This window comes from Meriones unguiculatus, chromosome 10, assembly GCF_030254825.1.
Source record: "Meriones unguiculatus strain TT.TT164.6M chromosome 10, Bangor_MerUng_6.1, whole genome shotgun sequence".
Classification (NCBI taxonomy): Eukaryota; Metazoa; Chordata; class Mammalia; order Rodentia; family Muridae; genus Meriones; species Meriones unguiculatus.
The window spans coordinates 18,691,068-18,835,246 of record NC_083358.1 but is presented as its reverse complement, the minus strand read 5'-3'; the positions used below and the strand labels follow the sequence as shown (position 1 = coordinate 18,835,246).

The following is a 144,179-nucleotide window of genomic DNA, read 5'->3' as shown; positions in this document are numbered from 1 at the left end:
GCAGTTTCATTGCATTCATTTTAAATTATTTTTAAAATTCACCTTATAGTATTCTTCTGGTAATATAACTGTAATATTTTTATGTAAAATATAAACTTTACTCATGAATCAATTCTTCCAAAACTTAAAAGAAGTTTAAAAATCATTCATGTCATCTTGATTGCATATCACATTGAGTTTATACAGTTAATTATTTTACACTGTCTCACAGGCCACCCCTCATATCAATTATTTTAACATTTAAGTAGCACACACAAAATTCAAGGCACCTAAGTGCCTACCAGTCATGAATAGGTAATTCTGAAAACTATTGAAGGGTTCATTAAATCTAATAACCTACCCCCAAATAACTTCTTTTGAATAATTTTTGTTTTATTTTTAAGCAATATTCTTCTTGATTCTTTGACAATCAAATGCAATATATTTTGACCACAGTCACTTCTTATCCCCAGCTCCTTTCAGATGGCCAACTCCACTTTTTCTACCTTCTCAACTTCATATTTTCTCTTCAAAAAAAAAAAAAACCAATAAAATTAAATTAAAAATAAAAACATGCAATCTAGTTTATGCTGGCTGACATTATTCCTGAGCATGGCGTCTGCCCTGAAGTGTATATGCCCAATAATTATCTTTTTTCTTTTTAAAATTTTTTATATTAATTATAGTTTATTCACTTTTTATCCCAGCTGTAGCCCCCTCCCTCATTCCCTCAGGCTAGGAGATGGCTCAGCCATTATAGGCTCACAACCATAAATAGAATTGAAATATTTTTAAGTTTTCACCTTCGGACTGTTCATATCAAGCTTAGACAAGGCCAGTTGATTTTTGTACCTTAATCTTATATGCTACAACTTCACAAACTGATACTTCTGTCATAATAAAATGTTAGTGGGTTCCTTACGATATCTGGTTTGTATCATGTCATCTGCAATTTGGAATGGGTTTATTGTTCATTTGTTCTGTCTTTCAATCTAGATGCCTTTTATTTTGTTTTGTTGCCTAATTGCCCTAGCAGTAGGGGAATGTAGTATGTCTTTTAGTGCTAAGAGTTATGTTTGTTGAATGTTTTCCTTGGAGTCATTTTTATTCATGGTTTATTAATTTATGTTGGATTTTGACAAACTTTTATTTTCACACAAATGTCTACAGAGTTTACAGTTTGTTCTGTTGATATATTTCATGAATTGATTTTCTAATGTTAATCCATTCCTTTACTTTTAGGGTGTATCTCGCGCAATGATCACAGATAATCTTTTCCATGCTTCATTAGCTGCACTGTGAGCTAGTTTCAAGAGAATGTAGCTGGTGCAGGCATTGTCAGGCTCGCATGTCCACATGTGTACAGCGTCAGAAACCCTGGTACTCAGAAGGCAGAGATTAAGAGTTCCAGACCCCTCTGGGTTACATAGCAAGACTCTGCACCCCACCTCCACCTTCTCAAGGAGAGAGAGGTGGGGGAGAGGTTAGTTTGTAGTTGATTTGTTTTTCATCTTGTGATTTTTTTTTTTTAGAATAAATTGAGACATGTTATAAGGCCTAATTTTCTTTTCTTGATCCAGTGTCAAAAAGTGATTTGTCTTTCTAGGAATGTTTTCATTTTATCCAGGTTTTTTAATTTGTTGACATGGAATTGCTTTTAGTCTGTTCTAATTCTTTTTATTTCTGTATGGTCAGTGGTAGTATTTTCTCTTTAATTCCTACTTTTAATAATTCAAGTCATTTTCCTTTTTTTCTCCCCCTAGCTAGTCTGGCAAATGTTTTTCCCATTTTATTAATTAATATTCTAAAGAAACAACTTTTAATTTTGCTCATTTTTTTCTGACTTTATTTATATTATTCATTATTTTATTTTAATTACTATTACTATTTGCTTGCCTTAAATTTAATGTCCTCTTTGTTTCCCTAGTGAACTAATGTGTAAGTTTGCTTTAGTGGGCTGAGGTTGTTTTTATTTAACATAGGTACTACAGCTATAAATGTCCATGTGAGCCATGCCACAGCTTTTGCTTCGTTTTATTTTCATTGACCCAAGAGGGTTTTCTAATTTCCTTTGTAATTTTATCATTGTTTAATTGGTTTTTAAGAATGCACTATTTTAAAATACTTGTAGTCTTCCTAAGCTTCCTTCTGTTATTGGTTTCTAATTGCAGCACACACAATTGGACTTAGTCATTTCTAATTAATTGAGACCACGGCTTCATACAGAACCTGTTATGTATGTTATTTATGCAGACTGGAATGTTGTCTAGTCATATGTTGGAGACCACTAGTTGATGGTGCTGCTACTATTTATTTGTTGATCCTCTTCCTAGTTCTATCATTCCTGAAAGTAGAAAAGTGAAATAAAAAAAAAAAAGTCTATTTCTCTATTTCTGTCTTAGTTGCCTTTCGGTTGTTGTGACAAAACACCATTACCAAGGCAACTTAAAGAAGAGAGAGCTTGAGGCGCTGGCTTACAGTTTCAGAGGGTGAATCCGTGACCATCCTGACTGGGACCATGGCCGAAGGCAGGCAGGCAGACATGGTACTGCAGTGGCTGAGAGCTTATATGTGATCTACAAATAGGGGTTGAGGGGAGAGAGGGAGGAAAGGATAGCAGGAATAGCATATGCTTTTGAAGCCTCAGAGACCACCCCAGGGATACACCTACTTCAAGGCCACATTTCCTAAAACTTCCCAGACAGGTCTACCAACTGGGGCTGCATACGAATATATGGAACTATGGACCTTTCTCATTCAGACCGCCATACTCATATTTTGTCATTTTGCCTTCCAGTAAGTACTTGGCTTTTTGTCACGAGTGTGCGTGCATCTTGATGACTGTTAAAATCACCCTGATGGATTTAGTGTTTTACTTTTGAATGTTTCTTTTCATCTCTCTCTCATAGAGCCTTTTATATAGTTGCTGTGTGGATGATATACCTTTCTTTTTTTTTTTTCTTCCATTTTTCCCTAGGTGAGCTTGTGTAGAAAGCACATAATTGGATGATCCTTTCTTTTGCCAGTGCTGAAGCTCAAACACAGGGCCCTTTATGTATGTCAGACAAGCACTGCACCACCGACACATATCCCCGGCACTAGACTGTTGTATACAGTCTGGCCATCTGTATTCCCATGGTTCATGACAGCCCACTTGTGGTAAGATTGTTGGTGGTGCTTCCTTGCCTAAGTAATCTCTGAATACACTGGTGTTTATAAAAACTTCAAGATGTACTTTCCGAACTTCTTCTTTTTTTTTTTTTTTTTTTTTCATGACCGAACTCTAGGATTGTTGATTTATTTGCATGTAGGTGCAAGGAACCTCAAATAAGGTGCAGCAGCAGAACATGCCAGATGAAGCTCATGGTACTTTTTTTTTTTTTTTTTTTCAATGCAGTTTATTCAGGAACATTGAACAATCCTCGGACCCCGGGGAAAGCCAGCCCACAGCTTAAATAGCCTCTGGGTAGCCAACCCAGGCGTGCCACGGGGGCAATACAGATAGGTCCACATACATGGAAGCAAGCCAGATCCGCGGCCTTAGCCAAATGTGGAGTTGTTCGTGACAGAGAGCACTCACCATCGGGAAGGTGGAAGGCGGAAACCAGCTCCATCTTTAAGGCATAGCATTCCGCAGCTCTCTACAGTTCCCCCTTTTTGTTTTAGACGCATCAGGCAAGAGTAGAGGTCTGATCTCTGATATTAGAAATAAATTGGGACTTTGTACAGATGTTCATTTAGGTGTCATCCACTCAAAGAGCATCAGACCCGTCCAATACCTTTTTCTCAGAGGCGGGACCTGGGGCATCAACCCGCATGCAATCAGACATGCTCTTCTCTGGGTCCAAAGCGGCTGACCCTGAGTGCAGTGCTTAGCCTCGCATCCTGAGCGTATCATTTTAGCTTTTTATGGTATCCAACCATGCTTGGGGATGTAGCTCACGCCTTAGTTGTACATAAAGGAATTAATGCTCAACTAAAAGGAAGCTTGATGGTGTTCAATCAGAGGATTGACCTCTTGCAGGAGCAAATTGATACCCTATGGCAAATCACTCAACCTGGCTGTCAATGAAAGTATGCTGGACTTTGTGTCACTAGCATACAACAGGAGAATTTTTCCTGCGCTGCAAATCTGTCTAAACAATTGTCGAGCTATATTTTAGGTAATTGGACTGGAGAATTCGATACTACGATGGAGCAGCTGAGAGTGGCCATTGTCACAGTAAATTCTACCGGAGTGGACGCAGGACTAGCCACAGGATTATCAACATGGATTGCTGCAGCCATGAATCATCTGAAGGAATGGGCGGGCATGGGAGTGTTAGCAGGCCTTCTGGTGTTGGTCTCTTTGGTTTGCCTGTGGTATATATGCAAGATTAGAGTCTCACAACAGTGTGATGCAGCCATGATCATTCAGGCCTTTACAGCCATTGAAGCAGGACATTCTCCGAACTTCTTCTTAATGCTGCCCCCTTTTTAGCATTTTAAATGATAACATGTTACAGATCAAAAGCAATATGCCTCATGTCAGAGAGGTTGACTAGCCAAAAAACAAACAAACAACAACAAAGAAAAAGAAAAAAAAAAGCTACCCAATTAGCTTTGAAAAGTAGAGAATTCGGGGACACAGTGGTTGGACCACATTCTTCAAGTCAATAGAATGCAGCATATAAATGGAATGTACTTACTTATAAGTAGATATTAGCCATACAGTACAGGATAACCATCCTATAATCTACTGACCCAAAGAAGCTAAGTGAGAAGGAGGGCCCTCACTGAGTAGGGAAAATAGAATAGCTTCTTTATTTTTTTAAGGCTGGATCTTTCACTGGGTCCTGGAGCTAAGCTGGCTGCCAAGGAGATTCCAAGGAACTGCACAGCTGCCTTGCTAGCACTGAGATTCCAAATTCGTGATGCGCTGCTCACCTGTTGTTCTTGGTTTCAGTTTTTCATTGTTGTTGTTGTTTTCATGGATGCTTAATGTTGAGGATCAAAATCAGCTCCTCCTGCTTATGCAGCAAGTACTTTACTGAGCCCTTTCTCCAGCTTCAGATACTTTTTTTTGAGATTATATTTTAATTATATTTCTCCCTTTCTTTTCATCCTTCACATCTCTCCCATATACTCTGTCCTACTCTCCTCAAATTCATGGCCTCTTTTTTTTTTCATTATTTGTTATTGCATGCATATCTGCGTGTTCCCAAATATAACCTCTTAATTTTGTATCATGCTACCTCTATGTATGTTTTCAGGGCTAACGGTTTTGTTCTTTCATGAGAGAGGCCACCTCTCCCATTCCCGGCTTTCCTTAGTTGCCTATAGTTCTTTGTGTAGGGTTGAGGCTTCGTGTTTGTTTGTTTGTTTGTTTGTTTCCATCTAGTTTGTCATTTTCATTTGTGTCACCTTTATTCAACTCATGTTTGGGCAGACATGTTGGTGGGGCTTTTTATTTGTTTTTTTTTTTTTTTTTTTTTTTTTGAGATAAGGTTTCTCTTTGTAGCCTTGGCTGTCCTGAATTTGCTTTGTAGACTTGGCTGGCCTCCAATTCACAGAGATCCACAGAGATGCACCCAGCTGTTGGTGAGGCTTTATAGGTATAGCTTCCGACATTACTAGGGAATGTAATCTTACAGCAAACTACCTGACTCTCTTTGGCTATTACAATCTTCAACCTTCTTTATTGAAATGTTCCTTGAACCTTAGGTGTGAGAGAGTTTTGTAGATGTGTCCATTGGAACTGGGCTCCCCGACTCTACATTTTGATGGATGTGGTTTTCTGCTGTGGTCTCAATCTGTTGCAAAGAGAAGTTTCCCTGACGAATGCTGAAGACTACACTTATCTGTGGTTGTAATGATAAACGGTTATACATTATTGTCAGGGATTATGCTGATTTGGTAAATGAGTGGCTGTAATTTCTATCCAATAACCATGACTTCACTAAAATTGAGTAGGCAGTCCGGTTTCTGGTACTGGTAGCAAGCTTTTCTCTTGTTAAACCAGACTTAAGTCTGATTAAAGAGCTGTTGGTTACTGCCAAGGTATGTGTGCCACTACTGTATCCTTAGCATTATCTTTCCATGCTGGTCACTGATGTGGCTCATAGGTGTCATAGCTAGGTAGGATTATTAGTTGCCTCACTTAGTTGGAAGATTGCGTGGCGCCTTCTGGTACCTTTAAAGCTAGTCTTCAGAGAGGGGCATTCAGGTCATCTCAAATATTTTAAACCTTATGGAGGAGCTGTAGTAGTCCTTCCTTCCAAGTTATTATTTTTTAGGGAGGGTGAGTCCCAATCTGGTGAAAAATGAATCCCTTCTCATGACCTTCAACACTGCTAATACCTAACTGTTAGCTAACACCTAACAGTTCCACTCTTATCATCAGCACGTATTACTTCTTGGTTTCTTTCATCACAGAAACAAATCTTGAAAGAATCTATTGTTACTTTCTTTTTCATAGAAAGAAACTTGGACCCCATGGTGCAAAATAATTAACCTGTTCACTCAACAAATATTTGAGTGCATAACATGGCACTTGATTTAGAGTAGCCATGGTGATACATTGGTAGGGTGGTACTCCTGCCTTTGTGGAGCTGTAATAACTATAGAATTTGTCCTGTGGAGTATTGCACCAAATTTTTTTGTTTGGGTTATTGTTGCTGTTTCTCTAGGGAGTCATTACACAGCAAACAGCAAAATGCTTCTTGTTACACACAAAGTAATTTTATTCCCCTGTTCCCATTCACAGATAAGCCTCACCAAAATTATAATATCTAGATGAACAGTAGCTCAGACAGCACCCAACTTGAATTCCAAGCACCCATGTAAAAAGTCTGGGCACAGTAGTACATGCTTGTAATCCCAGAGCTAGTAGGCAGAGGCAGCCTTTCAGGCCACTGAGAGACTGTCTCAGAAAACAAAGTAGATAGCTTCCAAGGAACAGCTCAAGGTTGTCCTCTGACCTCCACTCATGTGTAAATCACAGCCTGCATGCACACGTACAAAAATGATGAGATCTAGCCAAACTGCTGTCTGATGTTGTACATAAGTCACCATTTCTAATCATATGTATACCCTGCTATATTTACTGATACTTGTTATCACCTTCCAAGTATCTTTTGTAGTCTAATAATATGAACTGGTTGGGCTTTGTGGGGAGTTTATGTTCTGTGGAAATAGGATTTTTTATCATTGAAAACTCTTTGGGTTACATCTTCAGTGTGAGGTATCGCTTGTAACTCCTGTTGAGGAGCAAAAGGCATTAAATGGCTACCTCACCACTTCTTGAAGAATCTGCTACTGTTCCTGAGTTGGTCTGTGTCCTTCGCATCCACTTGTAGAGAGGGAGAGGTACCTTAAGTAATATATCAGCCACAGAGAAACAAAAGAATAACCAGAGCACTTACAAGCAGAGGAAGCTTATGAGAGAGTGGGAAGTGAGCTTCATGTACCAGGGACCCCTGCTGCTCCCTATTTTCAGCGTGGCAAAGCAAACCAGGCCCCTCTGGACTGTAATACCAAAGAATAAATTATAGTCCTGAATAGTAATGCGGCGCTGCTAATGACTTCATCAGTGACCAGAGCCTGTGAGTGTGTGTGTGTGTGTGTGTGTATTTGGCTTAAGTATAAATTGTAGGTTTTAAAAGAATAGTTTATCCATCATGAATTTAACAGTGTGAGAAATGCATGAATATATACTTATATATGTATGCATAAATATATTTATGCAAGCATACTGGCTGAATAAATGAGCAAGTCACAGTATTAGTTTTTCAGCTAGTCCCATTTACCTACTGCTATTAGCTTAGTTGTGTTTTTCTATCATTCTTTAGAACCATCTTCAAATTAATACATCAAACCAGAAGTTTTCACATTTTCACTTTTTTTTCTAAATTTGTTTTTTTATTTTTCTTCCAGCTTGTTTTTGGTCCATTCTCTATGTGGTAGTTTTTAATACCATGTAGAAGCAGTCAGACTTGTGTGTGTGTGTGTATGTGTGTGTGTGTCTATCACAAATTTAGTTTTGTTTGTTCATAGTGCTAAGGATGGAACCCTGGGCCTTGCACATGCTAACCAAGGGCTCTATCACTAAGCTGTCCCTAGTTCCAGTCTTAGACTACAATCCTGATGTGTTTTAGCTACATGTTCTATAGAAGTTATGATTTACCATAAACTCACAATTATCTTTTGGTGAAGTAATACGACTGTTAAGGCTAAAGAACATAATAATAACTGTTATCCTAGGCATATATGTACTTGACCTACAGACTAACAGAAAAGCTTTGATACAAAGCTAAGTGTAGTCTAGAAGAAAGGCTTTGCATGTTCTCATGCTTCCCTCCTCCTAAACATCCTGATGTGTTCTCATGCCTCCCACACTGCCTTCCTCCTACCCACACTGCCTTCCTACCCAACTTTTATGGAATGTCCTCAGAATTGTGTTAGTATTTCACAGGCTACCCCAAATCTCATGGTATTTTCAGACCTTGTTCTATTTCATCCTGCTGGCTTTAGACTTTTCTGAGGTTGTTTTGTAGGATCTCTGAGATATCCAAGAATCACTAACCACCTGGGTGCAGTGGTGCCACCTTATAATTCCCAAACTAGGAGGCTGATGGGGGATGCAGGAGGGCCAAGAGTTTAGGGCCTGTCTGTCTAGGCCACATAGTGATAGATAGATAGATAGATAGATAGATAGATAGATAGATAGATAGATAGATAGATAGATGGAATCATTATTCAATCCATTCTTCAGTATATGATGCTGTGCATTTCAGTGAAGACAAATAAGTTATCTCTTTGTTCTAATGTAAAAAGTCACTTCATTTTCTTCCTATCCATACATACCAAGTTATAAACAATCAGACATCTTGTAGAAATAGTACACTGTGTGGGGTACGAAGATGTGTGCAAGAGATGGACACCCTCAAAGGATGTCTCTTCTACCTAAGAGGGTATTTTTTTTGTCACTGACAGTAAGTAGCAACTTTGAATTGGTTGCACATGAAATGGAGAATTGGTAATTACCTATAAATCTAGATTGTTGCCTGGATCACTTGGGACATCAGGCTATTCTTTATCTCCTACCATGGGGTCATGGCCCTTCTGCAAGTGACAGAATTTGCATCCCTGTTAAGCCTGACTTACAAGAAACACCCTTGATTTTCTACAAAGGAAGAAATGACGGTTTCTCACTGAGATTTCCCATTGTCTTTTATGCTGAACATCTCTCACTGAGTTTAGCTTGCCAATTTCTGTCTAATAGTTTTGTCTTTGGAAATCCCTAAAGCAAATAATTCTGTTGCCATCTTCCTTAAGTGCATATATGCCTTTCAAATATTTGGTTGGAAGCAGACGATTGCCTCTGTCTTGCTCATCTGGGTAAAACTCATTTACTGTTTTTCCTTTTAAACTGTTAGCTCAAGTGACCTTACGCACAAGTCCCAGCTGTGCATTAGCATTGCTTGGGGATGTGTTTGTATCTTTTGTCTAAAAATACCCAGCCGGTAGGATTCATGATCCATGAAAGCTAATTGAAACAATTTCTCTTCAAGTTTTGGCAAGCGAAGCATGCATTATAAGCATTAATATCTATAAATTGAATTGTTAATGAATCTAGACACTAATAATGAATGCAATTTTGCAAGCTTAACTAGAAACACTAAAATTATCAGGATCTGGAGCAGAATTTTCAATCATTTTTGCTTATTAAATAGCAAAGCTATGCTTTTAATAAGCTAATCATTTTTATTTGCCCCCATAGGAGTAGCTCAGTTGATTAGAAACAGGTTTCTAAGTGCAAAGTGATGTTGTTTTTCTCTTACTGCCTTAACCACCAAAGCACTGAAATCTTAAGGTGGATATTTATCTCACAGTTTCTTTTAAGCATGTTTGTACATGCATATGTTTCCTGAAACTTTTACTCGTTCCATTTCTCCTCCATAAAGTGTCTGTCTCATTCATATGTATACTTTTTACATTTTTAAAACAGTCATTATCACTACTGGTTTAAATAAGTGGTCTCATTTCACATGCAGACATTTTAGAAGATTGTACATTATCAGAGTGAAAAACAAAATGAGTTTCATGATTACCTTTCTGATTTCTATTATTTTTAGACTCAGTAACTCCTTTTGGTGTCTATTTCAATCTGAATACCATCTCCATGCAAAAAAACTTCATGTAGCTCCAGTTAAAAAGCCAGGAACATCTAGAAAGTGGGGCTGAGCAACAGTGTGGTGTTTTCTGTCTAGTGAGGAGGTGACTGAGATGGCAAGCCGTGAGTTTAGGGTCACAGTCAGTGCTTTCAGCAGCTCTTCCCTCACAGTCGACGAGCATCCTGAGATAGTGCGCCTCCACTTACTGCCTAGGGATGCCATGAGCACCAAGGAGAGGTTGGAAAAATAACTAGGGCTATGTGGCTTCTCTGTATATATTCCCAGAGAAGTGACCCAGATTAGATCCAAAGCGCCTTATCTGACTGTTTCTCTTCCTTACTTCTTAAGGATAGTGACACTTATTTGGCTTTGAGTGATAGATAACTGAGGTGCTGAAGTGTGGGTGTAGAATCTGGTAGCTAGTGTAGTTTTTGAATGCTGGAACTGTAATGGGAAGGTAGACGGGTGATGTGGGGTGGATTCCGTGGTATTATTTATCTTTCAGCAATGATGCATATTTCTTTTGACTACCAGGTTTGACAATCTAGAACCTTTTTAGGAAGATGAAATTTGTTACCTATGTATAACATATAGTGCAAAATTTCCCAGTAATATTATATATATATATATATGTATGTGTGTGTGTATATACATACATATATATACATACATATATATATATGCATTGCTTTATCACTTATAAAATGGTTTGCAGGATTTCCCAGAGTAATAATCACAGACGTGTATTGTTTCTCTGATGACTGTTTGCTAATCTCAAGCCCGTGCTTTGACTCTCAAATAAATAGCTTTGTCAAGGTGGCAATCTAGTGATCTTTCAAGCATTGTTTACTGCTTTCGTCTAAATGACTGAACAGTCTAGGGAAAGCTGCCTGACCATAAAGCCTAACAAAAACAGACAGAAAGACAAAAATCTTCTCCCAGAGTGTTTTGGAAAACTCAATTCTTAGCTAATAAACTTTTTACTACTTTCTGGGATTTTTTTTTAAAAAATCAAGATTCTAAAGTTTTTCTTTTTTCAAGTTAGCCTTAAAACAATAACAAAATGAATAGCCATGAAATTTGGATGACTGTATGTTTTCTGATCCATAAATCACCATCCTTAAGAAAATTCACTGAGAATTCACTTAGTTAGAAGACACATTGCCATTATTGTTATATTTCTTTATTTTACCATAACTTCGTTATGTAAATATATTTCCTGTAGTTTTGAAAATAGAAGTACAAAAGTATGTTACTCCAAAAGACGTCTCATTCCAGGCTTGTGATATCCCCTGTTCCTCTGGTCTCCACTTCCCAAGTGCTGCAATGCAGGCTCACCCACCACACCCAGCTTGAAAGAGTATTTTTTAGCACAAATGTTTTCTAATTGTTATGGCTGTCTTAGGAAGATAACACCTTGAAGAAGAAATTAAGAGAGATAAATCAGACACAAATGTGAGAACAATTCTTACTGTAGGCCTAATTCTTGACTACAATCTTAAAATACGTAATCTAGTCATTTTCAGTAGTCTGTGATTAGAGCGCAGGGAGTCTTATGGAGGAAGAAATGGGTAGGATTAGAGGGACATGGAGGGGACAGGAGCCCCACAAGTAGACCAACAAAACTAAAGACAACAAAACTAAAAGGACCCAGAGGGTCCTGCAGAGACTGATGCACCAATGGAGGGCCACACATGGAGAGGACCTAGACCCCTGCTCAGATGTGGCCCATTGGCAGCTCAGTCTCCATGTGGATCCATGCAGGGGGAAGTGACTGCCTCTATCATGAACTCAGTTGACTGCTCTCTGATCACTTGTCCCTGCTGATGCAGCCTTGCCAGGCCATAGAGAAAGAGGATCCAAGCAGTCCTGATGAGACCTAACAAGCTATGGGCAGATGGCAATAGTGGAGAACTCCCCCTTTCAGTGGACTAGGGGAAGGGGATGAGGAGAAGAGAGAGGGAGGGTGGGACTGGATAAATTGTGAAGAAAAAGTTTTTTAAAAATCTATTCCATAACTTTTTTTAATTTAATCATTTTAATTTGATTCCAGCCCCTTTCCCCCAGTCCCACCCTCACACCTTCTTCCCCCATTTCCCTCTCTACTTCTTTGCAGAGAAGGGGCTCTCCTAAGGGGTACCAACCCATCCTGACACCTCAAGTCACAGCAGGGCTAAGTGCATCCTCTCTCACTGAGGCCACATAAGGCAGCCAGGTTAGGGGAAAGGGATCAAAATGCAGGCAGAAGAGTGAGAAACAGCTCCTACTCCCATTATTGGGGAACCCGCATGGTGACTGTGTTGAACACCTGTTACACATATGTGTAAGTCTAGGTCTGGCCCGTGTAAACTCCTTGAGTGTTAGTTCAGTCTCTGTGAGCACCCATGGGCCCAGGTTAGTTTGCTCTGTAGGTCTTCTTGTGATGTTCTTGATCCCTCCAAATCCCCCAATCCTTTTTCCCACTCTTCCACAAAACTAACTCCTCAAGCTCAGCCTATTTGACTGTGAGACTCTGCTTCTGTCTCCATCAGCTGCTAGATGAAGCCTTTCATAGACAGTTATGCTAGGCTCCTGTCTGCAAGCATAGCAGAGTGTCATTAAACCATGCCACTGGTTGGCTCTGTCCTGTGGAGTGGGTTTTAGGTTGGGCCAGTCATGGCTTTGCCATTCCTTCAATCTCTGCTCCATCTTTATCCTTCCATTTCTTGTAGGCAATATAAAATTTTAATGCTGAGAGACAGAGAGAGAAATGAGAGAGACTATGAATCTGTATGAATCTGGCTTAAAAGTCTTATCTTAGGCATACTCAAAACCAGGAACTCTTTAGCTCTTCAGCCATATCCTTTTTGTAGCATATTCCTGTGAGTTACACAATATAAGAAACCAGCGGAGCTTTTAGACTTCTGCATGAACGTAAGCATCATTGGAACGGGAGTGATGAGATCACTATCTGTCCTTCAGCCTCTCCTATTCCCTCAGTGAATGGCCAGATGTAGTAGTTCTTTCTTTATCCTTCCAGGGGTTTTCTAAGTAGATGTAAAAACTAAGCCAAAAGTGTATTCTCTGCCCCTCTGTTTAAACACAGATGGTATATTTAGCTGGTCTCAGAATTACCTCAACGGAGCCAAACAAATGGGTTTCTTTTAATGTGGAGGCAGGACAGTGACCAGTTATGTTTGTGTTGTGGGCTGAGTTGAGTCTAGTAGAAGCCCAATAGCAGTGAAACTATTGATTATATTTAACAACTGAGAAAGACTTAAGTGTTCTGCAGAATAGATCCATGTGACTTCTGTGTAGTACTGGACTTTGTAGAGAAGCAGATCAATAGGTATACAAAGTAGAGTTCATGATGTCACTTCCCCCATAACAGTTCATCTTCTACTCAGTTAAGGAAATTGTTTGATAAGTCGTGCAGACAGAACGTAAATGGCCATCCTCCATTCCCATCTCTTCAACCTCTAGATGTCCCTCCATGACCCCTTATAACAAGTCTGTTCAACTGAGAAATCTTACTGGCTCTACTTTCAAAAGGCATTATGGTACCTCCCAGCCATTACCTCTGGCCCAGCCTGACGTTGGTGTCTGCACACCTATACTCGTGTAACAGCCCCTTCACTCATCTGCCTTTGCCCCTTCTGGCCCACTATAGTCCATGTGACACACAGTAACCTTAACTAACCATTTTCCCACCTGAAACTCCAGAAGCCTCCAATTGAGATTATATTAAAATCCAAAGACCATACTGAGGCCAGAGGCGAGGCAATCAGCGGTCTCTCTCTTTGTGCTTTGAGGCGTGCTGTTTCCAGATCTTTCTGCTTCCTGAACAGACAGTTGTTTGCATCACTGCCCTTGCATGTTCAGTGTTGCAGGATATTAGATCCCATTGTGAACTCCAAAATTGTGAACTGTAAAACCCTGTTTCTTGTTTGGTGTGGTTGATCCCTATCATACACCTTTAATCCAAGAACTTTTTATTGTAAACAGGTGATTATGGTGTGGTTCACCCAACCCTAGCACACACCTTTAATACAAGAGCTTTCTGTACACAGGATTTAATAAAGTTAACCCTAGAGCAAGAGCAAGAAACCAGCTGACAGGGATTAAAGAGTAGGAGGGACCTTGAGTTGGTATTTAAGACAGCATAGAGAAGAAGAAGAAGAAGAAGAAGAAGAAGAAGAGGAAGAGGAAGAGGAAGAGGAAGAGGAAGAGGAAGAGGAAGAGGAAGAGGAAGAAGAAGTCACCTAGTCAACTCCCTGGCTTTTGGGGCTTTGAGCTAGCAAGCCTGTGGCCTTGGTGTTTGTTTGTTTGCTTGTTGCCTTTTCCTCCTGAGATGTCAGTTGGGCTAGTGAGCCTGCCTTTTGGGTTTTTTCCCATTGGGACTTGAGCTGAGAAGGAAGGTCAGCTGGGTGCATACCATGCCTCTCTGAGCTAGCAGTTTTTCACCCCAGCATCTGGCTCCTGAGTCTTTATTGGTAAAATAAAATGATTGGGGTTTTCATTTTTTAAAAAACAACATTTTGGCACCCCAACAAGTAGTATCCACAGACTGCGAAGTAGCACCCACAGATTGAGTGATCACTCCAGCTAAGATCAAAATGAGAAGCCATCAGATTCATTAAGTCATCTGGGAAGTTCTCTAGAAGACAGTTAAAGATGGGAACTAGTATAATAGAACACTTTAGAACTCTGTTTAGTGCTATTCCAGATGGCCTAAAAATAGAAGCATTAAGTGAAAGGCTAAATAACATAACTGAAATTAGCTCAATACCATTTATGATTAATATCATTTTGTTATTTTTAATTTTAGTTCTTATTTTTAATTTATTATAGCCAGTATGGTTTTCTGTACTTGCTCTAAGAAAAAAAAAAATTAGAGAAAAAGGAAAAAGAAAAATATGAAAAGTGTATTGATAAGCTACAAGCCTTAGGAGAAAAATTAGAGATACTTATAAATGAGAATAAAAATACTCAGACACAGACAGAGAGATTTAGACAAGCCTTAGAAAGATTTATTAATGAGATAAAGAAAAATACCCAGACACAGATAGAGGAATTTAGACAAACCTTAGAAAGATCTAAGGAAAATATTCAGATGCAGACAGAAGAATTTAGGCAAGTCTTAGAAAGACCTATAAATGAGAATAAGGAAAATTCTTAGACACAGAAGAATTTAGACAAGAGCCTACCCCACCATAGCATAATGAAACTGGATGGGCGCAGCTTAAGGCTGTTAGAAAACCAGTCTTGGTATATCCAGTTACTATATAAGACCTATCAAGAGATAATATGCACCAGCAAGGTTATAAGGGATTTAAATGGAATCCTGTAGACATATTAGATTTGAGGGGATTTAAGGAAGCAGTCATCTTCTGAAGTATGCATTCAACCTATGTTAAGCAGATGTTAAATTCCTGGACAACCCAGAACAGGACTATCCCCCAAGACTGGAAAGATACTACAACAGCAGTATTGGAACCTGGTATTTACTTTCAAGGCAATCATGGTAAAAAGAGGAAGTAAAGGTCATAGAGCAATGAAATCAAGCTAGAGGTATTGGTATTTCCCAGGATCAAATGCTAGGTGAAGGTCAATATGTTGATTTACAAAGGCAATTTGAATTTGATGATCATACCTTGGCACCATGTCATCTAGCAGTTTAAATGGTTGGGGGGATAAAGCTGAAGAATCAGAAAAAAAGGTCTGAGTCATTTATTAAAATTATACAAGACCCCAAAGAAATCTTTACTGATTTTTTGCAAAGATTGACTTCAGGTATAAATAGAATTGTATCAGATTCAGTAAGCAGAAAAGTACTAACTGAAACTTTGGCTTTGGAAATGCTAATTCAGAATGCAAAAGAATGATAACACCTTTAAGAGCAAGATCAGCACCAACAGAGGAATGGATTAGAGTTACGGTTGATATTTATGATGCTACTCTAAGCGAAGAAGTAATTTCTAAAAAACTTAGGAATCCAATGGCAGATGTTTTAATTGTGGTAAGCATGAACATTTGAAAAAGGATTGTAGGCAAGGCTTTCCTAGAAACAGTGGTTTTTCTAGAGATAATCCATAAAGGAGGCCCCAGCCTTCAAGAATGAGTATGCAGAAGGTGTGGCAAAGGCAGGCACTGGACTAAAGAGTGCAGATCAACAAGAGATAAGCAAAGTAAGTCCTATGCCTTTGGGAAACACCCGATGAGGCCTCAGTATCACTCAATTCAATCATTTCCTGTCAGCATAGGAGAAACTCAACCACAGAGCAATTAAAAGATTTAAAGCCTATTGTTAAAAACAACACTGCTCTGGATGTAATCAAGACAGAACAGCTTCAACAGATAAAACAAATAATTCAAAAAAGACCATAAAACAAATATTTTGACAAAGTGATGTGAATGATCAGAGACTTAAGCAAAAATAAAAATAAATGGCATTGGAATTGAATATTTAGTAGACACAGGAGGAGATGTAACAATAATTTCACCAAAGTCTTGTCATCCCGATTGGCCTCTTCAGGAAGTAAATTTGCAGCTTCTAGGAAATGGAACTTTATCTCAAGTAAAACAAAGTATGAGATATGGGACAAATGTATAGAACCAGAAGGACAAATAAGAAAATTAAAGCCATCTGTGGCTAATATAGCCATGAATTTATGGGGACATACTGGTTACAGCAATGGAAAACACAGATTAACATTCCTCCAATCTCAGAAACAAACTAACAAATAAAGAATACTTTTGAGAAAAATATTAAAAGGTATTATTGAGAACAGTCATAGACTGTCCAGGTTGTCCATAAGCAGGACACAGCAGGTATTGGTCTTTCAAAGGTACCAACTGCCCTATCTTTAACATGGCTAACTGACAAGCCTGTTTGGGTGGATTAATGGCCTGTGGAAAAAGAAAAGTTACAGATATTAGAACAGCTGGTACAAGAGCAACTGAATGTTCAACACATTGAAGAATCTACCAGTCCACAGAATTCTCCTGTGTTTGTTATAAAAAAATAAATCAGGAAACTGTAGTATATTATCATAGTTAAGAGCCGTAAATAAGATGACTCAGTCAATGGGCTCTTTACAGCCTGGATCCCATTGCCTTATTTATTAACTAATTCAAGGCCTTAGATAATAATTGGTTTAAAAGATTGTTTTTCACAGTCCCTGTGCATGAGCAAGATAAGGAAAGGTTTGTTTTCTCAATGTCAATTTATAATTATATTAATCCTATAAAGAGATATCATTGGAAGGTCTTACCACAAGGACTATTAAACAGTCCTACCTTGTGCCAATATTTTGTACAACAGCCATTAGAAATAATTCATAAACAGCTTCCTCAATCTAAAATATACCCTTATATGGATTATATCTTACTGGCTGGTTCCGTTACAGATACTTTAGAAAAAAAATTTTGATGAAGTAAAAAAAGCATTTTGCCTTGCTGGGGATTACAAATTGCTCCTGAAAAAATGCAAAGAAGAGATTCTATAAGTTATCTGGGATATAAAATAGGTTTACAGAAAATTTGACCACAGAAAGTACAAATCAGGAGAGATCAATTACAAACTCTTACTGCCTTTCAAAAATTGCTAGGAGATACTAACTGGCTACAGCCCACAATTAGATTAATTACGCAAGAGCTGAGTAATTTATTTCAAACCTTACAAGATGATAAGGACTTAAATAGCCCAAGAAAATTATCAGCTGAGGCTGAGAGACAATTGACTCTGGTAGAAAATAAACTATAGGATGCACATGTGGATTCTTTGGATCCAAAGCTAAATTGTATTTTGGTTATTTTGCTTTCTACTCATTTTATCATGGGAATTCTTATCCAGAGAGAAGGTAGTATCTTAGAATGGATATTTTTAGCACATAAACAGAGTTAAAAAATAAAACCTATCATTGGACTCTGGGAGGTGCATAGGAGAAAAAGAGGGAGGAAGGTGGGATTGAGAGGGGTGGGGGAGGGGGCTACAACTGGTATACAAAGTGAATAAACTGTAATTAATAAAAATTAAAAAAAAATAAAGACCTAGGTAGAAAGATTTCTGAATTGATTCTGAAAGGAAAAGAGAGACAGAGCGGAGAAGTAGAAAAGTGCTTTTAACTTAAGCTCTGGATTAAGCTTGGGCTTCAGCTCCTCACCTTCCTGGTTTTTAGGCTTTGGTTAGCAAGCCTGTGACCTTGGTATGTGTGTGTGTGTGTGTGTGTGTGTGTGTGTTAGCCTTTTCCTTCTGGACTGTCTGTTGAGATAGTAGTCTTTTGGGCTTTTTCCATTGGGACCTGAGCTGAGAAGGAAGGTCAGCTGGGTGCTTTCTATGCCTCTCTGAGCTAGCAGGTTTTCACCCTAGCATCTGGCTCCTGAGTCTTTATTGAAATAAAGACTCATAAAATAAAAAAATGAAATAAAATGGTTGGGACTTTTATTTTTTAAAAACAACAGTTCAGTTCTCTGTATGTAGAATTTTAATGTCCCAGATGTACTTAAGACTGTAATTCAGGACTCAGTTTAAGTAGTGTTTCCTCCTGGCAACTCTGTTTTTTTTATGTGTTTTGGTTTTTGGTTTTTTTTCTCCATATCACTGATACAACTCTTTCTACTCAAAACACACATAACCAGCTAGAAACATTTTTTTTATTTATGATAGTTTTCTGGTATTCACTGCTACAAGTTTAATTTCTGATAAGAGTAGGACTCTGGTTGTCTTATTTATATTTGGATTCAACAAATGTTACTTGAGCATTTGCCATGGTGTTCACATTGCAGGGGAAAGTGGCTGCAGCTGTGGAACTTTTACTTTGTGAGTGCATGTGTGTGTGGAGGCAGCAGGCAATACAGATGCAAAATAGTACACAACGATGCAAAAAAATACACAAAAGGTTGCATATTGTCTACACATTAGCAGTTTTAAACTTCTTTTGCTATTTTCACAAAAATGTTATATAACAAGCTGCTTAAAATCCAGTGGCTTCATCTGGGTGCAGTGGTGTATGCCTGTGATCCCAGTACTCAGGGAGACAGAGGCAGGTTGATCTCTATGAGTTCAAGGCCAGCCTGGTCTACAAAGCGAATCCAGGACAGCCAAGCTTACACAGAGAAACCCTGTCTCAAAAAAACAAAAACAAAAAACAAAAAACACAGTGACTTCTTAATATTGTGTAGTTGCACTCAGGGTAGACTTAGCTCCAGGTTGTGCGGTTCACAGTATATCTCCCTCTCTCTCCTTCTCTCCTGCCCTTCCCTGTTTCTTTTCGTTCTCTTTCCTCTGGACTACTTGATTTTTTTTCCAAGTTAGTCTCCAGATAATAGTTCTAGTGATCCTCCTGCCTTAGCTGCCCAACTTGCTAGAACTACAGGCATGTGCTGTCACCCTGGACTGCTGTTGCTTCTGTTGTCACTTTAATTTTTTTTTAATTTTTCCTTTTTTAATTATCAGTTGAATCCTGAATCATGCTATGCTAAAAAGATAGAGTAAAAGAGACTGGACTTAGCAGTACAGACATTTTAAGGCTCTGATTGACTCATTTGTGTTAACTTTCTAGTAATCAAAATAAGTTATGCAAATCAAATAAAGTCTAGGGGTTAGGAGATGAGTTCTGGCACTATGAAAAGTTGACTCGGCTGATATAGTCAATGTAATTTTCAATGAGGTCAGCAAGTCAGTTGAGTTAAGTTAGAGGAAGGAGGCCACTGAGTGTAGATATCTGAGGTGGGAGGAGTTCAGGGAGAGAGAGCACCAAAGACGGAGGTTCTAGAGGAAATATGCCTGCAGTGAACAAAAAGAGATCAGAAAAATTACAAAAGATGTAGGAAGAGGGACTTGCAGGACATTGTAAAGACACCTACATGTCTAAGCATGAGCCACAGTCCCCATATAAGGGTCTTCAGTGTAAGCAGATGAGACCAGAACTAAGCATATGGCAACCCTTGTTGTCAGCTGGCTGAATTGTTATGACCTGCAGACTTTCCCAAAGCATTCAGAGACAAATACTTAATGTGTTAGTGGGGTAGAATAACCAGTGCTTTATAACTGATGGCTAAGAACAATAAAATGAAAATGAATCACATGGTTAGATACCAATATGAATGGTATTGCTTGAAAGGGAAATCCATTTAGTGGAAGCTTTTCAACCCACAGAAAGGCCCAGTGTGTTTGAAATGAAACTAGTTAAGCAGAAAGTTCAAGATTGAGCTCGTGTGCCATCCTTTAGAGATCTGAGCAGGTACTTGCAGAGCTAATAACATGAAAGGAAGGAGATAGTTTTAGACAGAAGCAATTCATTGCAAATTGTAAAGTATCGTAAGACCTATGTCTTAATGTTAAGCATTTAAATAATAGAGAAATAAAAAAATGTCACTAAGTTGAATAACTTCCAGTCACGAACCAAACAAATCAGACAGAACTTAGTCATGCTCTGTTTGTACAGGAGACTGAAAGAAATTGTTATTCAGCTCATGTACCCCCAAGCTCCATATCTCATCCTGACCAGAGGACCTAATGGTCATGTCCAAAATGACTTTATTCTATCTATCTTCTGTTATATACCATTTTTATTTTTGGAAAGGAAGATCTTACTTAGGATAAAGAAATAATTCTGCAAGACTTTGTCATTGCATTCTATTTGAATATTCAAAGTAGACAGCCATGAAAACTTTTTGAACAATATGAAAATTGAATTTCTTACTGTCTTCTAATATAATATTTTAATTCTCTGAGAATGTCTTGCAATGTGTTTTGATCATGTTCACCCCAACTCCTCCCTTCTTTAAAGATTTTTAAGAAATGTTCAACTCATCTGAAAATCACAGCTGTCTTTTCCTGGGCCCTGCATTATTCTTCTCTTGTTAATGTATTAAAATTGACAGTTGATTAGAAAGGCAAAAATATGACTCATATTTCTTAGATGTCATTATTGTTCTTTGATCGAGTTATTGACTTTAATTGACTTTAATTGTAGTTTGAAAGACACCTGTGATTCGTATTCAAGCCCACACAGTCTGGTTTCAGAGTCTGAGTTCTTACCCACATACCAAACTGGTTTATCATAACGGTTTCAAGCACAAATCCTTACCACATTTTTTATATTTACTAATTGCATCATATTATAGTTTGTATTATAATTAATCAGTAAATATTTATGCTCACTACCCTAGCATGTTACTATCTTGATGATTTTGGCTTTGTTCACTCTTCTTATTGGACTTGAATTTTTTTTTTTTCTGTTAACGCCTATCCTTATTATTGCTTTCAACAAAGGCTGTGATGTTTTGTTTTCATGTCTGGAAATAGCTTTTCCCTTTTTATATAATAAGAATTGTGAATCCAAAAGTTTTTTTTTTTTTCTTCACGCTTTGGCCTTTTTTTTTTTTTTTTTTTTTTTTTTCTGTTACTGAAGAAAACTCTGCTGTCAGTTTTACTTTCTTTTTTTATTAGATGATGAATTTCCTAGATTTGTTAGGTTTGCTTTGTTCTGAGACAAAGTTCTCTATATATCCTGGCACTAAACTCCCTATTTCGGTCAGGCTGGCCTTTAACTTACAATAGCCCTCCTTCTTTATCCTCCTGAAAATTAAAATTGCAAGTCTGGATATCACACACAGCTGAAAGGTATTTTTTTAGTGATTGTTTATTTAACTGTGAAATATAAATTCTCAAAGTATTCCAGCAGAACCTTTATATTTGGTCATTTCTGATTTTTTTTAAGTTTGGGGAAATTTTGAGTCATCTGTTCAGGCATTGGTTGTATCATTAAAATCTTCAATTTTCGAATTTTTTTGTAGAATTTTTACTGTAAATCGCTGCTTCAAGGTTTTGTATCTACTAACTTGCATTTTGTCTTTATCTGTTTGCTGCATTCTCCTGCACTTTAGAACATTTCTTCAGCCTTGCTTGTAATTTACTGATTCTTCCATTAGCTTTGCCTAGTGAACCATTTTCCTATATAAATGGATTTTAGAACATGCTATCCCTGAAGCCGCCCCTGAATTTGACAGCATGGCATTTAAAAACAGCAGAAGCAGGGATTTCTCTCTGGTGTTTCGTTACTACCTCTACTTGGCACAATGTGGGGGTGGTTTATCTCTGTCTTTCTTTGGGAATGACTCTGGGTCTTGGGAAGGATCCATCTTTTTGGACTCTTTTAAGGGAGTCTCTTTTATCCACTGGATGTGTTATAGAAAGAGGATTGATTTGGGTTCTGATTTGGGGTTATTAGATAGGTACCTTTAGCTAAGAAGAAAAGGCAAATATTTATATTTAGTACTGTCAGGAATATTTACTTTCTCCTACTTAAAAAATTTGATGACAAAATATTTGAAAGGATTTTTTAAAAATATTATTTGAACTTTTTATTGAAATGCTTCAGTATTTTAGACAAAATTATTTAAAACAAAGAAGTAACTGATATATTCATAACATGCATTTGGAAACCTATGCTTACGAGCATACTCATTATCTACTTATTCTGCTTTAAAAGTGTTTCTGCATGGATCTTCTACAAAAACAAAACAAGGTGTATGGTCTCAGGGTTACTTCTAGAAAAGATTTCATCTGGTTCTCCATTTAACAGCCTACTCTAGCTCCACCATATACTATAATGATGACTTAGTGAGAGAAATGCTTAGACAGACTAAAGGTCTTGGAAACCCTCACCACACGCACACTTCACTGGGCCTTCTTGGTCCCCAACTTATAAGCAGTGAGAAGTACACACTCCCAAAAGCTAGTTAATTGAGGTTCAGAGCAAACAAACAAACAAAATTTCTCTTAGCAAGCAACACACTGGAAAAGAAAGCACATTTTTGGTTGGAATTTTCCTCGTATTTATTAAAATACCTTTGCAGTTAGGTGACCCATACAAGGTACATACAATGTACATGTATGTACATTAAAGAAATTGTACATTAAATTAAAGAAATGTACATTAATTAAAATTAAAGAAAATAAAAACTTATGGAGTTTCTGTGTAATAATTTAGGTCTTAATTATTTTATCAACTTACATGTACATTGTATGTGCGTTGAAAATGTTACATACCATTTACAGCATCCAAATCGGCTTCTTCATCCCAAGAACTGAGAGATGGCTGTAATCGACTCAGTTTAGCTATAGATACCTGAAAGTTTCTATGTGAACGTTACTGAGTATCAGCAGAAAAATCAAAATCTGAGTTGAGAAGCTACAAATTAATAAAGGACCTGTAATATTAAAACTGTCCAGCGATAGCATTTATACATAACAAATACTAAGACATCTCCCACGAGAGCAGGAACATGTGGTATATTGTCTTAGAGAATGTTAATAGGTTTCAGCACAGCTTTTGATGAGCCTGTGGCTGAGGTTGAAATAAGTAGCTCATCTAGAATTATTATTTTCCCAACAAGTTTTTAGGCAATTAAGTGCATCTGGATGTTTTATGTCTTGTAATAAAAAGAAATTTAACTGAAATTCTCTTTTCATATAAAAATATGTTTATTCTTATTTCTCTTCCTTTTCACTGTGTTTAATTCATAAAATATGTAATCCTCTGAGAGGGAACTTAGAAGACTGATCTGTGCGTTTAAAAAGTAGGACGGTTTTGTTAATTTTGACACAGAGAACTCTATGGAAAAAATATTTGAAATTAAAATTTACACAGAGAATTATGTATAAGTTAGAAAAATTAAAGAAAATAAAAACTTAAAAAAAAACAAAGAAGAAACAAGTAGATGTTAAAACATAAATTAAAATTACATTCAGTTAATATGTGCTGACAATAAGTTTATGAGGTATTTGAGATGACTTTTTCAATTTGCTCACTTTAAATCCTGACTGTAGCCTCCTCCCTCTTTTCATCCCAGTCCTACCCTCCCTCTATCTCTTCTGTATTCACCCTCCCATATTCCTCAGAAAAGGGGAGACTCCCACCCCCACTGTACCCCAGCAGATCAAGTGGCATCAGGACTGAGTGCATCCTCTTCCACTGAGGCTAGGCAAGGCAACCTTGCCAGAGGGAAGTGTTCAAAAAGTGAGCAACAGAGTCCATGTCAGAGACAACCCCTGCTCCCCCTTACTAGGGAACCCACCTGAGAACTAAGCGCCCATTGGCTTTAATAATTGTTGATATCTGAAAGACCATCTGGGGCAGGAAACATTCCCCAGAGTTCGTTCTTCCTCATGAGAGTATTAGCTGTTCTTTTCTCTTTGCTTTCCCATCAGTATTTCATGAGAACATTTTATATTAGTTTTCTACTGCTGTTATGAGACACTACATGACCAAGGAAACTTTCAGAAAAACAATTTATTTGGGTTTATGGTTCCAGAAAGTTAGAGTCCATGATGGCAGAGGGGAGGCGTGGTGGTGGGCACAAGAAGCCGAGGGCCCACCTTTTGAACCACAAGCACCAAGTAGAGAACTGGGAGTGGCAACTCCCAAAGCCCTTCCTAGGTCTCCTCAGACAGAGCCACCAGCCGTACTGAGTATTCAAATGCCCAAGACAACGGGGAGCGTCTTATTCAAACTATCACATTCCACGTCTTAGGCTCCAAAATCTTCTGGCCATAAGTGTTTAATCCAACTTCAGAAGTCCTTGGAATCTTTCACAGTCACAACATTTTATAAAAGTCCAAAGATTCTTCTGAGACTCCAGGCCATCTCTTAATTGTAATGCCCTTAAAAAAAAAAGGAAATTACATATTTTTGCTATATAATGGCATAGAATATGTATTACCAGGGGCTGCAGACATGGCTCAGTGGTTCAGAGCAATGGCTGCTCTTCTAGAGGACCTGAGTTCAATTCCCAGCACCCACATGACAGCTCAACTGTCTAACTCCAGCTCCAGGGGATCTGGCACACTCACACAGACAGACATGCAGCAACATACCAATGTACATAAAAATAAATAATACCTTTTAAAAAAGCTATAGGATATATATTACCATTCTAAAATGGAGATGTTGAGGGCATAGTGAGGAAATACCAAATCAATATCAAATGCAATAGAGCAAACACCAGATTCTCTGGCTCCATATCTGATGTCAAGGGGCTTAGATGACTCTGTCCTTTTAGCTTTGATGTCTGGAAAACACTTTTCTGTCTGGGGTTGGTTCTGCTCTCTGCATTTGGCTCTTCTTGGCAGACTCCCCATGCTGGCACCTGTGCTATCTCTTACTGTCCAACACAACTCATGCTTTATCTGCTCAATCCAGCTGCCCACTTGGGATGGACTATGTACTCCTCACACTACATTTACAGCAGGTTTTGTTTGTTGTTCCTTTTTAGGGGCAGAAAAATTGCTTATTCCTTTTCCTTTCATAAATTGGATCTCTGTGTGGGGTCCTGTCCTCAGGACACCCTTCCTTTTATTTAGTGCTAATTGGGCATCTGCATAATAGCCCTAATCTTCTTAACAATTACAGCCTTTCTTTCAATACAAGCCTTGGCTGAAACATCAAACTGACTATTGTACTTTTTTTATGCCAACTCTATATTTTGTATTTATTTTGTCTCATTGCTCTTTTTTATTTGAGACCTGTATAGGCATGATTACTAATAACCACATGACCAAATCAATACTAAGCTCTCTTGAAATCTCCACTGTCAAAGTTTTCTGTGAGTTTTCTGTTTTTCCATCTGAACTCGAGTATTGTTCTTTCAAGATCTGCAAAGAATGGTATTAGAATTTTAATGGGAGTTGTGTTGCATCTATAGATTGCTTTTGGTAAGATGGCCATTTTTACTATGTTAATCCTGATCCATGAGCATGGGGGATTTTTCTTTTGAAGGTCTTAAAATCAATTTTTTATTTTTTTATTCATTAATTAATTTGTTTACTTTACATCTCACTTGCAGCTTCCCCTCTCTCCTCTTCGCCCAGTCCCTCCTTCTCACCTCACCTCCCAGGCCCCTCTTTTCTCCTGGGAGAAGGAGAGGCCTTCCATGGATCCATGGATTTCAACCTGATTTGGCATATCAAGTTGCAGTAGGACTAAGTGCATCTTTTGCTATTGAGGCAAGGCAGCCCAGTTAGGGGAAAGGGATCCAAAGGCAGGCAGCAGAGTCAGAGACAGCCCCTGATCCTGTTGTTAGGGACCCACAGGAAGGCCAAGCTGCACATCTGTTACGTATGTGTAGGGGGCTTAGGTCCATCTCATTCATGCTGTTTGGTTGGTGGATCAGTCTCAGTGAGCCTCTGTGGGCCCAGGTTAGTTGGCTCTGTAGATTTTCTGGTGGTGTCCTTTACCTCTCTGGCTTCTTCAATCCTTCCTCCTCCTCTTGCACAAGGTTCCCCATGCCCCACCCCACTGATTCAAGTTTTCTCACCCTCTGTCCTCTCCACAACACTGTTCCCCTCTCTCAACACTCCATCCCATGTCTCTTTTGTTTCCTTTTCTGAGTGAGATTCAATCTTAGGCCCTCCTTGTTATTTAGCTTCTTTGGGTCTGTGGATTGTAGCATGGTTTTCCTGTACTTTATGGCTAATATCCACTTATAAGTGAATACATACAATGTGTCTTTCTGGCTATGGGTTACCACACTCAGGATGATCTTTTCTAGTTCCATCCACTTGCCTCAAATTTTATGATGTCACTATTTTAAATAGTTGAGTAATATTTCATTGTAGAAATATACCACATTTTCTTTATTTATACTTGAGTTGAGGGACATCAGGCTGTTTCTAGTTTCTGGCAATTACAAATAAAGCTGCTATGAACATAGTTGAGCAAGGGTCCTTGTTGTATGGTGGAGCACTTTTTTGGGTATATGCCCAGGAGTGGTATAGCTGGTTCTTGAGAAAGAATTACTTCTAATTTTTTGAAAAACCACCAAATTGATTTTCAAAGTGGTTGTACAAGTTTGTACTCCCACCAGCAATGGAGATGTGGAGGAGTGCTACCCTTGGTCCACATCCTCTTCAGCATGTGTTGTCATTTTTGGTTTTGGTCTTAGCTGTTCTGACAGGTATAAGATAGAATCTCAGAGTTGTTTTGATTTGCATTTCACTGATAACTAAGGATGACTAAACATTTCTTTAAGTGCTTCTCAGCCATGAGAGATTCTTTTGTTAAGAATTCTCTATTTAGCTTTGTATCCCAATTATTTAATTGGGTTATTTGGTTTGTTGATGTCCAATTTTTTGAGTTTCTTCTATATTTTGGATAACAGTTCTCTGTTGGATGTAGGGTTGGTGAAAATCTTTTCCCAAAATAGGCTGCTATTTTGTCCTAGTGACAGTCTCTTTTGCCTTACAAAAGCTTTTTAGTTTCACGAGGTCCCATTTATTAATTGTAGATCTTAGTGTCCGCACTGTTGGTGTTCTGTTCAGGAAGTTGTCTCCTGTGCCAATGTATTCAAGGCTCTTCCCCACTTTTTCTTCTATAGGAATTTTTGTATCCTGTTTTATGTTGAAGTCTTTGATCCCTGTATTTATACAGTGTGATAAATATGGATCTATTTGCGTTCTTCTACATACAGACATCTGCTTAGTCCAGAACCATTTTTAAAGGTGCTTCCATTTTTCCATTGTACAGTTTTGGCTTTTTTGCCAATAATCAAGTATCCATAAGTGTGTGGATTTATTTCTGGGTCCTCAGTTCCATTCCATTGATTAACCTCTCTGTTTTTATGCCAATCCATGAATTTTTACTATTGCTCTATAGTATAGCTTTAGATCAGGAATGGTAGTACTGCCAGAAGTTCTTTTATTGCACAGGATTGTTTTAGCTTTCCTGAGTTTTCTATTTTTCCATCTGAACTCGAGTATTGTTCTTTCAAGATCTGCAAAGAATGGTGTTGGAATTTTAATGGGAGTTGTGTTGCATCTGTAGATGGTTTTTGATAAGATGGCCATTTTTACTATGTTAATCCTACTGATTCATGAGCATAGGGGATTTTTCTTATCTTCTGATATCTTCCAAGACTTGAAGTTCTTGTCATACAGGTCTCTCATTTGCTTGGTTAGAGTTATATCAAAATATTTTATATTATTTTTGTCTATTGTGAAGGGTGTTGTTTCCCTAATTTCTTTCTCAGCACATTTTTGCTTGTATACAGGAGAGCTACTGTTTTTTGTTTGTTTGTTTGTTTGTTTGTTTGTTTGTTTGGAGTTAATTTTTAATCCAGACACTTTGCTGAAGGTGTTTATCAGCTGTAGGAGGTCTCTGGTAAAATGTTTGGGTTCACTTACATATACTATCATATCATCTGCAAATAGAGATACTTTGACTTCTTCCTTTCCATTTTGTATATCCCTTTGATGTTCTTTAGTTGTCTTATTGCTCTAGCTAAAGCTTTAAGAACTATACTGAAAAGATACGGAGAGAGTAGGCAGCCTTGTCCCTGATTTTAGTGGAACTGCTTTAAATTTTTCTCCAGTTAATTGGATGTGTGTGTGTTGTTATTAATTTTTGATAGATAGCTGAGCATGTTGTGTAGGATTATAAACACCACACTAAGTAATTTTGATGTGTAGAATTGGCCAGTATCTTCTGCAGTTAGAATAGAGTCAGTTCTGTCAGAAAGAACTAGGTTTAGATTTTTAAATTTATCTCCCTCATATTTTTCTAGCATTGTCTCATGTTGAAGGTTAGTGCTGTTTTACCTGAATGATTTGTTCATTTATTTGTTTGTTGTTTTATCAATACTAATATCTTATTCAAGGCCAAAGTCTTTCTTGTGTGCTTCCACCACAAAGAGAACAAAGAATTTTTCTCCACATGGTTCCATCAGCTGATTCACCTGATGCTAGCCTGGTATAGGGTGGTGAAAGAAGAGACCCGGTTCCGTTCCAGTGTTAGGCAGGTCCTTTTGTTCTAAGAGGTGGGGTGAGAATTTCTTCCTCTTGGCATTGGGAGATCTATAACACTAAAGATAAAGTTAGTTTGCTGCCTTGGGCTCATAGCTTCTGTTCTTTAAAAAGGAGACTGGGTCTTTATTTTTTTACTCATTACAATTTATTCACTTTGTATCCCAGCTATAGCACCCTCCTCTATCCCCTCCCAATCCCGCCCTCCCTTCCTCTTCTCCCTTCCATACCACTTCCCCAGTCCACCGATAGTGGAGGTCCTCCTCCCCTTCAATCTGACCCTAGCCTATCAGAACTCATCAGGACTGGCTGCATCATCTTCCTCTGTGGTCTGGTAAGGCTGCCCCCCTCAGGGGGAGGTGATCAAAGAGCCAGCCACTGAGTTCATGTCAGAGACAGTTCCTGTTCTCTTACTAGGGTACCCACTTGGAGGCTGAGCTACCATGGGCTTCATCTGTGCAGGGGTTCTAGGTTATCTCCATGAATGGTCCTTGATTGGGCTATTAGTCTCAGAAAAGACCTGTTGGCCCAGAATTTTTGGTTCTGTTGCTCTCCTTGTGGAACTCCTGTCCCCTCCAGATCTTTCTATCTCCCCCTTTTTTCATAAGTTTCCCTGCACTCTGCCCAAAGTTTCTCCATGAATCTCAGCATCTGCTTTGACACTCTGCAGGGTAGAATCTTTCAGAGGCCCTTTGTGGTAGGCTCCTGTCCTGTTCCTGTCTTCTCCCTCTTCCAATGTCTATCCCATTTGCCTTTCTGAATGAGGATTGAGCATCTTACCCAGGGTCCTCCTTGCTTAGCTTCTTTAGGTGTACAGATTTTAGTATGATTATCCTATTATATGTCTAATATCCACTTATAAGTGAGTATATGCCATGTCCTTGATTGGGCTATTAGTCTCAGAAAAGACCTGTTGGCCCAGAATTTTTGGTTCTGTTGCTCTCCTCTCTCAGGATGATCTTTTTTAGTTCCTACCATTTGCCTGCAAATTTCATGATTTCCTTGTTTTTAATTGCTGAGTAGTATTCTATTGTATAAATGTACCACAATTTCTGTATCCATTCCTCAACTGAGAGACATCTGGGTTGTTTCCAGGTTCTGGTTATTACGAATAAAGCTGTTATGAACATGGTTGAGCAAATGTCCTTGTTGTATACTTGAGCATATTTTGGGTATATGCCTAAGAGTATATAGGCATATAGGCATATAGTATATAGAGTATATACTAAGAGTAGTATAGCTGGATCTTGAGGTAGCATTATTCCTAATTGTATGAAAAAACACCACATTGATTTCCAAAGTGGTTGTACAAGTTTACATTCCCACCAGTAATAGAGGAGGGTTCCCCTTTCTCTACATCCTCTCCAGCATATATTGTCACTTGAAGTTTTGATCTTAGCCATTCTGATGGATGTAAGGTGAAATTTCAGGGTAAGGTGAAATTTCAGGGTCATTTTTATTTGCATTTCCCTGATGACTAAGGACGTTGAGCATTTATTTGTTTCTCTGCTGTTCAGTATTCCTCTATTGAGAATTCTCTGTTTTACTCTGTACCCCATTTTTTAATTGGATTACTTGAAAGAAGGGGGAGATAGAAAGACCTGGAGGGGACTGGAGCTCCACAAGCATAGCAACAGAACCAAAAATTCTCAGCCCAGGGGTCTCTTCTGAGATTGATACTCCAACCAAGGACCATTCATGGAGATAACCTAGAACCCCTGTACAGATGTAGCCCATGGCAACTCAGCCTCCAAGTGGTTACCCTAGTAAGAAGAACAGGGGTTCTCTCTGACATGAACTCGGTGGCTGGCTCTCTGATCACCTCCCCCTGAGGGGGGCAGCCTTACCAGGCCACAGAGGACTGCAGCCAGTCCTGGTGAGACCTAATAGGGTAGGGTCAGGGAGGAGGACCTCCCCTATCAGTGGACTGGGGGAGGGGCATGGGAGGAGAAGAAGGAGGGAGGGAGGGTGGGATGGAAGGGGATGAGGGAGGAGGCTATAGCTGGGATACAAAGTGCATAAACTGTAATAAATTAAAAAAAATTAAAAAGTGAAAAAATAAAGAAGGAGGCTGAGTATTTCTGCAGCATGACCACTTGCTTCTTCCAGGCCTGGGTCACAAAGGGAAGCTTTATCTAGTCTTTCTCTTAGCCCAGAAGCTACCTTTTAACACTCAATAAATATTCATGTCTACAAATTTCCTTGAATCCATGTTTTTCAAGACTGATGTTCTCAAAACTTTAATTTGGCCTACGTTGTTTGTTTACAACTTTAACCAGAATCTTCTTGCTCATTTCTTTATGTTCTTTTAGTGTTCAGAGCCAAGTAAGTCAGTGCTCAAATCACATGTCTTCTTAGGGACATATGCCTGTCTTAAATGTCAGATTAGTTCCTTGTCATGTATCTTGAACGTAATCAGTGCAAAGGGGGTACTAACTTATATATATCATTTAGTTTTGTCGTGTTAATTTGGTAAGAATGCTGTTTTGTCTTTTTTTCCCTTCTTTTCTTTCTTTCTTTCTTTCTTTTTTTTTTTGAATGGAGGATCTCATGTTCCAGTCTGACCTTAAACTCATTATATAGTTGAAGATGACCTTGAATTTTTTATACTCCTGTTTCCATGGGGATTAGAGGTGTGTATCACCACATCTGTTTATAATAAAAACCATCCCCAGGCTTAAACTGGGGATTAAACCCAGGGTTTTGTTCATGCTAAGCCAGCACTCTGCCAACTGAGTTAACGGTTACCACCTATATGGGAAAAGGAGTCAGTCTTTGGCCATTAGGTATTTGTTGATGATAAACAATCTCCAGGTTTCCTGTTTGTTAAGTAAGTATGTTAGACATTTCATCACTGTGACAAAAAAAACCTGATACAACTCAACAGGAGGAATTGTTTATTTTGGCTGCATGGTCTGATTTCATTAATTTTTTTATGAAGCAGGATGAACCTGGATGAAGCAGAATATTATGTACATGTGACAAAGGATACTCACCCCGTGGTGGACAGCAAACAGAATAGCCCCAGTGCTGGGTATAATCTTCAAAGGTCCATGTTCAGTGATCTACTTTTTTTTTTTTACCTAAGTTGTGCCACCTCCTAAGCTGGAGACCAACATTAACTTTGAAGGAACATTTCTTTTTCAAATGATAGCCCAGAAAGGTTAATGGCCACCTCACAATGCGAAATGCACATAGACTGTCTCCAAGAGTTCCCCAAGTGTTGTCAGTTTCAGTGTTGTTCAGAAGTCTAAGTCCAAAGTGTTTTCTGAGATTCAATGCAAACTGTTGGCTGGGAGCCCCTGAAAAATAAAAATGATAGTTACATATTTCTGAGATAAAATGGCCATGAAATAAATATTCTGACTGGAAAGGAAAAACAGAAGAGCAGCAAGAAAGAATCTGGTGAAAGTGAGAGTGGTCCAGAGGGGCAGTCACTGAGTGCTTACCCCCATGACTTGTATCTTTGTGAGCTCCTGAGTTGCAGCCCCAACCTTCTGGCTTTGTCATTGGCAGCCCACATGGGCTCTTTTGTGGGGGCTGGCTCCACTCATGGCCTGTGGCTCTCCTCAGAAGTAATTTCTCATTCTTGGTGTCTTAACTATCCTGGCACCTGCATTTCAGTTCAGCCACACGTTCGGCTTCCCACACTGCTCTCTTTGGAGGGGCTGCCTGCAGGGACCCCAAGTCTACATAGTGCATAGGCTTTTAGGATTTCCTTTGAAATCTTGGCAAAATCCTTTGTGAGCCTTATATTTTGCATGCCTGAAAGTCCAGCATCATACAGAGAACATAAATGTCTGCCATCATCTAGAACAATAGACATGCTTAGGTCAAGGCCACTGAGTGCCAGGCAACTGAGCAGAGTAAAAGAAAGCCTAGTTAGTGGGTGATCTGGGGGTTCTCTTTTCTCAAGAGAATGTCTTATAAATGTGCTTGCTCTTTTATGTCCTTGAGCCTGCTGTGGGTGATATTTGGACAATTTAGGAAATATCCTTATGGCGTTGTTAACTGTTGACTCAGTGCATTCTGCTTGCTGATTTTATGGGGCTAACCTCTTGAGATACTATGCCTCCCTTAGCTCCAGCTTTACAGACTTCTGAAATGGACTGAAGGTTTGTCAACTCATTTTATTTTGCATTTTTTTCTCTTATTCACACAGTAAATCTGACTAATAGCAGCTTTCAATAACTGTGCCCTGCCTGAATACTGGGATGCCTAAAGAATTCTCTCTACTAAATCAACTGAGACCTTCAAACTCCCATGGTCTTCAGGACAATAGAAATATGAACAATTTGTTGCTGTTTGTAGATCTTATAATGATGATATCTATTCTAATCTATTCGTTTTTCCTTTCTGAAAACTCACAAGGAAAGCCTACTGTGTAGTCTCTGGTCTTTTAACCAATAGGCTCCACTTATGGTATTTGAGGATTTCTCTTGCCCACTTCTCCAAACTTTTCTACATTCTTCCTATAGTACAGTTATAACAGCTCAATGATCTCATTCCCTGGTACCAGTTTTTCTGTTGTTGTTGTTGTTGTTGTGTGTGTATTGGGTTTTTTAGCTCCATGATTTAGGGGAACTGTTTATTTTACATCATAGTTTTAGTCCACAGTCTTTGGATGCATTAATCCTCAGCCCTTGATCTGAGGGATTAATGGCAGTGTCAGCCATTCTGCATACAAGAAGCCCTCATTAGGCAGGTAGGCCTTTTGGAAAGGGATCTGGTGTTTTGTGAGAACTGTACTGTGATGCACCTCAGAATTACTCCCAGTCTCTGACACTCATTCTTTGTGCATGGCTGCATCTCTCTATAATCTGGTATGGTGTGAATCATCACTTTCTGGATATTTACTTCTGTCAGAAAATTAATCCCTGATTATAGAATTCCTGACTTGATTCAAACTGTTTTAAAAGTTAAAATGTTTTAGAACTTCTTAAACAACTTTAGAATGTTTATGGCTGCAATAAATACCTTTGTGGACCTCCGTATGCCTTACTAGGAGACAGACTTAAGGCAGATTTGTAGTCTCAGCCTTCACTCACAAATCTTGGTATATACCATAAATATAGGCAAGTTGATTTAAACTTCCCATGAACCCAAATTATGTTATTATATATACACTTATGTTGTAATTCCTTATACTTTGTCACCTTATTGCATTATATACTGTCATTTTAAATTTATTTTGTTTCTTGGAGTGAAAGACAGATAAAATTATTGTCCCAAAGACAACTAAAATATATGTAGCAAGGTCAGGCTTAATTGAAAAGACAAATATTCTTATAACTTTTAGACCCTGTTAACCTTTAGGACTTGTCAACTTTTATCACTATGAACTTACATAATGGATACATGGATAAGAAATTTTTACTTTTAAAACATGTAACTGGTTGTATTTTGGAGTTAATCTGTTTTTGTGATTAATTGCCTTTTTGACTATGAGGTAATTCCTTTTCTGGGACTTAGAGGTAAAAAGACGCTACAATAAACAGTGGCAGGAGACACACAACATTGGCAGAAGCCTGTTGGTGGAAGCCCACTTAATGAAAGCTGGCTGGAAATCATTCATGAGTTGTAAATATGTATATAGATATGTATTTACACATAAATATGTCTGTCTGTCTGTTTTTCATGCATATGTTACATGAGTGTGTGTTAATTGTATGAATGTGTATATGAATATGTACAGGTCTATATGTCTGATTGTCTCTCTAGGTGTATGTATGGGCTGATGCTATGGAACTGGCAGCCTAAGCTTGCTGCAGTTTTCTGCAGATGGGATGCCAGCTAAAATCAACATCATCTCATATATAAGTTTGTGGGAACTTGTTGAAGTTAAATTTCTCAACTTCATCCACCCTTTTCCCTTGAGCATGTGTGTGTGAATTATTATTGCTTACTTTCTCTCTCTTTTCTCCCCCTACCACTTTACAAACAAGTTAACAGTGATTCAGGATCTAACTATCAGCCTAGGACAAGCAGGAAAAGTTTGCTTTAGCCTGTGGAGGCCTCACAGGAGACTTGTTCCTGTACAGGAGCTATTCTCAGATCAAAGAGCCCCTTTTTCACAACCCCTTGCAGTTTTGGCTAGAAGCTGTTTAAAAAAAAAGTGACTAGCTAAAATTTTCTCCGTTAGCAGCAGCCTGTCACCAATCCTAGAGAAGGAATCCTGGACTTCCCCCCCTGCCGCTTTTCCTTTCAGTCACCTGTTGTGACAGGTTGCTGGTTGGTTGCCTGAGCCATCATTTCGGCCACCCAAGAGATAGAGTGAACACAGGAACTCCTCATCTAGTCCTGTATTCTACCCTGGACCCTGGAACCCTGCCAAAGCAGAGAGAGACTTTGGCAATCAGACATCAGAAGTCCTTAACATGGCAGCATCAGGACAAGGCAGAGGCTACTTTCTTTCCTCAGAGTTGATAAGAAGCAATGAGAGAGACAGGGGTGGTGTGGGGGGTGGAGGCAGGAAGCATAAGATATACTATTCAAAAGCATCTCCCAAGGTCCCATTTTTATCCAAATTTATCTCCTAAAATTTCTACAACCTCCTCAAGAAAGTACCACCAGCTGGTGACCAAGTAATTAAAATGTAAGCTTGTAGAAGACATTTTGTGTTTAAACTACAATAGTACATTCCCTTCATTTTTAGTTTTCTGAGCTTTTTTTCATGAAAATGTTTTATTTTATGAAATTTTCTGTTGAAATTAGTATGATATGTAGATTTTTTTCTTTAGAGTATTAATTTGGTACATTACATTACATTGATTTTCAAATATCAAACCAGCCTTGCGTTCTTTTGATAACTACTACTTTGTTTAATAGTATATGCACATATATACATATAGTCATGTATATATGTATGATATGTAAAGTTGGATATGACATGCTTATTTTGTCAAATACTTTTAAGTGACTGTTTATGAGAGATGCCCACATTTAGTTTTATTATAATTGATTAGTTTTTATAACCTTGGGCTGTTGGGCCAATTATATTATTACCTAAGTAATATGGCTGCCATCAGGTAGCCTGGTGCTTTGTACCCTACTGAACAGAAAAACAGTAGTTTTTCACATCAGCTAGTTCAGAGCTATTTTTCAAGTGCGCATCTAATCTGATTAGTTTTGAGGTATGATATATAATATACTGTCTTTCCATTTGGAACAGGTACCCCAGCATATGTTGTGTGAACCTGAAATCTTCATCACTATGTCAAGACTTTCTGTTTATGGGCATTTTATCTTACCTCATAGAGCACATTTCTCTTATGAAAACATCCTTTTTGTTTAATTAGAAGTGGTGACTATAATCCATCAACAGAAAGTGCCAGTGGGCTGTTATGTAAAATGTCCAGTCAGGTCAGTTCCCTTTGATTGTCTTGTGACACAGACCATAATTGTCATAGTTTGATGAGCAAGGCTGTGACTGGCATCAGTGGTAATCAGTGGTACTGCACCTAATTACAGTCACAGCATGCTTCACAGTGGACTGTAGATCTTCTTGTTGAATTTTATTGAAAAATATTGTTAGTCAGTCAATGTCATGATAGCTATGATAATATGTACAACACTAAGTACTCATCATAGTGTTTCTACATCATAGTAAAGCAATGGTTAGAAAAGATAGTAATTTTAAAATTATCTCATTAAATAGAATTTCTTAACAAAAATGAAATGAAAACAAAACTGTCCTAAAGTAGATTCTTGGAAACCTCCCTTAGCTAGCAAGAAAAATAACTTATTGCTAGTAATTTTGTTGCAGTAGCTGAAAGTATGTTTACTAAGAAAACCAACATCTTAAAGATTAGGGACATTAAAACATTGAGAACAATATCTATAGCCAATTTTAAAATAAGGCTAACAAGAAAAGAAAATCAAATTATTTTTTGTGTCTTGAGTTGTTTCTCTAAAATTACCATAGGCAGGATGTTAAAAAACAAATAAACAAACAAACAAAAAAAAACAGAGCAAAACACTAGCACAACATGAAGTAGGATCCACTAAGATGTGTTGATGACTCAGGTGTGTGGTGCAGAGAGAGCCTGATCTGGACAAACCTTTGAAGGTCAATGGTGAAGACTTTCCTGGGATGACTTGCCAGTAGATGCTTGGTGGAAAATATTTGTGTCTATCATGTGCTTTAAGCCAGAACTGTCAACCATGAACTCAATTGTCCTTAGGGACTTTAGACATCATCACTCCTGTTTGTGAGTGTGTGTGTGTGTGTGTGTGTGTGTATGTGTGTGTGTTTATGAGAGAGAAATAGAGACAGAGAAACTGAACCTAGGTATCCCAAATTTCTTTTTACACACACCAGTTTGGTGGCTTTGCAGTTGTAAAATTGTGTTCATGAACTTTTGAGTCCAGTATTAAAATACAAACTTTTTCAAATGAGAAGAACTCACTCAACCACCATGATAGAGAGAATGGCTTTGGAATTGTGCTTAATGAGGATCATGCTCTTTAGTTAGTTCAATAACAAACAATGCTTACACGTGATGTACTGAGTCATTTCAGTATTACAGTACTTGACTAATACAACTTGTTTTGTAATGCTTGACAAAACAAGAAGTAGACTATCCATTGCCACACAAGCTCATGCTAATTCTAGGAAAGTTTTTAGACCTTGATTCAAATACAAAAGAATATTCCATATTTTAAAATCCATTAACTGTATAATTGAAGAGCTTCTACCTAACTTTCATTTGGAACTGATTAATGTACAATGTAATGAAGTGCTAAACTGCAATTATCATAAAAATAATTTGCTATACTTCTATAAATGCCTTCCAATTGTTGAATATCAATTAATACCATATGCTCATGACTAACATCAGTATTTGGTAGTTCCTATTTAAAAGAAAAATCTCACAAAGTAAACATTTCTCAGATGCCTAACATCAGTATTTGATAGTTCCTTTTTAAAAGAAAATATCATAGTAAATTTTAGTACAGATATGTTTTAACTGGTATATCTTAAAATTAAATTTAATAATTGACAGCACTAATATTGTACCTCCTGTTTAAACAAGATGTCATCTCTCCAGTTTTGTTATTAATAAGTTTCCATTTCTAAAAAACATATTAAACTATTTTAATATGCTTATAATTTCATCAGCAAAAAGTTGCAGAAGATTGCATCTGTTTTGTTTTGTGCTTTTGTGATATCCTTCCCTAAGGTTTCCTTGATTCAGACTAAGCAGAGAAACCTTTCACAATTCCCGCTGCATATTGGCTTCTTGTTCCACCTCAACACAGGCTTTGCATTGGTTCTCTTTGGTTGCTATGTACTGGATGAATACAGTATCTAGGGCTAGAAATGTAACTCGGTGGTGTAGTGCTTGTTAAGCATGCGCAAGGCCCTAGATTGGTTCTCCAGTCCTGGCTAACTCAGTTGTGGTGGTTCAGGCCTATAATCCCAGCACTGGGGAGGATCAGAAGTTCAAATTCCTCCTCAATTACAACAGGAGTTTTAGGCCAGCACTGGACACATGAGACTCTTTATAAAAATGTACAAAAAGTAGGTATACCTTAGCAAAACTAAAAAGCAAGCAATTTTTATTTTGTTTTTCTTTTCGTTCATTCTTATCTCCTACAGCAAATCCTCACTCCACTTCTTAACAGTTCTCCCCTGCCTCCTCTCTACCCCAGATCCACTGTTCCTCTGTTTCCTTCCAGGAAAGAAGAGGCCTCCCAGAGATATGAACTGAACATGCCATAACAAGATGCACTAAAATTAGGCACAAACTGTCATATCAAGGCTGGACAATGCATCCCAGTAGGAGGAAAAGGGTCTCAAGAGTAGGCAAAAGATTCAGAGACCATCACTGCCACTGTTAGGAGTCCCACAAAAATCCAAAGATAAGCAACCACAGTATATTTGCAGAGGTCCTAGCTGTGATTGTATGTACCTGATCATTTTTAGGTCAATAGACACGTTGTGTATCAGAAGGCATGTTTACTTTTAGTCATAAAGTCTGATGCAAAGCTCTCTGGGGACACTGCTTTGGTTACATTATCATAATTTACTATCTTCTGCCATAGCTACTGCATTTGTGTGGGAGTCTGACAAGTGAAGTCATGTTCCCACCATCTTGTATTCATTAGCGTTCCAAGAAGGCTGTTTTTATAGAGGGAAAGAGACTTATTTTAAGGAATTGTCTCATGCAGTTGTGGAGGCTTGACCAGTGAGAAGCCTGATGGTGACAAAGCAAAGTGTTGAAGTTTGAGGCCAAAAATAATCTACTGGAGAATCTGAAAGAGTAAATGAGAGTAAAGGAAGCCAAAGGCAGTCTGATAAATTCTTCCTTGCTTGGAGGAAATTGAGGAGACATCTCTTCAAGCCTGTTACCTATTATATGAAGCATGTCTACATGACAGGGAGAAATATACTTTAGTAAGAGTCCACAAATTTCAATACAAATCTCATGTAAAACCACTATCAGAAATATCGAATACTGACCGAAAGCATTATTGTTAAGAAAAGCTGACAAATAAAACTAACCCTATGTACTCTGTGTTATTTATTTTTTAAAAGATAAGACAAAGCTTTGAGAGTGTAAGGAATCATATGAAAGAAGGGGGAGTTAGTCTGACCTAGAGGGGACAGGAGCTCCACAAGGACCAAATATATCAGGGCACAAGGGTCTTCTATGAGATTGTTTCTCCAACAAAGGACCATGCATGGATATAACCTAAAATCCCTGCTCTGATGTAGCCCATGGTAGCTCAGTATTCAAGTGGGTTCCCTAATATGGGGGACAAGGATTACTTCTGACATGAACTCAGTGACTGGCTCATTGATCTCCCCACTCCCCCCGAGGGAGGAGCAGCCTTGCTAGGCCACAGATACGGACATTACAGCTAGTCCTGAAGATACCTGATAGGCTAGGGTCAGATGTGAGGGGAGGAGAACCTCCCTTATCAGTGGACTTGGAAGAGGGCGGGGAGGAGATGAGGGAGGGTGGGATTGGAAGGGAAAGAGGGAGGGGGCTACAGCTGGGATACAAGTGAATGACCTGTGATTAAAATAAAATAAAATAAAATAAAAAGACTAAGCTTTGTGTATTTCCCCTAGAGATACAATACTTTGTAAAATTTTTCCTAGCTTGTCAGGGGATAGGGTATTTTACAGAACTTTGCTATGTGTGATAACTTTGGTTTCATTGGTCAGGGAACCAATGTGAGAGGTCCTCTAACTGCTAACCTATCTATTTTGATTTCTTTATTTAGAAACAGGAGAGCTAAGCCATGCATGGGGCTCTGGCCATGGTGTATTCACTTTTGAAATATGCTTGGGTTTGTTTGCCTTCTATTATCTGAAATACTTAATGTGGTGACTAAGACATATTAAATGAAATGTTTTTTTATGAAAATGATTAAGAGATAGAAGTCTTTAAGTTTTACATTAAAATACATTTAATGCACATTTGTGTGTGTGTGTGTGTGTGTGTGTGTGTGTGTATTCAGAAGTCCTCAGAGGTCAAATTGGGTTTGATCACCTGGAACTGGAGATACAGATGGTTGTGAGCTGCCATGTGGGTGCTGGGAACCAAACCTGAACCCTCTACTAGAGCTACTGGTGCTCTTCACTGCTGAGTCATCTCTTATCCCCTCATACACTGTTTTGGTAATCGGTTATCCTGATCCCATCATTCCTCTCTCCATGCTTTCACTAATTCTCATAACAGCTATCTAGTTCCATAATATTTGTGTGTATTGTTTTTCTTCATTCTTCTCATGTCTGCAGCTATTGCACATGCCAATGAATTTTGTTTCAATGTGTGTTCCATTCTAGTTCCCAACTGAAATTCATAAAAATTATTCTGCATTAGTTTTCCTCTCAACCAGAGTCCACTGTTAGGATCCTCACTGACAAGCAACAAGCATCTATTCTAGAATCTCAGTCTACTGCTGTTACTCTCAAGTTGGGTCCTTTAGGATCAGTTCAAACTGGGGATTCTTACTGGGAGACCCCCATGGAGACTGAGCTACCCATGAGCTACATCTGAGCAGGGGGTTTTGGTCCTCTCCATGCATGGTCCTTGATTGGTGCATCAGTCTCTGCAGGTCCCTCTGGGCCCAGATATTTTTACTCTGTTGGTTTCCTTGTGGAGCTCCAGCCCTCCCCAGGTCTTTCTATCTCCCCCCTCTTCCATAAGATTCCCTGCACACTGCCTAAAGTTTGGCTATTGAGTTTCAGCATTTGCTTCAATACTCCACGGTGTAAAGTCTTTCAGAGGCTCTTTGTGGTAGGCTCCTGTCCTGTTCTCTGTCTTCTCCCACTTCCAATGTCTATCCTGTTTACCCTTCTGAATGAGGATTAAGCATCTTCTGTGGGGTCCTCCTTGTTGTTTAGCTTTATTAGAACTATAGATTTTAGTATGCTTATCCTAGATTATATGGCTGATATCCACTTATAAGTGAGTATATACCATGTGTGTCTTTCTGCTTCTGGGATACCTCACTCAGGATGATCTTTTCTAGTTCCCACCATTTGCCTGCAAATTTCATGATTTCCTTGTTTTTATTTGCTGAGTAGTATTCCATTGTGTAAATGTACCATAATTTCTCTAACTATTCTTCAGTTGAGGGACATCTCGGTTGTTTCCAGATTCTGACTATTATGAATAAAGCTGCTATATACATAGTTGAGCAAATGTGCTTGTTATAGGGGAGTAGGGGAAGTCTCTGGCATGAACTTGGTTGCCTGCTTTTTGATCACTCCCCCCTGTTTAGGTGGCCTTACTAGGCCACAGAGAAAGGGTATCTAGAAAGTCCTAATGAGACCTGATAGGCTAGGGTCAGATAGTAGGGGAGGAGGACCTCTCCTATCAGTGGTCTAGGGGCAGAAGCTAGAGGGACAAGAAGGAGGGAGGGTGGGACCAGGAGGAGATAAAGGAGGGGGCTATAGATAGGATACAAATTGTAATTAATAATAATAATTTTTAAAAGATACGAGAAAAAAACAAAATAAGGATTCTTATGCAATGATTTATTGAAGGAATGTGCCAAAAAAAAAAAAAAAAAAAAAAAAAAAAGACAGGGAAGCAGAAAAGACAGGAAAGAAGCTAAGCAAAGATGTAAGTTCAAAGTCTGGAGTCAGATTCATCTAGTGAGATGCTCTGAGAGTGAACCACACCCCAGAAATACTAATTTTGGGGTAGGATGATGTAGCTTTATAATTGTTTGCCATTAAAGTATTATTGGCATCCACAAGTTTCTTGACTTTTAAATCTCAGGTATTAGAAGTCCGGGAGACTCTCACTGAGAAACTAAATTGGCAAATGCCAATTTCAGTGAAGTTTATACTGCTTTTATGTACAACTCGACAAGATTGTATTTATCTAGCTCCCTAATTATTAGTCACTTTGATTGTTTCTGGGTTTTCTACTACAATCCATGTGGAGATGACTATCTTTCTCTAAATAGCTGACATATGTCCTTTTAAAGCAGTGATGAGATAATTGGTAAACTACAAATGAGTCCTAACTTTGTCAGCCTTTTATTGTATAATAACCATATTTAAGGCTGAAAACCAAGATAAGCTTTGACTTAAAAGTGGAAAAATGTTAACTTTCTACTTGGCTATTGAGATGAGAAATGGAATTCAAATTACAACAACAACAAAAAAATCTATGCAAGGATAGATTTGATAATCTTAGAAGGAGGATATTTAAGTTTTTGAGGAAATAAATGTAGATTTCATGTACATGCCCATGAATTATCTAGCCTTTTAACAAATAAAATGAAATGTGAGAACTGGCTGAAAAACTAGGCTAAGGGATCTTCTTCTTGACTTAATGCAATCAGATATATTTTCCATAATTAGACCATTAATAAGCATTTTAAATCTGTATTTACCTACAAATGCGAGAAAGGCAGACCAAGTTTCTGCTCCAAAAAATGCATGTTAAGGCTTAAGGGAAGGAAAGATGGTCTGTCAAGCTACCACTGGGGATTTAGGTGAGGAGCTTCTGAATAAATGAATTCATGCTTCCTTCCAAGATCATTAGAAACACATGGTAAGATTTTCAAGCAAGAAAAGAGAAACAGTAAGGGGAAAAAAAAGAATGAACTCTTATGAAATGGAAAGTAATAATCAAAAAAATCTAAGATACTCAATTTTTGAAAAGAACCCTTCTTAGCTATAGTATTACATGGATAAATTATAAAGCAAATTATTTAATAAAATTCAAACCAACATTGCCCCTGTAGGAAAGAAGAGATTTATCCTTATATAATACATTTTATCTGTTCTTTTTATATTTAGTGTATCTATGTTTTATGTATGTGTGTGGGCACATTCCACAGTATACATGCAGAGGTCCATCGATTCTCTCCTTTACTCTGTGAGTTCCAGGAAACAGGTCAACATACCTTATGGTAAGTGCCTTTGCCCATTAAGCCATCACTGGCTCAAAAATTAAAAAATAAATAAAAAAAAAAGAGACTGGGTCTCGCTTTGCAGCCTTTGCTGATCCGGAAGGCCTGATGTAGATGATGTAGACCAGGCCTGCCTTGAACTCATGGAAATCCACCTGCTTCTATCTCCTGAATTTGGGATTGAAGGTGTGTATCACTATGCCTGACCCCAAACTAAAGTTTAAAATTAGTCTTTAAAACAGCATAAGATTTTAAAATAACCAACTAATTAGAATGAAATAGCAGTTGTAAACGTGAGACAACAAAATACTTCTTGTTCAATTCGTATGAACCATCTTGGTTCAACTTACCAATTTCAAATAGCTGAAATGAAAACATTTCACTTGTTTAATATGACAGAGTAATATCATTGTAAATTGCAATACAGAATTAAAATAACTCACTGCACAATGAAATTTGTAATGAGGATTCTTTGAGAATTTTTATCATGTTGGGGTCTAAGATCACTGATAAAAAAATGTAGCTATTATTGAAGGACAAGAGACTGTAAGTCAAACCTCATCTTGTACAACAATAAAGATCATTTTGCACTAATATTAAAAAAGGAAATAGCAACTCTGAACTTTATCTTTCTCGGCCTACTATTTACAAATTAAAAAAAAAAAAAAAACAGTATGTGACAGAATCCATATATCCTTAAGAAAATAGGAGGACTACCATTAAGCAATGTTAGATTTTAAAAAACCAAATTGTAGAGAGACTGCATTAATGATTTATAAAAGAGGATACACATCATGTTAATTAAATTTACAGATGATGGTAAATTGGATGGTGTTGACAAAACCAGAGAGGGCACATAAAAAAACCTAAAGTGGTTAGAAATATGGGCAGGAAATGAAATGTGATTCAACCTGGAAAAATGTAGCTAATACATCTGGGGAAAATAATCAGAAACACAGTCATTCAGTTGGCAGCATATGCAGTGCTTGGAAAGTACTACTACCAAGAGACTCTGTTTAAGATGATAGTGGCAGCAAATTATTTATGGTCTCGTAACTCAGTCCTCAGTAAAATCAGTCAATGAGGTTCTAGTACCTCCATCCAAAGGATCCACACCACATTGCTAGAAGCTAAAAGTGATTTTACTTGCATTGCTGAGATCACAATGAGAATACCAGTCTGTGGCACACACATGATTCAATTAAGCAAATTGTATAATGTTCAAACTGGAAAATAAATGTATGACAAGCTTCAGACTTTAACTTACAGCAGAAGATTAAAGTAAAGCATATTGTTTGTTCATTTTCTATTATGTCTAGTTACAGCATTTCACAAATGTTTGAAAGATATAAACATCATGGAAGTCAGGTCACTTTAAAGGTAGGGTAAGAGGCTTTATCATTAAGTACTGGGATGAAATTAAGTAACGGAAATTTAAGACTGAATCCGGGAAATGTTTTCTGACAGTGAAATCTATTAGTCTCTGGAACGGAGTCCCCAGAGAGCTGGGGGAAGTTCCATTCTCTAAGTCATTGGACTGGATCAAGGCTTGGACAAAACATTATTAACAGCAACAACAAAAAAAGACAAAAGAAAACCAATTTGAACATTTTATATCAGCAGAGATTTGTGCACACAACGACACCTTCAGATCCCATCTAATTTTCTTATCTTCAACTTCTGTGACATGCTGTAGCCTATCATTAAGGAACTACCTATTATCTTTTTTTTTAATGAATGCTTTTTTAAAAGATCAAATTCATATTTTCCAGCTCATAGACTTCAATTTCCTGGATTATTATTTCTTTCTTCCAAGTCATAGGAAAGTTAGAAAAGAAAACAGCCTTCCCTTTCCCTGTTGATGAGATATGGCCTTAAATATTCCAGACCTTCAGATCAAATCACATGAGGCCGCTGAGCTCTGAAGTCCCACTTACATTGCTGCATTAGAAACAGATTGTGATGGCAGCTCTGTAACCACAACTATGGAATAAATGAAAATTCCTCCACTTCCTTCTAGGTTGGCCCACAGAGAGACCCCTCACCAGATGGCGTGCTGGGGGTGCTACTCACTTTTAGCAAAGCAATACAGTGGAGTTTGAAAAAGATAAAGTATGCAGTTCATCCAAACCTTAAAACATTATGTCAATAGAGCATTGAAATCACATAGATAATCCTGTCTATAAGTGTATTTGGTGCCCCAACTAAGCAAACAAAAATAAGGAAGATGAATACTTTTAAATAAAAATTAATTTGAATACAAAGTATGATTTGTCTAAAAACAAACAAAAACGTTAAAATATATATCGGGTTTTAGGCAGGAGCAACTCTTTGGTTAATATGTATGTCTATTATATATACATATGTAAATATATGCATATGAACACATATAATGTAAAAGAAAGTCCATGTTATATTTTGCATTATCAATCCCGTTTTTTATTTCTTTAGAAAAAAACAAATAGATGTCTTATTCTAATGCTGAATATCCCAGGTGCAGAGAAATATGTGCCGAGCAAATAGAGGCAGTATAGATAAATACCAATTTTAAAATAACTTATTTTATTTTTGAAATGATAATTACATCATTTTCTCCTTACCTTTTCTTCTTCCAAACCCTCCCAAATAGTCCTGCTTGCTCTCTTTCAAATTCATGGTCTATTTTTATATATTATCATTACTTAATATACTGGTAACAACAATTAAATATATATATATATATATATATATATATATATATATATATATATACAGTTTCTAATAGAAGGAGGTAGGTATTTTTATAGGATTTATTGAGATGTAATAAAATGAGCTAGAAAAATGATGTTAAGAGTTAGAATAGGCAGAGATTATTAATCAAGGTTCTCCAGAGATAGACTGTTAGCACACATTTGTGCACACACACACACAATGAAACTATGGAGTATGGTGTGAGTCTAAGTTCTGCAAAGCAGGCATCTTAAGCTAAGTCTGAGAGCTTCAAGATACTGTAGAAAACCATGAAAAGCAGGAGACTTTTCTCTCATTCTGAGGAACATAAACTTTTTGTTCTGCTCAGGCCTTCAGTGAATTGGCTACAACCTCTTACATGATCCATGTTATTCAGTTTACTGATTTAAATACTCATCTCAACCGATGCACTTTCTTAGAATCAGAGTAATGTTTAACCAAATATCTGGCCATTTTGTGATTCTGTACACACACACACAAAACCTAACCAGCTCACAGAAATCCAGAGGAATTTGAACTAGGAAGAATTTTTAAGAGAGAAAAATAACAGTAGAAATAGCCCATGAAAACAGTTTTAGTTACAATAAATAGAAAAACTGGGAAAAATGAAGTAGACCCCAAAAAAGTGGGTGGCTGTCAGGAACGAGGGGTTATCTCTGTGTTAATTTATTTCTGAAGTAGGTAAGAGTATGCTTCTGTTATGAGCATAGAAAGACAAGTTTAAAATCTGGGGGTTAGAGTTGTACAGTTGAAATGAGGAAGTTGGGATTATTTTACTTCATTTGGCTTTCAAAAAATAAGGTTTCTTTTTGTGCCACAAAAGAAATCACACGAGAAAAACAATTTTTATTCCACTTTACTCTTAAATACATTAAGGATATTTTATGACTTTTTGAGAAAGGGCCTTGCTAGGTAGCCTGTGCTGTGATCCTCCTGCCTTCACACCCAGAGTAGATGGTTTATGGGCATTTGCCAGCATGTCCAGGCAAAAATGCTTTGGATGTTGGGCACAGTGACACACTCCTATAGTCTTAGGCACTCAAGGGATCAAGGTATAAGAAGACTTTGTTTTAGGAGTTTATGGTCATCTGATTGAGAGCGAACCCCCATATCCTTAAATATTTATTTATTTTATACACCTGCGTTTGTCTATTTAGTTCATGTGCACCACAAGCATTTGGATGCCTACTCAGACAAGAAGAGGGGTTGAAGACTCTAGAACTGGAATTACAGACAGATGTATGATACCATGTAGGTGTCTGGAACCTACAGGTCCTCAGCAACAGCAGTGAGTGTTCTCAACTGTAGAGCCATCTCTCCAGCCCCCAGAATGCATACTATGAATGAAAAAAATGACAGGTTTATAACATATCACTTATAATAACAGTATATAAGTCTTATGTGTTTGTGAGTCATTCAAGAAGAATGTGTGGCTTACATAACTGCATGCGAGATAACAAGTACCTGCTCTCAATAAAAATGAGTATTAATCGATGCCAATATATTGCTGTTTTTATTACTATTGCTCTGTAGTATGGCTTGAGATCAGGGATCTTGATACCATCAGAAGTTTTTTTTTTTTTTTTTTTTTATACAGAATTGTTTTGGCTATCCTCGGTCTTTCATTTTTCCTTATGAAGTTAATGGTTGCTCTTTCTAGGTCTGTAAAGAATTGTGTTGGAATTTTGATGGGAATTCCATTGAATCCGTAGCTGGCTTTTGGCAGGATGGCCATTTTTACTATGTTAACCCTACAGATCCACGCACATGGGAGATCTTTCCATCTTCTTCAATTCCTTCAAAGACTTGACGTTCTTGTCATACAGGTCTTGCACTTGCTTGGTTAGAGTTTCACCAAGATATTTTATATTATTTATGGCTACTGTGAAGGGTGTTGTTTCCTTAATTTCTTTCTCAGCCCTTTTGTCACTTGCATCCAGGAGGGCTACTAACTTTTTTGAGTTAATTTTGTATCCAGACACTTTGCTGAAGGTTTATCAGCAGATGGAGTTCCCTGGTAGAATCTTGGGGATCACTTACATATACTATCATATCATCTGTGAAGAGCAAGACTTTGACTTCTTCCCTTCCGATTTCTATCCCCTTGATCTCCTTTACTTGTCTTATTGCTCTAGCTAGAACCTCAGATCCTGTGTTTAAGAGGTATGGTGAGAGTGGGCAACCTTGCCTTGTCCTTGAATTTAGCAGGAATGCTTTAAGTTTCTCTCCATTTAGCTTGATGTTGCCCATTGGCTTGCTGTATATTGCCTTTATTGTATTTAAGTATACGCCTTGTATCCCTTATCTCTCCAAGACTTTAAGCATGAACTGGTGTTGGATTTTGTCAAAGGCCTTTTCAGCATCTAATGAGATGATCATGTGGGTTTTTTTTTCTCAGTTTGTTTACATGTTGGATTATGTTGATGGAATTTCATAAGTTGAACCATTCCTGGGATGAAGCATACTTGATTATGGTGGATTATATTTTTGATATTCTGGATTCAGTTTGCAAGTATTTTATTGAGAATTTTTGCATTAATGTTTATAAGGGAGATTGGTATGAAATTCTCCCTCTTTGGTGGATCTTTGCGTGGTTTGGGTATCAGGTTTAGGTATTCTGTGGCCTCATAGAATGAGTTTGACAATGTTCCGTTTGTTTCTATTATGTGGAATAGTTTGAGAAGTATTGGTATTAGTTCTTTGAAAGTATGGTAGAAGGCATCCCTTTATAACAGCAAGGAAAACATATACAACCCAAAAGTTCAGAGCATCTGAATAAAGACATGTATAGGGTAGAGAATAGTGAAAAAAATTAAAATTAAATAGCTATATTATGAGTGTTTTTTCTTTGTATAAAATGTTTTATGTACTTCAACATTGAAATTCCTGTGCTTTGAAAAAGGGAAACATGTATTGGGAAGTTTGACTGATAGGATAATTACAGTGGACAGAGACAGGAAGAAACATAAAGAGCATGCTGCTGTAGGCCACAATAAGGTCATCATCATGCACAGACACAATTATGCTAATGATGGAAACCAAAAGGAAAGCTAAACCTTTTAATATTCCAACATTTGCAAAGTTCACACTTGAAAACTGCACCATTAAAGCACAAAAAAAATTATAAAACATCTTATAAGGTTTTAAGTAATTTTGGGTAATTCAAAACTGTCCTTGCCTGCAAGAGCCACATGTTGGACATACTCAGGAGAGGATTCAGGTGGCTGAATGGGAGACTCAGTGACTGCATGGAAGGTGGATAACCAGGAAAAGAAGGATCTAAAAAAGGACTGTGCAAAGAGCCTAGAAGAATGCAGCAGCGCTTTAGAGTGAACAGCTTAGAGTGAAATACCGTGGGATCAATTTTAGAGAAAGAAAAAGAATTAAAACTGGAAAGAATTTACTCTGTTTCAAAGAGAAATTATGACATTCTCCAAAAGGATGGCTTTAGTTTTAAAAGCCATTTGGACATCTAGCATATACCAGGCAGCGTATGGGGCACCTCGTATATTCATTCTTCTTACTATTCATAAATCTATGAAAAGTGTATGTTTTTTTAAAGTGCATGTTGATTATCCATGTTGCACAGATGAGAAAGCAAAGTTCACAGTGGCAGTGAGAGGAAAGCCACTATCCATGAGGTACCTGCCCATTGTTTCATTATTGGTACAGTCTTAACTCCAAAAGGATTCTTGAAACATGTTGACTTTAACCTTGTAACCAGTATTGCTTCACTCTGTGAACTAGACAGTGCCATGTCCTTCTTCCCCCACCACTGCCAGTATGTGTGCTTGCTATTTGAAAACCATTGTGTCTTATTACTCCTGTCTTCTGATGGCTAAATATAGAAAGTTCCTCTAGCATCTCTGCCTGCAATCTGAACTGGATTCACTTAAATTCCAAATTGTGGTGCCCAGAATAGACACTGGGGTCCAGATGTAGTTTGATCACTATAGAATTTAATGGTACATTTTTTTTTCTGTTAGTAGAAATTTAGAATCTGTGTTCATTCATTCATTTGTTTATCTAGTATGCATTTCCTATAGACCATACAATAGGTAGTTTGTAGTTACTTAGAAGTGGGAAAGTAACAGTAATTGATCTTAGGATTTAATTTTAAAAAATATATATGCATATTTCTAAGCATAAATGTATGTGAAATCATATTTTACACATATAAAACTTTGTGTCAGTCACAGATTTGGATACAGAATGCTGCTGAATATCTTTCTCTTAGGAAAACAGAAGGGTGCTGTGCAGCAGTAGTGCAAGCCAGGGGGGAAAAATGATTTCAAAGGGGGCAAATATTTAAGTATCTAAAACTCAACAAAGCACAAAAGGCTTAAGGAAGAAACAGTGATGTTTTTTCTCCATTATTTTATTTTAATGAAAATATAGTTAGTTGCTGGGTGGTAGTGGTGCTGTTAATTCTAACACTCAGGAAGTAGAAGCAGGAAGTTCTCTGAGTCGAGGCCAGCCTGGTCTACAGAGTGAGTTTCAGGACAGCCATACAGAAAAATTCTGTCTTGAATAACCAGCATATAGATAGCTAGATAGATAGATAGATAGATAGATAGATAGATAGATAGATACATATATACATACATACATAATACATACATAGATACATAGATACATAGATAGACAGTTCATATTTCAAAAAATTAAAATTGTTATATGAAAAGAAGGGAAGTAGAACATGTACTTATTATGAACAACAAAAGAGCAGATAAAGGATATAGGAGGCAGATGGGGCATTTCCTAGGTGAACTTGAGAATCAAGGAACGTATCTTTGTTGGTTATATGAAACAGTAACTAATAACCAAAATAATTCCTTCAAAGTAGCCTAAGGAGCAGAGACTGGCCCTAATAAAATATTAAAACTGAAGACTGTATTTAGAGAATATGGAAAGAGTACTTGACTATGCAGGTTGAGTGAATAGAAAATATAAAAGTATTTAAAAAAAAACAGATGAAAAAGTATTTATTAAATGGGTGGTTGGAAACCAGTGTCGTAAAAGTAGCTATTTAAAAATAAATTATGTATATGTATGATTTAGTCGTGTGTACTCCCCCAAAATATTGGATTCTTTTTTGTTTGTCTCTTTTTGGTGTTTTAAGAAGGGTGTCACTATGTTGCCTAGGCAGACCTGTAACTCAATGTGTAGCCCAGGCTTTCTTCAAATTCATAATTCTCCTGTCTCATAACCCTGAGTTCTGGAATTATAGATGTGCACTAACACAAGCCAAACTATTGTAGTCTTGTCTTATAATAAGCAACTGCAAATTCAAATTAAAAAAGAACTATTTTATCTTGGAAAATAAAAACAGCCAACTACTAGATGAAACCCTGAAAGGGTTATGTTTGCTTGCTTACTTTTAAATCAAGAAAGACTCTCACGATGGAGCATAGTAGGAGCTGGAAATAGTTGTGTAAATTCTCTATCTTGCTGCCTCAGCCTTTTGATTTCGGGAACATAAGCTTGCACTATCCATGCCCAGCTGAGATTATATTGTTGTTGTTGTTGTTAATATTATTATTCCATGGGTAGAATGTTCCTTCTAGGAAGAATATAAAACTAAATGTCATAATGGAAAAGACTAATTCATTTTACTAAATAAAACTATAACTACAGTGGTTAAAAATCTTAAGACTATTCTCCAAGAAGACCATAATATAGAACTGCAGAGGTATCTGGCCTGACAGTGGCAAGAAAATCCAACATATAAACACAAGAAATATAAGAAGCCAGAAAACATGATAATTTTTTAAATGCTTAAAAAATTGAATTGAATCCAAAGATACTGATATGGTTGGAATGTGAAAGAATTTAAAGGTATAACTTAAAAAAATGATCAGTGAACTCAAAGACAATCTGATAAACACATGAATTAGTTCAAGAACTTAAATGAGAAATTCAACAACTTAGACTGAAAAAAATCAGCAAAGAAAGATTCTGGACCTTTCCAAGTCCACTGAGGGAGGGAGGGTGGCATTGGGAGGGAGGGTGGCATTGGGAGGGAATCAGGGAGCGGGATACAGCTGGGATACAGAGTTAATAAAATGTAACTAATAATAAAAATAAAAATAAAACATTGATTAAAAAAATCAAATCATGTCAAAAATACATAGTCATTTTATTAACATCCTGAATGGAGAAAGAAACAACCAAACATGGTTCCCAAAAAATTGAAAGACTTTTTATCATAATATTTAAATTGTAGAAATTTTATTGTGATATATGATACATAAATATATTATATGCATCCAAAAAATATTCTGGAGAAAAGAGAACCATACAGTTAAAAAGCCTAATATGTCAAATTAAAATCCAAACATCATTCATACATTTAGCAATAGTGAAAAAGTAGTCTTGGCCATAACATTGAAGACCTGTGGAATGTGGACCATACCTAATTTTTCATTTAGGAGAGGGAACTGAAATACAGACTAAAGGCATAGAAAGACAATGCAATGAAAAACTAATCCAGTGAAACTAAATCATTCAACTTTCCATCTAAACAAGTGAATGTTCAATTACAGGAAGCACGTATAACCCCAGGACATGAAAACCAGATAAGTAAGAAAGAATACTTAAAGCTGCAAAAGAGAAAAGCTACAAAGGAAAACCTATAAAAATAAAAGCAGACATCTCCATAAAACTCCTAACAGGAAAGAACATACTGGTATATATCAAGCTCCCAAAAGAGATGATAAAACTACCACGTGGGCATTACCATTTAAAACAGAGGAAGTAAAGACCTTCAATGATAGGCATACAATAAAGCAATTCACAGCAAGCCACCATTGGAAAATATGCATAAAGAAATACTATACACACAAAATAAAGTAGAAGAAGAAGAGGAAGAAGAGAAGGAGGAGGAGGAAGAAGAAAAGGACAAAGAGGAGGAAGAGAGGAAGGAGGAGGAAAAAGAGGAGGAAAAAAAGAAGAAAAAGAAGAATATATAATCATTAAAGCTATGAAATAATTGATTTCAATATTGAAATAGAAAATTGTGAGCTAAGACTGTATCATGCATTAACTCTCTTAACCTCTAAGATTTAGAAGAAAGACATTTCATTTCCTTTCAATAAAAATTCTAAAATGTCTAACCATGCTATTAAAAAGGACAGAGCCTGAATGAATTAAAAACCAATATCCAACTGTTTGCTGTCTTCAAGAAACTCACTTCATGTCAGAGACATACAAACAGAATGAAAGGACAGAAAATGATGTTTCAAGTAAACAATCTTAAAACAAGCAGTGATAGCAGTACTAATATCTGAACAAGAAAATAACCAGAGGTAGTGAAGAAATTCACTGCATGTTAGAGAAAGAAACAATTTATCAAGACAATACAATTATTGTAAATGTTTGTATATCACATGTTGGCAAACCCAACTCCATAAGATAAACAATACTAGACATAAAGAGACAGGTGATTTGAGAAACAATGATAGTATGTGATTTTGATGCATCACTGTCATCAATAGATAGATATTGCAAAGGAAAAATCAATACATTTCATAGTTAAACTGCATCATAGGTTAGATGGATATAACAGACATCCACATAATAGTCCCTCCAACATTCATAGAACATACATTCCTCTCCACAAACTGATCTCCTAAATACATTACATTTTAGGTCATAAGGCAAGTCTTAACAAATAAAAATAATGATCTGTTATATATTATTAGATTATAATAGTGTAAAAGCAGAAATAAATATATAATCTGCAGAAGGTAGACTAACAAAAGGAGATTGAATAGAACACTTTGAAACAGTCAGTGATTCATTAAAGAAATCACAAAGAAACTCAAACATTACTAGAATGAAATGAAAATTAAAAGAAAACTAGGAACTTTGTGACACAACAAAGGGCAATTCTAAAGTTTGTAGCTTTTCGTGCCTACATTAAAAAAACAATCAAAAATATCTTATGTAACCTAATGATGCACTTCAAATTCATAGACAAATAAATTCAATCCAAACCCCAAATTTGTAGATGTAAAGAAATAATGAAGATCATGATAGAAATGAATTAAATGAAAACTGGGAAACAATGCAAACCATCAACACAAAGATAGAATTAAAGGTAAACAAGATTGATAAACCCTTACCTGAACTAACCAAAAAAGAGAGACAATCTAAGTTAATAAAATTAGAGGTGAAATGGAGATATTATGACAGTTATCACTAAAGTGCAGAAAGTCACTAGGAAGTTTTTGAAAATTATTTTTCAACAACAGCCTAAAATCTGTAATAAAAAATGAAATTAAAGCAGTAGCATCATCTTTTAACATAGAAAATAAGAGGACTGGGTGTATTTAATGCTGAATCCTACTACTAGTGTTTTATAGTTTGAAGATCCTCAAACTATAAAAAGAAAGGCTAGGAATGCTTGTAAATATATACTATAATGCCATTATTACTCTTATATATAAATACAGAACAAATTTTCTTGATGAAAATAAGCAAAAAAATCCTTAATAAAATACTAACTTACAAAAAAAAATACTAACTTACTTCAACAACACATTGTAAGGATGATACACCTGCTGACCTGTTAGGACATGACTTGAATTCCAACATTTAGGTTACTGAGGCAGGAAGATCACTACAAGTTCAAGGCCAGCCTGTTCTTCATAGTGAGTTCTAAGCTAGTCAGAGCACCATAATCAAGTTTCATTCCAAGCATGAAAGGATGGCTCAAATTAATACAAATGAACACACAGTAAAGTATATAAATAGAATCAAGGAAAATGATATGATTATATCAATAACTACAGAAAATGTTTTTGAAAGAATTCAGTACTTCTTCATGATAAACCCTAAAGAAGCTAGTAATAGAAGGCACAACATAGTTAAAGCTATAAACAGCAAACTAATGGCCAACATTGTACTAAATACTAAAGAAAATGAAGCCTTTATTCTAAAATTAGGAATGTAACAATGATTTTTTTTCACCAATCTTAATCAACATAATGTTCAAACTCTTAGCCAGAAAAATAAGGTCAGAGAGATAAAACTGGGTACAATTACGAAAGGAAGAAGTCAAGTATATTACAGATATTGTTATGCCTTTCTTTTTAACAGACCCTGCAGACCCCACAAGGAAATTCTTAGATCTGTTAAACTCAGGAGACATTAAAAAAAAAACAAAACAGCAAATTTTCTGTGTACCAATGATGTACGTGTTGAGAAAGAAATCAGAAAAATATTTCCATTGATAGTAGCCTGAATAAAAAAGATTCTAACAAGAAACCGAACCAAGGACTGAAAGACTTCTGCACCTAAATCTATGAACACTGGAGAAGACACTCGAAGATTAAAGACCTCTCGCGTCCATGGAAGAACAAATTAATACTACTTTTCTAAAATAAAAGCAATATGCAGACTCAATGTAATCCCTATCAAAATTCTATTGACATTTTTCACAGAAGGAGAAAAAAATAATCTTTCTGGAGTTTTGGTACTTCAGATTTCACACTTATGTCTTTGATCTATTAGTTTTTGTGCAAGATGATAGATATGGGTCTAATTCCATTCTTCTGCATGTTGACATCCAGTTTTCCCAGAATCATTTGTTGAAGATGCTTTCTTTTCTCCAGTTTATGTGCTTGGACTCTTTGTCAAATATTAAGTGGCAGTAGTGGCACACATGCCTTGCAGGTAACCAACAGTTCTCCCATTGGATTTAAGAGGGAAATTCAACAAGAGGGAAACCAAACCAGCTACCCAAGGCTAGGGAAGTCATGGATCTTGGAGAAGAACCTACAACCATCAAGTTACTAAACCAGCATAATCAGACAAGTGACATGTGTAATTAATTATTCCTGATGAAATCGCCAATTTTGGGGAAGGAAGAAGGCTATAACATTTCACCCATCAGATGGACCTATGGGAATATTTTGAGAGTATTGTCAGTTTGAATAGGAAGTAAATCTTTTACATTGCTATGTGCAATCTAAAATTGGCAAACACCCAAAGAAGCAATTTGTTTGTAGTAGTGTTCTCTTTGTATATGTGGATGGTCTCCCCATATATGCGTGCATGGTTTTGTATGTATGGTGAAGGCAGAATTCAACTTTGGGTATCATTTCTTAGAAACCATGCATTTTATCTCTTGAGCAGGTCTCTAACTTGACCTGTAGCTCCCCAATTACTCTAGGTAGGCTGGTCAATGAGCTCTTGGGATTCTCCTATTTCTATCCCCAGTGCTGGGATTACGAGTATGAGCTTCTCTATCTGGCTTTATTCTGTGTCTTCTGAGTGTTTAAGTCAGGTCCTCATGCTTGCATGTCAAGTATTGTAGCAATTGTGATATATCACTAGCCCCTGTGGTTGTGTTTTCTGACCCAGTGATTCTGTTTTTATGAATATATCCCAAGGATAAACCATCCATATGCAAAATGTTGTCTATTCAAGAATACTTCTGGCAACAGTGTCTGAAAATATAGAAAGAGTGTAAATGAGGACTATTTAAAGAAACTGTAATGTAATTCTATGCATAATTCATGAGTAGGAAGTTTTGTCATTATAACACAGAAGTCACGGAAATTCTAGTATCTGATTTTCTTCAACATGTTAATGTTTTCCATCAACTAACAGTGATTTCAAGTGGTTTTTATTCTGTGATCTCCCTCTGAAGATGATTACATCTTTCAACAGTGTCTGGGAGCCTCCCGCCATACTTAGCTAACGTTTGCTCTAGATGCTGGAAGGTGAACATAGGCTATCATAATTTAGACTCCAAATAACAGGTATCTGTGGTTTGATACCAATAAAAGGCAGAGGCATGCAGGGAAAGAACTGGGAAAGTGGCTTTGTGGGCAAAGTGTTTTCTGCACGAGCGTGAAGACCTGAGAGCTTCAATCCCTAGCAGGACAAGGTGGCACAGGATTCTAACCTCAGTGCTGAGGATGTTGGAGTTAGGTGGATGCAAGAGACTCCTGGCCAGCCCGTCTAGTCAAAATGCCCAAGTCAGAGCTTAATGAGAGAGACTCTGTTTCAAAAAATACAATGCATAGTGATCAGAGAAGACACTCAACACTGACCTCCTTCCTTCACACATGTGTAAGCAAGCAAACCTACATGCACGTACACAAGCATGCAGCACATACCCTAAACATACAAACGCATAAAGGCAACAACAAAAGGAAGAAAGGAATGGGTGACTGGTACGGGGTAAAATAGCAAATCAGAAATGCCTTAGTTCTAGGAAGCAGTAGGAAACAGATGCTTCAAAGTTATTCTCTACAAGGACATAGATGTTTTTGCTCCAATTACCATCAAGCGCTGGTTGAGAACTTGAGAGCTTTTTCTGATTTTGTTTTGTTTTGAGGTTTGCCCCTGTTGTCATCCTATGGTGTACAAAGGAAGAATTATCTAGAGAAAGCCTGCCAACTCTGCTAAGCCCTCAACTCAAGCAGACAGGAGAAGGCAAATGTGTGGGGAGGAAGTGAGGATAAAATTCACTTCTGTGAGCTTCAAGAGAAGATAGCATCTGCTATTACCTGTCCAGCTCAACTTCAAACCCAAGAGCTCTAGGGAAAGAGAAGCCATCTCCAAGGCTATCAGCTCTACTGCCTTTCTCAGCAGGTTGATTTTACAGAAACTGAAAAGAAATTTTAGGTCTGTAAATTACTGGCTAATTAAAACAGAGAGCTTCTTTGTTCACATAGAAACGCCTGAATTATGAATTTGTGAAAAGGGTTTTAACCTGGTCATCTATGTGTGAACTATTTGGTAAAATAAACTCAGCAAACAAAGTGTGCTGTGGGGTAAAACTGCTGAAATGTGTAAGTTATGATTGTTCTCCCAAGGATTCTGTTGCCTTTCATAATGCTGAGTTTGTGCTAAGTCAGAATCTGGTTTTTTAGACTCATGTGCATCTATTTCATTATTATTTATGTATTTTCTGTTTGTACACATGCATGTTTGTATGTGTGTGTATGTGTGTGTGTGTGTGTGTGTGTGTGTGTGTCTGCATGAGCGTGTGTAAGCCACACAGCAGATGTAGAAGTAAGCGGACAACTTGTGGGAGACAGTTCTTTCCTTCTATCCTGTGGGTCCTAGGGATTAAACCAAGGTCATTGGGCTTGGTGGCGGGCACTTTTACCTAGAGAATAATTTCTCTGACTCCTCTTCGCATCCAAAATGACATTTACTTCCTATAGAATATATACAGTTGTGATCTGATAACTTCTGGATAGTGGACCCTGAAAAGTTACTCATTACTGAGGCTGGCCTTGAAGTTCCAATCATCCTGCATCTGCCTCCTTCATGCTGGTACTACAGGTGTGTACCACAGTGCCCAGGAATATTACATGTATAGAAATCATCTGAGTCCAAGCATCTGTGAATACACATTCATATAGACACAGGCATGACAGTTCTTCCAACAGCAGTTCTCCTAGTAATCAAGAGGGATGCTTTACTTGGAGGAAGAGCAGGAAACAGGCCTAAATGGATATTGGGATGCTGCTAGACTTCCCTACTGACCTGGCAGAACCAGATATTACTTCTGGGTAGATTCTGGGTAATGGAGAATGTAATGAGAAGAATTGGAGTCAGTCCAGAGGGAAACCTAGTTTCTACCAATAGTAAGACTTGACCTGATTTTTTCCCCCTAGAGTGTGAGTTTAAGGGAATGTCTTTTTGTAATATGAGCAATTGGCTTCTTTGCTAGGCCTTTAAAAAGACTTGTTACACTTATTCATTTATTTACGTACTTTGTGGGAACTGTGGCACATGCCACAGTTTGCATATGGAGGTCAAATGGCAACTTGTGAGAGGTCTCCTCCCACCATGAACATCTCAGGATTGAACTCAGGCTGTCAGGCTTGGTGATGAGAGCCCTTACTACCAAATCATCTTACTGCTCCCACCCCCAACTACTGCTTTACTGGCCGCCTCCGTGAGCACGCCAGAAGCCATTTAGCTTTGTTTCTAGGCTGGAACAGGCTCTGAAACTCATACAATCTCTTCTATAGGCTGGAGTCAGTTCAGTAGAATATTTGACTTTTGTGTGTGTGTAAAGCCCTGGGTTCATTCCTCAGCAACACACACACACACACACACACACACACACACACACACACACACACACACCATGTGAACACATGCACACATGTCAAGTAGCTGATTATGCTTCAGTTTAAGGCTAATTTTACCCAATCCATTTAGTCTCAGTATTTCTGGGTTATTAACTTCTCTCACTATTTTCAAAATCTCAACACTGACAATATTATTTCTCCCATAGAAATATAACCCCATATAACCCAGACAATATAAATATATTGTTGAACTAATATATGTAAAGACACACATAAAGTAGCCTCTGAAGAGTCAAAATCTACACCACCATTTGGTCAATTATATACACAACTGGCTAAATATTACGTGAAACAGGTCAAAAGGCATATGAACTCGTGGATAGCTGTTACGTAGAATTTGCTCTGTGTGTGCTACAATAAGGCATGGAGTCTGTGGTCCCGCAAATGGTAGACAGATACCTGCCAATGAGCTGTAACCACCTCTACCCCTCCCCACCCATGTGTGTGTGTGTATGTGTGTGTGTGTATGTGTGTGTGTGTATGTGTGTGTGTGTGTTTTCCACGTTTGTGCATATATGTGAACCTGTGTGTGTACATGCAGAGGGCAGAAGAGGAAGTGAAGTGTCATCTTGTATCAGTCTCCTCTTTAACTTTTGGCAGAACTTCTCACCAAACCTAGAACTGAATAATTTAGCAAGACTCGCTGCCAGTAAGCTCCTGGACCCTCTGTCTTCACCTCTTCCCTCCATGACATGTTGTAGGCATGTGCAGCTGTGTCTGGCCTTTACACTGACCTGTCTTTCCAGTTCCCCAATACTTTAAATGCAAGAAAAAATGGAAAAAGAAGGAAAAGAAAATGACACTTTAAGAAAAATGAGTTGGTAAATGACTTTTAATAAGTATTGAAAAAATTATGAGAAACTTCAGAAGTTCTATGACCAAGAATTATTTTAGCTACAATAACAACACATCTATACTTTAAAAAATATTTTCTAAATCAAAGAGGACCTTGCATTTGATCTACTCAAGACAAAGAATTTTTTTTTTTTTTTTACTTCAAGTACTTGATAGCTCTCTCCCATTCCTTTTGCAGGCTCTCCCTACTAATTTTCATCTCATAGTGTAAACATTAACTGTGAGGCTCTTTTGTCTGGAGATATTAAAGCTATGTGTTTAGTTTTAAGTTTTAGACTAAAACTAAGAATAGATCTTCCCTTTATTTTCAACAACTGGAAAAATCATAATAGTCTTGCCAATTTTATAGGTGTTACAGGTACTATTTGCCAAGTGTTTCTTTTATAATGCTTAGGTAAAATACTTGAGAATTCTCTTACTTAATACGTCTAGTAAAGTATTTCATTTTTTAGAAAGTAAAATTAAAAAAAAAAATGACTCAACGTTTCTTGAACTGATCATTGAAAAAGTTGAGTGTGCTGTAGCCATAAAGTAAAATATTATTTGGCCATAAAAAGAAATGAAATAGTAGTATTGCTATAAGTTATATAAATTCTGAAAGCAGGATGCTAAATGAAAGAAGATAATCACAAAAGGCCACATAACATATGATTCCATTTATAAGAAAAGCTCAGAATAAGCAAAACAATAAGTATTTTTCTTTTTTAATTTTTATTAATTACAGTTTATTCACTTTGTATCCTCCTGTAGCTTCCTTTCTCCTTCCCTCCCAATTCCACCCTCCTTCCACACCCATGTCCCTCTCCAAGCCCACTGATATGGTAGGTCCTCCTCTCCTTCTTTCTGATCCTAGTCTATTAGGTCTCATCAGGAGTGGCTGCATTGTCTTCCTCTGTGGCCTGGTAAGGCTGCTTCTCCCTCAGGGGGAGGTGATCAAAGAACGGGCCAATCAGTTCATGGCAGAGACAGTCCCTGTTCCTATTACTATGGAACCCACTTGGACACTGAACTGCCATGGGCTACATCTGTGCAGGGGTTATAGGTTATCTTCATACATGGTACTTGGTTGGAGTGTGAGCCTCAGGAAAGACCCCTGTGCTCAGATTTTTTTGGTTCTGTTGCTCTCCTTGTGGAGCTCCAGTCCCCTCTAGGTCTTTCTATTTCCCCCTTCTTTCATAAGATTCCCTGCATTCTGCCCAAAGTTTGGCTATGAGTCTCAGCATCTGCTCTGATATCCTGCAGGGTAGAGCCTTTCAGAGGCCGTCTGTGGTAGGCTCCTGTCCTGTTCCCTGTTTTCTCCCTCTTCGGATGTCTATCCTGTTTGCCTCTCCAACAATTAGGAATATCGCTTCCTCAAGAGCCAGCTTTGCCACTCCTAGGCATATATCCAAAAGATGCTCAAGCATACAACAAGAACATTTGCTCAACCATGTTTGTAGCACCTTTATTTGTAAATAGCCAGAAGCTAGAAACAACCCAGATGTCCCTCAGTTGAGGAATGGATACAGAAATTATGGTACATCTACATAATGGAATATTACTCAGCAATAAAAAACAAAGAAATTGTGAAATTTGCAGGCAAATGGTGGGAACTGGAAAAAATCATTCTAAGTGAGGTATCCCAGAAGCAGAAAAACACACAGGGTATGTACTCACTCATAAGTGGATATTAGATATATAATATAGGATAAACCTACTAAAATCTGTATACTTAAAGAAACTAATCAAGAAGGAGGATTCTGGCTAAGTTGCTAAGTCTTTTTAAATTTTCCCTTCTATAGCTCATGTTTTGTTTTGTTTTTCTCATCACCCCTATCACCGATTGATATTTATTGTTCTAGTTGTAAAACTCCCACTTTTTAGACCCCAACAAACACTTATTTCGGATGATGTATGCTAGTAGTATTTAAATTTTTATTTAAATCATTTGAACAAGTGCTTTCATATCCTGGAACATTTCTACAGATAAATAACCATGATGAGCTTTTCTTGTCTCTGTTAATAGGTAGAACACCAACCTGACAAATGTTTGCCTCATATGTCCCCTTCCTCTTCTTTAGCTACTCTGCTGGTGAACCCAGCTGTCCCTAGAACCTTTCCTGAGTGTGTTCTGAGCAGCCACGCGGAATCAATCACAGTCTGCCCACAACACGAGACCTGTTTGTCTCCCCTATAAGAATGTTGTGAGACTGTAGTAATTACTAGTAGGCAATGTAAGGTCTTCAATTGTCTTTGTCTTGCCACATTTCTTTGAGGAGAGGGTCAATGAAGGGTATTCTCTATTGATTACAATCCCCAAATGATACTTTACATGTTCTGAAAAGGCGAACTTTCATATATTGGTAATAGTTATGGATTGTTGGCTGTCTATGCTTCCCTGCCATCTTAAAAAAAAAAAAATCTTGTTTTGGGTTTGCTTTTTCCCCATCTCTGTTCTCAAAATTGTAAGCCATGTTTAGCAGATCAGGAAAGAAGCTACCAATTTCTATGGCTTAGTGGCGAAACAGCTCTCCTCCTCTTTTGTAATGCTTTTTCTTAAAGCATTCAGCTTTGTAGTAAGAGGCAATGGTATCTTAAATATTAAACTTGTTTCATTTGCATCCGTGATGAGCAGAATAGCTGTGAATGGTCAAAGTGCAGACTTGCCATTTGCTTAGCTGCCATATGCTCTGCCCATATAAAGGAAAACTGAAAGGATTTTTTTTTTCTCTTTTAGCACCTGAAGTGCTAAAGTTCAGAAGTTTAGAAATAATTTTTATTCTGACTCAAAACTCATAGGTAATTTTAAAAATGCATTTAATTACAGTTGTCATTTCTATGATTCCTTCTAAGGGAAGAGTAGGGAGAGAACCCCTTGAATGCTCCCCTCACCCTTGGATAAATGTTACGTTCTTGAAACAGTGACCTCATCAGGTGACAATAGTGTGAAGGTCAGAGAGCATCTGATTTTCAAAGTGTTTGAGTTCATGCATAATAATTTCACCTTTTAAATTTTATAGCATTCTGAAGTGGAATCCTTTGGCTTTTAGAAGTAATATAATGCGAGCGCAAGTGGGAAATACTTGCCCTCAATGGGTTGATTTTAAAGCAGAAACATCTTGGCAGATGTAGGCCGATCTCTGTGAGTTCTCCTGTCTGGTCTACAGAACTGGTTCTAGGACAGCCAAGACTACGTAGTGAAACCCTGTCTTGAAAATCAAAAACAAACAAACAAAAAAAAGCAGAAATATCATTTTGAGAGGTTTTGCTGCTCCTCTGTTAAATTTTTAGTTTCTTGGAGTGTTCCATTTCTGTGTGTTAAAATATATTTGAACATCCTGAAGAAAGAATGGAGGCTAGTATAAGCAATAGCCATGTGCCAATGCATAGGTTGATAAATTACCAATCGACACCACTACTGAGCATTTTAAATAATAATAGTGATATGCATAACATTCATGCCATCATATTCTATTACCTTTCTTACTGTAACACTTTGGTTTTTGATTCCCAAGATATGTTTATATTGTTGTAGCATCATGTATCCAAATAACATTTTGAGTGATAAATCATACAATACCATGTACATGATCGTGTAATTTGTTATTTTTTTTTCTACTTGTTTTTATCAGTCCTTGGGATGAAACCAACGTATGCTAGGCAAGCATTCTGCTACTGAGCTGTTCCTTGGCCCTCAGCAGCCCTAGCTTTGCAGTTTCTTTCTGCTGATGTGTCCCCATGGCATTTCATTTATAAAACGATGCCCTAACTTGTTTACCCACATATTTCTTCATAAACAGATTGTTTCTATGTATCAACTATTAAAAATAATACCACAGTAAGCATTCTTGTTGCCATCTCTTTGTTCTCATGGGTGATTTTTTTTGTCTGATTAAAGTGAAACTGCTGGGCCTATGCATGTATCAGCTATGTTAAATGCTGCCAAATGTTGCCAAATAGATCTTTGAAGTGTTTGTAGATGATTACATACCAATTCATTGCCATTTTAAACATTATGGGATATAATCTATTTGATATAAATATACATTACTTGTAATGATAGCCAGTGGGTTTTAGCATAGTTATAGGGTTTTAAAACTATTACCTAAATATGACCTTACAATGATTTAATATTATCACACATCCCAAAGCAAAAACATTGGACCAGCTGGTGGCTCCTTTTCGTTTTATTTTATCTTCTTTTTTTTCTTTCTCAACCAGAGTTAACTCTGCTTTCTGTCTCCATGAATTTATCTGTTCTGAATTTTGTATATACATTATCATACAATATTTAGTCTTTCGTAAGTGACTGACTTCATGTACCATGCTGTTTTGAGTTTCATGTACATGGTTTACCTATTAATACTTCATTTCTTTCTCTATTCTTCTGATGAGTAAGATTACTGTTTTGTTTCTCCACTCATCATTTGATGGACATTTTCATTGTTGCTACTTTCTAACTACTATAAATAACACTATCTTTGTAGATATTTTCTTTTTCCTTGAATATTTTCCTAGGAATGGAATTGTTAGACCAAGGTATATGGTAACTGTGTTTAAGACTTTGAAGAACCATGAAAACTGGCTGAACTATTTACAGTCCCATTAGCATGTGACATTTCTAATTTTTCTATATCCTTGCTAATACTTGCATACAAATACCTCTGAAAAAGAAAAACTTGGTATTTGTCTTTCTGGGTTTGGCTTATTGTACTTAGCATAATGATTTTCAGGTCTTTGGTGGTTTGAATAGGTATGGTCCACAGGACTTATTTGAATGCTTGGCCCATAGGAAGTACACAATTAAGAAATGGCCTTTTTTGGAGTAGGTGTGGCCTTGTTAGAGGAAGTGTGTCACTGTGGGGAGGGGCTTTGAGGTCTCATATAGTCAAGCTATGCTCAGTGTGGCACAGAAACCTCTTTCTGCTGCTTATAGATCAAGATGTCGAAGTCTCAGCTTCTTCTTCAGTGCCATGTCTGCCTGCATGGTGCCAGGCTTCCTGCCATGACAATAATGGACGAAACCTCTAAAACTGTAATCTAACCCCAATTAAATGTTTCCTTTATGAGAGTTGCCGTGGTCATGGTATCTCTTCACAGCAATAGAAACCTTGTACCATGATTTCACTTTTCTTATTGGCTGGACAAGATTTCACTTACTATGCATTATAGCATATTACTTAAACCTATTCATCTGTTAATAGACATTTAGGCTGGTTTCATCTTCTGGCAAATGTGAATATTTTTCTATAGTGGATCTCTCTACAGTATATAGCATATGGTATAAAATATACAGTATACATAGTGTGTATTTAACATATGGTATATGGCATATGTCTGATACATCTACCTGTAGTACAAAGCAAATACCTATTTATAGTACATTCATATGTAGAATATCTATAGTGTATATAGTTTATATGGTAGAAAATAGGTAGAATATATTTGTGTATGTAATATATGCTCTATAGCATATCCATTTATAGTTTATCTGTACTATGAAGTGAATATCAGTCTATGGTTGATTCCTTTAGACAATCTTGGGCCTACCCAAGATTGGCATAATTAGTCCATATGATTTTTTTTTCTTTTTAGGTTTTCTGGGAACCTCCAACTGATTTCCATGATGACTGAATAAATTTCCATCTCCTCCAGCAGAGCATAAGCATTCTCTTTGCTACACATCCTCACCAGCATTTGTTATTTATTTTCTTTACAATAGATGTCATACTAGTGTGATTTGGAATCCCAATGTAGTTTCAATTTGCATTTCTCTCACAGCTGAGGATGTGGTACACCTTTTTGAAAATAATTATTTGCCATTTGAATTTCTTGCCTTAAAAATTATGTCTTTCTTTCTTTCTTTCTTTCTTTCTTTCTTTCTTTCTTTCTTTCCTTTCTGTCTTTTCTTTCTTCCTTTCTTCCTTTCTGCTTCCTTCCATCCTTTCTCTCTCTCTCTCTCTCTCTCTCTCTCTCTCTCTCTCTCTTTTTCTTTCCATGGTGAAACAGGGCCTCACTAGGTAGCTCTGTCTGACCTGGATCATGCTGTGCAGACCAGGCTGACCTTCAACTGACCAAGATCTGCCTCCCTCTCCCAAGTGTTAGAATTAATGACCTACACTACCAGGCCCAACTTATTTCTGTTCCTCCCCCCCCCCTTTGGGGAAAATTTTATTTATATCCTTTAGCATTTTTTATCTTATTTTATTTATTACAATTTATTTACTTTATATCCCAGTTGTAACCCCCTCCCTCATCTCTGCCCAGTTCCACCCTCCATCCCTTCCCCCCCTTTGCCCCTCCCCTACTCCAATGATAGGGGAGATACTCCTCTCCTTCCCTCTGACCCTAGCCTATCAGGTCTCATCAGGACTGGATGCATTGTCTTCCTCTGTGGCTTAGTAAGGCTGCAAACCCCGCACCCCCCACACACACACAGGGAAGTGAAAAAAGGCTAGCCACTGAGTTCATGTCAGAGAAAGCCCCTGTTCCCCTTACTAGGAAACCCACTTGGAGACTGAGCTGCCATAGGCTACATTTGAGCAGGGGTTCTAGGTTATCTCCATGCATGGTCCTTGGTTGGAGTATCAGTCTCTGCAAAGACCCGTGGGCCCACATTTTTTGGTTTTGTTAGTCTCCTTATGGAACTCTTGTCTCCTTTAGATCTTTCTATCTCCCTCTTCTTTCATAAGATTCCCTGCACTCTGCCCAAAGTTTGGCTATGAGTCTCAGCATCTGCTTCAGTACTCTGCTGGGTAGAGTCTTTCAGAGCCCTTCAGGTAGGCTGCTGTTCTGTTCCCTCTTTTAGTTCACTTTTTCTTATCGAGCTGCATATGTCCTCTGCCCACCTAGAATCCAAGTTCCAGACTAGGTACATAACCTGTAGACAGTTCCACTCTTTTGGTTACCATCCATTTTATATTGTTAATGTATTCTTCAAAGAACAAAAGTTTGTTTGGTTTGTTTTTGTCTTTTTTTTTTAAGCTGGACATGATAATGCTTGGTTATAATTCTAGCACTTGAGAGGCCACGCCAGGAGGATGCCAGGTAAAGTGTGGCTTGAGTTACATAGTGAGACTCTCAAATAAAATAACGATGGAGTCTAAGATAGCCATCTTTCCTATTTTAACCCATCCAGCATATCTAGGGAGTCATCACCTGAGACAAAGCTGAGAATATTCACCCCTATGTTTTCTTCTTTCAGGCTTTTAGCCCTTACATTTAAATCTCTGGTCCACTGTTATGTAACTGCATATATCGTTGGAGGTGAGAACTGCCTCATTCTTTTGCATGTGGATAGCTCTTTGTCACAGTACTTTTTCTTTTCTCTCTCTTTCTTTTTTTTTGAGATTTTCTTTCTCTATTCAATTACCTTTGTATGCTTACTGAAAATCAACTGAGAAATAGAAGGTTGTATTTTAAAATCTTATTCCTTCTTTACATTTACTGAGGTGTTTAAATTTTGAATTCTTCTTTCTGACAATGCTCTCTTAATTTTTAGTTATAAACCTACACTTATACTGTTATATTTATAGGTAGGCATTTTGTTTTATCAATGCTATCATAAATGGGATTATTCACTTAATTTTACTTTAAAATTCTATAGCTATATTGGCAGTATACAGAGAAGTAGCTGACTCTATATGGTGGTATCTTAGTCTGAAATCTTGATGCGCTCATTTAATAGATAATTACATTGAATCCTTAGGGTTTTGTATATATATATAAGACCCAAACAAAAGCTTATCCATGCTACTGAGTCTTTAACTTCAGCGATTATGAGTTTTAATTTCTCCCACATCTACCTGTTCTTAGTCTACTTCTGCCTCTTTGTGATTTTTTTATTGCCTTGTACCAGAAATTTCTTCAGAAATTAACTTCAGAAATCCTAACTATACTTCTCTTAATGCCTTTGCCAGACTGTTTCAATAAAACTAATTTTTGTGTGGAATGTAGCATTTTCTGACCATTGGTTTGTTGGTTGTTGTGGACACCTTTGTTAGTGTTACATTCCTGTGAACTGTGGTTTGCAGGTCTATTTTTAGTAAGTGTTAACGGGTGGTTTTCCTTCATTTTGCACTTTGCTCATTCCCCCCATGATAGTCTTTCAGTGACCAGTGTCTGGCATCCTTCAGTAAACCTGCAGGTTTGGAATGGCGTTCGGGTGTTCAGTCCAGAGTAAGATCAAGGCTTCATCAAATTAAACCCTGGCCACCTCCTTTAAGTAAGGAGTCTACACCGGGTCCCAACACCAAACTACAGTTTTACTTCACTTCTCCATTTCTGTGACATCCATTTAATCTTTCTTTCTACACCAGAACCTAACTTCTGGTTCCCTTTGGAGGTCAGCATGTAGTAGCCTCAGTCCTGCACACTGTTGCATAGTTCTGTTTCTGCTCCCAGAAGTATGTAAGCCTATAGTGTTAGTTACTTTTCTCAGTGCTGCAACAGACTGTCTGATCAAATCAGCTCAAAGAAGGATGAGTGTCAGAGCACGGTACATCACGGCACACAAGGCGTGATGGTAGGAACAAAAAGCAGCTGATCACATTGCATCCACAGCCAAGAGGAAGAGAGCATGTATGCTGGTGCTTAGTCCACTTCCCCCTTTTCTAAGTCCAGGAGGCGAGCCCATGGAACAGTACTACGAGCATTCAGGGGTGATTCTCCTTTAAAGCTCTCTGGAAACGCTCTTATAGACACACTCAAAAGTGTGTCTCCTAGGTGGTTCCAAATCTACAGACAACATTAACCATTAAAAATGGCTGTCTGAATTGAAAGTCTTTGCTTTCATCTTTTTAATTTTTTTATTAAATGTTTATTTTTATATTAACTACAGTTTATTTACTTTGTATCCCAGCTGTAGCCCCTTCCTCAATCCCTCCCAACTCACCCTCCCTCCCTCAACTCCTCCCTTCCCCTCTCTAAGTCCACTGTTAGGGGAGGTCCTCCTCCCCTTCCATCTGACCCTGGCTTATCAGGTCTCATCAGGACTGGCTGCAAAGTCCTCCTCTGTATCCTAGTTAGGCTGCTCCTCCCACGGAGGGTGGGGAGGTCAAAGAGCTAGCCACTGAGTTCATGTCAGAGACAGTCTCTGTTCCCCTTACTAGGGAACCATCTTGGACACTGAGCTGCCATAGGCTACATCTGAGCAGGAGGGAGTTCAAGACTTTCATTTTTAAAAATGCTTTTTTTTTATCTTAATTGTTAACAAGCTCTTAGAAATTACCCAATTTGACAAACTAGTATCATTTTAATGATATTTAAGTGCTAAATAATAAATTACAGAAGTGATGAGGTTTTACTAATCCAGAGCTCTAACTATTGCTTATTGTATTATGGGGTTTAAAATATATTTCAAGAACATTCCCTGATGCAGTGGAATCATCCCTGATAAATTCTAAGGTTTGATGACATTTATTTACCACATTTTCATTTCATTACTTTAATCCCATAAAGTTACTTACATGGAGTTATATTTATGATTATACAGCTTGGAGAACTATTTATTTATTGATTGATTGAACTTAAGATATAATTATATCATTTCCCTCTTTCCTTTCCTTATTCCAACCATTCCTATGTACCCCTCTTGTTCTCTCTCAAATACATGGCCTCTGTTTCTTTAATTTTTGTGATACACACATGTGTCTATACATTACTAAATATATAAATACATCTTGCTCAGTCTGCACAGTGTTACTTGTACGTACATGATTTCAGAGATGGACACTTAGTATTAGATAACTGATCTGTGGGCTCTTCCCTACAGAAGACTATTTCTCCCACTCTCATCATTCCTTAGTTAACTGTACCTCTTTTACTAGGGTTGAGGCAGCATGAGATTTCTCCTTTCCATGGGAGTGTCTATTGATGTCACCCTTGTTTAGGTATCCATGCTTATGAGACCTCCTGGGTATACCTTCTCTGATATTTCAAGTAGACAATCTCACAGCAACCTTTTTGTTCTCTGGCTCTTAATAATCTTTCCACTCCTCTTCCACTGTGAATCCTGACCAGGAGTTGTGTTGTGGATGTATTAGTTGGGGCTGAGCACTACATGCTCACACTTGTTCTCTGCATTTTGATTAGTTGTGATTTTCTGCAGTGATATCTGACTTGCAGGAAAATGTTTCCATAATGAGAGGTGAGACTTATATATGGATATAAGGACAAATATTTAGAATGTACTTACTGATTATGCTGGTTTAATAAAGTGGTGGTTTTTTAGGTTTTCCTCTAAGATCTATGACTTTACTGGCTTCCGGGAGTTGACTAGGTTTCCAGTACCATGCATGATTTTCCTCTGTTGAGAGGGCTTTAAGTTCAAGTAGAGAGCAATTGGTTACTACTGAGATATGTGTGCTACTATTGCAACCTTAAGGCTGTCATGCCATGTTGGTCATTGTTTTAGTTCAGAGACATGATAGCAGGGTAGGACCATTAGTTGCTTCTCTCCCTCAGAAGCTTGCTTTGTGCTTTTTGATGCCATAAAAGTTGGTCCTCAAGGAAGTGGGTAATGTTTTAAAAGTAAGATGAGCTATTATAATAGTATGTTCTAAAAGGAAATAAATTTTGTTATTTAAAGATTACAAACCCAGTTCTAGAAAAATATGTGTTGACATTAACTGATCTTCTAACACTCTAAAGGTAGGATTTCCATAATAGAGATCTGTAAGCAAGAATTCTTATCCCATAAATATGTCCTTTGTGGAGATTGTTAGACCAGAAATAAAAATAAAAGTAGATTTTTTTTCAGCCAGTCATAGAAAGGTGAACTTAAGAATAATGAATAATAATGGTTGAACACAAGTGTTGAGCAGATTTGCATCTGTTAAAAAATCAAAGATGAAAATAGCAGATATTAGAATGAAGATATGCCATGCACTGCTTGAGTGGATGACTGTAAGAACCTCAGTGTTCTTCTGGGGGGAAATCGCTGGAGAAGCATGATTCAATGCTGCATTAAGGCAAAAAAGAAAAAAGTAGTTCTTAGTGGCCAGCAACTATCTAATGACATGCCGCCATACCCTCCTTCTAACTGTAGGAGATGTATTGGAAATCTCAAGTTTGAACTACTCAGACTCTGGATCTATCTCTCTAGGGCCAGCTCAGCCCTTCATCCTGTCAGAGCACATAAAACAGAACAGCTTACAATTTGCTGTGAAGGGGTCTTAGGGATGAAGTATTTTAATGTCCATAAAGAGTAGACAAGGTCTTCATGTTTAAAGACTCCCGTGAAACATTTCAGACGTTATGCATGGATATGTCTTGGTGCCCTTTGCCAAAATTAATAGACCTAGGCTGTGGCGTTAGAAGAAAGCTAAGCGTTCATATGTCTACCTATCATCCAATAATGTTGTACTGTATTTATCTTACTATAGCTCATGTGCCCTAAAACTGAGAATATAGGAAATCAGAGAGACTAATCATTTTACACTTTTGTAAGTTAACACAGAGGGCAGTTCAGACGTATAGTAATATTTTAGAGGTTAGATATCACATGCAATGACCTAGAGAATGCATCAGGCTGGTCTTACACGTCTGTTTTTACTTGTTTGCCTGTTTTTAAGTTTGACTATTTATCAGTCTGTGGTTGACCCAACTTTCTGGCTTCAAATAGCTACTCTAAGAGCCCTGATAAAGAATGCTACAGGGGGCCGCCAGCGCAATAGAATAACAAACATGTTACTTTGAATTCCTCTCATGTTCTGCGAACAGGAATGTCTTAAGATTTGATAAAGCAGTGTAATTTTATATTTTCCATTTGACTACTTTAAAAGGTTCATTGTCTTTTAATTAAACTACAGGGGAGAGGGGCAGAGATTAAAAGATGTAGCACTGTAAACGGGGTGGCTTTCCGCTGCGAGTACCTGAGTGAGGACACCACCTCAAGCAAGATGGAGTGCAGCGACAAGTTCTGTGCCTTGGGGCCTCTCCTTGTCTGACTGTAGCAGTAATTTGGAGTTAATCTGTGCGGTTTCTCAGTAAAAGACTGTGTCCTATGTTGTTTGATTGCTCCTGGCATCCCCTCCCAGCTGTTCTTTCATCTTTGCTTTTATTCAGTCCAGCACAGGAAACCCAGCTACAAGTGAAAGCAAGGTAAACAGGTTAGGTGGGAATCTTGAACCAGGCTTAGTAGTCATCACCCACTGTTTACTTTCCACAACATTTACTACATTGAGTAGCTGCTGCTTTGATTCTCCTGTTTCCTACTTTCACCGACAAATGGAGGCATGCTCTCTTCCATTCATCCAACCTGACAATTCCCACTGTCAGGTTGGGTGAACACTTGGGTTTCTCTGGGAATATTATTGCCTGGTGCATTGTCTTGTTTTCCTTTGTCTGCATGAACACTTTTTTTTCTTTGTGTCTGTTTCTCTCCTTTTGCTTTCAACTCCCAACTTGTCCCCAAATCCTTTAAGCCAATGAGGCTGTGGTGACACCTTCTGGGCAGTTCTGGGAGTGAATTACAGCCGTGAGTTTGTTCCATGGTGGTGTTAGCATACCCAAGACATGGTGAATAATAGGATGTGTGGTCTGCTTCATCAGAAGAATGGAGACAGGGTTCTGCTTTATCTTGGAGTTTCTAGTATGTACTAAATACTAATGTCATTTCTTAAAAATGAGTAGAGACTCATAGTTAGAGAAATAAAAAAAAAAAAAAAAAAACCAAGGACCTACCTGCTTACTTAATAATAATGGTTGTTCTGAGTCAGGCTTGAAAGTGAATATTAACAAAATAAAGACGAATAATTATGTGGTACTAGAACATCAGCCTTGCACCATGCTGCAAGTGTGTTTGCGTGGATATGTGTATGTGTGTTCATTGTGAGACATGGCTGCATCCAGTTACTTTCCAGTGCCTTGTAGCAGTAGGAACATGTTCCATAAACAGTCTCCGTGAAGACAGAGTCATCCATCTCAACTGCCTGACAATGTACAATGCAGGTTTTCCTGGTGCTGCTTTTGTCCACCCATGTCTCTCATCAGTTCTCACAGACAGGTTCTGTGCAGCCTCAACTGGAGTCTTGCCTTTTTCTGAACAGACTCCATCATCCCCACCTCTACTTCAAAGCTGATTTAAGTCTTACATTTAAAAAAAATGATTTTTTTTTCATCTAGCATGGAAATGATACACTTACGGGTACCCATTTCCTCTCTCCCTTTTTCTTTCTTTCCTTCTCCTTTTTCTTATTTTTTTTTTCTATTGTTACTGACTTTTGCATGAACCTGAACAGGTACATCCAAAGGTACAGCTTTTAGGAAAATCACGTGGTAGTTCTAGCGAAGTTGCTTTTGCCATCTCATCAGGATAATAGTAACAGCGCCTCTGGAGCTCAGCTCTAAATAATCTCTACGCTCTTCAGAATCCTCTGTCATCCTCACTGACTGAATAGCAAACACAGAAGTGTCAGACAACAAAGGTGCAACTGGCGGCCATTGCAGCCGTAAAACTGCCCACCTTTATGATATTACCTTAGGACTGTGTCACATGGGAGAGCACAGGACGCTAAGCTTTGCTGTGAGGATGACTGGAGCAGCTGTATTTGCGACATTTAAAGTGGCACCACATGTCTCATCTTCGCTTCCTATGCCATTCCTCGGTGAAATATTGCTTATTTTGGTGTATAATATAAGCATTTATGTTTGGTACAGAACCCAGTATTTTTTTATGACTGCTAAATAATAAAATCAAAGCAAAGCCACATTACTTTCTAATTTTGATTTGCAAACAGATGGTAGACAGCTAGAAAAAAAAAACAGAGTGAACAATAATGAAAATGGGGGAAATGCTTTCATGAAATTAAAAGAAAGCTGAAAATACCAAGGGTGTGAATAAGTAACAAAGTGTCGTGTCGTAACTGCAGAGATGATGGTTTTATTTGAAGTAGGGGGAGGGAGAGAAAGCTAGAAGGAGGCAAAAACACAATTTGGTCTAAAATTGAATTTCTCTGATAAGGCATTTCAGAAGCGGCTTGTCTTATTCACTCAGCAGCAAAATAATCATATGCGCTTTAATAATCTTTATTTTACAGGAGTGTGTTGCCAGGGCAACAGAGTGTAAGCCGGGGAACAGCACCTTGCAGATCACAAAGGCAAATCTGTGGAAAGAAATTTCACTGAGTTTCTCTCTCCCTTACCACTGTAATAAAGACTCTTCTTTTTCCTGCACTATTTAATAATTGCCATAAACATCCTCTTCCTTTTGCCATTTCCATATCTGCCAAAACATGGACAATGGCATAAATCTGGGACTGCCAAGCTCAGTGGGCTAAGCGAAAACCAGATGTGATATCTTTAGCATTTTTATGTAATTATTTTTATTAGTATTTTACCCCACCTCCCTCTCTCCCTCCCTCCTGACCTTATTGTTATTTCCTCCTCTCTTGAACCAGTCTGATGATAGTATTCCAGTAAAGGGGGCTCGGGGTGGGAGTTTGTATGCAGCTACATTAATCAAAATTTATTAGCTAAGCTTGCCTGCGTGGAGATTTGAAAGAAGCAAGGATTGCAACTGAAGAGGATAAACTGAACTATAGCAAATAGAGTGACAAGCATTCAGCCCAAAAGCTGCAAAAACAATCATTTCTTTATACTCATAAACACAAGAGGTTGGGTAAAAGGGAGAGGGGGTAGATGAGAGAGAGAACACATTATTAGGATTCTTCCGTTTTCCATGGGACTTGCTTCCAGGAAATTGGCACATTTGAAATTAAAGAAGTAAAAGATCACAAGGCGTTTTCAAAAGAGATGATCACAACTGGCAATAAGAATGTACCTACTGATCATTTGATTAGGTTCAGTGTTTGACAAATCTGTGTTTCTCAGTATTTACCCCTTATTATTTTAGCCAAAGACCTTAGCTTTTGAGAGTAAATTTAGGGGTAGGGGAGGACATTCTTGAAATTAGATATAATAATATTTTAAATACTTTATGTTCACATGATTGCTGAAGGTTTGACTTTGGTAAAGAATTCCAGATTAAGGACATCTGCGTTGTTTCCATTTTAATATCACTGGTAACCAGATTTTTAATAGGAACTCTACCCGTCTGTTGTGGCTGAGACCCCAAGACAAAGGATTTCAAGGTGAAATATGAAGACACTGTGGTGTGAGGGGAAAAAAAAAGCTGTGTGATTCTTAGCTGCAATCATATCAAGGCTCTTATAGAACTGAGACTGTAATGTAAGGAGAAGGGATGTTTTAGAGAGAGTTGCTGTCTGGCTGACTGGTCTGCCATCCCACTAAAGGGAAGGAAGGAGGTGCATTTCCCGCCATCTGAGTACAAGCTTTAAGGAGATCACTCGAACGGTTTAATAAATGACCCATGAGTTAGGACCTGCTCTCCGAGGAACGCCCGAGCGATCCAAAGGGCAATGACCAGCTGCTTTGAAGGTGAAATGCCAGCATGAGTGACTTCTTCCTTAGAGTTTGTGGGAACAAGTGTTGCATTGTATACATCTTGAATCAGAGATGGGCCACGTGAATAAGAAATGTGATACGAAGTTGTCTGAGGCCCCTGGGCTTCCTGGAGTGCTCTTGTGACAGCAGCATCAAGGGAGCAGCCAGCCACGTCTCAAGTGCAACAACACACAGAGAGCAGGTTCCTTCAGTTAAACAGAAGGTCTAAACCCAGAGCCGGATGACACCCCCCATCAGCCAGCCCACTGCAAGCGTGACCTGGGAAAGGAAAGTCCCTCCAACTTCAGAACTTGAAGTTTGTAGCACTGTTCTAGACAAAGTGTATCAGTGTTTCATACTTTGTTTATAAATAAACTAAAACATGACGTTTGCCTTAAATCTTATGTGCAGGCATGCCTGACAAGCCAGGGAAAGAATATCATCAAAAGAGGTTGTATGTAAAATTATTTTTTAAAATAAAATTTAAATAGAAAAAGGTATACACTTAAGTAAAAAAAAAAAATAAAGTTTCTGTATTCCCACTTAAAACCATCCAATTTACATAACATAAAGATCATAGTAGAGAGACAAAAAAAAAAGATGGTTAAAGATGAGCTGTACACATCCTAGAGGAATAAAATTTCTGGGATTAGGCTCATTTCTTTTGATCCCTTATTTATTTCCTCTATTTATTCTGCTCAACCCATCCATGCTTGAGTTTATGTGAAGATATCAAAGCCAAGCAAAAGCTGTATTTCTTGGGAAGGTTTGATCCCTGTGGCGTTAGCTGTTTCCCTCAAATCCACCTACAGGTTTAGTATGTGGTGACTTTGTTGTTTCTTTCCTCAGACTTCGAGCATGAGTATTTAAATCAAATGGCTTTAACCAGAAACTATATCATTTATCACAAAATGCACAAAAGCTAATGGTATTTGTAGAAGGATCAAATTAACTTCTAAATGCATATATATATACATATGTATATGTATATATACATATATAAGTTTATATGTATATATACATATATATGTATACATATACATATATACACATATATAAGTTTATATAACATATGTATATATATACATACATATACATATATGTATATGTATATGAAAGCATGTGATAATGCTGTTTCTAAAGACTAATACACCAGTCATTTATGACTTTTTACTATATAAAGAACCTTTTAAATGATTTTCAAATCTATATTATTATCATTTTTGTTTTCCAGATTTTTTTTCTGGTAATAGACTGGCCTCTCGGGTTTTGCCGAGCCTGCTTGGGCTGTAGCTTTGCCTCTACCTTTTAAAAATGTCTCTATCTGTTTTCGGCTCCCTTAGACTGTTAATAAATTAATAATAAGGAGGAAAGAGTGAAGTGTGAGATGCTAGCTAGTATGAGGCCACATGGCTGTATTATCACAACATGGAAGGTAGAGGCAGGAGGATTACAAGTTAAAATCAACCTGGTTTATATTGGAATTCTAAGCCAGCCAGGACTACATTTGAAGGTCTTGTCCGAGGGGAAAAAAGTAAGATTTCAAAGAAGAAATGTTATAAGAGTAGCCACAATGTAAAGATAAGAGAATTATTGGAAACCTTATGGAGGAAAAGCAGCTGTCAATGTTGGTGTCCTGTGCATGACCAGAAATGATGATATGAATGTTGCCCTGTATAAATTCAGCCTCACCTAATACTGCATGATTCAGTAAACCAGAAGTGATGGTGCATGCCTTTAATCCCAGCACTTGAGAGTAGAGGCAGATGGATCTCGGTAAGTTCAAGGCCAACCTGGTCTACAAAGTGAGTTCCAGACCAGTTAGGGCCACACTGTTAGACCCTGTCACTAAAACCCAAACCAAACAAACAGAAGAACCCCAGTGAGATTCCAGAACACTTTTTACAGCGCACTGCCCTTTTGCCTTGACCTTAGCGTAGATTACACATTGTAATTCAAAAGTAACACATATAAAGAGGAGAAATGTAATTGATCTTATGCATTTATGCTAACACTGTATTAGTTGGAGATGCTGGCCGTCATTTACAAAGTGACTTATGTCGCAACCTGTGAAAATGACACATTTTTTTCTTCTGAAATTCACTAGTACATAACTACACTAACTACAAAAGTTAGTTGGCAGAGATACTACTAAAAGTTGTGTTGAAACATATAATCAAGGAAACCAACTCTTACTGATGATTTCTAGCTAGGCTTATATTTTTGCCACTGTGATGCATAGTGCAATAATGTATGATTTGTTCTGGTCTTGGCTCTGCCACAAAGCTTTTGGATCTCTTCATCATCTACCTATAAGTAGAAATAGCCTTTCTGGTTTAAATGTTCAAGTTATTGTAAAGATGAAGGGGAAACAAACCCATCTGTCTATCTATAGAGACACATGTCTCCACACTTATGGTATTTTCTTCTAACAAAAAAAATTATATAAAATATGAAAATGCACTGATACCTATAAAACATGCATAATTATATTACAAATAGACACTTTCACATGGCTTTCAACATACAAAGTATTCAGTTCTGCTTGCTGATTCTTATTTAGTTAATGAAAGTATAATGTATTTTCAGACAACAGGAAGACAATTTATAGGTTTAAGAGGAAAGCAAGAATTTTAGTAGTTTTCATTCATTCAATAAGATGGAGTCAAAATTATTACATCATAGGAAAGAATGGATTTTATTCAGAAGAATGCTGAAAGAACTAAAAGGAACTTTCTTGAATAGTCCATTTACATCCTTTAACTTGCATTTTTGCTTTTTGGTGATGGATATTATTATCTTAGTGGTAAATAAAGTAAAATGCTTAAGCAAGAGGCATTCACTTTGTTCATTTCTGTTAAATAAAGAAGAGAATAGTGCAATTCATCAGAGATAAAATATGCAAATTCTTAAAAGGCAAGCTGGGGACTAGGTCTAAGCTTTGTCCACTCCACAGTAGAAATAAATTTCTAAACTAGTGTAATATTATTGATCCTGGAAGTCTGTGCTCTGTACAACTTCTCCCCCCTCCTTTTCTTTCCTACACAACCATTGGATGATAAGTGGTTGAACATATTTGAATAATATGAATGACGTTCATGAAGACAATGTCCCTGCTAATGTTCATCTTGGCTGTGGCATAATGTAGCCAAATGTATTGCTTCCAAACAAAGCTCATCAGAAATATTTCCTGTCCAAACAGGAATAAGAGATTCCCTGAAACACGAGTAAATATGGATGATGCTTGTTCAGAACAGTGAACTAAGAACCTGTGAGATGAACGCAGATGTCAAGGGCCTTTGACATGCTGTTCTTGTTCATAAACATATTTTTACAAAAGGTGTTGCATGTTTTCTTTTCCTGGAGAATGCTTGTTTAGTGCGTTTTCCCTTACACGACCTTTGCTTCCCCACCCACAAAGTAATGCAGAGCTCTTCCATGCAGGCTGGTGAGGAAGACCTGAATAATACCTCTCTTCAGGTTCGCCATTGTGTTAACCTTTTACAGTGTCCTTTATCTGAGTGACAGAGAACACATTGTTCAAAGAGTAAAATAAATATGTTCCCAATTTGCAACTTAGGAAAATATTTCCATGCTCCATTTGAGTGAAAGAAATCCCCTTGTTTGATATCTTTACCTTGGGGTCATGTTTTTTAACTTTCATTTTATAATCGAAATCTATACAGTGGACTGAAATAAATAAAAATTTAATTTTACTATTAATATGCTTATGTTAAACTTTGATGATATGAACTATCATCCTATTTTAAAATGGATTGAGTTATTAGTAAGACTAACCTAAAATCTGGGTTTCAACTTTAGTCTCCTGATTCCCAGTATACTGGAGATGACACTTGTGACAATCAGGAGGGTTTGAGGCTGTTGTGTTTGAACTGCTTGCTGACTCATACAGGCTCTCTAGTAATTTGAGGGTGGATTTGGCGTGACCTACTTCACTGTAATTCCTATTAGTAACTCCATGGAAGTGTTAAATGATAAATCCTCTCAAATTTTTCCTAAGGTAGTCGTAACTTAACTATATTATGAAAATAGAAAAAGCTCTCTAAGGAGGGGTGTCTGTGTGTGTGTGTGTGTGTGTTTGTGTGTATGACAGAGAAAGAGAGAGACAAGAGAGCAGAGCTCCTCTTGTCATTCCAAAGAGCACATACAGATGTGTTGAGTTTCCTTTTGTCTCCAAGAATGTTATTTAAAGCTGCAGTTGACATTTTCCTATATAATGCAAGGCTTTATGAAAATGCCTTTTCATTTCAAGGCATGTATATAAGATTCAAATATAATCACAAGACTTAAAATAAATGATCTAGACTCGACACTAAATCAGAGTAACAACACATTTTTATCCATCACGAAGTACCATGATGAGAGCAAGGTATTTCACTTGTGACCAGTCTTGTCAGTAATAAAATAGATTATCCCTAAATATTATGTATATTTACATCTAGACCATCAGATAGTGGTATTGCCTGTTGACATAATCAGCCCACTAATGTCCTTCACTGAAAGTAAAGACAAGTGCGTGTCTGAGTTAATTATCAGCCACTAAACTCAAGCATGTTTTGTACACCATAAGGGCCGAGAAAGGATACAAAGAAGGAACCCTGAGCGACCGAACTGCACAGAGACAACGGATTCTTATGAGAGTCACAACTGAGCCTGTCTGCCTTCTCTTTCCCTCCCTCCCACTCCCCCATCTGCCTTGGCAGTTTCCCATTTCTAGGGAAGGAGTGAGTATCTTGATGGCTTTCATTTTCTAATCAAGAAGCATTGTCTCCTAAGTGAGTGGTTAGGTGATAACCTAGTTGTGCTAATTCTGTCTTGCGTGCAAAAGGCTCTTTAGCTGTGTTGTCTATTGAGGGTCTGCTCTCTCCTTTTAAAATCTCCCTCAGCTGAGAAAGAATGCACTCATCTAATGTATCTTAATTTTCACAAGGAAAGGTAGAAGTTGTTTTTATTTAAATAATTCTTGAAATTTTCAGCAGCTAAAATTAGATGATTTACATTTCCCCATCACGGTTACCTGGATTATCCCTCCTTTTGAAATGGAAACCATTCTAACCCTATAACCTCAACATCACTGTGAGTAGAACTCTTTCTAATTATCCGACTGTGTGGTAGGCTCATTAGCATTGCTAATCAGCTGACTGTGGAGGGCTTGTGTCTTCAGTTCTAATGTTCACACACTATCCATTGACATAATTGCATTTCTTCATAACTGTTCAGATGCTACTATACTTAAAAGTACAAATAGGAATTTTTCAGTGCATACCACCAAAATATCAAGAAAAAACATATATAATTTTACTAACGAGTCTTCATTAATTCTATGAACTGTTTGAAACTCAATTTAATTTCATACAGTTACTATTTATCTAAAATGTCCATGGTACCTAATACTATATGACGCTAGAGCTTTCATTTAAAAACGAGAAAAGGCTTCTTCTTGGTTTTGCTTTATTTTTATTTCTTCTGTGACTGAAAGGCAATCATTTCTAGGGGAAGGTTTTTTTAAATCTATGGCAAAGAATAGCTGATGATTTCAGAAAATCACCTTCAAAAGCCCTGTGTGAGATCACCATGATTGTCACAGATGAATATTTATTAAATGTCTACTGGGCTCTTGACATTATACCAGGTTTTTCAGGGATTTTGCTGAAGGCAGACAATAAGAGAGAGAAGCCTCATATAACTATAATTATATATGCATATGAATAAGAAAATCATTGCATAATCGGATTACATCTATTGCAGTAAACACATACATGCCAATAATGCATGTGCACATGGTAAAAATACAGTATATAAAAAGAGGTATATACGAAGCCATTTCTGTATTTTCTTATACTTACATAAATCTTCAAGTTACTGGGCTACCTAAACTGAAAAACAAAAACATAACAGCAGCAAATGATTAAGAACAATCTTATATGTTTATGTCATTATATACTGTCTTATTTAGTAGAACACTGTCTTATTTAGCAGTAGAACCGAATGTAGAAGTACTCAAAGAATAAAAGGGCTTAAAGAGGATATGAGTCAAAAATAAGATATCTGAAAAGCCCTTGGCAATGAAAGGATGTAGCAAGAATGTCATGGTAAAGAGGGTATAGATGGGACAAAGAGAAAGATCTGGATGCGGAATCACCATGCATAGTATAGGAGTCAAAGTGAGAAAATCATGTTCATCTAAATGAAGTACATAAAATATGAACTTCACAAATTTAAAATGAATAATCTGTGAAATAAAAGCTTGAGAAGATGAATAAATGAAAGAAAAGAAGTATAATTTATTCAATCAATCACTCATCACATCCATTATATATTTCTTTCTGACAGGTGCACCAGGGGCTATGTGAAGAATAAAAGTTTTGTAAGAAAATTCTTGGCTAAAGAACTTAGTACTAACTTGAAAGGTCTACCATTGCTCAACATATAGAAACGCAGAGAAACGAAATGTCATTGGTCATTGTTTTGGGTGAATACCTGTGCTTCTGTGAAACTAAAGAAATTTTTCCATACCTGAAAAATGCAAACGTTGTTAAAAATAGAGTGGTGAGCGTGGGGGTTATGTTGACTACCTTGGGAAGGAAGGTGAAGGGGTGTTCTGGCACTCAAGATTTGGATCAGAAAAGTTGCGACTGAATCTGTAGCCTTAAACATCCTTGGAAGCATTTTTAGAGTCTGCTCTCTAGCTAGCACAAGCCGAAAGAATGTTTTGTTTTGTTTTCCTCAGCCTGGACTTTGTGACTAAATAGAAAGAGAGACAACTTCCCCCAAGAATTTCTGATCACCATAGGCATGCTGTTTAAGAGATTTGAGGTTTACATGTGCACTCCTGCCTGGTGTATCTGCTGAGAACTAACATGAAGAGCGAGAGAGCACTCGCGCCCCTGGCAGTCTACGGAACTAAGATGACAACTCCTGTAAAGTGAGCGTCCTTATTCAGGCTCCACTACACTCCTTCAGAAAATACACCGTTTAGCATGGCTTTAATTTCTACAAGTCAGAAAACAGTCAAGGAGATAGCTAAAGTAGACAAGAGTTAGCAGACCCTCGTGCACACCAGAACTAGCCTCTAAATAAAGACAACTGAAAGAGAATATAAACAGGTAAGTATACAAATAACTTTTAAACATTAAAAGTTAGACACTAGCTTAAGCTGAAAATTATAGCAGCAATGAATAAATTAACAACTGGAATGTAATTCTAAGGAAATTATCCTGAAGGCAGTACCGAGTCCCAGAGAAGGACTATGAAGTTGAGTGGGGCAGGCATCTGATAGAGGCTCCAGAGGGAAACTGTGGAGGAAAAAAGGAGGCTGTTTAATGATCATGTGGCTGAGCGGTCCCCTGACAGCTCCTGTTGCCTTGGTTTGGTTTGGTTTGGTTTGGTTTGGTTTGGTTTGGTTTGGTCTTTTCCTCTGTGTCTGTGTGTGTTCTGTGTGGATGTCCTTGAACATGTGCATATACACATGAAGAAGCCAGAGGCTGACATCCAGTTCCACAATTGCTCTTGACCTTATATTTTCGAGACAGGGCCTTTTACTAAACCCAGAGCCAATCGATTCAGGTGGCCAACGTCCAAGGATCGGACTGCGTCTACCCTAACCTCAAAGATTACAGACATGTTCTATCATGTCCAACTTTATATGTGGCTGCTGAGTATACGAATGCAGGTGTTCATTCTCATGTTGACAAGTCCTCGACTCACTGAGCAATCTTAGCCCCAGCCTCAGCCTCAGCCCCAGCCCCACAAAGTTTATAAATACCTTAATATTTTTTGACTGTTTGAATTTTATTAGAGCCTGGTGGAATAAAACTAGAAATAAGTAGGAATACACCAGACTACAGGACTAATAGGACCACTAACCAGGAAGACTCACAGAAAAGAAAATGAACAACAAAAAGAGTGGATAAGAGGGGAAATCATAAACACAGCAAAGACATTTTAGAAAATGACACAACAGCCAGGCACTATGCTGCCTCGTTTCCATCTGAGCAATTGACTTAAAGTAAACCTTAAGTCTGATTTTTTTTTTTTTTACTGAAATACCTTAATATTTAGAGTGAATTACTTTTAACTCTAACCTCCTCAATCCCTGGTTAATACATGACTCTGCCTAACTTATTTCTCAAGAAAAAAGACATTTTCATAACAAATTTATTTATAGTCTGTGTGAGAATAACTGAAGAATGTACTTCAGGTACTGGAAATAAAAGCATTGTGCTCAGGTGGGAAAGCCAGCTGCAGAGGGCCACAAGAAGGATGGTTCTGTATAGCAACCTCAGAATGATAAAATTACAGCAAACATTAGTGATTGCCAGGGATCAAGGATGAGAGGAGAAGGAAAAGAAAGGTTAGAGTGACAATTAATGGATAATATAAGAAGAAATGTGTAATGATGAAACATTCTGTGTCTTAACTACAGGGGAGTATTTATGCTAAATTTTATAGAGTTGGTGATAAAATGGTACATGTTCAGGGATTTCAATGAATTTCTTCGAGAAGGATAGTGGCAGGTGATTGTTTTAAATTTTATAAATGAAATTTTGCATAGGCTACAAGAAAAAGATGTATTAAAGCTAGAGCCACTAACTACATAACTACATTGAAAGATAAAATATTTCTAACCGAGTATAAAGAGGCTATCGATGAAGAAAAAAAATTGATGGAGCTCTAAAGAGAGAGAGAGAAATCTGCCAGCCTATTTGGAATTTACTTTTCACATCTCAGGGACTTCTCCATACACCCACTGTGATTTTGTTCCCGTGCATCTGAGATTAGCTCCTTAGCAGTTATGATCAGGTACCCACCATTGGACGACTACTCCTACTCAAGAGAAATGTCTGTTATTGCTACGTCAACGTGCTCTGTAGCGATGTGTCCTGACCTTTATCCCACATATGCCTGGAATAGTTACATGAATCTAATTGTTGAGCTAAAGAGCATCCTTGGTGGGCATAATTACTTTATGCCAATAAATTGAACACCTCAGCTGGGACAATTGCCTAGGAAAATAAAAGTTTTTCACATGTGTTCAAGAATAATTAGAAAACCAAGCCAACCAGGGCTACATAACAAGAGCTTGTCTCAAAAAATAAACAAAACCATACTCTACTTATATACCTATAAATTTAAATTTTTTTCCTTTTCATTGGAAGGCAGTATTGTTTTTATTACTTTCTCATTGCTACAGCAAAACAAAATCAAACAAACAAACAAACAAAAAGCAAAGGGTTTGTTTTGGCTCACGCTTCCAAAGGGTGCTGTCAGTCATGGTAGGGAAGGCATGCGGCAGGAGCTAGAGGAGGCTGCTCCCTTTGTGTCTGCGGACAGGAGGTAGGGAGCAGTGGTGCTCAGTTTATTATCTCCCTTTCATTCAGTCCAGGGAAGGGTACCATCAAAATCAGGATGGGTCTTCCACTACAATTCACCTAACCTAGGAAACTGCTCACTGACATGCCCAGAAACTTATCTCTTTGGTCTAGGTCCAGTCAAGTTGACAATATTAGCCATCCCAAGCATAGGCAATAAAAATGTAGTCTGGGGCTGAGAAATCACTTTGGTGCCACATCCTGAGGGCAAAAACACGCTCGCACCGTACAGTAGGGTGAAGCTATTTTAAGCCATTACACTAAAGACATTCTCATATAGGTGTGGAAAGACATGTGGGAGAGTTAGGTTCATTGTTGTAGGAATTAGTGATTGCAAACACATATTCATGAACGAGAGAATCGACAAATACCCTATGACTGGTTAGCACCACAAGATATTACTTGGTTGGTTAATAAGTGAACTATGTTTTACATCAACGTGAGTATGCCATAAACAACATAGAGCAAAGCAAACTGGTAACAAAATATGGCAACGTGTAAACGTGGAGTCATTAATGTTAAATTGTCAATGCATATGTTAATGAAGTAGAAAAACGTATGTCAAGTTAGCATAGTAAGTACATGTGCTGGTTGAAGAGGTTGGGTTGCAGTAGATGGTTACATATCCCCAATGTCTTCAATGTTTTGTTTCTTAAGTTGGGAGATAGTTAACTTTTTTTTAAAAGCATTGATATTTTATCAAGGAAAGATACATAAGATATAATATCATTTTAAAAATGCTTGCATTACAGGAAAGGCCCTATGGTAACAAATCATTATAATAGAGATACCACATGATCACTGTAGGAACAGAGAGCAAATACTGTGTAGTTTCAGGCCGGTACATGATGAGTTCTCTTCCAGGCTAACAAAAGAAATTTTCACAGAGAGATAGTAGGTATTTTTTTTTTCTCAATAAAATTCTAGAACCCTGTGTGCAGGGTTCTAAGTTGTTCTTTCTCACTTATGCCATACTTAGTGAAATCCCCATGGCGTGTCTTTAAAGAGAATGGTTAAAAAGCCACAGAGTGGGCTTAAGGCAGGCCAAGTAGATTGAAATGAGCAATGGATTTGCGAAGCAAATAGGAGACAGACTATACAGGTAAAAGATTAAATAGGTCTGTAATGTCAGGCGTAGCAAATTAATCTTATTCTTTAGGTCGCTCTTTCCCTTATTTTTTCATTTTAATTGGGCACATTTGCATTACAACTCAAAACTATGGGGAAAATTGTCACAAAAGGTCATGCTGCCTTTGACAAACATTGTCTCAAGGAAATGAAGAGCAGCTGCTTCAGTGTAAGTAACCATGTGTGATGGAAATGCATCCCTATGCACGCATGTTGTGTGTGTTAGAAGTGATAACATATGTGGATAATCCCAGAAACTTGAGTTTGGGGCAAGAGGATCATAAGTTCAAGATTAGAAGATTAGCCCAAGCAACAGAGAGCCTGTCTCAAAAGAAAAGAGGGTATGCATATAAATTAGCTTTCCAATTCAAGTATGACAATGTAGCTGAAAAGATTTCAGATGTAGGAGGGCCCCGGATGAAACCTCACATTAGGCTAGACACATCCATTTTGGCCATAACAGAAACACTTAGAAGAGAATTGTGGAGGGAAAGCATTTGGGTTCAGAAATCCTCGATTACCAAGAGTTGGAACCTCCAAAACAGTGGGAGATGATGGTGTCTGGGCTTTATCCCAAAGTGCCTGAATTCTCATGACACATTAAGAAGGGAGAGATTGTACACCAGGTTTGAAGTTAGTGGTTGGAAATTACGTTATGAAGTTACCAATATTTAAAGACTGAAGGAATCAACATGTTTAACCCAGGTACCGATGCTCCAAATATGAGGTACTGTTGTAACTTAGAACAAGTAATCTGCGAATTAGTTAGTGGTGTCATGGAAACCAGCAGTTAGACAGGAGCTACAGAGACACCTGTGCTCACTCCCTATAAGTGTAACACGAACGAGCGTGGCGTCGTGGTGTTTGAAAATGCCCCGAGTGCTGCCAGTTTTCCAACTCATTATGAAAATGAAAGTTAACCGTATTGCTGAGAAGGGAGAGAATGATCATGGCATCAGTTACAGAACTGCTGTCTGAAGTGGTTAGTGAGGGCAGATGTCATAACAGGCAGGATGCTGGCGGACTGGTTTTTAATACCGCAGTCAATTAAAGAAAAACAATGGAGGACAGGGAGATGCTGAAAAGAAGCCTCACCTGTGGTAGACGAGATGAAACACTTCATTCAGAGAGCTACAACCAATTTATAATCGACTGAATTTTGTTTCAGGGTGATTGGCGTATTGAAATTGCTACAGATTCTTTCTACCTTGATTTTTGTTACATTTTTATTTCTAGTTCTTAGTGCCCCTAGGTGATCACTTAATTTTTTTTTTTTTGAGCTAAATGTAGATTCACAGACAACAGTGAGAAACAAGGTGAAGAGATTTCTGTGTTCGTTTTCATCCAGTTTCCGCCGGTGCTAACATCCCGGAGAACTGTAGTACAAATCACAACCTGGATCCTGACATTGAAGCAGTCACGACGCCTACTGAACAGGTGCGTTACCAAGGATTCCTGGGTTACTGTGCGTGTGTGCGTGTGCGTGTGCGTGTGTGTGTGTGTGTGTGTGTGTATTCACTCATGCCCGTTAATGTGGATGCACAGGCCCTGGCTCAAGCAGAGGTTAGAGGAAACCCTCAGGTTCAGTTGTTTGCCTGCCATTTCGTTTGGGGCAGAGTGTCTTGGTTGTTTTTCTGCTGGAACACTAAGTACCAAGCAGAAGATTTTCCAGGGATTCTCTGGTCTGTGTCCTCCAGCTCTATGACAAACACCGCAATTGAATGTACTCACATTGTGCTGGTTCTGGGGATAAAGAAATAAATGAATAAACAAACAAACAAACAAACTCGGGCCTTGTGAATAAATAAATAAACTCGGGCCTTCAACTTACATGGCACGTGCTTTGAGCCACTGAGCCATTTCCCTGGCCCCATCTTGTCTTTTGAGCCATACTTGCTCCCAACCTGTCCCTATTCAATTTAGCCGTGAAATGACTCTTCGGTCCTTCGTTTCAATAGTTGCTACCAGGTCAAGAATGGAATATGCCACACGATATATACTCTCTGGGGCCTAGGCTTTTGTCATGGTTTGGTTGGTTCGGCTTTGCCTCTGTGCGGTATAAATGTGGGAGGTTCACGCTAGGACAGAGGGCTGAAATGACAAGCCATTCTTTGCTCCATCCATTTTGCAGCCACATCACTCCAGCCTTGGCCTCTGTCCCTTACATCAAACGTCTCTGTACGTCTCTGAGAAGGACACCTGCCTGCATCGTGATTCATGATACACTTGAATAACCCAGCACAATCTTCTAATCCCCAAGTTCTTGATTATGTACGCAAATAACTATTTTCCAAATAAAATAACATTCATAGTTTCCAAAGACTAGGATTTGAAAGTACGTCTTTGGGAGACACTATTGGATGCACTACACTGTGAAACACGTGTGTATGTATCCTTTGTTGTTTGAAAATCTCTATTTCGTTGCAGTAGATGCCCTGGAGTGTAACTGCTTGGTTGGATTTCATGTACAGTTTTTCTTTTCTTTTCTTTCCCTCCCCTTTTTAAATAAAACGTTGGCCTTTTTAAAATTACTGTGCTGTTTCATAGTTTAACAGCTATGTATGTTGACTGATGTATGGTCAGTCTAGTTTCTGTGTATCCCAAGCAGGATTTGTCTAGACTTTTCATTTTAGACATTGTGATAGGAGGTTAGCTACAGCTTGCTGTGGTTTTAACGTGCATTCCCCAAGGAGCGTTGAATGAGGATGCCAGCCATCTTTGTGTGTGTCTAGCCATGGTCTGAGCATCTTCTTTGGTGGGATGTCTGTATTTGTAGTTCGTGTTCAGTGGACTTGTATGCTGTTTCACTGTTGGTTATCAGTTACATAAAGTTTAAGCAGTAGTCCTTTAGCACAAGTTCTGTCTTTCTAGCTTACCTTTTCTTTTATTTTTTTTTCTTCATTTTCTTGGCCTAGTTATTTTCAAACCAAAGTTTTTATTTTTCAAATGACCTAGGAAAACATTTTTTTTTTCTTTTCATATATCATGGTTTTTGTATCAAGCCTAATCCTACCTCTGGAAGATTTTCCTGAACACCTTTTCTTTTCTATAATTAAATAAAAAAATAATTTTACATTTTTCACTGATTTTATAACTTGTTACTAAATTGATTTTTATATATGCTATGGCACTTAGATTAAGGTTCTTCATTATTGCATTTAGATGTCTAATCTGTCTAGCATCGTCTGCTGAAAAGCCATTGTTTCCTCAATTTCTATGTTCAGATCTCAGAAGGAAAACAGTTAGCCTGTGACAGTTAAGTGTCGTATGAGCTGTGTTTACAACAGGTCCTCTTTATTAAGTTGAGAAAGCTTTCCTTTGCTCCTCTGAGGATTTTGTCTTGGTTGCTTGTTGATCTTTTTGATGCTTTCTTTCTATCAGTTGCTAGGATCATACGACCTAGCTTGTTAATAATGGTGAAAAATATTGATCAATTTTCTAATGTTTAATAAGCTTCATGCCCCTATAATAAGTCCAACTTTGTTTTCTGCGTATATTCTTTTTCTGTTGATTTATATTTGCTAATTTGTTATTCATCTTGCCTCTACTTTTAAAAGAAATATTGGTCTGTTATATCCTTCCCTCCTTTATTATGTTTTTTTTTTTTCCTCTTCTTTTTTTCTAATTTTTGTTTGGGGTTAGTGTCAACATACTGCTGGATTCATAGAATGAACCAGGAAATGTTTCATCTTCTATATTCCAAAATAATGGAGATTGATATAATTCTCATTTAAACTTCTGATAAATCTCTCCAATAAATCAGTCTGGCCTGGTGATTCCCTCTGTGGTACTTTTCAGTCACAGATGCAATTGCTTTAATAATTCCAGAGCTATTCAAATAACCTGTTGCCTTCTGAGTAAGTTATGCTACTTTGGGATTTTGATTGTTTGTAAGAACTGGTCTGTTTTATCTAAGTCATCAGACTTGCAATATGTAGAGTTATTTAGAAACCTCTCACATTGTTCTTTTGATTTATTTGTGGATAAATCAATATTTCCGTTTTTTTCTAATACCACTAATTGCTAGAGATGTGTCAATTTTATTAATGTTTAAAAGAAGAAAGAGGTCTTTTGCTAGGATGTTGGTATGGATCTGCAGTCCTGCCTGCTGAGGTGGCTAAGGTAGGAGGACCCCAAACTCAGGGCCACCTTAGGCAATGCAGGGACGCACTATGTCCACACAGAAAACAAGCCAGATCTTCATTGCACTGATTTTCGTGAACTATTTCACTATTTTCAACTTCAGCAAATTACGCCCACTCTATTATTTTTCTCATTCTGCTTGCTTCAGATTTATTTTGCTCTTCTCTTTCAAAGTTCCTGAAAGTAGAACTTAGAGTGACTCAAGACTTCTTTTCTAATGCACATAATTAGTGCTATAAATCGATGGTCTTCCAGGTGTTGCCTTGGAGGAAAATGAAGGTTTGAGGAATTCCACTTATGACAATAAAGACCGTAAATATAGAGGAATAAATCAAGAGGGGAAATGCATAATCTTTACAGACGAAATGATGAACCTCAATGCAAGCTGAAAAAGATCTGAGTAAATGGACCGAAGAACTGTGTTAACCGGAAGAAACAATATCATGATGCAGCAGTTCCCCTCAAACCAGCCCGAATCATTGTAGTGAGAGTCACATATCTCGTGGCTTCGAGACTTGGGCTGGTGAGGTGACTCCAGAGACGAGGGAACCTGCCACCAAACCTGACCCACTTGAGTGTGATCCTCAGTGCTCACAGTGTAGAAGAAAACCACTCCTACAAGTTTTCCTCTGACTCTACATGCATGCCATGCCACGCGCACACACACACACACACACACACACACACACACACTAAATAAAATAAATGTTTAAAAATTATATTTTTTGAAGATACTATTCCACTCTCATCAATTTAACACAAATTGAGTGGAAAATATTTATCAACACACATATAAGAAAATAACCTATTCTCAAAATCTACATGTGATACTATAGCTACAGTTACTGTGATGGTTGTAGTAATTGCTTTTCTAGCTCTTCAGTTTGATAATACTTAGGAGAGTTGAACGTGTTCATATATGCTTTGTCCACTCTCATATATGTACAAAAAGTAAAAAATTAATGTTTGTTGCTATATTGTAAATAACTGTGGAAAGCTGAACAAGGGTAATTGTCCAGTGATAAGAAAATGGATGAGTAAGTTTGAGGCTACTCATTCAGCAAAACACGAAAGTATTTAAGACAATGAACCATACCTAAACATATCATTAGGAATAAAGCTCTAAAATGTACTCTTGGACATGAAAAATTATTACAGAATTTCACAGTGTGAGGCAATAATAAAATTCTCAAACTTTCAGAGCATGCGTGGGGATGGTGGATATCAAATCCAGGGTGCAGTTTATATTTCAGGAAACAAGAAAGCAATGCAATTAGGAAGGATTTCCCGCAAAGATTAAGTGGTAACTGTGACATTTACTTCTTAGAAGCCTATCTGATAGATTTTTTAAATTGCCAGGGCTTTCTGTGCCAACAGAATCAACCAATAGAGAAGAGCTTTCAGTCAGCAATTATCATACTTAATTAAACCCTCATAGATCATTTTATCACCAGAAGATAAATTTATGTTAGGTGAAATAAGCACTTTACAGACAGATAAGGTAACAGGCTCCAAGAAGGCCTGGGTTTGAACAGATTTGCTCTTTTATAATGCATGGGCAGAATAACCTTGTTTCTGGGGGAAAAGACTATTCTATTTGTAAGGCAGCAACTCTCAAAAGCACCTGAAAGAAAGGCATGTTTAACACAGTCCAGAAGCAAGGACACAAATAGACTGAAGTTGTGTGGAGAAGAGAAGAGATAGTAGGGAAAGAAAACAAAAGGCAGGAGTGAAGAGAGTTTAAGCCGATAGAGCCAAGCATTGCCTCTGACTTTGATTGAGACAGGAAGCTTCTGAACGGTTTTGATCAGAAGAAGGATCTAATTTTACTTATGTTTTAAAAGAACCACTTTGACTGCAGAGACAAGATATGCATTAGCCATTCCTTCTTTACAATATGGGGACTGTAAAAAAAAATTAATAGCTCTGGACTAATTAGTCATATGTTCATGTGTTTGCTTCTCACTGAACACAATTAAATACAACCATATCTCCAATTCACTAATGAAGAAAAGCGAAACAAGAAAAGTGAAGTAAACTGCCCAAAGCCACACAGGAATTTATCTGAGGAATCCTGGGTCGAATCTAGGCAGTGAACCTTCTTACACCCACTCGTGCTCTGCTGTCTCTTACACTGCAGGTGGTATTTTGAAGGATGTATGGAAATTGATATGAGTGTGTGCATCTTTAAAGTATGAAATTATATTAAGTACTAGAAAACTATGAAATGCAAAGAACAGAATTGCAATAGAAATAAGTTACATAAACAACTTTAGAGGTAAATGATAGAACTCATGGTGGATTATTGATTTGAGGGGCAAAATGGCTTGTAAAAGATGTCTGAAGAGGCTGTTCTTTTTTTTAAATCAAAGGAAACTTAAATGTTCAACGATACAAATGAGTTAACAGCCATGTGCCAGCATTTAGACTGGGTGAGAGGTCATTGTTCCCAGGTACAATAAGATGCAAGTAAAATCAGGAATCAAAAAGAACTTCAAGTTTGTTTTTGTTTGTTTGTTTGTGTTTTTTTCTGGGTTTTTTTTTTTGTTGTTGTTGTTGTTCCAGAGAAAACTGGCCTGCCGACAAACCACTGTGTTATCAAAATGTCTACGTTAGTAATTCTTTGCCAGTTTCCTGAACTGGGCGTCACAGATCGGTTCCATTTGGAAGGAACCGATTTCTGCTTGTGGTTTGAGATACCTCCTTTCCTGTTCAGTATTTAAACTGAGCCATCCAATTTGGAATTATTGTGTCACATTTTCCAACTTTCATTCCCCTCAAGAAGCAGTAGTCAGAAGAAACACAAGTGATGAACATTAGTGGCAGAGTGTGTGGTTACAAAAATCAATAAGCCACAGGATGCTTCAGATTCTTAAACAGTTTTTAAAAAGTGTGAGGACAGTAGGTGGAATCCACATAAGAGCGATTGTCTAAAACTGGCACTCAGAATGCAAGGACTCAGCTAGTAATTAAAGCTCCTTGTCCTGTTTTAGCACCTTCTTTCACACATGCATCTTGAGGAAACCACAACCTTGACCATATCTGAATATTTCATAACATAAATGTGTCGCAAGCAACATTGCAGTTTTGTAAAGAGATGCTGTCTTTTATGGAAATTGTGACTGCAGCAATGTTAAACAGCCTTGCGTACAGATTAAGGAAAGCCACCAGGCTTAGATGATAAGACGTCAAACTAGCTCATTCTGACACTTCCGCTGTCTCATGATGACATAAAGCATCACAACCTCAAAAAGAACTGTTTAGGATACGAATTTTGAATTTTTATAAAAGTTCTTTCTTGCGACTGGCTTTTTTTTCAGTTTATTTTAATATCTTCCATATTTCATTACATAACTGTAAGTGATAAACATTTATTGAATGTCAGCTCTTTAACTGACCCCTTAGTTGAACAGATATGGCCTGTTCCCTGTGAATCCTAGGTTAGTTAAATGAAAGAGAAAACTGGGGGCTCTTGAAAGTGCTGCCAGTTCAGCATGCCTCCTATTTTTATTACTTCCACCCAGCTTTTATCTATGAACAGCTGATGGAGTTAGCTTAGATAGAGGCTTAGAATAAAAGCAAGCTTTCACAAACACAACTTAAAATCTGAGGAGTTCCACATTGTTTTAGGAATGAGGTGCAGATCATATGACAGACATCAGGCATGAAACAGGGAACTTTTTGAGGCGAGCAGCATAAGAAAGACTTTTTTAATTAATTTTTATTTTTTTAATATTAATCACAGATTATTTATTTTGTATCCCAGCTGTAGCCCCCTCCCTCAGTCCCTCCCAATCTCACCCTCCCTCCCTCATCTCTTCCCTGTCCCTTTCCAAGACCACAGGTAGGGGAAGTCCTCCTTCCCTTCCATCTGACCTAGCTTATCAGGTATCTTTAGGATTGGCTGCAATGTCCTCCTCTGTGGCCTAGCAAGGCTTTTCCTCCCTCAGCAGGCAGGGAGAGGTAAAGGAGCCAGTCATGGAGTTCATGTCAGAAATAGTTCCTGTTCCCCTTACTAGGGAAACCCTCTTGGATACTGGGCTACTACCATGGGCTACATCCGAGCAGGGGTTCTAGCTTATATCCATACATGGTCCTTGGCTGGAAAAACAGTCTCATAGAGGACCCCCATGCACTGATATATTTTGTCCTTGTGGAGCTCCTATCCTCTCCCAGTCATACTAACTCCCCCTTTTATCATATGATTCCCTGCACTCTACCGAAGGTTTGGTTATGAGTCTCAGCATCTGCTTTGATACGCTGCTAGGTAGAGTCTTTCAGAGGCCCTCTGCAGTAGGCTCCTATCCTGTTTCTTGTTTTCTCCTACTTCCCATGTCCATCCCATTTGTCCTTCTAAGTGACGATTGATCATCTTACCCCGGGTTCTCTTGTTTATCTTCTTTAGGTATACATATTTTAGTATATTTATCCTATCTTATAGGACTATATAAGTGAGTATATACCATGTGTGTCTTTCTGCTCCTGGGATACCTCACTCAGGATGATCTTTTCTAGATCCCACCATTTGTCTGCAAATTCCATGATTTCCTTGTTTTTAATTGCTGAGCAGTATTCCATTGTGTAAAAGTATTATAATTTCTGTATCCATTCCTCCATTGATGGACATCTGGGTTGTTTCAAGGTTCTGGCTATTACGAATAAAGCTGCTACAAACACGGTTGAACAAATGTCCTTCTTGTAAACTTGAGCATATTTTAGATCTATACCTAGGAATGGTATAGCTGGATCTTGAGGAAGCGCTATTCCTAGTTGTCTGAGAAAGTACCAGATTGATTTCCAAAGTGGTTGTACAAGTTTACATTCCCACCAGCAATGGAGGAGGGTTCCCCACAACCTGTCCAGCATGTGTTGTCAATTGAGTTTTTAACCTTTGCCATTCTGACAGGTGTAAGGTGAAATCTCAGAGTCGTTTTGATTTGCATCTCTCTGATGGCTAAGGACGTTGAGCATCTCTTTAGGTGTTTCTCTGCCATTCTATATTCCTCTACAGAGAATTCTCTGTTTAGCTCCATACCCCATTTTTAATTGGATTGTTTGATTTATTGCTTTTTAGTTTCTTTAGTTCTTTATATATTCTGGATATCAGCCCTTTGTCAGATATATGGTTGGTGAAGATCCTTTCCCAGTCTGTAAGCTGTCATTTTGTTCTGATGACAATGTCTTTTGCTTTACAGAAGCTTTTCAGTTTCATGAGGTCCCGTTTATCAATTGTTGCTCTGAGAGCCTGTGCTGTTGGTGTTCTGTTCAGGAAGTTGTCTCCTGTGCCAATGAGTTCCAAGGTCTTCCCCACTTTCTCTTCTAACTGATTTAGTGTATCTGGTTTTATGTTGAAGTCTTTGATCCACTTGGACTTTAGTTTTGTGCAGGGTGATAAATATGGATTTATTTTCATTTTTCTACATGTAGACATCCAGTTGGACCAGCACCATTTGTTGAAGATGCTGTCTCTTTTCCATTGAATGGTTTTGGCTTCTTTGTTGAAAATCAAGTATTCATAGGTGTTTGGGTTTATTTCTGGGTCTTCTATTCGGTTACGTTGATGTACTTTTCTGCTTCTATGCCAATACCATGCCATTTTTATTACTATTGTTCTATAATACAGCTTGAGTTCAGGGATCTTTCAATCAGAAAACTGAAAGTGTAGCTAGCTGTATCTTCATTGTGTTTGAAACAAGCTGCCTCTACACAGTTAATGTTACTGCGTACTGTCTGTTGACCCAAAAAGACTTTTGTTTTACCAACTTTCCTTACATATATATATATATATAATAAAATGTTTAATTTCTAAATTTTATCACATTCAGATGATTTTCTTTTTATTTTTTATTTATTACAATTTATTCATTTTGTATCCCAGCTGTAGTCACCCTCCCTCATGCTCTCTCTCCCTCTTCACCTCCCATGTCCCTCCCCCAATCCCCTTCCATCTGACCCTAGCCTATCAGGTCTCATCAGGACTGGCTGCATTGTCCTCCTCCGTAGCCTGGTAAGGCTGCTCCCACCCCTCAGGGGGAGGTGATCAAAGAGCCAGCCATTGAGTTCATGTCAGAGGGAGCCCCTGTTCCCCTTACTAGGAAACCCACTTGGAGACTGAGCTACCATGGACTAATTCTGTGCAGGGGTTCTAGGTTATCTCCATGTAGGTCCTTGGTTGGAGTTTCAGTCTCAGAAAAGACCCCTGGGCCCAGATTTTTTGGTTCTGTTGGTCTCCTTGTAGAGTTCCTGTCCCTTTCAGGTCTTTCTATCTCCCCTTCTTTCATAATATTCCCTGTACTCTGCCTAAAGTTTGGCTATGAGTCTCAGAATCTGCTTTAATACTGTGCTGGGTAGAGTCTTTCAGGGGCCCTCTGTGGTAGACTCCTGTCCCGTTCCCTGTTTTCTTCCTCTTCTGATGTCTATACCGTTTGTCTTTCTGAATGAGGATTGATTATCTTACTCAGGGTCCTCCTTCTTGCTACCAATTTTCTTAGTCCTCACAACTATAAGAGGCCATTCCAATTCTTCCCTCCACTTTACAGATAAGCAACCGAGGCATAGAGAATTGAAATCAGCTGACCACATTTCTATACATTGTGGGTACTTGTCCCAGGTTCAGCACGAAGCGGAGTGTGTGCCTCTCATCATGAGGCTAAACCAGCTCTCAACAGAGCAATCCCGTGTTTTAATGTCTTAGCAAAAAGGTGAAATTATTTTTTTGTGTGTCCGCCCTCTGAAGTGTTAGCATCTATTATTGTTATTGGAGGTCTTTTGCATGCCATGCCCACATGTGGAGATCAGAGAACAACTTTTCAGAGTAGTCGGGTCTCCCCTTCCACATAAAGGTAAATCACGTGGATGGAAGGAACACAGGTCCCTAGGCTTGTTCAGCAAGCGTCTTTACCCACCAAGCCATCTCACTGACTCCCTGCACCCACCTCAGAGATGAGGGCTCCTTAAAGGAAAGGATGTGGTGAGATATGGACCTATCAGACATTTAGCATTAACTCTCCAACATGGGATCCGTATTGCATTCACCAAGAAAAAGAATAAAGTTTCATTTCACACATTCAAATAAATTTCCTAACCACTACACTTCATAGTTTTAAAAATAAGAACTTTAAACTCTGTTTTTGAAATTTACCTTTTTAAAAAGTTTTGGAAAATTCTAGATAAAAATAGAAAGTTGTACGTAGGTAAAATTAATACTATCAACTATGGAGTTATTTACTATAAAGAAAATATGAAAATGTGACACTTTGAGGATTACCTGCAACAAATTTAAATGCTAGCAATGGTTGTCTTTGTGGGTGGGACCGTGAATTATTTTGCACTTTCTTTCTGCTTTTCTTTATTTCCAACTTTCCCCTTGTTAACTTGTTTCCCACATTATAATAGAAGTTACTTTTAAAGCTTCACAAACTTGAATGAAAGAATTTAATTAAAGATGAATCCCAAAGTTGATTTATAATTTTAAAAAGGGAGTGCTTATCTTACTGGATTATAAATCCATCCAGGGCAGAGAAGATATCTTCTACTTCTTTATCATGTCCTATAATACCTATTCTTGCAGATGGCAGTAACTTAATATGCTGTTACTAACAAAAGCCCTTACTGTAGAGTGTTAAATCCAGCTTCCCGAGAAGTGAAATTAAACTTAGAAAATTTAGAAGAATCTTGAAAAGGTTGTATAGAGAAGTGCACACTAGGAAATAGAGAGTCGTGAAACTTCTGCAGGTAGAGTATAAGAAGTTCCTGTCCAGGAGCGCCCTGTCCCCTTGTTATAACACGACATCTATTTGTCAAAAGGAGCTCTTAGCATCCCACTAGGCTTTCAGGAAATACAAAGAAGATGGTAAAACCAAAAAGCAATGCTGTAGGAACAGAAAACTGCAAACTAATCTTTATGATAGTCGTTCTATTTAAAAACCAAAACAAAATTTCAGTAAATCGAACCCATTAATATATAGAAATCATCACAAATAACGATCGAGTGTGACATTCTAGAAATGCCAGAGTAGTTTAACATTTCCAAGTCAATACAATGCACCATGTCAGCCAAAGGAGAGACGGAAGTCAAATGATCATTTCACTTGATTTTTTTTTTTCAAATCTTCAATAAACCTTTAATACAAATTGATAGCAAAAACCAGGAATAGAAAGGAATTTTCTTAACCTGATTTAGGGTTTTTGCGAAAAGGTGTAGCAGAATCGAAAGCAAGGTTAGGGATAATAATCTTCCCCAGGTTACCCCCAAATCATATACCTATATATATATATCTACATATATCTATGTATATGTATACATGGATACATATATACATATGAACTGTACTAAATGAACTCAGCATGTTGTACACACATATGCCACACATACATGTGAGGAGAGGGAGTTGGGGCGTGAACTTTGTACCCACAGATCAGTGCAATGCTCAACCCTCATGGAAGAAGCTGCTTCTTGCACTAGGTGATAATCAAGGCAGAAACCCCTAACTGATCAGCACCCAGAGAGTAAGAGACTGTGAAATGCTCAGCCCTAAGTGGAATATCTGTATCACACCCCTCCACTTGAGGCTCAGGGGCCTCCGTGGAAGAGGGGCAGAAAAACTGTAAGAGCCAAAGGTGGTGAATGACTTCAAGGGAACAGCATTTTCTGGACACAGCCAGACAGGTGTACATATGAACTCTCGGAGACCGTGACAGCGTGCAGGAAGATGTCTGCTCTTATTAAACACAAAGAAAATGCAAATCAAAACATCTAGACGAATGAAAATAGCAAGGGTTGACGGGAAAGCAGCAGCTGAGGTTATCGTGCAGGGCTGCTGGGAGTGGAAATTGACTCAACTGCCCTTGTAGAGAGCTGCTTGGCAGTAAATACACAACAGGGCATGTGTAACACACGCCTGCCAGTCCCACTGCTCTCTGTGTATGTGCTCACAAAAGACGCCTTCTACGATGTTTATGCCCTATTACTGTAAACAACCCAATGTCTTTTAACAGTAGTTAGGTAAATAAATTGTGCACAGTCACACCACAGAACACTTGAAGGCATGAGCACAAACTTTTTCAATGCCCAGGCTGTAAAGGCGCTGCTAGCCTTTGTGATCTGACACTCTAGCCCAGCTGCTCAGCTCCTGTTATTAGAGCATGCAGACATCCCTGGGTCGGTGCTGGGAACGCAGCCTGACAGTGCTGCCTTCCCCACCCCCAACTCTTATTTACAGCCACTCAGATTTGATTTTGGAAAATAATCTTCACATAGGGTAAAACGTTATTATTTCGATTTTTTAAAAAGCCATTTTCAAATAGAAATATCTTATTCCACTCACAGGCCATACGAAAAAGCAAGGGACCAGGTTTGACCCTCTGGCCATAGTTTGCCGATTCCCTGCTCTGCGTCTGTGAGAATGAATAAACTATAACCACATACATCAGCATGCATTAGTCCTACATAACTTCGAGTAAATGAAGATAGACACAAAATGTGCATATTGGATTATCCCATTTCTGTGAAGGTCAAAGGTAGGCAGAGTTACTCTGTGATGTTAGACCAGCAAGATCAAGAGCCACTCTTAATCGAGTTGGAAGCGAGTGAAAGGGGCACGGGGCTTCGGAGACACTGACAGCGCTGGCTCTTGTGGCTGCTGGTTATGCAAATGTCTGCACTAGTGAAAATTGATAGCATACATTTTTTATTGCTTCACATTTCAGTGTGTTATTTGAATAAAAACTTTATTAAAATGGAGGTTATTGATTATGTGGAGTGGAAGAGAAAAGAAAATGGGGCAATAAGAAAACATTTTTTTTTAACCTTCAAAAATGGAGAGGGAAAAAAAAGAGTTGAAGCAATCAATGGTAGATACTTCTAAAGGATGACTAAGAAGCATTTTAGATGATCTCATCAATGATAATGAGGCTGAAAAGATGGCTCAGTGGCTAAGAGCACTGGCTGTTCTTCCAGAGGACCCAGGTTTGATTCCCAGCATCCACACGGCGCCTCACAGCTGAATGTAACTCTAGTTGCAGGGGCTTCCATGACTCTTCTGGACTCCATGGATACCAGGCAAACATGGCACAAACATACACGCTGACAAAGCACTTACACATAAAAATAAAAAAAAAAAACATTAAAGAAAGGAAACAGAACTCCAAAAACAAAAGAAAATCTCTGAAGTTTTAACTACAGTACTTTTATGGAGTGGCTGGAATATTTAACTCTTTTAATGACCTACAAGTTAATTCCTCTGCCTCTTAAAAATAGTGGTGTAGGTGGGTTTTACCACTGAGGAAGTGCCCAGGGTAAAGGGGTTATTTGTTGACTCACTATTTGTTGACCCAGTGTGTCCCAGCATCTCTCCCGGTCCCTGATATCTCTAGGTTCCACAGTACAGTCATTAGCATCCGGCCGCACTTGGGCAGCCTTAAGAAAATGGTCTTCCTATTGTTAGGCTATAGATGCGCAACTCAGTTTTTACCGCTATACCCAAAGGTTATAAAAACATTCTTTCAAAGAGCTACGTACTCACAGATGCATCTTCAGGTCCTAGGGGTTGATACTCTTGTTGCCAGGGTACCTGTGGGGTGGGTGAGAACCTATTTAGGTTTCTGCTACAGCAAGCACGATTTTTAAAGGGAAAATATAGAAGGTCAAACAAGTTGTTTCAGAGCTAGAAACCAACAAGAATGTTTCCCTTTCATTTGTCACTGAGCTTCAGAATAAGTGAAATATAATATGTATAAACTCTGAAATATTTGCAAAATACAACAAATTTATTTCTGCTTGCTTTTATAATTTACTTTCATGGTGGCTTTACTGAGAATTGTTCTAAACTGGTGTGCTTTTGTTTGAAACCTGATCTCTCTTTCTCATATATATATACCTATTAGTGCCTCATCATCTGGAATTACCATTTTCTTTCACAGCCCAGCACATACGGACCATTCCAAGTTGATTTCTGGAATTTTCCGATATTAAAAACAAGCGTCACCACAGTTGCTGTGGCTTTGATACCTGGTGTTATTTATGGGTTTTCATAAAGGGGAGGGGTGGAAAGGGAAAATATACTACTGTCTGGCCTCTCTCTACCTTCTCCTCCTCTAGCCCCCTCTCCGCAGTGGAGTTTAATTTTAAATGATAAATGTGGAAATTAGAGACCATCGAGAAAATCCAATTTGGTGAGGAGTTTTAAAAATCCCATAATAAACGCAGAGTGAAATGTATGATTTAATGCAGGGCGCCAATGGCTGCTATTATGGGCTATTAGCAAATCGGGGCTGAGAGTGAATCTTTATCACTTGGCGAGTGCGGGTTGGTCCTGCCTTCCCCTCTGCTATTGATTTGTAGCCGCTTGTCATAATGACACTGGGAAGCAATGAATGGGAGATGGGCATTTGATAGGATTCAGGGGGTTCCCGAAGGGGGGAGAAAAATTCAGCAAGTTTTCTATCTCTTCTGCCTGATTAGATTTTTTTTTCCCTTCTTTTAAGAGCTTTCACATTCCAATAAAAATGCTAAATCAGCTCTGTGCCAGAATTGTTAGGGTGTAAATAGCTGGTCACAGTTAACGAAGGGAAAGATCCGGCGCTGCCACCGGGGCTCTGCAGGACTAGGTGGACGGAACTTGACAGAAATGGAGTTGTCCGTGCGTGCAGGTGCGGCCAGATGACAGTGCTAGGAAGGACTGTGAGGGCATGATGCAGTAGTGCATTCCCTGCCTAGAAATGCACCCGCGTTGCTTGTGGATGCACGCATCTGTATGCCGTAGCTTGCCTACACTCCGTCATGGAAGGTGATCGAGCTTTCCGCACGCGTGTCCGCTTTATGATAGAGGTGCTCTCTGCTTTTGTTTTGCGTGAGGCTTGAGAAGGGGCGCGTGGAAGGGGTGCACTCATGTTGATGATAGAGTAAATCGAATCCCCCCAATTTAACTACTCAGAGCAGACATTTGCTCAAAATGTTCAGCATAGGGAGAGCGCACTGTCTGAGGACAAAGACACTCATGAGCGATACAACCGGGAATGGAGGAGACTTCTGTAAAGAAAACGTACGTTCAAGCTTCTCAGAATAAATTGTCTCTGGTTCCTCGGGAATGGTTGGTTGCCATCTCAGTAGGTACAGACATATCTTCCAGTTTTAAGAGCAAGCAATTGTTTTCCTCCATGGTTCTCTATTCTGATGTAATGCTAAGTGTCCTCGTCTTTGCATGCAAAAATGCATGCATGCAGGCAGTCCAGCGTTGGCGCTCTGGACACGGTTAACATAGGCATGGAGAGAGGAATACGTTCGGTGAGCACATGACACGCCTTTGTTCTGTCAGGGGATAAAGCTGCTGCCTTCTCAACGCGCCTCATTCCTCAGGCAAGCATAAAGGAGACTCGCTAAAAAGAACACAGGTATCGTGTGGTAAACTGAATACTGCAGTTAGAGGCTTGTGAAGTGCTTGTGGGAGTAGGCCTCCTTCCTCTTTTCTAGCTAAGGAAGACTATGGAAAATGTCAAAGCATAAGATCGCACGTCGGAGGAAGCCAGGCGTGAGAGTTAGCTCCCACACGGATCTTTAGAGCAAGCTTAGACTCCTTCAGGTCCTTTACTCAACCTTCCTAGCGCTGCGAGCTTGGATACAGTTCCTTATGTTGTAAGGACCCCCCCCAAATACCATAAAATTATTCTTGTTGCTACTTCATAACCATAATTTTGCTACTGTTACGAATCCTGATGTAAATATCTAATATGCATGACGTCTGATATGCGAGCCCTCCCCCACCCCCCAAAAAAGGGTTACGACCCACAGGTTGAGAACTGCTGCTCTACTGAACTGTACCTTGAAAAATGTCCATGGGCTGTTTTATAGAAAATTGTTTTAAAGCGACAGGCATGTAATCTCTCACAGGCCTAGAACACAGAAGGACTAAGGGAAGGTGTCGGCAGAGCTGTGCTTCCTCCGAGGCCCTGAGCACACATTTTCCACTCCCTTTTCCTGGCTTCTGACAGATTCTGACTATTCTCGGCTTGAGGCTGCATTGGGGCAGTCTGTATTTCAGTGCAGACTAGTACAGGCCTGTCTTCCCGCTACTCTGAGAACTGAGGCAGGAGGGTCACAAGTTCAAGACCTGCTACAGAGTTGGCTCAAAATAAAAGAGTCAACAGAAGGGGCTGGGGAGATGGCTCCATGGTGGAACGCTTGGCCTAGCGTGCTCCGGACTAGGCTCAGTCCCTAGCACTGGAAAACGAAAACAAAGACGGGAATCGGGGGGGGGAATTAAATGCCAGTGTACTGGTCACAGCTTTGGCATACAAAAAAAAAAAAGAGTTGATCAGTGTGCTAGGTGTTAGGGGAGGCAGGGAACAGAGATTGTTAGGTACATGTGCTCTGGAGAATCTGCACGAGGTTAGTCATGCCTACCTGGGAGGACATAGGAAAACGCTCACTTTTTTCAGACGTGGAGTGCAATACCCTTCAGCACAAAGCTTCGCAGGCTATGCAAACGGCTGCCACAGTTCCTCCACCCCCACCCCCACCCCCACCCAAGGACTACGCCAAAACTGTGATTAATTACGATGTTGCCATTTATTATGTATCATTTATTAAAAACTAATTAGAGGCAGAAAGAGGCCTTTCTCCGTTTTTCAGTGGGGGGTTTGCTTTATCCCATGTAGTGATTATTGTTTGGTCTATATGTGGCTGCTTCTTACTACAGCGAATTACCTGCATTGAAGCAATAATGCCATATGTTCGCATAGCCTTTGTTCTAATGTAAAAGCATAATTAATCATTCCAAGGGTACAATGAGGCAGTAGTTTCCATATCGTATATATATTAAGGGATTTCCACTATCATCTGACCAGATGTAATGGTGCTAAAAATAGAAACGTGAGGCATCGCTTTTCCTTACCCTACAGGTTGATAATATAAAAATGTATATCTATCTGAAAACTGAAATGGATAAATATTTTATAATAGAAAAAGTGGCTGACGTTTCTAGACCTTTATTTACTAGGATATCAGTGAAAAATTATGACATTTTTGTTGGTTCATTATATGCCGTGGTTATTTCCTCTTTTAAAATGACAGGATGACATTTTTTCCTACTATTGAGAAGTCTGTATGCTTAGAGCTTGACAAGGAAGATACATCAGCCCAACAGCGTCGAGAAAAGTGGTGGAAGGAAAACAAAAGATTTTTGCGCACAGACACAGTAAGAAACTCAGGCAAAAATAGGTCATCGTTTCATGCAAATAAAAACAGAAATGAAATTATATGATAGAAGAGAGATTCGAAATACCTGAACATAATGGAATGAGTAAGTAATAAAAGTGAATAGAAGGAACCATCAAGATAACTGGAAATGCAGATGCTAAGTAGAATTTCACACACACGCACACACACACGCACACACACACACACACACACACACACACACCTTCGTTCATCATGTGCTCCTTAAGCTTGTATGGGGTAGCAGAAGGGCACGCTCCTTCCCAGAAGTGTTCACAGCACAGTCAAACACCTCGACACTTTGCATGCCATCACATTAACTCACCCGCACGGACACACTCTCCTGTAACTGAGAAGCAAAATCACGGGAGATGTTGGCTTAGCTGAGCTCAGTAACAGGTTGGGGGCAGAGGCAGAGCCAGAGGGGTCTGCTGTTTGTGTTACTGCGCATTGATTGTCGGTATTACAAATAGCACAGCTCAGCCTTCCTGTGTCCGTTTCTCCAGCTCTTGTCCTGGGTTCGCTAGAACGCTTTCTGAATTTATGAAGCAAGTTTTTGATAGCACATGTCCTCCAGCTCTAAACGTCTCCTGACTCTAGGAGCGTAGAATGTGTACTTCCCCTTATTTATACACTTTGGATTGATGTTTTTGAACAGGCTCTTTCAAATTACCTTTTTGCTTGGATTATACACATTACCCTTCCTTCTCCCAAAAATACAAGCAAAAAAGGGAACAGATCTAATAAATAAATGAATTCTAATTCTTGCTCTATTCGTTGTTGTGTCCTTGTTACCAAAGTACATGTCAGACTGTTTGTATTTACCCATGATTTGGGACAAAATGTTTGAGTAATGACTTCAAGTATTAAATGATAGAAATGCACAAATATGTATACATAATATATAGTGTGGCTACATTGTCATTAGCATGTTTATTCAACTATTTGAATATTTAGATTTTATGTCCTTTGTGTATGTGTATGTGTGTGTGTGTGTGTGTGTGTGTGCGCATGTGCGCACATGTGCATGCATGTGTGTTTGTGTGTGTATGAGACAAAGCTTCCCTGTGTAGCTTTCACTGTCCTGGACTGGATCTGTAGTCAGGCTGGCCTCAAACTCACAGAGATTTTTCTTCCTTTGCCTCCAGAGTGCTGGGATTATAGGCGTGCACCACCGCTCCCAGCTTTGTGTTCTGTTTCTTATTTTACAGCTCACTGTATATAGACTGTTCCAGAAGGTGAATGCCTTTAATCCCAGCACTCTAGAAACAGAAGCAGGCAGATCTCTGTGAGTTTGAAGCCATCCCAGTCTACATGGAGAGTTCCAGGCCAACAAGGGCTGTATAGTTAGATTCTTTCAGATATGGTGAGGCAGATACTATTCTAGTTTTGGTGGCGTGTGGATACAATCCAAGATACTCAGAAGGGTGAGAAGAAGGAATAATTTAAGCCTGTCCGTTATAGGCTTGGCAACATAGCAATTTCCCCATCTTTCAAAATAAAATACAAGGAAAAAAAAACTTATTTCCAAGATAGAGTGGACATTGACAGAGTTCCCATTCTCATAGTTGAGATCTTTAGTGTATATTGGACAGTGAAGCCAATGGTTCCCTTCACTCCTTTAAAGAGAGATTCGAAATACCTAAACATAATGGAATGAGTAAGTAATAAAAGTGAATAGAAGGAACCATCAAGATAACTGGAAATGCAGATGCTAAGTAGAATTTGACAAGTGTCGGTACTGTCCAAGGGGCACATCACTGTCAGTGCTGCCTTTTGAGAAGTTCTTGTTTTCACCCTTCCCCAGACTCTAAAGACACACTCACCAAGTTGTTCGTTTGTTTTTATCCTTTTGGGATTTTGTTTAAAATGAACAACAACAACAAGAAAAGCACTATTACCCAAAATAAAAATTTCAATGTATACATTTTGTAAGTATTTGGATTCTGCCAATAAGTGGCCAGAGATTGAGAAATCAAGAAAAGCAAGTCATGGCTAACTTTTCACTTAAGGCTATGTAACACAGGGTGACAATCAAGCTGCCAATCCTCCTGCAGCAGCTCAGCACCAGGATTACATCTGCGCCCCAACACATTCAGATCGTACTTTTCCCTCAAAAAATGAAATCCTGTTTCCTACTTAAAATGAAATATATTGATACTCTATACAAATCATTTTCTCTAAAAACCGGCCTTTGAATGACAGATACATTTTTGAATGGATATAAATCATTCTATACACAAACAACAACAACAAAAACCCTCTTCTAACCAATATGCTGAAGTTTCACTTAGCTGGCATTTCAAACTGCTAATTGTTCTAAACTTTAGAACAGTTACTTCTAACCTTTAGAATCTAATGTAGCTAAACGGTTTTCTTCTAAACTTTAGAATCTAGAGTAGCTCCCACCCTTCCCTGTGGGCCGCCCACTCTGCCAAAGACAGTCTGAGGGTCAGTGTGAGCAGAAGAACTCACAAAGAAAAGGATGAGCCTATCCCCCACACGAGACATCCAGCACCAGAGGGCATCCTATTTGCAGATTACAAGGCAGGCTCTTCTCCAACTGGCATCAAAACCTGCCTTTGAGATGGAGGTAGAGTTTGAGGAACCAAAGGGAAAGTTAGTGTTCTGTATCCTTTTACAAGTCCTATTCTTCTAAGAAGGGCAGCAGGTGGGGGAAAGCACTGAAAACTGTGAATGTCAACAGTACCCTGTCTCTTGAAACACAGCCTCAGGGTCTCTACAAAGTGCATTTCCTAGACACTGCGGTGTCTTGCTTCTCTGTGTTGCTTCTGTCCATACTGGTTAAGGGTGACACCTGTTGCTCCACTGCGTTTTAAGTTAAATGGTGAAGGATTGTGATTCCTGTGTTTCCTTTTAAACTAATACTCTCTCTGGCAAATGGAACTGCAATAGCTTTTGGTGTTTCATTTTTAAAAAGTATATTTTCCTACTCGTTAATAATTAATTTGAAAAAGTTGAAATTAAATTGATATCTTTGTCCTCTCTAATAAATATTTTTCTCTTTTTGCACCACTGTAGATGAAACTCCCCTCTTTTTTCATCCAGGTCAATGCAAGCCTCTTTGCATTCTGTTTGTTCTCTATGCGCTTTACCTTATCTTAATCCCCAAAGGGGAAGTGGTCTCCAATTAATTTATTTACAATCTTTTGCTTTTTTTCCCTCTTATTTTCAGTTGCATTTTCATTTTCCATTCTTAATAGAATGATAAAAGGTTGTAGAAACACATTCTCAAAAGATCATTAAAATTATTTTTCTAACATACTTAATCTATATAGACTATTGGCATTGAAATGCCTGTCCATCCATAAATCACCAGTTTGGAACACTTATAGCTGAAAACCAAGGTACAGCAACCAGGAGTACAGGCTTCCAAGTTAGAGCAACTTGACTTTCTATTGACTCTGTTACAGTGAATGGTTTGGTAAGCCTTAGCTTCTCTGCCCATAGAAACAAGGTGAATAAATAGAACGTCAACTATAAGTAGAGATAGGACATTTTCATACATGTGCACTCAGTCTCAGTAAATACTAGAAACATGATTGCTCCTACTCATTACTTGGATGTGATGGAGATTTTTGATTATTAACATTGTTCTACTTATTTCACTGTGTAGTCTTAAAATTAAGTGTTTGATTTTTGTTATGTTGTGAGAAACAACTAAACAGTAAAATCAGACGCAGTGCTGTTTTGATCCTGAAGAACTTTGGGCGTAAGATTAGACTAGGGAGGGGTTAGGAAGATGGTTAGGTAGAGAACTGAAAATAATCTGCCCCTTTGAGCATGCCTTACAGTGCCATGATCAGAAAGAAACACGTTTCTCCTTAAATTTGGCAGCCTAGACATTTCTCTTTCTCTGGCACCGGTCCCCATCAAGAGCTATACCTCCAATTGCGATGAAGTTTATTTGGGGGGTCCTCTTGCCAGTTTGTAATTTTATGTCTGACCATTTGTGTTTTGCAGCACTCTTTATGTCAATACCGCAAAGCCGCCTTCTCGTTATTGCTTTCATGTTGAAGCTTAACTTCTCAGAAAGCCATGTGTTTTCTTTGTTTTACTTCACCGCCATGGCTCTCTGAGGACCCCCAGGACAGCAGTAATTATGAGAATTAAAGCACAAGCATGAAAGAAAAGTATGAACATAGGATTTCTTAATTAGTCAACAATATCCAATGCCATGCTCTCTCCCTATACTACTAGAAATATAAAACATTATCCTAGGTTCACATTGCCTTCAAAACATGTTACCTGATATCATAGCTAGCCTTGGGTTTGAACCCTTAATCTTCAATAAATTAATTCTTTTCAAAGCTTATCGTCTTCATAATAACATGAAACCAATGACAGAAAACACCCAGGAGGTGATTATGATAGTCAACAAAGGGGAAGCTGCTCATGGTCAGTAAGGTCATAAGGTCCCTGAGAATTTGGTGAACTGCCCACTGTGTTCCAAAAGACCTTAATATTACATGCTTCTCTCAACCCAGAGCCTCACGGCTCTTAGACAAATGCTATGTCACTGATCCATAACACTGGTCCTCAATTTTTTAATAGAAAATTTATTTTTTCACAAAATATATTCTGAGTATGGTTTCAACTCTTCCAAGATTCTTCCCATTTCCCCACCCACCCAAATCCATGCACTTTATTTCTCTCTTAATAAAAAAAGAAGACAACTTAAAAATAATAAGATTTTTTTAAAAACTAACCAGAATATGATAAAACAGACAGAAGAAAAAAGAACCAAAGAAAAAGCATGAGGGACACATACAGATGCTAAAGTGCATGTGCACACTCAGAAATGCCGTAGAAATGAAATTAGAAGCCATAATATCTAAGCAAAAGGTCTGCAATGCCCAGACAAAATGTTACATGAGGCAAAAAGAACCATCGAGTTCATTTTCTGTTGGCCATCTACTTCTAGGCCTAGGGTCTGCCTTTAGGAGTGGTTTATATCCTGTGTGAGACTCCATTGGAGAAAACTCACTTTTCCTTTGAGAAGAGTTGTCAATTGGAAACAGCTTCTGTGTTAGGATGGGGCTTATGCCCTCTTCTCTCAGCACTAGGATCCCATCTGGCTTAGACCTGTGCAGGCCTTGTGTATGCTGCCACCATCTTTTTAAGTTCATGTGTGCCTTAGCCCTGCTGTGTCTAGAAGCCCTTGATCATTGACTACTCTCTTAACCTAGAAGTAGTCATCCAAGCCCCAGCTTCAGCCTTTGAGTTTTCATTTCCCATCTCTATAGTCTTTATTTCTAGCCCACTTGGCATCTCTACACATAGCTCAAATTCAGCACATTCAAAATGACCAGACTTTCTCTCAAAAAGCATCACTGTGACCAAATACCTGGCAAGACACGATCTGAGAGAGGATGGGTTCATTTTGTCATGGGAGATAAGACCCATCATCTCAGGAAGGATACACATGGCATCAGCTGCCTGTTCACAGCTTAGAATTCTGACAGAGTAGCAGGACCAAGCTACAAACTTCAAGACCTGCCCCAGTGAATAACTTCTCCACCTAAGTCATACTTTCTAACAGTCCCATAACTTTCCCCAAGTGGTACGACCATATGGGAGTGTAGTGTTTGAATACCTGAGCCTGTAGGAGAAAATTTTGCTTCTGAATCACAACACTACCCTAGGTGGTAAGTTGTATGGAAGGTTATTCAACATAGAAGAAAAGGCTTGTCTAATATGAATGAAATGATGGGCAAGGGGGAAAATGTTATGTAATGAGGTTAGAACACTTGAGTCCAGATCACACTTGGTTTGGAATGCAGTGTTTGGGGTGGCTGTATTCCTTTAGGGAGAAACAGAAAACCTTGAAGAGTTTCGTGAGCAGGAGGCAAGGCATCAGATTTTTAAAATATTACCTTGGTTTTGCTGTGAAAAAAAAAAATGACTATCAAAGGTAAGAATGGATGCTAGAAAAACAAGAGACTCCTGCCCTTGTGGTCTAGTGAAAGATAAGCTTGATTTGGCGTACTACAGAGCAATGGTCCCAGACAGAGGTGACTGGATTTGTGAGGGACACAGTAAGCTGTCTGAACAGCAGGACTTGAACTAAAGCTGGAAAGAAGATTGTCAATAATGATTCTTGATGGTAGCGACTATTCTTTTACTTCTAGATAAAGGGCTCCCTGAAGCATTTCTTGCAAGGCCAGGCTAGTGGTGATCAGTTCTTCACTTTTGGCTTTCATGTGGGAAACTTTGTTTCTCATTCATTTTTGAAGGGGAGCTTTGCTGAACACTCTATTCGTGGCTGGAAGTTTGGTTTGTAGGTTTTTTGTGTGCTTGTTTTTTTGTTTGTTTATTTGCTTGTTTTATTCTGATCTGTTCTGTTTCAGCACTTGGAGAACATCACATCCTCTCATTCTCAGCTTTCTGCTGAGAAATAGGTTGTTAGTCTATAGGAATTCTTTAATAGGTATTTTCATGTCCTGTTCTTATTTTGGAAATTATATAATTCACTTTTGACAGTTTGATATAGTGTGTGCTAGAGAAGACCTTAGGTTGAGTCTGTTTGGAGGCCTTTGAACTTTCTGGATCTTCCAAGGATTTCTGAACTTTATCTATCATTATGTTAAAGCTTGTCTTCTGTGTCCTTTCCTATCTCTCCTTTTGTAACTCCTGTGAAACAAATATTTGTTCAGTTACTGCTGTCCTCTAAGTTTCATAGGCCTTCTTTGCCTCCTTGTATAATCTGCCTCTACAGTGTCATATATAGATATTAGTATAATAGCAAAGGATTCTCTCAAGATTAGACATGTGGTACACACCTGAAGTCTGGCTCTTAGGAAGCTGAGGTAGGAGGATCACCGTGAGTTCAAGGGTAATCCAGGCTACTTAGCCCTGATGACCTCCCCCCAAAAAAATCAGAAAAAAAAATTTTCAATTATTTTGTTTAAAATAATTTTCCCTAAATATAAAATTCTGGGATGATGACAATTTTTAATACATTAAAAATAGGTCAAATATTATCTTCTAGCTTGTGCCATGTTGGATAAGTAGTTTACTGTGATCTTGGTTTTGTTTTCTCTGTAATCACTATTTTATTCTCTGGCTGTCTTCAGTATAAATTCTTGCTTCTCGGTGGTTCAGATATGATATCTTCATGACTGTGTGCAGGTGCTCTGCCCTACTTTGGGTTCTTTAGTGGCTTGATGGAGAATGACCCCCATAGGCTCACTAGATTGAATGCTTGGTCCCTAGTTGGTAGTATAATTGCTTGGGCAGGATTGGGAGGAGTGGACTTACTAGAGAAGGTGTGTCAGTGTGGGCAGGCTTTGATGTTTCCAAAGGTGAAGGCCATTCCCAGTGTTCTCTCTCTCTCTTGTCTTTCTATCTGTCTGCCTGTCTCTGCCTCCTGCTTGTGGGTCAAGATTTGAGCTCTCAGGACTCGCTGGAACCATGCCTTTGCTCCACCATCACGGACTCTGGCTCTCTGATACCGTAGCCTAATTAAACACCCTCTTTATAAGTTGCCTTGGTTGTGGTGTGTCCTCACAGCAGTAGAAAGGTACCCAAGGCAAGTTTTCTTCAGTTTGTATTATTTAGTCTTATTTTTGGAAAGCACTTTTATATCTCAGTATTTGTTCCTTCTCCTTTCCTCTTTTTTGGAACACTGTGGTTGTGCATAAATGAGACTGTCGGAGACTACAGCAAAGTTTGCAGATGGTATGTCAGGTTTGCGCCCCATTCTGGTTGTCTGTTGTTTTCCATGCTGCATAATTTCTAATGTCTTACCTTAAGGTCCATGGGTGGCTGTTTCCTCATGCATGTGCTGTCTGTTGATAAACTATGCTGATTTCTTAACATTTTCCCGAGCATACCCATGGAATTTTCAACATCTTTGTCATCGCTTAATCTAGTTATGTTAAAGGATTTCCTCTCTAAAAAGCTTTTGCTTTGCCTGCCTAATTGGGCCAAACTCTCTATCATGGTAGCTTACGTGACACAGGAAAGGTCTCTTTTGTTTTTGCCTCAGAAGCAGTATCCATGACCACTAAAGCATGAGGGAGAGTTTCTTACCCTGCCACAGTGACTAAGATTTTTATCTAAGAAAAGTCTCTAAGAACTAACTGTGATCTCATACCTTAAAACAACAATAAAAACAAGAGTAGCTTTGGTAGTCTCCTGAACTCCCCTCATTTTCTCTGGTAAGTATGTAGTAAAGGCCTGTGATAAAGAACTTGTAAGCAAGTGTAGGACCTCTCTGTATCAGGATACTCCAAGATGCTACAGTGTTGTACTCACAGGTGTTCTGCCTTTAAGAGTTTGGTAAAATTGTAATTGTTTTGCTTTGAAATAATCTAGCACAGGCTGTGTTTTTCTTTACATTGATAAGCCAAAAACAGTATGTATCCCTTTTCTTTAGGACGGTTTTAACTCTGAAATTTGCTTGCTTTTAAATTCAACTCTCTGCATGTCCAAGAAAGTTGTAATTCTTCTGACTTTCTGGCTTTTCTTTTTTCTTTGTTAAGATTGAGTGATATACCTTTAGTTGTGTTTTACATTTTCTCTTAAACATATCAGGTCTCCATGATATCTATGATACGTCATACCCTCCAGATATACTACTCTTCTACCTCTTTTATCCTTTCAGTTTTATTGTATAGAATAGTTAGTTCTTTTCATACTTGAGTCTCTTTACTCTTCTTATCTTTCATGTTAAACTTCTATTTATGAGTTGCTTGGTTATTGGGGATAAAGAGAGAAAAAAAGATAAAAATAGAAGACATATATATTAATATATGTCTTTAAAATTATTTGATGATACAATGAAGGTATAGGGCAATTAGAAAATAAATAATAAATAGTTAGCCACAAAAGTCATAGGGAATTTTGATGTAACTGAATGATTCCTAATGGTCCCATAAATTGTGGTGCTTTCTACTGGATAACAAAACAGGAAAGATGGACGCACAATTGGTTAGGAATTAGATTATGGCTACTTAAAAACTAACACAACTAACATTTATCTATTCTATAACTATGACATGGTTAGAGCTTTTTCTAAGAAAAACTAGGTAGGTAGATCTCAAAGTGCTGCTTAGCAAAAAAAAAATTGTAAGATTTTTATTGAATTTTTATGATATTCTGAAGAACATTAAGGAAGAACTAAATATAGGTGTACTGTAATTACAGATTAATGTATTCAATATCATTAAGATGTCACCTCTCCCTAGATTGACCTCTAGAATTAATGTAATTACAAAAAAATTCCAATAAGCTTTTAAGATATAGAAATTACCAAATTTATGTGAAAAGAAATGGACCAAGAGAATACAATTGGAGGCCTCCACCAACTGATTTCATGGCTCACTCCAGTGCTCTAGTAATCAAGAAAATGTGCTGCCTCTATATGGATGAGCCCACATATGAGAGGAACACAGTCTAGTCTAGGAACTTACCCAGTTAGTACTTGGCAAAGGCATTAGGTTGCTTCAAATTAGGAAAATACCTGCAACAAATGGTATTGTAACAACTGGGTGTCCACATGGAAAAGAAAAGAAGGGGAGAGGTAGGGAAGAAAGGATAAAGGAAGGGAAAAGCTTAAGTCTTGCCCATTTATGGAGGCAGAGAAGAAGCGATTTTACTGGTATCAAATATTGTACTTCTTTATGGCTACAAACCCCATAATACAGTGAATTGTTTTCACTTTAAACTGTAGGTCCACAAACACTTTTTATCAATGGCCACATAGTGAATATTTTCTTTCTTAGCGGGTCATATTATTATAACTACTCAGTCCATCCATTAGCTATATATTGAACTTAGTTATGAAGTCCATTGAAACTGTTTGTACCAAAGCGGAAATGAACTTGACCCTGGGGACATAATTGTTGATATTCTTCTGATTATCTGAATTACACATTATACTGAATTATACTTTAGGTTTTTGTTTCCCTTTTATTGTGTATGTATCTAGCTATTTAGTTAATTTACTTTAGACCTGTTAATGATTGCATTATTTTGCTTTTGTTTATATGAAAACACCTTCATTTTACCTTAATTCTTTAAACCTAGAATCACGTTACCAGCAACACACCCCCTCCCCCCTGCACACTGAAGACAGTTCCTGTTTAAATGGGTTTTTTGAGCAATCGAGGTTGTTACAACATTGGCATTTCTATTCGTTAGCTTTCTTGTCTCACTGACAAAACAGCTGACGAACAATTTAAAGGAGGGCGTGTTTGGTCTCACAATTTCGGTGGCTCAAGCTGCCGCCGCTTGACTCCAGCTAAGCTTGAACAGAACGTCATGCTGGTATGAGCATGTTGCAGAGGTCAGCCTGCGTCAAGGCCAGCCAGAAAGCAAGGGCTCCAGCAGCACAGGTGCCCGCAGCAATTCATTTCATCCGGCCAGGTCTTACTTTCCCAAGTTTCTGCAACTCCCCAGTATGGTGCCACTGAGTTAGGACCACACCTGGAAGACACTGAGCCTGTGGGGACGCCATAGAGTTCCTTTTCCAGGCTTATAGGCTTAAGTTTTAACTTATTGTAACTGGTGGGCCCACACTTTTTATGAACTATGAAAACATTCACATAAACATCCCTCTTCTTTTCCAGACTCTAATTCTCTGTGTAAAATCAGTTGCAATTGTCCCTACCTGTCACTAAGTCTCTATTTTTCTTACTGTTTTTCTCTGTGTACTTCAATTTGGGTCATTTCTATCACTGTCTCCTGTCTCTCTGCTTTCATTGAATAAATTTACCATTTTGAGTACTGTATTTTCCAACTTTGGAATCTCCACTTGGTTCTTTTTATCTTCTCTACTTTCATCGTGTTAACTTTTTTTCCTTTGAAACACTGTAATGTCATGCCTACAGGGGTCTGCCTGTGCATGCATGTGTGCCTATGCATGCAGGGGTGTGTGTGTATGCACAATCGAGTTTGTAATCCAGGCTGGCTTCAAACTCACAATAATCTTGTTATGCCCTTTCCAGTGCTGGGATTACAGATGTGAACCACCAAATCCAGCTTTACAAATTGCTATTTGAATTGTTTTATTTTTTGTTGTATTTTTATTTTTATATTAATTACAATTTATTTACCTTGTATCCCAGCTGTAGCCCCCTCCCTCATACCCTCTGAATCCTACCCTTCCTCCCTCACCTCCTCCCAGCCCTTCTCTAAGTCCACTGATAGGGGAGGTCCTCCTCCCCTTCCATCTGACCCTAGCTTGTCAGGTCTCATTAGGACTGGCTGCAATGTCCTCCTTTATCTGTTATTTCTGGATCTTCTAGTGACTGACTAACCTCTGAGTGTTGAATCACATTTTTCTGCCTTTTTGTGTGTCTTGCTTGTTTTTTTGTTTTTTTTTTTTTCTTTTCCCCTTGGATGCTGGACATTATGAGTATTAAGGGTTTGACTCTAGGTGCTGCCGTCTCCCTTCTTGGCAGTGTGTACAAAGTAGGTAAACTTGCTTCTGGATCTGTTTGTTTTCGAGGTATGAGAACCTGTTTTGTCAATCTAAGAATTTGTTTACAGTTACTGCTAGCTAAGCGTGGCACTTTTGGAGGGTCTGTGAATGTTCTGAACATGACCCCCAAGCCTTTCTGGGCTGGGCTGGTTAGAAGTGGACTGTCTTCTGGCCTGTATGCTCTGTGTGTTGCTCAGTTTTCATTCCCTGGGGGCTCATGCCTTCTCTGTGTAGTTCCACCTTCTATACACGTAGGTTAGTGTTTATCCAAAGACTCAGGGCTGATACAAGCTTACACTAATGATACAACTTTGTAATAACACCAAGACTATGTTTTAAAGACTGTTTTCAATACTATAGGAAGATGTTGTTTGCTTTTCTACCTTCATTTTCTCAGAGGTATGTACAATGGAGGTTTCTAGAAGCTCTGTGGCATATGATAACAGAACAAATTGAGTCCCAAAGCAAATAAAAAACACAGATGTTTTCTATCAAGTTAGAAAAATACAAGAATTGCCAAAAAAAGTAAAGTAAAACTACCATTGTCATTGATATTATTTTACAAAATTACTTATTTTTTTATTAAAACACAACATCTGGATGTCTTTTATGTTAAAATGGATTGATACTTATTTTAGACAATTACTAGCTTTAAGTTATAGCACACAAATATTGTCTTAAGTTGTCTTAATAACATTTCTTTAGAGTCCTCAGTTTGTAAGAATGTGAATAAATAAGGCTAGGAAGCTAGAGGATTGCCACTTGGAAACCCCAAGGCAGCATTGTGATTTCCTCCTCATTGCTTCTCCCTCCTCTTGGGGCAACACTCGCTGTCATGCATCCGCGTTTGTCTCTGCCTCCTCAGCTATGTCAGGCTGCCGTGCTCTGTTGGTCCTCTCTGTCCTGGGGTGGTCTGCACAGTGCCTCTTCGTAGAAACAGGTGGTAGGGGGGTGGCCTTGTTTATTTTCTTCCACAAGAGATCATAATCCCATGCCCTTGTGTAAATCCAGATTTTTTAAAAACATATTTTGTCGATTTTTTTTTCCTAGAAAAACCTCGGTTTTCTTTTCCAAAGACTTTCCAGATCACTAGGAAGGAAGAATTGACAGAATATGAATATAAGGTGAATCCAATGCCAGTCACTTTCTGGATTATTTAGATGTTTGTGGAATTCCTTCAGATGAAGCCTCTATTCTCTATTCTCACAGAAACACATGGGAACTATAATTTTCAACCATTTTACTAGAAAATGAACAGAAATCTTATGAAGGTAGCCTATGTTTAAACCTGACTCTAAACCCAGGCCACACAACTTCTGAATTTAAAGTTGGAACTAGGATATCATCTCTTAAACCATATTTATCAAGGACATAGTCTATCCCAGGCACAGCTCTGAGTGTCAGAGAACACAGCGGTCAACAAAACGGCCAAAGTCTCTACAGGGCAGGCATTATCCAAGCAAGAAACAACAAGGAGTAACTATATAAGTAAGTCATATTCCAGCAAGGGAAGTTCTCTGGAGAGAAAGAAATCAGCAAAGAAGAGTTAAGAACGCTGGTGAAGTGGGAGTGTTGTCAGGAAAAGCTCTACTGGAAAGAAAGTACAAAGAAAATAAAGTACAAACTCTCAGGCTGTCTAGTGGCATAACAGAAAGAAAGCAAAGCATATAAAAGCTCTGAGAAAGGGCTGTGCATGGCAGGCCCAAGAAAGTTAGCACGTAAGAGTTGAGTATGCAAAAGAAAGAGCAGTGGCAAGAGAGAGAGGGCCTGATCAAGGTCATTTAGAATGTATTGAGACTGAAGTAGAAGTTGGAAGGGGTAATATAAACACATTTTATGAGATAGATAGATAGATAGATAGATAGATAGATAGATAGATAGATAGATAGATAAAGTAGATGCACACACACACACAGAAATAGGGGAGACCAATTAGAAAACTATTGCAAGAACCTTGACCAACTATGACAGTAGCATAAGAGATAGTGAAAAGTGCCAGGGTTTCTTCTAGAGGAAAAAAAAGCAATTTTACTCATTATATATGTTGAATGTCATCTGTATTAAATTTCTTAAGTTATACTTTCCTTTGTGTAAATGTACCACAATTTCTGTATCCATTCCTCAGTTGAGGGACTTCTGGGTTGTTTCCAGGTTCTGGCTATTATGAATAAAGCTGCTACAAACATGGTTGAACAAATGTCCTTGTTGTAAACTTGAGCATCTTTTGGATATATGCCTAGGAGTGGTATAGCTGGATCTTGAGGAAGCACTATTCCTAATTGTCTGAAAAAGTGCCAGATTGATTTCCAAAGTTATTGTACAAGGTTACATTCCCACCAGCAAAGGAGGAGGGTTCCCCTTTCTCCACAACCTCTCCAGCATGTGTTGGCACTTGAGTTTTTGATCTTTGCCATCTGATGGGTGTGAGGTGAAATCTCAGGGTCATTTTGATTTTCATCTACCTGATGGCTAAGGACGTTGAGCATTTCTTTAAGTGTTTTTCTGCCATTCTACATTCCTCTACAGAGAGTTCTCTGTTTAGCTCTGTACCCCATTTTTTAATTGGATTTCTTGATTTGCTGCTTTACACAATGGAATACTACTCAGCAATTAAAAACAGGGAAATAATGAAATTTGCAGGCAAATGGTGGTACCAAGAAAAGATTATCCTGAGTGAGATATCTCAGAAGCAGAAAGACACAGACAGTATATACTCACTTATAAGTGGATACTAGACCTATAAGATAGGATAAACATACTAAAATCTGTACAACTAAAGAAGCTAAACAAGAGGAGGACCCAGGGTAAGAAGATAAATCCTTACTTAGAAAGACAAACGGGATGGACTTTGGAAGTAGGAGAAAACAAGAAGCAGGATAGGAGCCTACCGCAGAGGGCCTCTGAAAGACTCTACATAGCAGTGTATCAAAACAGACGCTGAGACTCATGGCCAAACTTTGGGCAGAGTACAGGGAATCATATGAAAGAAGAGTTAGTAAGATCTGGAGAGAACAGGAGCTCCACAAGGACCAAATATATCTGGGCACAGGGGCTTGTCTGAGACTGATTCTCCAACCAGGGACCATGCATGGATATAACCTAGAACCCCTGCTCAGACGTAGCCCATGGCAGCTCAGTATCCAAGTGGGTTCCCTAGTAAGGAGAACAGGGACTGTCTCTGGCATGAACCCTGTGGCTAGCTCTTTTACTTCCTACCCCCTATGGGAGGAGCAGCCTTGTCATGCCACAGAGGAGGACATTGCAGCCAGTCCTGGTGAGACTTGATAAGCTAGGGTCAGATGGAAGGGGAGGAGGACCTCCCCTATCAGTGGACTTAGAGAGGGGCAGGGAGGAGATGAGGGAGGATGGGATTGGGAGGGAATGAGAGAGGGTGCTACAGCTAGGATACAAAGCAAATAAACTGTAATTAATATAAAAATTTTTAAAAAGTTATACTTTCCTCCTTGTCTATCATCTGTGAGTAATTTAGATAATGTTTGAAATTGGTAATGTCCCATTTATTTCCCTCTTTGTTATTATTTTATAGATTTCATATATTTAAAAATAAACAGCCACATACCCAAAGCTCTCTCCTACATCATCTACAGGCAGTTAATCACATGCTGGTACTCACTTTACACATAAGCCTTTTTGGCTGATGCACTCACCCCACGGAACCATTGTTCATTGTTTGCAAACATTGCCTGAGGATCTATTTCTTTTTCTGGAGATTAACTCTATGAAGCACAGCTTGTCTTGTCTTTCCATGTGTACGTGGGAATTATCCACCTTAAAGCGGTAGCTTTCTCTAGGAGCCTATGGGGAATGAGTTACCCCCACCCCTGCCAGACATTGCTGGTCATTCTCCAGAAACAATAGTTTTGCCCTGATATCTAATTTTTCCTATGGACAAACGAGAAAGTACAGCCTGTCCTTAAAGGGCAAGATTGAGAAAACAAATAGAAAACAAAGGGGAAAAAAATCCATGACCTTCAGTTAGCTATGAACTTCTGGCTTATCCAGTTGTTAACAATTGGTTTTGAGAGCTCATAATAACAGCTCCTAGAATTACAGTTTAGTCTGTGCTTTTCATCTTGGCAAGAAGTGAATTCATCTTTGTCATATTGGGTTGAAACTCTGAAGACACAAGCAATTGGTTCTCAAACCTACTAATTTACTGTCTTCATTAACACAGCTTTCCTGACGGCTCTTTGCACTTTGGGCAAAGATGCCCCAAAAGAGCTGGTTGTCAGGCCTGTCACTGATTTGGAGTTTATCTGAGGAACTTCACAAAGTTGTAGTTATGGTTTGGAAGTGTGAAAATACAGGAACCAGGTCCCTGCAAGCCCTTCAGAACGATACAAAATAGCAAGGACATCTAAGCCGTTTCTACAATAATCTAACTTAGAAGACTCATGGCAAAGGTCTTAGCATTGTGATCTTAGAGTTAGATGTCTTTAATGGTGCTCTATTTTTGCCCAGATAAATTTTAATAAAAGGAAATTAAATGTACTTAATCTTGATTACATTCTTCATTGAAAGTTAAGGAAGACTGCAAGATAACATTTTGACAACAGGTGGGAGTCACACAGGAAATAACTAACTCCATTGTCTTCTTTGCTATTGATCAAAGCATTCCCAAGCCTCCCTGTAATAATACATTGTGAATCTACATCCATTTATTTTTCTTGATATTTCTTAAAACCTACTTGTTTATTATTTGTGAAGTAACAATTTCTGAAATGTTATATCAAATAATCTTGTTTTATTTCATCATGTGCAGCCCACGATTTCGCCACTCTCAAGCTCAAAGAGATATCTTACTCCTGTGATTGCATAAATCAGTTTACCTGTAGAGAACTGCCTTTATTCTTGTCTTTTTAGACTAATGTACCCTATTATTTCAGTTTACCTCTCTGTATGCTACAACCTCATATTTTAGTGGCCTTTAATATAATGCTCTTAGGGTTCTAGTCAGTTCTGTACATAAATTTCGACCATCATAATTTTTTTTTTTTACCATCACAGTTCATCCAATAAGTTTCTTCCTAAGTTCATTCTTAGGTATCATATGTTCTCCCTTGGTGCTAGGATTTTTTTTTTTAATTATAGTTTTGGCTGTTGGGAAACAGAAGCCCTCAAGAAGAAAATACCCATTAACTTCATAAAAGTTTAACTATATTTAGAAATAGTTTCTGGTTACCATCTTCACTTGGTTACATTCACTTTGTCTCTGCTAGGTATAGAAGTTGGTAGAGAAAGGAGCTAACACAACAGTAAACTTAAGAGTACAAGCATCATTAGGAGAAAGGGCCTTGCAGCCACAGGAGCCATGATGGGCCTTGAGGTGAGAGACCTTTAGAAAGGGACAGAGCATATTAGAGACACAAGTTGGGGGTTAAAGGGAAGAAGAGGCATCTGTTTAAACCCTTGGAGCTTCACTTAGGGGAAGAGCTCACATTAAGAGTAAGAGAGAGATGGCCACCACGAATGACTGTGAGCACTCCCACACACAATGGAAAACATCTGACTTTTATAACCTTTCAAGGAACGGCAGGAAGCTCCACACCTCGGGATTTATTTCAAAGTAGCCCATATGACAAAGAGCATGTGAGCCAGGCAGGACCATAAAACCACAGAACAACTTATTAATGAGAGGGGGGGAGGAGGGAAGGATAAATGGAGGGAGGGAAAAGAGACAGTCAGTCAGACACAGACTGTAGGATCTGGCCTTCAAGAGTTACCAGTGTCTTAAAGGGTTAGACCCATGATCTAACAGTCTCTTCAGCTGAGCAAACTTAGCTTTGAAATTTTGCTTTTCTCCTTTATCTAATCATTTCAACTAACTTGGTAGATAAGACAGACTCCTGGTATGCACCAAACAAACAAATTACAGAACATTAAGGGAGAAAGTAGCAAAGTAGAACTAGGCCTTATCCATCAATAGTTACTTTGCGTCAAGACATTTGCTAAACGGGTGGGAAAAAAATCTAATTATATGCCACCTGCAAGCAACTTTCCACCCACACTGACTTGCAATTTACCCTCCCCAAAGCAAGCTACTGGAAAGTAGGATTTTTTTCTTCCCTAAGGTAAGACACAGAAACTCTAATCGGGCCTTGTCTTTTCTGTTACAGTTGGCCATAAAGAAGCCTAATGACGAAGCCGAAGGCGCATGCCTCGTACTCCAGTGGAAGGAATGCTGCACAGAAAGGCCCAAGCAGTCCGTTCAGTGCAGACTCCATGTGAAACCTGAAAGCACTGGAGTGGGAAAGCTTCCAGGCGGTTGAAGGTTCCTGGAGGGCAGGGCACCCGAAGAGCCCACGGAAGCTAACACCCGTTCAGTTAAGTAAGTGCTTCCCTGAATTCTCGGAGGCCTTCAGGAAAATTAACCAAAGCCAAAGAGGCGACAGGAACCCTGACTTGTAGCAGCCAGTTAGAAATAAACGTGAACAACAAGGGGCTTGTGATTGGCATCTGCAGTGGCAGGAGCTGGCCGGTCTTAAGGACTGAGCAAGCCTTCCATCTATGGCACCTCACCCTCTTTCCCGGCAGTCGGTGTCAGAACTGAACTAGCCAAACCATTGTTTGCTACAGCTAGCTGCTGTCTGAGGTGCCCACACCTTCTGAAATCACAGAAATCCTCTGTGTCCATTGTGGCATGGAAGCAGGGGCCAGGCAGTTTGTTTTGGTTTATATGACATGTGGGTAGGAGAAGTGGACACTGAGTTGTAAGAACACTAATGAAAGCAGTTAAAGGAAGACAAGTAAACGGAAGGATAGCCCATGGTCACAGTTTGGAAAAATCGAAACTATTAAAATGCCTACACCACTCATTACAGTTTGCGTCTTGAATTTCCCACAAAGGCCTGCGTATTAAAGGATTCCAGGTGGGTGTGTTACGGGATTCTGCAGACACTTGTTTCTTCTCTACTTATTTCATCATTTGGATCACAGCATGAACAGTTTCGCTCTTTCGCATACTCCCACCACGGTGGACTGTTTAGGACAGGCCCAAAATGATGGAGCCAATTGATTGCAGACTGGCAGCTTAAAAGTTAGGAGCCTGAATACACTTCTCCATAACTCAGTCATCTTGGACATTTCATTATAGTAGCAAAAAAATTTACACATTACTCAAAAGCAATCTAAAAATTGAACACAACCCCTATAAAAATGTAATGGCATTTTCTCACATCAATAGAAAGGTCAATCCCCAAATTCATATAGAAGTGCCATGTAGTCAAATAAATATTGAACAAGAATACTCAAGTTTAAAAGTTTTGTACCCACTGATTCCAAATTATATTACAAAATATATGCAGACAGAATAAGATTGAGAGCCCAGAGATAAACCTGTAAATGGATAAGCAACTTGTTCTCAGCAAGGATGCCAGGAATACATAGTGTGGAAGGATAGCGCCTTTAGTACATAGCATAGGAACACAGAATATACACATGCAAAAGAATAAAAATGAGTACATGCACCCCACACAAAATCCAACTCAACATGAATTAAAAACTTAAACGTAAGATGTGAAACCATAAAACTCCAAGGAGAGTTATGGCAAGAAGCTCTTTGTCTTTGCTTATCTGCAACTTAAGGAATTTATATAACTTGGAAGAAAAAAAGAAGAGAGCAAGAGCTGACTTGGAAAATCAGCAAAGTAACTAGATAGACATTTCATCAAGGAAGACATACAAAAGCTACCAGGCGTGTGAAACAGTCGTATTCAAGGTTAGTAATCATCAGATAGCTACACACCAAAATGTAATGGAATAGCATCTCACACCTTTTAGGAGGGCTGTAATTAAAAAGATAAGAGACAAGTGTTGTCAGGGATGTGGGAGAAAGGATCTTTATCAGTGTAACGCGTCACTGCTGTTATGGGCAATAATATGAAAAGATTAGAAACAATGAACTAAGCCGGGTGCAGTGGCACACGCTGGCAATCCCAAAAGGTAGGAGGCAGAATCAAGCCGATCTTTGTGAGTTCAAGGCTAGCCTGGTCTACAAAGTAAGTTTAGGACAGCCAAGGCTACACAGAGAAGTGCTGTCTTAAACAAACAAACAAACAAACAAAAAACAATGAACTGTATGGTGATCTGAATTTGGGGCATATATCTAAAAGAAAAGATAAGTACCTTGAAGAGATACTTGTACTCGCATGTTTATTTAACACTATCCACAGTAGCCAAGATATGGAAACAATCTAACTATTCATCAAAAGGAGTAAAAATATGGTGGCATGCCCGTACAATGGAATATTAATCTGTTTTGAAATTTTTACCATTTATGTCAACATGAATGGACCCAGAGTTCTTGATGCTAAATGAAATTATCCAGATACAGAGAGATAAAAGCCATATTATCTGAAATATATAATAATAATAAAAAAACCACATTAAACTCATAGAAACAAAAACTACAGGTAGCCAGCATGGAAGGAAGAAGTATGATATTTGAAGGGCACAGAACTTTAGTTATGTTGGGTAAAGAAATTTGACTGATTTACCATTGCACATGTCACTCACAGTATTGTCTGCTTGACATGTGCTACATAAGCCAAGTGTTCTTACTGTAGACATACCACAATAAACAAAAGGAAACTTAGGGGGCATAAATGTGTTTGCGGTCTTGACAATAGTATTTCTCAGGTGTGTGCCCTTAAACTCACTGAGAGGCACACATTAAAATGTGTGGGCTAGTTACTTGTTAATTATACCTCTATGTAAGGTAGTTGTTTTCAAAGCAAGCATGTAACATAATCATAGACTGTATGTGTTAGATAGGATTTTATTACAGATTCAAGTATGAAAACAGTCTGTGCAGAGCAGCAGTGCTTAGATTTTTCTAGACAAGCCAGTGCGTTAGCTGTTGCACAGGCACAAAGGATTTAATTTAGTATTTTTGGCTTGGAGAAACCAAGTGACTGAATTTTGAAGGCATGGAAAAGAAAGGATAGAACATGTGCACAGAACATGAGGAGCTCACAATTCCACCAAGCAGAGGGGCAGTGACACTCTGGCACTGAGAATTGTAAATAGCTTTAGGTCTTTTGTAGTCGTGTTCATAAAGCTGAGGAACAACTCTCTTCCTTTATATCCATCCATGGAAAAAAACAAAAAACCAGAAAAGCCGGAGTCTCCTCAAGAGCGGGCCAGTGTTTCTCTAGCAGCACCCTTTTTGCTCCAGCTCTAGAACAATCTGAGAGGCAGGCTGTGCCCTGTGTTTTAGAAACTGTACACACTTGTGTCTGCCCAAAGCCTTTGTCCCCATAAAACTATCATCCAAGCGTGGCAGAAATACAGTTTTGTTTGAGAAAGCGCATCTGCACGGGTTTACACGGGTTCTTAGCATTCCCCCCCAGGTTCTCACCCTCCAGGGTCAAGCACCTTATTCTCTGAACTATCTTCCCATCCCCAGAGCTCCCAACTGTTAACATATGATACTATGCGTAGGAAGAACAAATTCTGCTTTTTAAGGGGGGGGGGAAGTAGAGGAAAGGTGATACAGTGGAATGTGGCTCTAATGCACAGAGACATGGAACTAGCCATGTGACCTTGCATGGATCACTTGTGCCCCTTTAAATCTCAGATGATTCTTCTCTACAGTCAGAGAATTAGGCTCGGCTATCTGATCTCTCTGCTGGTCCTGCAAAGAAGGGAGAGCTTTCTTTGTTTTATGTACTCCATGGGCATCTAGATTAATATTTATTAGCTTGGAAGGGGGCGTCCACACAGCCTCTGCCGTTCGCTGTGCCTTGCAGCCCTTCCTCTGCATTACAGGGGCTCATAGGGTCAAAGAGTCACTTTGGGTTCACTGAAGGCTTTGGGCATATATATCAGCACAAAATGGTGCGACATTGCCGGCCAACTGTGTCCTGGCTTTGCGCAACTGGAAATACACAGCTAACTTAGGAATTTTATGAAGCATTTGCGCCCGCCATTCTTTATCAATCACTGACAGACTCATTGTTTCATAATGTACTTCTCAGCAAGCTGTTTGCGACTCATCGCCCGCCTTACTTTATAATCCATAAATATTTAATTCTTTAATAAACTGCTTATATGTAATAGAAAATGACTGATGCTATTTTCTCCCTCCTCTTTTAATAGTGCCACTATTTGCAAAACAATTCTTATTTTTTCTAAGTAGCGCTATGTTTCATAAATGTTTGACTTTTCTTTAGCTAGGTAGTAATTTATTCTGGGAGGTTGGGAGAATGACAGGCAGAAACACAGACCCTTGCTCTAGGGAGTACAATTTAACTCTTCCCTTGCCTTCACCCTTTCCAAGCTGCACACCAGTGGTAAAGAAGATGTACTTTGTAATTAGGTCGAGAACAATTACCTCTCTACACACCCAGTGTACAAAACTGTTCATATCTCTAGAGCAAATGAGTATTTACAACAAGTAAACATGGCCCCTCCATGTTCTGATGTTCTTTGTCTAAGGGAATTATAATTGACAGTCAGGAACACTACACCAAACCCATAGTGTTCCTGTCTCTTTTATAGCTTTGTGCTATAAAATTGAATGTTAGCTGATTTGCTTCCTGAGGCATACTTTTCAATATTTATAAACTCACATTTTAGGAAAGATACTTAATCCTCATTCAGAAGGGCAAATGGGATAGACATCAGAAGCAGGAGAAAACAGGAACAGGACTGGAGCCTTACACAGAGGACCTCTAAAAGACTCTACCCACCAGGGTATTGAAGGAGATACTGAGAATCATGGCCAAACTTTGGGCAGAGTGCAGGGATCCTTATGGAAGAAGAGGGAGATGAAGGGGGCTGGAGTGGACAGGAGCTCCACAAGGAGACCAACAGAGCCAAAATACCTGGGTCCAGGGAGCCCTGCAGAAACCTTTATTCCAACTAAGGACTGTGAATGGAGAGGACCTAGAACCCCTGTGCAATGGAAGCCCATTGGCTGCTCAGTGTCCAAATGGGTTCCCTGGTAAGAGGTACAGGGGCTGTCTCTAACATAAACTCAGTAGCAGGCTCTCTGATCACCTCCTCCTGGGGAGTGCAGCCTTGCCAGGCCACAGAGGAAGATGATGCACCCAACCTTGATGAGACCTGATAAGCTACAGTCAGATAGAAGGGAAGGAAATCCTCCCCTATCAGGGGACTAGGGAAAGGGCATAGAGAGAGAAGGGTGGGGAGGGGACTGGGAGAAGACAAGGGAGGGGGATGCAGTGGGGATACAAAGTGAGTAAGTTGTAATAAATAAATATATAAATTAAATTAAATTTTAAAAAGCTTTATTCTCAGTTAACGCCACAGTCTAGAATTCTTTTCTTCTAAAACAGCAACAACAACAAAAACCGAAAACAAAACAAAACCAGGTTAGTTGAGTATTGACTGGGAAAACCTTGTATGACCTGAGCAGTTGTTGTGATGTTTACATGTGAGCTACTGATACTTTCCTAGGATGTTTCAATGTAATTTGTGGAGCCTCACAAATCGTGAACTCCCTCGCTGCAGGCAGGAAGGATGTAGTGGAATGGCTTGAACAAAGAGCACCTCAGTGTCAGATGCATTTGGGAAAAGCAGTGTTTGTATTTTCTCTTTACATCTTTATTTATATGCCGCATGTACCTTGAACTGGCTATTACTCCAAGCTCTTAACCTACCTTTTCTTAACCGTTATATTAGGAGACCAGATCATGCCATTTATATAAACATCTGACATACAACAGGCCCTCAAAATAGTAGCAACTCCCTGCCTTCATGTCCACTGTGAAGAATATCAAGACAATAAAAAGGAGTGAATGTCATCACTGCAAAGATGGTTTTGGTTTTATGTAAACAGGCGTTTAATAACAGTGGCGTACTACTTTAAGCCATATACACTTTAAATGTGAGGCTCCCTGTTGAACCAACACCATATTTCTATGGGGCAACTTGATAGTATCTTTCCTTTGGAGCAGAGGGTTTCTTATGAAAAAAAATTACACTCAGTCTTTTATCCTTATAAGTTACAAGCTCAGTCCTAACTAAGCTGATTTTCTTGTGTTGTCTGAGAATTGCATTCTCGTACTCCTTGTACTGTGGCCCCTGTTATATGAAACTGTTCCTTAATTCACAAACAATTCCAATTTTTCTTTCAACACTCAGTCACATCATAAATATTCTTCCATTGTATTTTTCTAAAGCATAATTGTCTGTGACACCCACCATGCAGCTTTCTCCACAGAACATCGTAACTGTAAGAGGCATTGAATGTAAGCCCAGGTTTTCCTAGCTGCTCCATTTCCTGTGACTGCACTGCCTAGCTTGTCTCTGAAGCTGACTTCTTGCTCTCTTCCTGACTGATCTGTAACATTGGAACACCAATCATCTCATATTTAATTCTCTACTTTGCAAACTAATTTTTGCTAAGATGGCTTAGTAAGTAAAAATAATATATAATTTTACTAATAGAAACGTTATTATATTGTTACTGAGTTTTTACTAATTCTGGATATGACTTGGAGATATTGAGTTTGTGAGGCCAGAATTTGTAATCCAAGAGGAAGAAAGTACAGCATATACAATTTAGATTGCTTGTCCAATCTCACCTAGCTACCATGGAACTAAAACCAAGACTCCCAACACAAGTCCTGCTGATTCTACAGCCTGTACTTTGCCATGTTGCCTTATGAGAAGCTCAGGGGGAAAATGAAAAAAAGGGAGGAAAGAAGGAAGGAAAGAAGGAAGAAAAGAAAGAAGGAAGGTGCTTCATTTAAACTTTAAAAAATGATATTCAGTGTTCTATTTAAAAAATAGCACCATTGAAGCCTACAGAATGGGGAAAGATTTTTACTAACTACATATCCAACAGAGAACTAATAACCAGAATATTTAAAGAACTCAAAAACTGAGCATCAAGAAAACAAATAACACAATTAAGGATGGGATACAGATCTAAACAAAGCTGTCTCAAAAGAGAAAACGCAAGTGGCTGAGAAACACTTACAGAAAGTTTCAACATCCTTAGTCATTATGGCAATGAAAATCAAGATCACTTTGAGACTTCATCTTACACCCATTAAAATACCTAAGAGCAATAAAGGCTGGTAAGAACACGGAGCACTTGCCGGTTGAAGTGCACACTTGTACAACCACTGTGGAAATCAGTGCCATGGTTCCTTAGGAAGATGGGCGTAGATCCACCTCATGATCCAGCTATGTCACCCTGGGCATCTAACCAACGGATGCTTCATCCCACCACGTGATCAAACATGCTCACTGCTGTTGTATTCATAACAACCAGAAATTAGAAACAACCTACATGTCCCTCAACAGAAGAACGGATTTTTAAACATGCTACATTTACACAATGAAATATTACTCGTACATTTAAAAAACTAATCAGGAAATCCACAAGTAAATGGATGGAACTAGGAACAAAAAAATCATGCTGAGTGATGTATAACCCGGATGCAGAAAGGCTAACACGGCATGTGTTTGCTTACATGTGGACATTAGCTATTACCTCAGTGACAAGCAAGCTACAGTCCATGGGACCACAGAGGTTAGATATAGAGTGAGGGACTAGAGGGGGACAGATGTGTTCCTAGGAAAGGGAAATAGACTAGATAATTACGGATGGATGAGGTGGGGATCTGGAACAAAAGAATCAAACAGGGAAGAAGAAGAAAGAGGGGGACAAAGGAAAGAACGTGAGGAAAGACAGCTAAAAGGGCCAGTTGAGAGGTAATATGGAAACCTAATACAGATAAACCCAAACCCATGGGGACCCCCAAACAAGCCAGGCTCTACAAACCGATGGCAAGGTCCCACTGCTAGAGACAACACCTACACATCTATCTCCTTGAACACAGAGGACTCAAGCTGGCGCCTGCCTAGAGCCTTCACCCCTACAGGCCAGTGCTCTTGGTATAGGAAAGTACTTTGAATGCCAGGAGGAGAAACATAAACACCAACCCAGCTACAAACCCTTCGACCTACCGTGATGACCTACCCGCAGTGCTGCGGCAATGGTGGCACAGAGCTTGTAGGAGTAACCGACCAATGTCCAACTTAAAGCCCACTCTATGAGATGGAACCCATACCCCACACTGCTTTAGTGACGAGGAACCTGACTAGGGTTCTAGGATAAAGACCAAACACTACTATTCTTCTTCTTGTTTTTAAGTAGCTATAAAATGGCTCCTGATGACATTTTACGGTACTCACAGATCAGTACCTGGCTCAGCCATTATCAGAGAAGCTTTCTCTTGCAGCACATGGGAGCAAATACAGAGACACACAGTCAGACAATATGCTGTGTGGGAGACTACTCTTGGAACAGAATAGATAAAATTGTTTTAATTTTATGAGACTAAGTAACTACTCCTTGTAGAAAAATCAAAGCAAAATTATTTCATATAATCTATGCTTTCCAAGTTCAAATAAATTTGATTACTCTATTTTTCCCCTCAGATAAAATCTCCTACCAGAACACCTCTGGTTAGGACTCTGATTTCAAATAACGTTTTCTGTCACATTGTTCTGTGTTTTCATGTCACTCACCATTGGACTAGCATTTTATTTTTTCAATCTTTGTGTTTTCAAAGTATAGTTTATTCATATTGGCACAGTCAATTGCTTTTAACAATCTATATATACATTCTTCTGATTTAAAAAAAAATCATCTCCTAAAGGCCATAAATGGATTTTCCACATCAAAAATGTCAACTATTACAATGCATCAGACTTAATAAATGATAACCTCACAGCTCAAATTTATTGGCAGAAAAATAAAAATAAAAGCCACTTGGGAAACATAGGCATATAAAAAAGTAGCAGTATTTACGCAGGAAAACTTAATGTCAATTTATGGCCTTGTGAGGCCTTTCTCTAAAAAGTATATAAGAAAGTGCTTGGTACAGTGAAAGTCTTAGACAAATATAAATTATTATAATTATAATTATGGTAAGGAATTTGAAGCACTTTTATTATAACCCTGCTAATTGCTGTGGTGTTCAAATCCTACATACAGGCATGTCATGCCCCATGTGATTAAAAAGAAGCTTTATAAAAATTGTAAGCAATTTTTTAATTTAAAAATTACTATTTTAAATCCACAAAGGCATTGTTAATTCTAGATAAGGCCTGTAAGGCAAAGCATTGATTTGTAATATGGCTAATTTCCTAATTGTGTTTTGAATCTTTATTTTTAGCATTAGACTTTTTAAAGCAAAGTGTTCTCAAATAATGCTGACTGGTACCTCCAATTGCTTGAAACATTTTTTTAAAAAGTCATGGAAAAAAAACTTCTAACTTATTTTTGAGATTTAGAACCATCATAATTAGAGCTATACAGCACAGAATCTCTGTGTTAGTATTAATTTAAAGCCTGAAGTATTTTCCCTTTACAGTGATGAAAATGGACAACCAGATATTTCATTAGAAAGAAAATGTGTCCATCTGTAAAGCATTTCCCCATATTCATGAATTCACAAAAGACATCAGTTTTACAATATTCAAGTTTGGAAGCTCCTAGGGACTCTCCATTTCCTCATATTTATTGTCAAGTAAGGTAACACCTGATTCCATTAAAATATTATTTTCTGTCTTCTTTACAGAGAACAATGGAAACTTGAGATATGCTCTGGCAGTTAATTCTTAGTACAGGATATGCTTCAGATTACAATTTCCTTATATATTCTTTAAGCTTAAGCCTATTAACCCTTTGTTTTAACTTTCTGGAAACACTATCATTGCTTCATGTATGTTTCTGTCTATTAACAGAAGCACATGTAAGCATTGTGACAATTAGTTAGAAGACATGTTGATCTCAAAGTTGGCTATTTGATTGCATTATCTTCTACAGATTATATTCTTGATTGGGAATATAACATTCATTAATGACTATATAATATCAATAAAGAGCAAAATTTGTATGGATAAGTGTTGGAAAGCGTCTGAGTAAATATTAAAATAAAGATCACAAGTAGTTGCTTTGGGTTGATAGTCTATAATTTACTAGGACAAATAAATTCTACAGTCAGCTCTTATAGTTGTGGGTTCTATATGCATGAATTTAAACAATATCAAAATACTCAAAAATTTGTGACTTTATTAAACATGTACAGGATTATTTCTTGCTATTCTCTATCAGATATAGTATAACAGGACAAACCTACAATCAATATTATACTAAAGAGGGAAAACTTAAAGCAATTCCTACAGAATTAATGCTACAAAGATATTTCCTATTGCCACTCTTATTTCAAGTCTTAGCCAGACCAACAAAGCAAGAAAATGAAATAAAAGAGGTATAAATAGGCAAGGAGAAAGTAAAATTATTCTTATTTCCAGATGATAAGAGCCTATACTTAAAATACCCTAAGGATTCTACTATAAAACCTTAAAACTGATTAACACTTTTACTAAATTAGTAAAATACAAAAGCAACATAAATGCAGTAGCTTTCCTACATAGCAATCATAAATATGTTCAGAAAAAAAATTAACTCAAAAAAAAAAAGAAAGAAAGATTTGGGGCAGGAGGTAGGATGTGAGTAGTTAAAAGACTTCAACAATGAAAACTTCAACAGTAGAATACTGATAAACATCAAAGAGGACTCTAGGAGACAGACCTCCCCTACTCATGAGTCAGCAAAAGGAAGACTGTGAAAGTGGCTCTGTTGCCAAATGCAATAACGCAAATACAATCCACTTCTCACCAAAATGCAAACATTTTTCATAGAACTAGAAAAAAATAATTCTAAAATTTTATATAAAAGCACAAAAGATCCTAAATAGCCAAAATAATCCTGAGCCAACAAAAAGAGAGAGACAGTGATACTTAAGGTACAATGATACACAATTTCACATCATACTGGAGATTCACAGTAACAAAACAGCATGACACTAGCATTAAATGAAACGTGTGTATCAATGGAATATAACAGAGGACCTAGAGATAAATTCACATAGCTACAGCCCTCTGATTTTTCAAAAATATGCCGAAAACATACACTGGAGGAACAAATATCTTTTTAACAAGTACTTCTGGAAAAACTGGATATGCAAATGTAGAATACTACAACTAGATTCCAGTCTTTCATCCTGTATAAAAATCAAAATACATCAAAGACTTCAAAGAGATGCCTGAAACTTCCCAACTCCTGGAGGAAAATATAGGGAAAACATTTCAAGATACAAGCATGATGGCTATCTTTTATAATGCCAGAAGTTGCCACGCAGGCCACTTTCAGAAGGAAAAAGGTTATCAGTGATTTTCACCAACTTGGATCCTGCATGCTATAACAACCTGGCAGGCGACTACTATTGTTTTCCTAAGTGGTAATCTCAAACTGCCTTCTAAATATTTATGATTACACCCACAAATTAGCACTAGTCTTAATCTTTGTCAGCGGAACTTCTTTTTGCAGTGGGCAGCCGTTAATGAAGAGAATCATAGCTGGTCAAAGGTCCAAGGAAAACACTGAGTCTGTGTTCATTCCTAAATGGAGTATCTATATTAACCTCCCACCCAAGGCTCAGGAGACATCACAAAAGAGGGGAAAGAAAGAAAGAAAAAAAAAGAGTCAGAGGACGGGAAAGAGTACCATAAAAAGGTGTGCTCATGAACTCAGCAAGCCATCGACATTCCAACTTGGATGGAGGACAGCAGGTGCTCCCACGACCCCAGCACCACCTGAAGTGCAACTGGCAGATGATGACTGCTTGGTGAGGGAGGATCCATTTTCTCTGGAAATGTGGTCCATGGCAGACTGCCCATGCCCTAGTGCAAGTCCCCACATCCCTGTTCGTGTTGGTACTAAAGGACTCATTGAGTTATAGCGTCAACAAAGGGCAAAAAGGTGGGAGGGGAGACATGTGAAGAGGGGTCCGGGAATGGAGAGTGGGAATGGATATAGTCAAGATATATTGTATACGTGTGTGAAATTTCAAAAATAAAAATAAATATGTGTAACAATTACAGACATAGGCAAGGTCTTCTAAAATAAGATTCCATCAGATCATGAAATAACCGCAAGTATTGTCAACGGGGCTTATAGAAATTAAGGCTTCTGTACATCAAAGGAAAAAATCAGCAGTGTAGAGACACCCTATGGAGTGGGAGAACAGCTTTGCCAGCTGCTTATCTGATAGGATATTAACATTACAAATACATAAAGAACTAAAATATTTAAACACCAAAAAAAGAATTTGCCAACCAATAAGCAGGCAAGTGCTCAGAACAAACAGTTCTTGAAAGAAGTACAGTAAATACTGGGAGATTTTATAGCACTTGTAGCAATGAGGGAAATGAAAATCAAAAGTTATCGAGCCCCTGTCTCACTCAGATCACAATGGCCTTCCCCAAGAAAGTAAGTACTAGCCAATACTGGTACAGATGAGTGCATAGCTACAGACAAATTTTAAAAAGGACCACGCTCACACATGCATACTCAAGTATTATTCAACACAAAGAAGAGTACAATCTGTATCAACGGACAAGGGTGAAACTAGGGATTATCACATTAAGCAAAATCAGCCAGACTTAGAAAGACAAACATTGCATGTTTTTGCTCATATATTGAATGTAACAATAAAAGGATATGAAAATAGAAGTAGAAAGGCGGCCAGGAACTGGAGAGAAGTAGCATAAAAGAGAATGATATGGGTTGAATAAAATTACTACATTATATGCATGACACTTCATGATGAATCTTATCATTTTGTACAATTAATATGTGTTTTTAAAAGGAAGGAAGGGGCCAGGCATGGTGATGCACACCTGTAATCCCAGCACTCAAGGAGGCAGAGGCAGGCAGAGCTCTGCGAGTCCAAGGCCAGCCTGGTCTACAAAGTGAGTCCAGGACAGCCAGAGCCACACAGAGAAATCCTGTCTCAAAAAAATAAAATACAAAAACAAAAAAAATGGAAGGAAGGAAGGGAAAAGAGGGAAGGGAATGAAAGAAGGATGAGTGGGGGAGGGAGAAAGAAAGGAAAATAATGGAAGGCAGGAAGTCAGAGGGGGAAGCAGACCTGTACTCAACCAGGTGCTTAAATTACCAGATAATTATTTCAAATGGCACCAGAATGATATTTTGAAGAACACAAAAATATATCTTAAAGATGAGAGAGGATATGATTATGAAAAATTTAGTGGATATTCTGGAGTTGAGAAATGCAGTAACATAAACTGAATCATTGGAAATAGATGGAGAAAGGATAGTTGAACTATTAATAGAACAATAAACATAATCAAACCAAAACATGAGTAATGAAAGAATGCATAATAAAAAGCGTAAAATATATAATATACACATTACAAGGTTCCTAACATGTATAGGTGGAATCTTGCAAGTAGAATAGAGACTTCTGCAGAGTTTATATTTAAACTGATAATGACAAAAATTATCATAATGGAAGAAAGATATCCATCTGCAAAAATCCCATGTGCAATAAACAAACAAAAAGTTCAACTGGTTACATCCATAAACCTACTTAAGAAGAAAAATAAAAAGAAAAAGCTTAAGTGGGGGCCAAAAAAAAATGTATTACCCCAAAGGCAACAGTAAGACTGGCAGCCTACTTCTGAAAAGAAGTGATGGCACCTAAGAGACAATGGAATGCCATCTTTTAAAGTGCCGAAAGAGAATAGTTACCGCTATTGTAGAACTTGTATTGTCAGCACTTGTAGAAAATATCCTTCAAAACTAAAGATGAGATGACTTTATAGAGAAACAGAAAGTAGGGTAACTTATCAAAATAGACATAACATAAACACAAATGTGACTTGTTAGGTAGAAAAGGCAATCTCAGAAAGAAATAGGAGGATAGGGAAAGAAACAAAAAGCAATTGTGTAGATGAGTCTCAATTGATCTTGGCTGCATAATGGAAAACCATAGTATCTTATGAGGTTAAAAATATATGAGCAGCAAAATGCTCATATATATTTCTTACCAAAAAATGTAAGAAAATGTAAACAAGACACTGTCTAAAGTTCTATCATTTTTAGTGTGTGTCCTGAAGGTATGAGTTGACAACAGCCTGTATTAAATGATGTGTGCTGTATTTACGGTGACATTTAGTATGTTACTGTAAAAGTAGGAAAAACAATCAAACAAAAAAAAATTACATCCTCCTTTCCTCTTTATTTTCACTTGGTATTGAGGATCAAAGCTAATGCTTCCCCTCGTTCTACACAGAGCTGGTCGTGGTGGCACCTCCCTCTTAACTCCCCATTAAGAAGGCAAAGACAGGAGGCTCAGGCCAATCTCTGCCTTATGAGATGTTTTTTCTAAACAAACAAACAGAATCTCACATATGCTAGGTGATCTGAATGTCACTGAACCAGACTCCCTAGACTATGAAAAGGCCTACTGATCCTAAACACTGTGAAAAGTCATTAAAGAACACAACTATGACAGAGTGAATAGAAAATAGTAAGGTAATTTGTATTAAATGTAAATGGGACTCAGTGTACCAATTCAAAGACATAATTTTTTGACTGGATAAAAGATCCGTTTAGGAAAGAGTATTACTAATTGAAAAAGTGATATTTTAAAAATCCATCTATATAAAAATGCAGTTAAAACAACTAAATTAGCCTTTAAAAATAGTCTTTAAGATAAGAAATAGTAGCATACAGTATGATTACCAGTCAACAGAGAGATGAATCATTCTCAATTTATGGGCATTTAATTAAAAAATAGCATTAAAATATATAAAACAAAACTTGAAAAAGTAAAAAAAAAAATAAATGTCATACACAAATTTACATTGTATTGAAAGCCTTTAGCGAATCTTTCAGTAGCAGAAAGAACAGGTATTCAGGAAGAAAATAATCACTAACAGAGGTGACCTGTACAACACAGGTCCTGATGTAAGCTCTCTGTAACCCAGAACTCACAAGACAAATTCTTTCAACTAAATTGATCATAATATAAGTGTCAAGACTAATGAAAGACTGAAATAGTTCAGTGACCACAGAGATCTGGAAAGTTATTTTAAAACATGAGAAATTAATGAAATAATTAATAAATAGACCAGGCACTGTGGTACACACTTGTAATCCTAACACTCCAGGAGGTAGACACAGGCAGATCTCTGGGAGTTTGAGGCCAGCCTGATATACAAAGTCACTCAAGGACAGTCAGGAAATTCACAGAGTAACCCTGCCTCAAAAAAAAAAAATTAATAAATGGCAAAGGAATCAGCTAACTCCTTCAGACTGGTCTTCGACCCATCTACAAGTCCCATGACATACACACCACACACACATGCACACATACACTAAATAACTAAGTCTAAAAACTTTTTTTAACAAAATATGTGAGACATCACTAAAGCAATTATTGACAGAAGTGGATAGCTTTGCAAATCTATGTTAGAAAAGAAACCTATAGCTAATATCATTATCTAATACTGTACCTTGTAAACACAGAAAAAGGACACAAGTAATAGAAGTAAAAAAAAAATCATCAGCAAGGGTTGATTCTTTGACAAGATGAGCAAGAGTAGTTTTTTAAAAAATAGGTTAATCATGAAAAGAAGAAAACATAAATCATGAATATAAAAAATTAAAGAATGGAGTCACTGAAGTTTTCATGACTTAAAAAAATTAGATAATATGATATTATGATAAACTTTATCTCAATTGACTTGATAACTAAAATGAAATATCCAGGTGGGGTAGGGGTGCATAGCTTACCGAAATTGACAAAAGAAATAAAAAATATATATAGTCCTATATATTTTTAAAAATTTGAAATAGTAGCTAATATTGTCTAGGCTTAATAGCACCATTGGCGAATTGCATCCAATGTTTAAGGAAAAGTAATAACAATCTTACACAAAGTTTCAGAATATACTGGAGAAAGAATGCACACCAGCTCATTTTATGAAGCCAGCAATTCCAAAACCATGACAAGAAAGTTATACATGAATATCTCTCATTCACATTCATTTAGAAATCCTTAACAAAATGTTAGCAAGTCGTGTATCATAATATGTGAAAGGTAAGTACATCATGGTAGAGTGACATTTGTCCTACACTTGCAATGCTCATTTAAGAGGAAAATCGATCGTAATTTACTGTGCTAACAGCTTTATTTAAGCTGTAACTTGTTTCAGCAGAAGCGAGAAGATCACCTTACAAAGCTTAACAGTCATTCATGATTTTAAAATAAAACAACTCTTGGTGACTGGAAACACAAGCAAACCCCTTTCACCCGACATAAGGCGTGTACTTAATGATGAAAAATGAAATTCTACTGCAAGTCATAAAAAATGGCAATGGTGTCATCTAATACTGGAAACAAAGCAAGGAGTTCTCTTCTCCCGTTCACTGCTTCTACAGAGTTGAGCTAGATACCCTCAACACTGAGATAAGATGAATTAGAAAGAATGTGTGTGATTGCTGGTAATGAAGATAACAGCCATGCAGCGATGGATGGATTGTGTTTGCAAAAAATTATAAGCAATCTGTAAAAACTATAATTTGCATTTTAAAAGTATGCTAATATATTAAAATCTGGGCATGCAATTACTATCTTGGAAAGATGAACAAGAAGTCAGTATCAGTCATTACAGATTGTGAACTCATAACCAGAAGAGTCGGGAATGATTTTTCCTTTACGAATTATTTAAGTTATTGATAATTGAACATAGTTAATTATTTTTTACTATTTTGAATATTGCTAATTTTTTTAAAAAATTGGATTGGCCAGTGCCTTATCAGTGTGGTCAAATGATGAACACTTTTCAGTCCTGTGTCCTTCATACAACTATGATAGAACTCCTTAGCAGACCACAGATATCATTAACACGACTGTCATTCCAGAATTATATCCATTTGAGAGAAGTACAGTAAATAGTACATAAATGATTTGTAGCCAGAAGTCAAACTGAAGCTCATATTAATATATACCAATGTTTAGATGCCTGTTTATTTAATGCTTCTTCACTATGCCTTGTACTCACATAACTAAGAAGTAAATATTTCATTTTCCTTAACCTTCTCAGATACTAAACAATATACAAAAATAGTAACAACAGCAACAGTAAAATCTAACATGTATTTAAAGCTTGTTATTTTACAGATTCTGCACCAAATTCTTTATGTGTATTATTTCAAAATCTAATACCCATATTTCTAGCAACAGAAAAATAAGAGGTTAGAGGACAGAATAATTAAGATTAAATAGAAATTTCCCAAATAGCCTTAATTCTCCATTCTTTGTAGTTTAGTATACTGTAACAACACTTGAGTATATCATGATGGCTGAAGTGTGTGTGTGTGTGTGTGTGTGTGTGTGTTTGTGGTGGAAATTTTGGAGATGGTAGATGAATATCAGAATTTACAACATACTAAAAATTAGACCTGTTCTAGGTCAGCCTTATGCCACTAAGTAGAAAGTTGTACAGATACACAGAAAAAACATTAGACTATCTTCAGATAATTTAAACAAAACATAAAATTATAACAGGAATTATAAAAGTAACTTGGACTGTCCACCTGAGCAAGGAAACCAACAAAATCTCCTGTCTCCTCTTGTTTTACCCTCTGCTAATCCTTTGGAGCCTGAGGAACAGTGCAAATAGGTTATCAGTTCTGAATCCACCCAACAGACTCATTTACTGTCTGTCTATCTGTCCCTTGTAAACATGCACAAATCGATAGTTCAGCACTCCGAAATGTTAGACAACCCCAGTAATCATTACCCTGAGAATTAACCGGCACAGCAATTATCGGGCCTCCTTAAGCAGCGAATGATCCCATCTGCTCTTTAGCAACATATTCTGCGATAGCACCAAGAATTCCTTCTTCCACAAATGCCTGGACCAAGAGGCATTCTACTGCATCCCAAAATAGTAGCTGTGCTTTTGGCTTCCGAGCTGAAGACAGCTGAGGAGGTAGGGGCCAGGCACCAAGTTGCTGCGGTTTTCCTCTGCCTCAGACCTACAAGGGCCTGTCTCAGCGCTCATCTTGGTGAACCCTGATGGCCCTCTGGATCGGGAGCCCACACCTGGGACCAGTGGAGCAAAGATGGCTTCTGACAGCTTCCTGTGCTACAAAATGCTTTGCAGTGGCTGAGTAGCCTCCTCTTCGTGTGTTCTCTCTTCTCCCCTCCCTTCCACATCCAAGCCCTTGTTTAGTCCCAGACTCCATTAGAAATGCTATTTGGGCAGCAAATTTCACAGATTGGATCCATCTCAATGCTGTCATGCAAAGAAAACACATCTGTCTAACTCTCCATTTAAAATAAGGGAAAAGTTGAAATAGCAAAATGCTGTAGTCACTCAGAGCTGTCTCCTAATGGACCTGTTTGTCCCATGAGCTGTAGTGAGGGGCTTCTCCTCCGTAAGAATTCTTTGTGCATATTAATATTATGCATGTTTTCCATGTGACTCCTTCTCACTCGCCCTCACCCCATCCTTTGAATTCATTTAAATAAAAATAATTTATGTGGACATTCCTTCAGTCAGGATTTTCTCTTTCTCTTTCTTAAAGACACCCATAACATCCAGTTGATGCTTTGCGTCCAAACCAAGTCGTTATGCCCTTGCATGTCATTAGAGCTTTATAAAGAACAACAGCGACATCTGCATGAGCCGCAGCGCCAGGAGATAGGGAAAAAAATCCTGAAAACAAAACTCCGCACTGGCTTGGGGGCTGCCTGGCTCTTTCTCCCCACAAGCCCCTGCCACCACCACGGATAGGAGTAATTGTGCAGTGTAATCACATCACAGCCTCATCTGAATATTCATAGCAGAGACAAAGCTTTGGAGGGTAAGGGAGGAGTGGAGATAATTTAAATATAAACCAGCATCTCACTTCCGAATCAAGTTGTGTGGTTACGCTGTGCACCAGGGTTCAATATTAAACCAACATTGTTTCACAGCTTGAAAACTGGACGAGAAGAAGACAGAAGAGAAAGGACCTCAGGAAAGGAAGGGTGGCATTGCATTCTCGTTCTTGACTGAGGAAAAACAAATGGACAGCAGCAGAACGAAAATCGTTAAAGTGATATTTGAAGAGTCTCCAACAGCGACTAACCAGCTGCTGTTTTACCAAGAATGAAATAGCCTATTGAGGGAACTTTCAAAAGCCCGCAATTAATATGTTGTGCATGTAGAAGGTCTACAAAGAACCCACTGTCTTCCCCCAGATAGCCTCAATCCTCACATCTTCCCTAACAACCACCTTTCCTTTCTGTCAGGTGCAAGGGAAAGATCAGAGCTACAAAATAATTGATTAACCCCTTCAAAAGTGACAACACCCATCTTCACAATTAGAGGAGAGAAACAAACACATATAAAGGTGACTTCATTAATGAGGGGAGAAATTACCGATGGCTTCTTCATTCTCTTTAGTTCATTACCCCCCAAACGAAACAAATATAATCCACATGTTAACATTCCTCGTCTTCTTTCTTTGTTTTTGGTATGATGCTCTCTATTATTTTTTTTTAAGTGTTGGTATTTGTAGAAACCTCTGCCTGCCACTGCATTCCCCAAAGAGCTACTAGTTTCAGCCCACTGGAGTTTATATTCCTTTAATTGTCTATTGCAGGGACATTGCTGCTGTTTTTAAAAATATACCGCTCTGCAGGAATTAGAAGAATCCAAGGTTGTATCCAGCTTCAAAGGTTTCCAAGTCATAATGATTTTAGAAAAGCAGAAGACACATCATGGAACAAGCCCGTTTGAAGATAAGCATCACAGGGTTCTTTTTTTTTCCCCTCCTGTCTCCCCAACTTTGTGCTTCTCTTGGCTCTGAGTGGCCCCTTGCTAACATGGTTTAATGATATGCAAATGAAATATGCATAAAACCGTTCTACTGTATGATGATTAAACACTGTATAATAATCCTTCCCGACCATCCACTTTGATTGCGGAGCGATGGAAACCATAGCAGTTGGCAGAGAGGGTGAAAGAGAGGAAGGAAGGAAAGGTGCAGGGGCACCTCACCCGTCTCCGTGCCTCTCCTGCTCCGCAAGAGCCCCCCACCTTTGTCCTGCAATCCTAGTGCTGTCTTTTGTAATCCATCCAGTCGCACCAGTGCAATTAACGGGGGGCGGGGAGGGGGGACACCTCTTTTCTCTTAATGTTTCAAAGCTCATTAGCCAAACGATTATTCCTCATTAACAGCGAAAGCTCATTCATTAAAAGGAAGGATATGCCCAAAAGATGCCAGTGCGATTAATCCTGAGTCCCGTAACTGGACGGTAAATCCCACACTACTTGTATATTCCGTGCGAAAGGGGCATGCGCCAATCCACAATTAAAGGGAAAAAAAAAAAGAGGAACAAAAATGAAAACAGTTTGTGTGTTTTTGTAAAATCCACAAGAGCAGCAATTAATATTCCCATTGAATGACTTTATTATTTTTTTTGTCTCCCTTTTGTTTCCAGTGCCTGCCCCTGGCTCAGTGCCCGGTGCCAACAGAACACCTTAGGAGGATTCACAGCAGCGCAGAAACCGTGAGTACCAGCCGTTTTCTCAGACCCTTCTGCAGGATGTCTTTTTTTTTTTTTAAGCACCTAAAACAGAGAGCAGGCTCTTCCCCCTCTTCTCCTCAGCACCCTGCCACCAGGCTTTGCTCGGTCGCCCCTTCCAAATCCCTCTGCCTTCGAGTTGGTGCGTGTCTGTGTGGCATCCCTCCTCCTCCTCCTCCTCCTCCACTCCCATAGTGGATCTTGTAAAAGGGCTTCAGATCGGCCCCATTCATCTCCCTGGTGATAGCAGTGAATGTAGATAAATCTCTAGCTGCCTGCTAGCTGCTCCAGTATGATTTTTATTTTGTCTTCCGTGTGTACCTGGGTGAGAGAGTGGCATGTACACACGCGCACATACATGCACATACACGCATCGCCTCCTCTCTCCTCTGCCATCCTCTCGTAGCTCTCAGGCATGCATTCATCCCACACGTGTGTCTATGCAAGACACACACACACACACACACACACACACACACACACCTACGTACGTACCCATACCTATAGCACGAAAATAGATACGTATCTAAGCATTCAGCGTGTCACATAGTTCGTGTATCTGTATACACATGTAGCTTTACACACGCATCTATGTGCCGTCCATGCTTGCCTGTTTGCACTTCTACCCATCTCTAGAGCTTCTCTTAAACGTGCCCTCCTCTCTCAGCAGAGGCTTCTTGCAGTCTCCATCCAGGACGGTAAAAGCAGTGTTCTTTCATTATGACTTCTATTGGTAGACCTTTGTGCTCCCTTCTCTGCCTTCTTCGGAGCTGTGAAATTGGCATCTCTCCCTGAGGTTTTCCGAATGGCAAGTGGCACCGGCTGTGGCACGCATTCAATGCCGCTTCCTGTGGCATTTCTCTTCCGATGTCTGCCTCCCCTCTTTGTTGTTGACTAGGCTGAATGGTGTTTCCTTAAAGTTAATTATAAACGAAGTTGAATAGCAAATAAGCCAGTAGCATGCCCCTTCAAAAAAAAATGTAATGAAAAAACAAAAATAGCCCATACAAGTGCCTTCTGCTGCAACAGATGCCCACATCACCCTTGGCATGGGCGAACGGACAGACAGTTTTGGTGGTTGGTAATTTTTTTTTCTGATTGTTGCTGTGTCTGTTGTTTGTTTTCCTCGTTTCTTTTTTGATTTTTCAAGATGTCCAGGATCCCGGCCTCTGCTCGGAACGGAACATGGCGGAGACAACGGCCTTTGTCTTGCTGGGTGTGAAAACATCCGCTGGGCTGGCTCCACTGCGGCAGGATCAAGTTTAAATGAAAAAAAAAGTGATTAGAGTCAGCTTTGTGCTTCTTTGGTGTGGAAGACCCCCAAACCCCAAGTAGCCGACTCCCAGGGTCCAAGGAAGGGCTCATGGTTGGAGCAGCCTGGGCTGTAATCCTGGCACTTGCGCCTTGCGATGCTGCCTGCAGTCCGCTCCTGGGGGTCTGGATAATCTCCCTTGGCTTTACCGCACTGTCTGGCCCGCATACAGGGCCGGGGAACATATACCCGCTGCTGCTATCGCACGAAACTGTGGCGTTGCCCCTGAATGGATGGCACGGTGCCAACTCTTCTGCCATCCGCCCTTGAAGCTTTTTTCTTTCCTCCCGCCCTCCCCTTCTTCTCCTCCTCCCGTCGACTTGACGTTAATTAACACACGGGTTAATTGATTTTAAAAGCCGAAGAATTACAGTTAACTTTTCCCACAGGGTACAGACGCCAGCCGCTTGGCACACTCTACCTTCCGCACTGGTGCAGGGGGGCAGGGAAAGCCCGCAGCAAAGCCAGCCACTGCTGAGGGAACGTTGCCTGCTTATTGGAGTAGAGCGGATGGGAGCCCACGGGGCACTGCCTCGTCCTGAACAGTCCATGGAACCAGTCTACACGTTTGTCAAATAACCAAACACAACCCTGCCTTTCCTCTTCCAGGCTAGAAAACCCCTTTAGAAGTTCTTCTAGAGATGGGCTAAGCCCCTCCCCCAAGACGCTTACCTCCTCCAGAA

At 38.4% G+C, this 144,179-nt stretch overlaps 1 long non-coding RNA gene across 2 annotated transcripts; it reads right to left on the bottom strand.

Moving 5' to 3' along the window:
* Positions 1-24,424: 24,424 nt before the first annotated feature.
* On the bottom strand, positions 24,425-141,311 carry LOC132656815 (uncharacterized). Of its 2 annotated transcripts, XR_009594558.1 has the most exons (3): positions 139,408-141,311; positions 31,914-32,219; positions 24,425-24,783 (listed from the first exon to the last, which is right to left on the bottom strand). It is a non-coding gene; the product is annotated as an uncharacterized LOC132656815 (long non-coding RNA). The 2 variants fall into 2 exon arrangements; XR_009594559.1 differs by lacking the exons at positions 24,425-24,783; positions 31,914-32,219 and adding an exon at positions 115,604-116,811.
* Between the last annotated feature and the right edge of the window lie 2,868 nt (positions 141,312-144,179).